Consider the following 144,179-nt stretch of genomic DNA (forward strand, 5'->3'; position numbering starts at 1 on the left):
TAGTCCTATCCACCATGACTCAACAGTTCCTTACCATGTTGACTAGGGATTTTGTGTCCTGCCCCTCCAAGTTGTGATTCCAGCAGGTCGTCGAACCACTGCAAAAGGATCTACTGCAAAAGGGTCAATCTTCGCCTATTGGTGTTGGATCCGTCGTCATCCAGTGTTAGTTGATCCAATCATTATCTCCCCGCGCTCTGACTGAGAGCTACAACTGAGGAAGCTGGCAAACATCTCATGACAAAAACATAGGGCCCTTGCAGACTGCCTTCCATTTTATTATATTAGCTTTTCAGAAGTAGACATCGGCATGAAACAGTCATCATTAGGCCGGTCCTCGAATGCGAATCAATTACTGTTGTTAACAAGTACAATTTATTCCATAAATATTATATGATGAGTGCATGAAGAATTCGGCTCTGGTGTATTCTAAAGAAAGAAAATTCATATTTGGTGAGATTGGTCTTGATTCTTTCTATTCTTTTATGTATTTCTTTTTGTTGGACTGTGATAATTCAGAGCTTTACCTGTAATTTGAAGCTAAAAATCAAGAGGCAATTGAATGAATTCCTTTCTCACTTTAAACTTAGGAACTGTCAATTACTGTTGGTATCTATTTTCTTTTTTTTAAAGAAAGTAATCACACTGGCTGAGGAGAGTTACTTGCATCTTTAGATGTGGAAAGAGGACCGTGTTTCGACAAAAAGAAAGCTCGGATCATAGCGGCTTACTTATCACTGTTTTTTTATGAACCTATGCTTCATTTCAAACTTTTGGGTTGATTTTGAATGCAACACTTAGATTAGATTGTATTGACTAGACGCCATCGGAAAAGTAACGCATTTATTCTACTGCTATCATTGCCTTGATACATCATCACAATAGCCGGTCGTTTCGACGACGACAATGTTCATGGCCAGCGGGTAATCGTGTATCGGGTGAATGATGTAACTTGTCATTATCGTAGTGATTTCGTACACAATACCGGCAATGACAACGTCAATATCATTGTCAATATCATATGATGTTGGCGATCATCAGAGACGTAAATGATTAATTTGACAGTACGATGCCAATTGTAGCGGTAAGTTATGAGATGTTACGGTATGGTAACATTTACTGCTATAGTGTCGATCAGTTCGACGGCCGAGAGAAAAAAGCATTATCATTTCTTATGATAATTTTTACTTCTCGCACTTGAAGTAAGGTATACATTGGTATCACCTGTCGTTAAGACAATGACCATCCTGTTGTAAATGCCATTATTTCAATGATTGGATAGGAATACTGCAATACAGGCCAGGCAAACTACAACCCCACTATGTGATTTCTCAATCAAGGTGTCATGTTAGCACAATCTCTTCAACATGAGGAGCTCGTATTACAGAATTGGCAGGTGCAGTTTCATTTAAAATGGAAAAATTGAAAATAATGATGAATAAAAAATATTGTGTGTAATTGTGTTTGATTATGATTAATTCATCAATTTGATTGGTTTTCTCATGTGATTACTTTGGTTTGTTAATTGTCCTGTCACTTTTTTTTTCTGGGCGATGCGAAACCATTTCTTCCATCTTCAGGATGGCCATGCAGATGATTACATAATAAGATGGCAAATTATCTTATCTACAATTGTCGGAATCTTCCGGACGCAAGATGTGGAATCTTATGGCCTGGAAAAGAAAAATCAGTAGAAATCATTATACTCAGTAGTGGATAGAGAGATAGACAGACATAGATAGTTCGATTAATAGAAATAAATAAAGCTCAATATCGACATAGAGAAAAAACAAACAAACCTGGGAGTGTATGTGCATTTGGATGATGTAAATGCAGAAATATGAGTGAAGCGCATAAGTGAAGTTTGAGGGAAATTGGACGATCCGTTCAAAAGTTATAAATCATAAACGTTTTGGTCGAACTCATACGCCATCATCACTTGATTAGAAGGCTACAAGAATACGTGATGTAATAGTAGTAGAACGACTCAAAGAAAATGATTATAAAGAAATTCTACTTCTTTCATTTTTGTAGCACAATGAAAGAGCATTCGACTTACCTCCTGCAAAAGGCAGGGACAAAATGTTATCCTCAACAAATGACAGCTAGAAGACGAGGGAATGTAAATTTTCCATAAAAATAATTTCATATGAAAATTAATTGTACCCACTCATAGATTGGGGTAAAGAGCTGTTACCCTTTAATGTTCATGACAAAAGCCTTCATTGCCAACCGCCTCATAAGGAAGAGTAGTTCAGGGGTACAAATTGGGTCAGGAGTTCTTGCAAACCTCGTCCAGGTCTGGTAACGTAATCCTTCTCGATGATAGCTTTCTTCATCGTTGATGTTTTCCTCGTCCCACTTCAAACAAAACTCATCTTATCGCCTCGATTTATCAAAAATTATTTCCTTTGGTCCTCCAAGTTCTCCTCTAGTCCTTATGGTCAACCACAATCTTCGACCGACGTAGCTCATGACAGAAGTGATCAGGACCCGGCTCTATTTTCGTCTGTGTCTGTATTTTTACAGTGCGGGCGCTCGAATCCCTTCGTAAATACGGGAGGGAAAAAATCCCTACGTCAAATGTTAAATAATCAAACCTAAACGATGATTGTGCACTTAACATGCTGAGGTCGTATTAGCTCACGCCAAATCACGTGATGCGCCATACTGGTATACTGCCGGGACATGAGAAAACAAAACTTGTAAAAGTGTGCCGACATGAGAACTGAAATCAGGTTTAATCTTTGCAAATCCAAAGTAAGTAGACGTGCTGATATCATGACGATAACGATGATAATGATTATAATGCTACTACAACAATTTCTGCTATTGCGATTGTTACTATGCAGTATACCATTTAAGTTATTATTACATGTACCTTCTGTGTTCTCATCATTAATTGCATTCTGCTTTTCAAACGCATCGTATTACTGAAGGCTTTTCACGATGATATACCATTCAAATCCTCACCTACAGTGCACCCACTCCGTTCCCTGAGGGTCTTCACTGGCCCCGCTGCTGCTCGAGTCATACAGCACATGCATGCGCCATAACTCCAACTACATTCACACCCACCTTCCTCTCGTGTACCCATCACATACATCTGGATGGAGCGGAGATCTGTGGACGAAGTGACCTGTTTAAAACACGACGAGTTCTACGACTGGGCTCGAACCCAAGACCTTGTTGTGTGCACCTAAGGGACCACGTCACCTCCCATTATGACGCGACGATGTAATGACTCAATATAGTAATTTCAGTCCATCAGTGCAATTCAACTCAACTCAATTCCATTCCCCTCCATTTCATTTCATTCCATTCCATTCAGTTCAGTTCAGTTCAGTTCAATTCAGTTTAATTCAGATCAATTCAGTTCAGTTCAGTTCAGTTCAGTTCAATCCAGTTCAATTCAGTTCAATTCAGTTAAATTCAATTTGATTTGATTCAGTTCAATTCAATTTGCTTCAAATCAATTTGATTTAATTCAGGTCAATTCGTTTCAAATCAATTTGAGTTAGTTCAGTTTGAGTCAGTTCAATTCAATTCAATCACATTCAAGTGAATTATCATGTTCATCCACCAGCAAAAGTTCAATTCGTTTCAAATCAATTTGAGTTAGTTCAGTTTGATTCAGTTCAATTCAGTTCAATAACATTCAAGTGAATTATCATGTTCATCCGCCAGCAGAACAAAGTAAGATACTAAACTTACAATCATTATTGTGCTCATTGTGAGGAATAAAGAGGAATAAATCATTGTTCACACTGTCCTGCTACTCAGCGACTTTGTGATATTGGGCCGATGTAATTGTTATATTCCATGTATTGTGAACCACCAGGGCTGGACAAAAAACAACAATAACAAGAAGAAATATCTAAAATGTATTTCTTATACGTTCAAATCTGTAAATCACATCAGACGGTGTAAAAAGGTGGAAAATGGTAAAAAGGCCATGATACGCCGACGCGTGTTGGACAATACTAGAAATCAAACGTAAGCTGGATTTTTAAGGTCAAAGGCATCTCCTATCATCAGAGATGAGAGGAGGGAGGGGGGAGCAGAGAGACAAGGAAAGAGAGAGAGGAGAGAGGGGGAGAGAGTGAACGGCGGACCAGCGGAGAGTGCTCGTTATTACCCTCCTGATGTCCGGACAATGATATACCGCACCTGCCGGGTAAAACCTCTCCAAGTTTCACCGCTCCGGGAGCGTTTTATCCCGACGCACTTGAATAAATACATGACCGAAAGCTTTCCTTTCGACTGGACGGCGTGGAGTTATTTTCTAAGCAAAGGGACTGCATCGCCGTTTATCGAACCCTTATCATCATCCGATAGTCCCCCTAATAAATATGAGGGGGACGCATCCATTTCGTAAATCGAAAAAAAAGACACCCTCTAGAGTTTGACAGCTCGTGCCATGGAGAATGGCAGGACGAAACGATAATTAATGTTTTGATGGGGGAAAAAACAGAAACAACAACTTGCCCGCAATCGGGTGTAGATTTCGGCGCGATTGTCAGAAACAATGTTGCCGGATTTGGATCGTTGGCGGATTCAGGTGGCGCGGGGGCTTTTCGTCCAATGTTACCCTTCGCCGTCTTCCCGTGGTCCTCGTTTCTAAGACAGCGGCCGATTGATCCGTTATCCCTCTGCTCGCTGGGATATAGGAAACAGGCGTCACAGCCAGTCGAGGGATGATGCAGGGCAGAGAGAGATAGAAAGGGAAAAGAAGAGAGGGAGAGAGTAAGGGAAGGATAGAGAGCAGGAGGAGGAGGTCTATGGAGAGAGAAAATAGATAGGCATATAGATAAATGAATAGATAGATAGATGGATAGATAGATAAATAGATAGATAGATAAATAGATAGATAGATATGTAAAGATAAAGATAGATAGATAGATAGATAATTATGTAGATAGGTAAGTAATCAAATTGGTAGGTAGCTAAATGAATAGACAGATTAACAAATATATTATAGGAATACAGATGGATGAACGGATAAATAGATAGATAGATGCATACATACATACATACATACATACATGCATGCATACATACATACATGCATACATACATACATACACACATGCATACATACATACATATATGCATAATTAAATATATAGAGATATATGTCTCGAGAGAAAAAGAAAATTAGATGCACAGTGTAGATGGAAAGGTGTGATGGATAATGGGGAGAGGGATTGAAAGAGGGAGAGAGAGGAGAACGATGGAGAAAGATGGTAATAGATGCCACGCAAGCACCATCGCAATAAACGTCCGAGTTCTGGTGCATCCATCACATAATCCTACGCGTAGTTGCCATTATTTTTTAACTGCTTTCAAAAAGTCTATCCCACCACAGGTGTTGGAAAACAGGCTTGCCATTAGAATCGGGAAGAATATTAACTGCGATTTATTGTCGCGCTCTTTCATTTTAGCTGCTAAACTGAATCAAACGATCGAGCATGGATCGAGTCAGGAAAACATGGTTGTATGATGCTTCGTACACTGTCCAGAAGTAGGCAGTTTAGGGCGAATATAAGAAGATGAGAATTATGGAATAGACGAGAACGTGGAGCCAGATGAAAAGTTAGAGAAAGGGACATCACCGCCTACACCGGGCAAATTGAGGACGATTATCATAAATTCGAAGGAAGATGTCATTGGTGGTAAGAATTGAAGTGATCAATAACAGGACAATAGGCGGAGGAAGACAAATTTGTATAAGTTTAGAGATGGGAACTGCTGTCGAGATAACAACAAAAGTCACCCATTTATACACCTGGGCCGAGAGGGACATGGTGGATAAAAACATCTTGTCTAAGGACGTAAGCACTGGGCGGGATTCGAACTCGGGTCCTCCGATTAGGAGTTCGGAGTCTTATCCACTATGCCACAGCGTCCCCACTGATGATGATGATGATGACGATAATGATGACGATGATGATGATGATGATGATGATGGTGGTGGTGGTGGTGGGTGGTGATGATGATGATGGTGGTGGTGATGGGTGGTGATGATGATGATGATGATGATGATGATGATGTTTAAGAGAAAGTGGTGTAAGAAAGAGGCGAAAGAATCAAATCAATACAAGGCGTGTAGGTTAAACATGTGAGGAGAGGGTAAAGCGAGGAAGAAGAGGAGGCAGGCATGACAGAGGTAAGATAAGAGTGTCCATACACAGGAGATGGAACTTGACGTCAGATGCGCCAAGAAAGCTGCTTTGCTTGTACTATTAACCCATTGCTTATTCCGCTCCAGCGAGCATAAAATAAACGTCTGTACTGATGTCGGTGCACCTTTCCAGGATGATGTTTTGGTGAGATACCTTGATCTTAGCAGAGAAGCACGGTATTCAGTATACGCCTAGATGCTTTTTAAAGCCGTGAAGGTAGATGACATTCAATTCCCCTCGAGTTCTTCGTTGAATGGGCCAGTCGTTTTGTGTGTGTATGTGTGTGTGTGTGTGTGTGTGTTTGAGATCACGCCGCTGTAGCTTTACTCTTAATAGATTCTCTCGTCAATGAGAAAGAACGACTCCATGTCTTAACGCTTTGCTCGAGTCCAACCTCAACCTTCGAAGTATTTTAACGTCACAAGCTTCATAAACATTATAACGGGTAGAGGTAAGGTCTCATTACTTAAATGGCAGGGATAAGGTCTCATCACATTCAAAAATGTGCTATTGGAAATAAAATCTCATTTGAATTTAATTGAATTGATATATCAGAAAGATAAAAATGTGTTCTCCAAGAAGTGGTAAAAGTTATTTTGTGACAAGAATATTTTACAAAAATCAAGAAGATGTTATCTTTGGAGTCGGCAAGTTTATAGAAAATTACTGCTTAAGGGATTTGTTCTATAGTCCGTTTACATTGTCTCATCTTCACAGTCGTTTGATATTGTAAAATACTGATAGTGTATTCATAGACAATCAATTTGATTTTGTTGATACAGTAAGTCACAGGGGGATTTCCCATCATACCGCAATAATAAAAGTCAATTTATAGCTGATGAGTATCATGTTGATTGAAGAAAAAATAACTTGCAATGTTGAAATATTTGCAATGGATAATTTGGTATAAGAACGTAAAAAAGGACCACTTTGGAAGCATAGTCATATTTTTCACATTCTCATCTCTTGTCTGTTGGAGGAGTGTATGTATATGATATTACAAAATATATTCTATTCAAGCATGATATAAATAATGCATATTATTTTAACATATTTTTGCTCCTTTGATGAAGTATATATCTTTTAGTCACTTTTCTTTCGTCATTGTTTTGTATTGTTTGATTAAGTTTTACGGAAGTGATAAACAAGAAAAAATATGAAAGCAAAATTAAGATAACAAGAAAGCAAATATAAACTTATTCAGACCTCTTTCGCGTTAAGTAGAGGAGGATGGATGATATTTTGTCGCAGTGTATTCGTCCGAAAAGCACGGATTGATGTAGTCCGCAAGCGAAGGACAACCGCCGGGGAATTCGTTAATTGAAATATTCATTGGTGCGATATAGGGGCCAGGAATAGAGTTGGACAAACACTGCTATCTATCTCAATATTCCCCTCTCGAGTAATCCTGTTTGTTCCAAGCGATGCGGAGTAATTACCGTCGCATTACCCTGTTAATTAAGGCGTGCCAAACAGCGGCGATGTCCAACTTTGGCGCGAATTATGGCGACCTGCAAAAGAGCCCATGCAGCAAGTGATGTGTAGGTCGAAGGATGTTGTAATCTAGTAATCAAACCAATCTCTCTCCGGTCTCCACATCTTCGTCATCAATTCCTTTGATTATCAGATTGTTTTCTCCGTCAATACCATCACAGATGCCAGGAATAAACACTAGCAACGAGGTATGCCTTCCTTGAGCTCTTGTTGCTTAAAATGTCAGGATGATTAGATTCAAAATGTTGACACCCCTCGCCTCCTATTCTTCTACTCCTCTCTTCTCTTCCCTTTACCCATCTCACACTTCTCCTGTTGCTTTTTTCTCTCCTCTTTGTTTTCTCCACTCTTCTTTAATGTCTCTACTTCCTTCACTTCCTCTCCTGCGTTACGTTTCCAAAATCCAATATTGATTGATTTTAATAGATATTTCTTTTCATACTTAACGCACTCTCAAGCCAGTGATTGTGCGCGAATCTGAGAATCGATAGACATCAAAGCTATAACGTTCACGTGTTCTGATGTTAGCTCTCTTTGCCTTCATAGACCTTGATAATGAACGAGGAGTATAACCATGTTTGCCAAAGCTTGTAAATCATCAAGTAGGCCTATTAGCTTACTTGAAAGTAATGATGAAGAGACCGATGGGTGGGGAGAGGGGGGGGGGGGGAGTGACGACAAAGCAATCTCCACCTCTTCAGTTAAACCTTGTACATGAATAGAGTGATTTCAGTGTATGAAATAGTTTATTAACCCCTTGCTCACGGGAACCCTGTGCTTCGTGTGTTAAGTCTACGGGAAATACTGTAACCATCTCTAGGAGGCGACGGGCTGAAGACAGTATACTTCCAGCAAAATGGTGATATTGAATGACACGCCTAATATCGACCGCTATTTGTACTATCCTATTATCCCTTTTGACAGCTTCGTTTCCGGTCAATTATGTTGGTCAGCCCCTCGTTTTGGGGTCATTGAGAAATCCATCCATTACTCTTGTAACGAGAGAGGGATGGAAATCCCTTGGACAAAAGCTTGGCAACTCTCTAAAACTACCACATCTGCCGAGATAATAGGAGCATTAGCGGGACGGCAAGCAAACATTTGATCTCTTTTGACCACAAACCAATCTTTGTGCCATTATTATGCAATAAAACATCCAAACTTTCTCTCCACACGCTCGACAAAGCCCTGGATAGACAATCCACTTAAATGATTGTTACCGCTTTTGGATGAACCTCAACAGTTATACAGGAACTCGAGCACAATACGTTAACAAAAATCGATCATCCCTTTCCTCTAATAAAAGCAGTTCAGCTATTCTAGATCTATTTCTCTCCCTCTCCCTTCTTTTCGTATGTGAGAGTGATTGCGTCGACAGACTTTGGTTTCGAAGGATAAAGACCCTCCAGCGGGGAGTCCAACGATTTGAATGGAATAAGTGACAGTTTGTGATAACCTTATTGGAGGTAATTAGTCGTGACGTCAGAAGCTTGAAGTGGATCGATTGGTGGATAGGAGATGGATCTTGCCTATACGACCCTATACGCCTTGTGCCTGGTAGCGATAAGATCAGCGCACAGTTGGACGCCACGGATGAAGGGTTCTCCAGGTGAAGTGGATGTGCGAACGAAATTGATTAAATGCGAGCCAGGTGAGGAGGGCGCTTTTGCCACAGACGCATAATGCTTGGACTCTTTTAATGACCATACACACGCCAGATGAGTGGTTTGTTGTTATGATAAACAAATAACACGGCCACAATAAACGGGCTCTCTTCATCAAGACTGAGAGAACGCTGAAAGGACTACCGCTTGTCTGTCTCGTGATGGCTGTCCGATTTTCAACCAGTCTGTGTGTATATTTGGGCAGACTGGTGCACTGAATTACTCGCTTTATATCACTTAGTAATCTGTTCATGATGAGGTGTCAGTAAACGCCATAATCCGAAGCCATGGAGTGAACACCGCCATCCTATATACAGCACAATCATAAAAGTGTGCTTGTGTGTGTTTATACGTATGTTCATTTACCTATTATAGGCCATATACTGTATGTGTTTTTGATAGTCAATTGTATGTGACCCACACCATCTAACATTGGGTAAAAAAACAACAACCCAAAATCCAATGGAAATTGCCTTTCCATGTGACAAAACATTGATATGGATGTCACATTGTCAAATATTTTTCCTTCTTTTCTTACAGTTTCAGTAATGAAGTTCCTAAATGAAATTCACATAATTGTTATTAACTTTATCATGAATTAAAAAAAATGATACATAACGACTTGCAAATACAATGTACTTCACGTGTTCACCGTCATCCGAAAAAAATGACGAAATAAAAAAAAAACAACAACAAGCATGTTTATATGATAAGATAAATATCACATTTCCATGCTGAACCATGTTCTCTAAGACGGGGGAAAAAGGCGGGTGTGACGGACATTTCTTGAACATGGAACATTAGTTTAGGAAGAAATTTTCCCCTTTACAAATGCTTTACCTGTTACAAACCAAGATAATTTTGTACGATATTCAGGTGATTTTCACTCCTTATATGAGCCTACATTGACCAACGTGACTGATTATTTCTAGCGACGGCACATTCAAAAGGGGGTGAGAAAAAAAGTTTTGAATGGGTAGCAAAATAACTTTGAAATTTTTTGAATTTTAGAGAAGATTTATCCTTTGCAAGCAATTTGTTATTTTCCTAATGCTCTCGTCATCAATCTTGATATCCGGAGTAAGAAGGGGATAGCCCTCAGCCACTTTAGGTTTGGCAAAATCCAAGGCCGTTACACTGTCTAGTAGATACTTACCCCCTTTGTAATGTGTGATAGGATGCAGGCTTCGTGTCCTTGTTTGCCAAGTGGCATCGAACAAAGTATGTTGCATGTTCTCAACATGAGAACCATCATTCTATTGGTCAATCCTGACGAGGCCACGGCAAGAGACGCGATATGGATCCAATCAATTCTATAAACTAATCCCCAGCCATCCTTGTGACCTTCAGATGATTATGTTCTTTGTTATTACTTCTTCTATTTTCTTTCTTCCCTTTGCTTTGTTTTGTGTTGTCCCTTTCTTTCTTTCTTTTCTTTTTTATTTTGCACCTGAGCAAATAATGGCTGCCATTTACAAGAAGTTTGTTCCGGTATCGAAAAATGCAGAGGAGACAAAACAATAACCTACTCAATATCTCCACTACAAAAAGAGGAAACAACATCAAGAAAAAGTGGGAGGATGTATATGTTGCCATTTTTGTTAAGTAGTTCTTTCACACCGATGTACTTATATGTATATCTATTGTCATTGTACGTGTATGTATGCATGTATGCATATTTCATTTTATGTCATTTCATTTATTAGGTTTCAACACAAATTATGCAGTATTTGTAACAATATCCATGACAATGAAAAGAAACACATACTTTGTAAATTCAGTACTACGATAAAATAATTGATATACATAATACAAAATGAATCTAATCAGTCTAAAGTACGTTACTTTTATATTCCTTTTTTTCACACACCTACCAAATATAAGTATGTGTGTGAAAAAGAAAACGAGAGAAAGACCCCCCCCAAAAAAAAAACAAAAAAAAACAAAAAACAGAAAAGGGAGGAAAGAAAGAGAGAGAGAGAAACAAATGGACAGACAGAAAGAGAGAGACTGTATGTCATGGCTTCTCCAAACTTTTCCCTAACTTCCTTATCACCTTGATCGCAAATCGACATAAGGCAAAGAGGTACTAGGCGAGCTTGCCTGTAGTACCTTCTTGCGTAGAGTAAGTCAGTATTCGGATTAGCTGACATAGGCGTGTGAGGAGGCCATTGAGGCCATTGAGGAGGAAAAAAAGGTTACCAATGGATACCACTCTCCCTGACGCAGAGAAGCTGCCTTGTTCGCCATGAATCTCGTCCTCGATTCGACAGCCACACCTCATTAACAGCGAGCTTTAGGTCTGCGACGCGAACGCTAAGATGACGCAGCCTCCCAGGTTTGAACAATGGAAAAGGCTGCTTTTTGCAAGTGCAGAACACTTTTCTTTCTTTCTTTTTTTTTTTTTTAGCCTAACAGCGTCGTCTATAGCGTTTGCGTCACAGATCTAAAAAGCTCGCTGTTGTTATCCGGACGACGGGCAGGAATATAATAAGGGGAAAAAAATATCAGAAGCTGCTCTCCACCAATAGACCTGTTCGCTTTTAAAACATTGTAACTTACGTCTGCCATAACTGGGGTAAGGAGGGGGAGGGGGTGGGGCTTCCAAAATAAAAAAAAAAGAAAAGATGACCCAGTGGGTTATGCAATGAGTCAGGTGCATTGCATTAACTGTTGTTAGGTATACTGAAGCCCCCCCCCCCCCCCCCGCTATGGCTGAAATATAATAATAACATAAAAAAAGCACTCAAACCGAACAGGTCTATCACGAATCTAGTTATTGAGTTGACATTTACAATTTGAGCAAGTGCAGATGAAGGCCATTGCAGACCTTCTCTTGAAATTGAATTCTAACTGAGGCTTTTCAAAAATTAGAAAGGTATCCATGCAGATTATGTTATGAATACTCAAAGTTGAGGAAGGTACACATGGAAATGTACAGGTAAATGTGTAGGCCTAGTCCTTTCAACTAAATTAATAAAATCTAGTCATGCGTCACTCACAAGTAAATTACTACTTTCTGCTGGGCTGTTTTCAACTGCTCTTCTAATTAAAAGATCGATCCATGCTTTGAAAAGTCCTTGATACAGAGGTCGTTGCAGACCATTGCTGTACTTTGTACTAGCATAGACCTTTTCGGTTTCGGTGCTTTTTTCATGTTTATGCCTATTTCAACAATATATAATTATATATATATATATATATATATATATATTTTTTTTTTTTTTTTTTTTTGGGGGGGGGGGGGGAGGCTTTACTGTGCCTTATCAATTGTTGAATTACATATTGAATTATACACTGACATAGCAATACATCTTACTCATTGCATAACCAATTAAATCATGTGTTCTATTCTGGAAGTCCTCCAGATATGGCAGACATACACTATAGTGTTTTCAAACCGAATAGGTCTATAGTCCCCCGCCCCTTTCAGAACTTTCCCCAGTTCTCTTTTCTTTCTCTTTTTCTCTGTTGTAAAAAGGGCTTAATTCAAACGGCCCTTCATCCAAAGAAAACTATTTTTGTGCGCGGATCAATAGGGATGATGAGGAGGAACAAACATGGGTCTTTGAGTGGCGTTTAACTCCTGGATGCGCTGCCAGTGTCTGTGCGGATCGGCGTACTTCACCCTACCGCCACACCCTTCCTTCCCTAGCTCCTGGGTTGACACAAGGTAGGTATAAAGCGATTCACACCTCCTCACAAATCAGCTTAGCTCTTGCATTGAAAAACCGACCCTCCATCCCCTCCCCCTCCCCGAACCTCCTCACCTCTAGATCGACACGCACGTGAAAGAAGCGCCTAGTTTGAGTGACAGCGCCTCGTATTGATTAAAGCGTGAAGAAGGTGTCCTCGAAATAAAAACTCTTACCTTTCTCCTCCTATTATCATCTTATCTCCACTAATACAAGGCCCCCACTTCTGCCCGGTTTGTGAGAGTTCTTTTTCTGTTTGATTTGGGCGGTTTTATTCACAGTGGGATTCGCTTATCAACGCAGGGTTTCTTCAATAATATTGTGAGTGCACTCGCGGCAGTAGTCCAAGAAGTGTCGCTCTATTTGTCTTCTCTTTTTATGCCTAATCAGCCTCTGTTCCGGCCAGACAGCCGGGTTCTCCCAACTGCCTCGTTTACATGGCTTAACCTCATTTTTGCGTGACAAGAAAAACCGAAATGATACGCCCCAAATGCCCCATAATAGGCACCTTTCTCTCTCTCTGTTTCTTTTGATTGCGTAACCTTCACGTCCTTACACCTTTTACGCTTTCTCATGAGGCTTTGTTTAGGCAAAGGGAAGAGGCTAAAATTTTTGTATCTTCCGACCCCCGGAAAGGTGAGATAAAGAAAAAAGAAAAATCGCCACCTGTACTCATTTTTTAGATATCGCCCTCACCTGATGACGTGGTATCTGGGCAGACATTATCAGGGATGTAGCACTTTGACTCGGGGAGAGCAGACTATACTTACACTGTGTTTGATACACCTGTCGCCATATTGACTCCATAATAGTGTCAAACACGAACCATAAAATTCTTTATCAATTTACTTAAAAAAAAAGAACCAAACCAATTAAAAAAAAAAAACTATTGGGCGTTTACATACCCTGTGATAACCTTAATAATCATGAATACTTATCGATAAGAGATTGTTCATGGACAATATACACCATTAGATACTGAGCATGATTACCATTCAAACGTTTATAGATGAACGATACGTTTCTTTCTTTCGTTTCATTTTTGATCTTCACGGAAATGGATCAGTGCATGGGTGAATTTACTCCAAATGTCATAATTTGCTAACTGTTATAGATTATTTCAAACCGGAGTTTTGTGGCGTTGAACAGTGTTGAGAGTTGATCTCGATATTAAAAGGACTTTCAACCATCACACTATTTCAGCTATGCATGACTTCACGGTATAGGAAGTTTGCTCATGAAGTCAAAGGAAAATCGGTGATACTCAATTTCGATTGGTTGAAAGCACCGCGATTCTAAAGATATACATATTTTCTAAAACGTAATAGCTAACACACAACTTTAGTGATCCCTTCACTTGTCGTTCGCTGAAACAGTGGTAGAGGATACCAAATACAAATTTCCCAGAGGTGAAATAGCGACTAATTTGAAAGAAATCATGGCATCGAAGGCCATTATGAAGGACAGATTAAAGAATGTGCAGTATTCTTATCTCCTTCATTTATGTATAAGGGGTGATATTTATTTATTATCTTTAAGGGCGACATACACATTGGAAATATTATACACATGCTCTTCCAGTATTTCACCTCTTTCCTTAGACTACACACCTGCATTAGTTATTACGTGTCATATTCAACTTGTGTGATGCTTGATATGAAATATACAAATGACTCTGAAAATGAGTTCATTTTGGATGAGAAAAAAAAGAAGAAGAACCGTAGTATCCAAGGACTGCGCTCTTCCGTTTCAATTCTCACTTTTACTTCAGTAAGTGCTTTTTCCCTCTCTTCATTCTCTTCGCGTATTTTGCACGATAGTGCGTCGTATTTTCTCTCTGTACGGAAGATGTGCAAAGTGAATGTATTCGCAATTCATGTGATTTAATATCCATTTTTGCCAAATGTGATTGATAATTTTGATGATAAAGATAGTAAAAAAAATGTATGGATTTCGTCATCCAGAGTAAACTTTTTTAGAGGGCCCCGAAGTTAATGTTATACCGGCTTTGCCAGGTACTGATATGCCTAGCTGGGTGACGAGGAACATCGTGGGGAAGCCATCTTGTCGAGCCTCACTGGTCCAAGATGATACGTAGGGCACCGGGCAAGATTCGAACTCGGGACCTGCAGTTTGAGTGCCCAGAGCTTCATCCATTACCTTCAATACATGGTCGCTGGTTTGTTCACCACCATTGCAACGCAGTGTCGTCGTGTTTTAGTATTTGCTTTAAGAATCCCTTCATATTTCATGAGGAATGTAAGAACCGAATCAATCCCAAATCTTGTACAATGTGTACGTTTGCCTGACTTGGCTAAAGACTAAGTAATTATTACGATGGAAATTGTCAGCGAGTGCATGTGACGCGAATGGAAGATGGTAAAAGTTCTTTATTACTATGCATTAGGGCGAGATAGATATAGTAGCCGTATATTTGAAAGCAGTAGATGAAAACATCTCTACAATTGCCAGGATGGACAAGCTCATATATAGATATGTAAGACATTCTGAAAGATTCGAGGTTGTCACGACTAACAAAGTGCATGGAACAATGGGAACATAATTATTTGAACAGGCATCATTTTTATGTTGTTGAAAACTGGTTCACCGACTCTCAGAACATGGCGGGCGCGACGATAGCTGCCGTGTGATCCGCGCCGGGTTTCTCCCCCTCACCTGCGGAGCGGCCGTCTGGTCTCCGCCCGTCACTCATTCGAACCTCAAGGCCGCTTCATCTGTTAACTAAATAGCCGACCAAGGTTTCTACTCCCAAATACCTCCCTCATCTGATCAGCCCAGTCTCGAATAAACAGACCCTCGCGGTTGTCGTTACAATGTATAGTGGCTGCTGTCTGTTTACACGTTGTCAAACCAAAAAACCGGTCAGGATTGTGTGCGACCTTGATTACGGCGCTGGTACAGAAACACGTTAGGTTTGCAATTAAGATTTTACATTTACTCATTTACCCTATTTACCTCCATCGCTGATGGCAACGTTGATGTATTCATAAACCCTCAAATGCACATAATCATACACTCTCACACACACGCACACACGCACACATACGCAACTGACGCATACACATACACACAAATATAATATAGAACGACATTATTGGGGTTGCATATTGATTAGGGCACGCGATGGCTGCTGCAGTACAGCGGGGAATACCGGAATTTCCTATGAAATATGTCTTCAAAAAGGACAGTGCCAGGAAAAACATGGAGCCTGATGAAGCTAACTTGCTCGTGTGTTGTAGGATTCATGCCGTGTAGCTCAGTTGGCAAGCCGAGTATCCCGCTATAGTGCATCAGCTCGCTATAAATGTTAGTAAAATATTACATCATACGCACAACGTTGTCGCAATATATACAATATGAATATGTATTCATATTACTTATGAATATGCAAAACACCTGATTTTTTATTGCAAGTTAACAATTCTTGCGCCAAGTTGCTTTTCATTGCAACAGATTAATAGATTGAACTTCATGGACATGTACACCTCTTATTCATAGTTTAAATAATAGCCATGATTAACAACCCCGTGGACATACATACTCGGGTATATGTGTTATGTTACGTCGATGAAGGACAATTTGCCAGTCAGTTGCACATGATTTATATTTGAAGAGTTTTATTGCAAAATGAGCTAAGCGCCATTTTTAAGCATTTCAAAGTAAGTCCATCATCAGAGAGAGCAAAATTAAACCTTTTCCAGTAATACCTCACTTGTGACAGAACTAATAACTCACTTGTGACAGAACAAGGAATATTCTAGAAGTTATGATTTTAAAAATTCTGTATTTTCTCATCATTTTCTTTGTTTTTTAGCAGCTTTAATTACAAATATCTCAACTGAACAAGAATGGAGTTAGCTCGTTTTTCGATTAAACTCTTCATTTGTATTTGATTTGCATTCTGTTTTGTTTTATGTTGCGTTAGAAAGTGTAACAGGACCAACGGTTTTTATGTCGTCTCCTCAGAACTACAGGCAATGAGCAATGAGGATGAAGTGTCTTGCCGAGGGGGCCAACCGTTGCAGCCACGGGACTCGAACCACGCACCTCAGATTAACAGTCCCTTGTCTCATGCACTAGGCCACAGCAGCTCTCCCGATCCGAATGACTACTGGTGACGTAGGCAAAGAAAGGAATCTCAAAAACAAGCTTTAGGCTAGCAATACCAGAACTCAACTTCACGATAAACATGTTGGGTGTTACAAAGGCCTACACCTAAGGGGGTTAGTAATGTTGAGCCTGCGTGAGCGAAGACTAACCTGCAAAAATGTTTTACAACATCTTTGTGAGGCTGCCTTCTCAGCGAAGTGTGACGCATCGGGCTGTGGTTGACCATCGGATGTGGCCAAACTCTGGTTTTCAGAATGTCGACACCGGCATGGCATTGTAACGAAATAATTAAGTGGCGCAGTGGTCTTTTTTTTTTTAACACGATGATCATTAGAAATAATCACATAATTCTACATATTTTCATTTCTTAATGAAAATCCTTTTCGGATTTTTGTTATCTGACATTGTCATGCTAACGGTAATGTTATTCCTCCTACTTTCTGAAGCAATGAGCGCTTTCATTATGCGATAAATGTGGAATTCGCGTCATATTTTCGTCATGTATGTCTGTCGCGTACTGTGACATCACATATTTTTGTAGACCTCTTTTCCAGCGATGACGGTTCATGATTTTAGCCAAAACTTTAAACACTCATAACTTTTTGAACCGATTTTCTTCAAGCTTTACTGATTCGTTTTATGTTCTGGTTTATGGTTTATAATTTACAAAGACTTCTGCATTAACTGAATCAAGATAATTATCATGTTTAGGGTAAATTCCCCCATTAACACTGAAGGGGCTATCATGGTTATATAAGATCGCATTCTCATCATCTGTCTGTCTATCCTTCTGTGTGTTTATCTATCTTCTCTTTCTTATTTCACACAATTGATTATAATCTCCACTGTCACTAAAATCAATGATATTTTCCTCTACCACTTCAGTCTCCTGCTATATCCGATAGGAACAAAGATTGGAATAAGTAGCCATTCCAAGCAGAGAGGGAGCATGTAAAGACACTAACGTATTTCTTTTTTCGGTAACCAGGGATTAAACGTTGTACCTAGTTTTAGGCGCGGTTCGTACAAAAAAAAAAAAATCATACCGTCCTTATAACGATGAGATAATGAGTATCATTTTCCAATTCATCCAAGACGTTGCATTAATACGGTTTCATTTAATTCAAACCTATCTGAGTACTCTTAAATCACCCGTCCTATAACAAGGCAAGTGCCGAAATGTGTCTCGCCCACAAATGTACCACAACACACTAACTTTGATTGTTATAAAGTGGAATCAAGGAAAAGTGTTAGTTGTACAAGAGCTTTGTAAAACAAGAAATATTTGCAAAGAAAATGCCCCCCCCCAAAAAAAAAGAACATGGAACAGTATAATTATTTCAATAATTGTGAAAATATCATAATGATGGTTGACAAAAAAAAAATGGTATACATACAATTTGATTCTTAGAAAGAACATGATCGGAAAAAGAGAAAAATACTCTGTTAGGTAAAGCACAGTCAAACTTAACAATGGCCCCTGAAAGTTTGTTGACCCCTGTCTGTGACCTTTGACCTTGTGGTGATCTTCAACTCCCCAAGAGACATCTACCACCAATGTTTGGTCGCAAACAGTCATACCGAGCGAAAATTATAAGCCATGATCGAAACGCGCCGTAATAACTTAACATTGGCCCCTAAAAGTTCGTTGACCCCTTTTTGTGACCTTTGACCTTGTGGTGATCTTCAACTCCCCAAGAGACATCTACCACCAAAGTTTGGTCGCAAACAGTCCTATATACCGAGCAAAAGTTATAAGCCATAATCGAAATGCGCCGTAAAAAGTGAACATTGGCCCCTAAAACTTCGTTGACCCCTGTTTGTGACCTTTGACCTTGTGGTGACCTTCAACTCCCCAAGGGACACCTACCATATAAGCTTGGTCACAAACGGACATACCAATCAAAAGTTATGAGCCATAATCGAAACCCGCCATAAAAAGTAACATTGGCCCTTAAAAGTTCATTGACCCCTGTTTTTTACCTTTGACCTTGTGGTGACCTTAAACTCCCCAAGGGACACTTACCATTTAAGTTTTGTCACAAACGGACATGTACCAATCAAAAGTTATGAGCCATAATCGAAACGCGCAGTAAAAACTTAACATTGGCCCCTAAAAGTTTGTTGACGCAATACTGTGACCTTTGACCCTGGTGTCCTTCAACTCCTCAAGGGACACCTACCATCCAAGTTTGGTCACAAATGGACATACCAATCAAAAGTTATGAGCCATAATCGAAACGCGCCGTAAAAACTTAACATTGGCCCCTTAAAGTTCGTTGACCCCTGCCTATGACTTTTGACCTTAAGGTGACCTTCCTGTTTGGTAAACATGTGTAACTTTATATAAACACTTTTCACTCCAAGTTTGATTGACATTGAAGCCCTCAGTACAAAGTGATTAATTTTTTTTGTAGCGTTACGGACGGACGACGGACGGACAGACGCCGCATGCGATCCCTTAAGTCTCCCTTCACCTCCGGTGGGCTCTACAATACTGATGAAAATGAATGCAGTAATATGATATTACAAAGAACGCCACAACCCTTTGTGCGCACATTTCAAACAATTCTCTCTTTTTGTCATCAAGATTAAAGGAAAGGCGGAATAGGAGTCTTGGTCCTAGACACAACAACATTGATAAGAACAACAACAACTCATTGCTGAGGCAATTTAATACATCGCTAACTAATTCTATATGACTTTGTTTAAAGTTTGTTATGTTATCATAACAATTCACATGCTGATGTAAATACTTAAAATGCTTTGTATACATATTGAAACAATCACGTTGTGTATGATTTTTCGTTGAAAGTGGAAAACAAATGAAATGACACGAAATGAAATGAAGTGAAATGAAATGAAATGAAAAAGAAATGAAATGGTTTACATGATATAGTAATTAGTCTCATACAACTGCGATTGTCGATGGGCGTTAGAGAGCTGAAACAAAATTCAGTGATATTGTTGTGCTCTCACATCTACAATTAAAGCTCCCAATCGGGTACTATAACTGTTGTCTTTCTGCAAGAACAACATTCAATAAAAACAAATGTTAAAAAATCTTTTAATGGTTTACAGGGAATTTGACGTAATACTGATTATTTCTGTTATAGCCACTTAGGCTTCTTTTTCTTATCACTTAAGGCCTGCTTCAAAGAAATATACATTGTATAATAATTATTATACTTGACGAAGGGAAACCAATACAGATTAGCAAGTGCGTGACTGTGACGTTATTTTCATCACAATGTCTATGTTATACTCCAGCCTGAAGACTACACGTTATCTAGTGCTAAGTTTGTACAAGGTATCATTGATATTTGTAATCGTGCTGAACTCATTGAGATTATTCTTAATAGACTTAATTTAGAGAGAAGGCATCCATAAAAATCATATTGGTAGTCAATTTTCTTTGATTTTTAATCCCCGTCGAGCATTTGTCTGAAAGGAAAGTAACTACGTTGTCTCGACTTTCCTAGCAACAAAGAATACGACAGATTTCAAAATAATTCCTGAATAGTTAAAGCGAGATTAATCATGAAAGCAACAACAACAACAACAACAACAACAACAACAACAACAACAACAACAACAACAACAACCAAACAACAATTTGGAGCCCCAGAAACGTCAAGGAAGTGGGGATCACTAAACATACCGTATCATTAAAAAATAAAATGGAATTCTCTCCTTCATTGAGTTCGGTTATCAATACTTTCATCTTCTACACTTCAACAAAAATTATAACCTTCGCAGCTTTGGTCAAATGTTATTCCTTTCAGCGTCGTAGCTAGTGTGTCTTTCCCTTTCTTATGAGTAGGTTGAAAAGAGTGTTCCATTTCTCTTTTAAAAATCTTTCTAAAAATGCTAGTTTATTAACATGATTACAATTAGGCAGAAATGTTATACGACATTGACTATAATTCGCCACCCCTTCCGATGCCAGCCGAACGTGGTGTGCAGAAGAAATCGGAGAGTGATCGAACGAGATGACTATTTGCCAAATCAGTTAAGAAAAAAACAACAACCTGTCATTGACTTTAAAGTATAAGAATAAATCGCTGTTACATTCTTCTTGCTTGGCAATTTAGTAACCGAGAAGACTAAAAGTGTTGCGTTGTTCAACAACTGTGCGCAGTCAAAACCCGCGTCGACGCGACAAGTCTCGGTTCGTCCCGGCACACCGTTAACTTTTGTAACAGTGCGCCCTCTTTTATCCGAACGTCGGCCCACGAACAGTCAACAAATCGCCAGGGTGCAAAAAACATTATTGCGATGCACGTCTGTCGTCCGTCTGTTCGCTATCGAATAGGAGGTAAGGCGGTAAGTCTGCGCTGTATGCAGCAGTGTCATGCATGCGTACACATGTGCAGTACATTTGCAATTGCGTCAAACTCATGTTTCGAGTCGAATTACGTAAAAATATCCACTTTCATTGCTACTTGAAACTTCTAGAGCTTGTTCTTGAAAAAGGATACCATGTAAAAGAAGTATATTTTATGCATTTCCTTCCCCGAGAATCTGAACACTATTTACGTATTCTGATATTTTCCACAAAATTTCATCACAAAATGAGCACATAACATGCTGTTACATGACATACAAAATGATTGAATTTTTAAAATGATAATTATGACATATAAGTATATCTTTGTCGTTAAATTCGCTCACTGTTGCTCCTCTTTCATACCTACTAACAATTGTTGTTGTAATGATGACGGTTATGATTGCTTTCATCATTTGCATGAAGAAAAATGGTCCGTTGGACATTTACAACACGATATTATGGCCTGTTACTTACAAAGAAAATAACTACATTGTCTTTATCATGATCATTCAACGTAATGTTATCCAAGATTTCAATCCGTGTTCATGCGACATTATTTTTGTAATCATCTAATCCTTCTCAATTGCAGTTGTCCATTATCAAGAATTATAGTTGATTATTGATTTATCCATATTGAATGATTATCTGTACTCTACCCTCACTGACCGAATGGCCCCTCCGTTAGACAACCGTGCCTTTAAATTCGTGTGCAAATGAGACAGAGCTTATGATAAAAATGGACAGTATCTTTTTTTTATTCTTCTGTGAATTGGTTGTCATAATTTTAAGCAGTTGGAAAGGAATTTAATATGGGAAATCATCAGGTGACTTATGAGCATCACCGTGATTTCTCATCCCGACTCCTAAATTTGTCAGTGAAAAAGTGAAAGTGTTCCACAGCTCTGGTTGGTATTTGCCGATTGAGGGCGCTGTGTGGAGCGACCGTCACCCAAGTCAGTAGCCGATGTTCACAGAGTGAGGGGAAAAAATGATCAAAGGAACTCTGTATATTTCTTCGTGGGTAGGCCGGAGCTAGATCAACAGGGCACGGGGTTGATCGCTAATACCAGCTCACTTTATCTCGTGTCTACTACACTCAACTGTCAACAAAATCAAGTCGAGGTGGGCAGAGCAGAAGAAATCGAGGTATCCTGAAGCTGGTTTTGCTTCGTTTTCTTCTAGAGATTCATCCCGTATCACTGGCCATTTCTTCCGCGGAGAGTTTCGCGCAGCCTGATTCGCTACTCGCCATTGTTTGCCCTCTCCAATCACCTAATTATCGGGAGAGGCGTTCACTACTAAGTTGCGCGCTCATTGATATGTAAATGAAGCAGGAACGACCGACAAATGACAGGCGTCTGGAACCACGTGACTCAGTCCACTCAAAACATGACTACTAGGGACGAGCACACCGGCGAGGAAGAATGAAGGTGCTGAGTCGGCCGCCAGGATACACATATACAATCAGCACCCGAGCACTCGTACCTGATTTCTCGGTCAACCCCATTGTACTCACCTGTCCTCTTTCAACATCCGACTTTGGTTTATAGGCCGCGTGGAGAGTGGTAACTTTGTTGAGATCCTCTGGCCGGGTTGTGGGATAAACAGTGAGCAGTGAGACGCTCGCCCAAAAATCGTACATCGCATCAGGGGCTTTGAATTCCAGCAATGATCGTGAACGCTGGGGACGTGATGGAAGGGATAAACATCCGTGCTGGAAGCGAACAGCAGGGCGACTGTCGGAAGCCTGAGTTGGTGGGCCACAGCATTGCCGCCGCCGTGGTGGACTCGCGGGATATTTACCTGCCCAAGTCAGCCGGCTTTGCCGACGATTCGCGGTGCTCGGAAGAGGCGGTGGGCTCTGAGCCGGACGATGTCGAGGTGGATATGACACACGATCGCGACTCTCCTTCGGCGTTGTCGGCGGGCTCGGAGAAGGACGATGTCGACGTCAAAGCCGACGACTCGAAAAACTCGGCAGACGACAAGAAGAAGGCGAATTTGGTGAAACCGCCCTATTCGTACATAGCTCTTATCACAATGGCGATCCTGCAATCACCTCAGAAAAGACTGACACTCAGTGGAATTTGTGAGTTCATCATGAATCGATTTCCGTACTACAGGGAGAAATTCCCTGTCTGGCAGAATAGCATACGACACAATTTGTCGCTGAATGACTGTTTTATCAAGATCCCCCGTGAGCCGGGAAACCCAGGTAAGGGCAACTACTGGACCCTGGACCCAGCCAGTGAGGACATGTTCGATAACGGGTCATTTTTGAGGAGGAGAAAGAGGTATAAGAGGCAGCAACCCGATTTTTTAAGAGATAATGGTCCCTTTATGGCCGGCCCGTACGGGCTCACGAGTCGGCCGTTTGGCTACACCATGGGAGGTATTCCCCACCCTCACCACCCGCACACGTTATTGCCTTACCATTTCGTATCTCCCATACCCCCACCGGTCGCACTACCCCTCCCTGCGACGGCACATCAAAGCCTGGACAATGGGGCTCTAAGTAGCCTGCTAAACGTGGGTCTTACCGGCGGGAACGTGTCGACCACCTCGCCGACAAGCCGGGCTACCTTCACGATCGACAGCCTACTCAAGGGCAGCAGCGCGCCGACAACTACGAGCACCGCCACTACCTGTACGGCACTCACCGCCACTGGGGGCCCGCCGGCGAGCTTACTAGCGATGAATACGTCAGCCGCTGTGCTGGCACCGTTACATACAGGGCCAGGCTCTGCATTCACCGCGCCCGTTCCACCCGCACTGGAGCTGATGAAATACAGAGACTGCTTTCAATGTACGCGAATTCCGACCTCCTCGTGCAGTTGGCGTTAGCAATAGCAGACTGTAGAGAGACAAATGTTTCCTTTTGTTCCTCCAACATCACTTAATGCTAAAGAGAATAGGGTGATTCTTCGGCTGGGATTAGAAGATGTCGCGTCTAGTTCACCCCGGACAATAATATCAGGACGCCGAGCAGCCAGGTATTCTGCGCAAATTCAACGCTGTATTCCTACATCACATGTGTTAAAAAGTGAAGTATGCATGACAACGTGGTGAAACCATCGAGCGAGTCTTCGATAATACAGAAACAATTCAGCTGTCTGACTTCAAGCGTGCACCAAATCTCGCCGAAAAAAGCGATGAAATTGATACGCCTAAAAACGTGTAAAAATCAGTTTCGATATTTTGAAAGAGGCGATGTTACAGGGATGCAGCGGCGTAGCGGGATGGTACCGACTAGCGACCGGGGAGCTCCGGCGGGCAGCGCCGTGGACTTAACTGTGTCTGACTCGGCTGTGGCCATGGAATGTGCGTAAGTCCACTGCCACGTTCTGACTTCTCAATCATAAGGGTATTCCACAGAAACGACTTTGTAGATTTGTAAATATATAATGATGAACCAAAACAAAGCTTAACATAGAATTTAGGAGAGCATTGATCCTCCTTCTGTATTAAGTCGAGAGTTATGAGAGATAACAGTAATGTGTGCTATGGAAAAATGTTATGGGTTACAATGGTACAGTGGCAACTAAAATGGAAGAAATACGAGAGAGAATTTCTCTGTTTCTTTTTTTTATGTCGTCTTTGAGACTAAAAAGAAGATAAAGAGGCTTTAGTGATTATCTTGTCGGGTATTGTAGTAAAGTGTGGATAAGGTGGTGTAATCATTCATTACCCGCGTTTTAAAACGAAATGAGAAAATTTAGCAAAATATGCTCTTCGCGAGGAATTATCCTCATGTTGACATTGATGCCATATTTTTGAGAGAATTCATGTTTTTGTCTGTTTGGAGTCTCAAAGTGTATCCGTGGTCACTCACTAGATATGTTGTTTCCCCTTACGTAGGTTATGTCAGCAAAAATGTATGGCAGGTGATTTTGGATTCTATAAAACTATATTAGTTAATGATGTGACGATGTGGTAATCATGTGATCTCATTCATCAAGATGAAAAAAATATAGCAATGAGCACGTAAGTTACAGGTACTGGAAAAAAAAAGAAGCTATTCCTCGAATTGATTTGATTTTCCTTCAATTTTTGTTACACTCACCCCTTAGACAGATAAACCAGAAAGTCAAGTGAATTGTGTTTGAACCACCTTTTCTACTACCCCATTTTGCTCAAACTGAGCCTTCCATGCTCACTGTGAAATTCGGAAACCCGCAAAAAACTTCCATCATGATTTAAATACTATAGCATCCCTCGGGCAAAAGGGTCGGTAAATTTGAAGAGATATATGAAAATATTACGAAATATGATAGTTGGATTTTAACTGTACGTTTTTATGTTAATGTATCTGTGATATATTTTTTATGTCGAAGCAAGTGGATATATCTTAAATGTGTGAAATGGAGTGTTAACGCACAAAAGACAGATTTAATATGTTCATGATCTATATCGAAGGAAACGCATTGCCAAAGAACTCAAGTGCATGTAAAAAATAAATTCTGCTGTAAGCCTCTCTCACTGTTGACCCAACTCCAGTTTTGTACAGACGACGAGCGTACGTCTCAAGGGGTTAAGATTCCTTTTTTTCTAATTGGTTTCTCCCAGCAGTAGACTGCAGGTATTATTTTTCTCCCGTTTTCCCTCGAAATCGAGGTGAAGGACACTGAACACGTTGACATACTACTACCCTGGTTGAGCTCCTGGATAGATTTGTTTTGCCGTGGGAATGAAACAGGGTTTATTCTGTTGAAAAATGAAGAAAAAAGAAGCTTATATCTTAGACCATTTACATAGTTTTATCTCAATGCAATTCAAGGTAGACGATAAGAATTGAAACCACGACGAGAATTTGATATCGTGTTCTTCCGTGTGTATGTATGATGTTAGATGATTCAACAAGTCTCCACGTATGTGAATGCCAGCTCCCATAGAAATGCTGGGGTACGCAATATCTATCCTGTCTAGGTTATTTTCTCCTCTTCCTTTGTTTAATTTTTCTCTGGTGTTACATATAAATCTGTGGAATATTCAGTGTTCCCGGTATGGTAATCATAAGCATATTTTGTGTATGTTCAGTTCAAATCAATTCGTGACATAGCGTTTTACCGTCATGTGAAATTTTACCACCTCCTCACTTCATGAGCAGCGGAACTCACCCCGGCAGATAAATCAAAATGAGATTAAACTAAACAAAATGCTGAAAGGAAAATAATACGCATCTGAGAAGTGGACAATCGCATCAAGTAAAGAAACCATATCAAACAGTGCAAAGAGAATATTCCAAAAGAAGGTGAAACCACAGAAATGTAGAAAACTCTCTGATTATTTCAGAGAAAAAAAAATCCTGTCTTCGTAAATAATGTGTTGCACGTGTCCACTACAGATGATAATGTCCTACCTGTAATCCATTGTTTTTTTTTTGTATGCACTTGTATTTGCATTCACAGCTTAGAAAATCATCGGACAATCGTGTTTGAATTGACCACATAATGCTCTTAAACTTCACTCGTTTTAGTTTGAAGGTTTGAGACTGTGAAAAAAAAATAGATCTACATTTCCGTTAGCTTGTGACGAAAGCTGTTAATGCATTTCTGTCTTCATTTACGTGAAAGTTGTGTGAGGGTTAAATATGACATTATGTATATCGATCTTTCGTTTTTTGTTTTGTTTTACGATCTTATTCTGTCTCGGTGGTACTAAAACAGAGAAATAACCGTGGCAAATTATAAACAGTGCAATTCTTTGTAGAGAAAACAAACAAACAAACAAACAAATGTGTTGAGGTTTATTATATCACCGCCTTGTCGAGAGAAATTGACCAGGTTGTCTTTGCGAACAATAGACCAAAATTTGTACTTGGAAAATCTCTCGTAAGTGTATTTGCAGTTCGTGTTTATTTGGTTGGTCGTTTTGTCGTGTATCTTGAATGTGTTGAGAGTATACGCGATTGCTCTTATTACATCGCCGCCGGCTCCGCGTGGGTAGCATTGCAAAGACCCGAAACAATTAGCATTAAAAAGAAAAAGAAGAAGGACGAGGACTAGTAAATACTTCCCGGGGGAATTTTAATCTTATCCCTTCTCATTCTGGGCGATATTTTTTGATGTTTGATTGCGGCGCAATACGGACGGTTCAGGCTCCGAAAAAAAGAATCGATATTTTACAAAACGAACAAATATTGAGAGAGATTCGAAAAACGCGTGTTCTGCCATCGATTGAGCGTGATAAACGTCTCAGCAGTCAGCTTATACAGCCTGTAGTGGGGCGAAGCTTGATAAGAAACAGCGACTGCTAGTATCAAAGAAGAAAGAAACAACTTTTTTTTTCCAGTTTTTAATGTTCAGGAAGCTGTTCAGGTAGCAGCTCAAGATTGTCATTTGCGATTGTCATTCCATCACTCCATGCGCGAAGAAAAAATCGACTGGATGAAACGGCAGTGTCTTGGGTAGACACACACAGGGCTATTGGTCGGGGTGTAGGTTTTTGAGTAGGTAATACTCCATCTTGCGTTTAGTCCCTTGTGGCATTTCTCGCGAACGTTATTATATCGTTTCGCGTGTACTTGCACGGCTGGGTCGTCGAGTTTAGCAGGTTCCTCCTTTTCAGCAGCGACAAAGCCTCATATCTACCGGATTGAGAGTTCAGATCAGTTCAGTTCTAGGTCAGACAGTGTCAGGCCTAGAACCTCCGTCTTAGCGTTTTCACGTCTTCTCCCGTCACACGGCGTATTTTACATCTCTAATACAAATTGCAGTCCCGTAGTCGTGATATTACTTAATCATTAATGGCTGAAAAGGTGTAAAAGATATCCCAGATCAATTTAGTATTTCTGCGAATAGGAAACAACAACGACAAAAAAAGTTTTCTTTATTGTGGTGCGGTATCTACTGACGATTTATTATACTATGTTATACTATGTTGCCATTATTTCGATTTTGGTACCTTTTTACACTTGTGCAGGACTCAAATCATTGGTTTCAGTGAAGTTTTCAGATAAGAAGACAGACAAGCGAAATTGTTCATCATAGGTTCATCACATAATGGTCTTGTACTCATTGACAAGGCAGCTTTGGAAAAGTCATCTCTCTTTCCCTTTGAGATCGTTCTTGCCATTTGGGGTTTTTCCTCGATCAAACGATAGGCGATACCGCGTGCTAGACTTGCATATCGATATGGTTATGAGTTAAAAGTAAAATATTCCAAGTTTGAGATGTGGCAATCCTGCCGAGGTAACAAAGAAGTTGATAGGTTATACGATATTCACGCAGTACAGGAGTGAACCCATTGAACTAGTCACGTTTGATACGCAATCTCCACACTAGTGACCTCAATTTCGGATGCTGTTTTCTTTCTTACTACCACGAGGATCATGTGCTGCCTACATTAGTTTAGCTCTACCAGCAAAATGGAAGTTCATGTGAAAAAAATGTACCCCTTCCGTCCTATTTAAAGATCCAATCATGTGGACGGTATGAGGTGAACGGGAAATAATATTACATAGAGGAAATCCTCAAGACATATTGAAGATATGACTCAGAGCAAAAAAAAAGTTATACATACCAGCATTTCTTTTCTCCATTTCCTCTCTCTCTATCCCCCGATTTCTCTCCCTCTCTCTCCTTTTCTATCTCGCTCTCCCTCCTTGTCTATCTCGCTCTCTCTCTTCGTTTTCGTAAACCTTGATGATTAACAGAGATCAGGAAAAGCGCTCCCGCATTACATTACTTCAGGCAATAAACAATTTACTTGAAGGGGACACCGAACTTATGTTCAGTAGAGTGCTAACCATGAATTTCATAACTGCAAGCAAAAATGAGAAGTAGCGTCAACACGGCATGTACGTAAGTTACATCTGTAATTTCATCGCTCTAAACGAATAAAGCGCCCATATTTACAGTCGTGTGTCCAACATAATAAAACGTTGGGATTTTAGGAGAGTGCTGGATATAATATATTGCTACATCTACGCTTAGGTCATTAAATTTGTCTACATGACTAGACGACTTTAGTTCTTTTCGGCATACCATTTAAAACATCGCTGAAGTTTGTCCACAGTTCCGACATATTCATTTGGAGAAATGAGAATGGTAATTTAGACACAAAGATAACAAAAAGCCAGATATTATGAACAATAACCAAGTAGAAAGTGAATAAACTCAAAATTGTTTACAGCGTTTAGATGTGAAATTGTATTCAGGGGAAATTCTTAGCCGTCAAAGAATGCTGTGTTATACAACTTCATTGTTAGAAACAGTATAGAAACTTATAATGTGTAAGCACGTATATTGATATACCGTGATAATGCATTGTAGAGTGACCACCATTTCACACTTCACGTAAAGCTGGTCAATGTTATTTATTTCATTTCTTTTTTTTTTGCCATTGGTGTTTTCCTACGTCACCGGGTTTCCACTTTCTGTCAGTAGAATAAGGACGTTATTGATGTGTGAAAAAATTAGACACATGGACTAGAAAGCGTCATACACCATTATGATGTTGTTAAGCCGTACTAAACCGTTAGAAACGAGGCGCGCTAAACGCACGAAAAAAAAAAATGCAACACGTGTATCTTTTCTTCATTTTTTTTTTGCACCCGTCGCCTTGTTCCCTCGCCAAGCATTAAAACGGAATGAATGCCTCGATTAGCTCTAATTAACCCATTTCATTTGGGCAGCCTTTCTCAATGAGAATTTACTCGCGACATCTCGTGAGCATTTTCTCCCTATTTTTTTTCCCCCTGCTCCATTTTGCAGAGAGAAAAAGGAGGGGAGTTAGCGAACGGCGACGGGCTCGCTTATGGGGGCATCCATTCTCAGGGTGCCTAATTTTCTGTCAGATGACACAAAATCGAAGAGGTGGTTGATTTATGTGGAAAAAACGAGATTCAGTCAACTGTTTGGTTGTGATTTAATGAACTATTATTTTAGGATCTCACATAGAGCTAAGCATGACAAAGCGATGAAGGAAAAAAGTTAGTTACGACGTAGAATGAGAATTGATACGAAAAGACGACATGGCTTCAACGTTGGTGAGGTGAAGTTGAAAATCTGATTCCGTGTCTGCCCTTTTGTCTTAGGAGTAAATTATCGAGACAAGGAATACAGAAGGGAGGGAGGAAACACCTACCTTAAAGTCTAAATGAATTAGAACGTAGGGTATAAGGGTTAAAGAAAGGGATTGAGCATGGACGGAGGGGGAGCGACTGTTAACCTACGCCCGTCAATTTGTGAAGCGCCTTTTACGTATAGTGCGTATATCGATAGCTCTGGCTTAGCTCGCTGTGCATAGCTCGATACAACGGCCATCCCTTGTTATCTTGAGGCTTCCTTGTGTCTTTGCGGTTCTTATATACACATAGGCATGATCAAGAGTAATGTGATGTATTGTGAGAAGAAGAAAGAGAGAGCAGGGCAAAGAATCCAAACGACTCGCGGGGTTCGCTTTTTTGTTTATTAAATCCCTCGTATGAATAAAGCTGTTTCGATCAAAATGCTTATCGGCAGTCTTTTTTCACCCTTTATCGAGCGATATGTAGGCCAAGAAAACATAACCTCAATACTCCAGACAAACAAATTAAATTTGCTGTGCTATATCTGTGCGACCTGTCTTTGACGTAGAGAAATAAACTGCCACGCGGTGAAGGGCCCGAATCTAGAATAGCAGCAGATGTATCTTCTGGGTATAATGCCGCCCGCACTCCGCACATCTCCACACTACTAGCCTGCGCAGTGCGTATACTCGCATAATGCCTATTGATGAAATAGCTGTTATGTGTTCCACTTATTCGTATGAATATATGACGTAGCAAAGCCGTTCCTATTTTCCCCCTCGTACCGTAGTAGTAGTACAACTACTACTTGTACAAATAGCAAATAGTATAGCGACGCACATAGGGGAGGATAAATTGTTGGGAACCAAACGGGCGTTAGTGTACAGCCGTGTATGAGTGACTCGTATATTTTTCTCGTACGTGCCGAGCATACAGTATCATAGCACAGGTATCTATCCGATTCGTTGTCTCTTGACATGCACCCGTCTGTGCATGTTAGCTACGGTGGCACACATCCTGTCGCTGTCCACAGGGCAGGCTCAACCTCATTTAACCGTCCATATTTTTTCTTTAAAGTGAAGTCATGCGACCTTTTACTGAGGTTGAATCCCCGAACCGCCTTGGATACAAGGCAACACTTGTGCTCGTAAGTGAATATTGAGGGACAATCGTTAATTGCGTCACACCTCCATTAGTTTTGTAATCATTATCATAATAATGCTAATGATAATAATAATTATCTTTATCACCATTAATATTATTGATGTCATTACTATCATCATTACAACAATTATTGCTGTTGTTATTGTCCATACCATTTTATCAATTTTGTTGACGCCGTACTGAGAACTAACATACCTAATCAAAAGAGTTAAATTCGGCACATTCCAAAGCTCCTGATAAAAAGACCCATAAACAGAGAAACAAATCTGCAAAACAGATATACTCCTTTGTAAGAATACGAGGCAGGATGAAGTTATTACCACTATTATAATTTTGTCTATATCAAGTAATGAAATTAGGTTTGTTCATCATTATCATTATCATTATCATTATTGTTATCATTATCATAATTACAGCTGAGGTCATTAGTATCTGTGTCACACAAATCATCATTGGTATCGTTATTTTAACATTATTATCGTTATTATAATCATCAAAATTCGCATAGTAATTAGTACATTTCGTCACTTTTAAGAACGAGCAATATCATTGCTTTACAAGGATTAAATTAATAGTAATAATTTATGCCTAGAAAAGGAAAACAACGCAAGAAATGCAAGAAACGAACTCATGGGAATACACGACGTTACAAATCCCTTTCTCCTGAGGATAGATATTGCTAAAAAAAGCTAGTACTTCTTTTTTTCTTCAACTCGTGGTAGAGAAGTCTTCTTTCTCAGTGTGTAACGTTGTGCATTCACTGTGCGTCGATAAGGATGGCTACCTTTTATGTCAGATATAAACAGCAAACTAGTACTTCCGCGAGATAATATTTACATAAAGCAACAAAACAGTACCTCTGTCTCTCACTATCTCTCCTCGGAAGCTGACAGGAAACCATATGACATGTTGAAGCTGACAATGGCTTCAGATATTTTTTTCCCTTCCACATTTAGACACTTATGTTTAGATTTTCAGTCCCTTTTTTTAACCGTTTCGATCGACCTTTATGACGTGAAGCTCATGTACGCCAAACTTGGAAGCGAGAGATATGAAGTACCGTCATACCTGAGATAAAGCCCTTGGTATACTATTACCTCATCGAAAGGTGATTTACCTTAGTTGTTTGTTTTTTCTCTTTTCTCCCCCAACGTAACAAGTAAAAGGCAATCTTTTCGCTGTCTTTGTGTCGATCTGACGTTGATCCGCACTGTTGACAGGGATTGACAGGAAATGAGAAGTAAAGAGTTTTCCCTGTAATAAGATTTTTGGACCAGCCAAATCAAATGCATTTCCATTTTTGTCTCTGTAGTTGGAGGGGTCTGGTACCGTATTATATCTGGGTATTAGAACAGAGATTTTGAAACGAAATGAAAATGAAACCCTCCCGATTTCAATACCAAGAGAACAACTGATGAAAAATTTATGTAAATTATCTTGCACAACAAGTTGTTTGAAATCACTGCTCGATAGGGGGAATAGAGAGAGAAAAAACAAACCAACAAACAAACAAATTGCTCACGTATGGGTCGTGTGACGCGGTAAATCGGTAAATCTGCCGTAAGTAATTAATATTTGGACATCGGCTAAAAACATGACTGCGAATCATGAAACTTTTTGAAGCGTCAACTCAAAGGCGTAGGTTTGGACGATATAACCTTTGACCTTTAAGGCGTGCTAAGTGGCGACGCACGTGGCTGTAGCGTACCGTGGCATAAGGCGAGGAGGAAAGTGGCCGTATGCCCGACTTTGCAGAACTATAATATCGTGTGCGTGGTGGATGTTGCGCCAATTGTGTTTGTTTTCGATTCATTGGGCATGTATTTGGTGCGCAAATCGACCGCTGGTAGGAGTAGATAGATGGATATATAGATAGATAGATAGATAGATAGATAGATAGATAGATAGATAGATAGAGGTATATATCGCCCGAAGACTGCCTGTGATTTACACTTATATTGCTGGCCTAGTTTGCTTTATTTGGGCCACTCATTTTATACGAGTAAGTTCCGACTAGCTTTTGATACTGTGAAAAGGGAAACGAGAATGGTGCAGGGAGGGGGGGGGGGGGTGAGATGGAAGATGCCATATCTTTTTTTTTTTCAATGCTGCATGATGATCGCTTTTCCGAATTTCTTTTTCCTCTCCAGTCTATAGATTGCACCGCTGGGACTCCTGTATATGTAGCGAATTTAGGGCAAATTTTTGTCTCTCCGATCCAGTACATCCACGCTCTTGGACAATCATCAGACCTAGACTTCGATCTAGATGGAGGGTAAAAAAAAAAAGAGAAAGAAAGAGAAGAAGAGGGAACGAAGATATAATTATAAGGGGAGGGTATAGTGTCGTTATAGGAGGACGATACGCAGCGATGACAAAACCCGGAAATGTGAGGTTGAAGGAGAGAAAAAGAGAAAAAAAAAATCCGACATCGCTCGCCTGCCGATCGGGGCGCAGTCGGGGCACGATCGAGCACGATGCCGTCACGACAGGTTATTAAGCAATCGAGCGCAATATGCTACTAGGAGCTATAATATCATGTCGCCCGTCCTTCTTTCCCCCCTTTTTTTCTGTCATCTGTGCAGCATCATCGCCCCTTCTACGCGGCCCACTTTGCGCTTTCACCTCGGGGCTTGCCCGTCTAATTGTCCTCCCAATCAAAACGTTTTTCTTTGCAATCGAAGCGAGGTGATAAGAGCAACGGCGTTGGATAAGAAGAATAAGATGAAAAAAAAGGTCCTCGTATGGGATGAGATAATGATTGCACGACTGTGTGTGCGTGGCGTGAAGATATGCCTCATCATTTTGCCTTGGATGCGGGAATGTGTCACTATAGTTAAAAGGTTATGCTCCTATTCCGTGCGTGCGTGTACGTGTTCGTGTGTGCGTGTGTGTATGTGTCATATCAAAGATAAACCTTATTTTGTATTTCTATTTTTGTATGTGCGTGGTAACGATGCGTGGATATGTATGAAAGCGCGTGCTAGTATGGAAACACGATATGATTTGCTTTTATCCATTTTTTATAAGAAAGGGCATGTGATACAAAATATCATATTAGGCAAGTAGAGGTAACGAATACCTTTTAGCTGTAGTAGTGGTAGTGGCGTATGTGTGTCTACGTGTGTCTGCTCGTACATGTTTGAGAGAGTCATTTAGCACGAAGAAAGAAAATACGTAATGATCTTGACGGGTGTTGTTGCAGGTGTAGTTGTAATCAATATGTTACAAGAAGAAGGTAATGGCCACCACAGCTAAACCCTTAATATAAATCTACTACAATATTGTAATTTCATATACTTACTATATAGGCTTACTACTACGTTGTACTACCACTTTTACAACTGCTAACTGACTACTGCTACTACTACTACTACAACTGCTGCTGTTGCTGCTACTACCAGCTACTAGTACTGCTACTACTTCTACTACTGCTACTACTATTACTGCTGCTGCTGCCATATACTACTACTACTACTACTACCACTACTGCTACTACTACAACAACAACCAAATATTTACGATTACGACTACCACTACTGCTATCGCTAGAGCACTACTACTAAAGATTTTAGCTACTGCTACTTGCTTCTATTCTTACTGCTACTACAAAGATTAAAGGGATCGTACAGTTTTGGTTGAGACCTAATCTCAGGTTTCTGACATTTTTTGGTGAGATAATGAGAAACCTCTTATGAAATATGAAAGAGTATGTAATTTTATGAGGAATTCAACATTTATTTGATGAAAATTGGTTTTGAAATGGCTGAGATACCCAAAAAAGAGCGATTCTAATAAAGTGTGGGACCCACACTTTATTACAATCACTTTGTTTTACTTTGTTTTTGGATGTTTCAGTCATTCCAAACCCGATTTTCATCAAATAAACTTTGAATTCCTCTTAAAATGGTATGCTCTCTTCTATATCATAAGTGTTTTCTTGGTATCTCGCAAAAAGTTAAAAGCCCAATTCTCATCTCCACCAATACTGTACCATCGGTACCACGACAACAATGATGGGTCTTGAAGGAAACAATCATATTAACAGCAACAACAACATAAAAATGACATCGCGAGTCAACGCTGTGCTAGAAGCACCATTACCCGTGAATCTAGGTGTTTGTCAATAACATGAATCGGGTGAACATTATTTTGATGTCAAGCTTGTGTTCAAACACGGCGTAAACAAAAACATTACGAATACACACATGGTGCGGACGTGAGTGGATGTAACAACACTAAAAGTGTACAATCATATTGACCTCGGTTCATCCCCAACAAAATGCTCCCTATATCGTGCAATGTACCTTGCGTGTGTGCATGTGTGCACGTGTGTGACATTGTGTGTGCGTTTGTGTGTTGTGTGTGTCGCTGTTTGCATATAATCGTGTGTGTCACAAGTGTGCTATAGCATAGGAGATCAGATCATTAACGAATATGGTCCCTATATCTTCATGAATAACACATTACCTGTGGGGGTATAAAAAACACGACAAAAGAATCCGTACTGATGAGTTGTTCACACGAGGACTCATTCCCCATCACCATCACAAAGGCTGGATCAACCCTCAGCACCAACATTCCACAGACGGGATGAGATGTGTACAGCCTACTGTCTCTGACAAGTGTATCCTGTCGTCTTTACTGCATGCATGCCGGCCTATAAACTATGATTCTATTTTTGTACGTACCTATAGTTTTATAATTGCCCATATCTATAATTCATTCGTACGCATGTATGCATTTCACGTGCATTGGTTACACAAACAAACAAACATAGGCCTACATGAATACACAGTAGGTATGAGCACAAGCACACACTGACGGATAGACAAACATACACACACATATACAGAAATACATATGCATTATATATATTATTATTCTATTTACATAATATGTGTATGTTTGTGTGTGTGTGTGTGTGTTTGTATGCATTCATAAATACTTTAAACTTTGAAATAATGAGAACGATCCTGCACATTGGAGATGCTTACGTACATACACATTATGCTTGCATACATATTTAAGCATGATTTTATATATATATATATATATATATATATATATATATATATATACAATATATATGTATATATATACACATATTATATATATATATATACAATATATATGTATATATATACACATATTATATATATATATATATATATATATATATATATATATGAATGTATGTAAACAAAATACATACATATACAAAATAGTCTCATGCCATTTTAGGTTTTTATCACATATATATATATATATATATATATAATAGATATATGAATATATGTAAACAAAATACATATAACTATATATGTATATGTATATTTATACATAGATATATATGATATATATATGTATATATATAATTGGTATAGAGTTATACAGTACGTGTATTCATGTCCACTTCAGATAGTGATGTATTGAAAGAGGAAGAATACTCTACAATTCGAGGATCTACAAAGCTGACATGGGGAGAAAAAAAAATCACGGCCATCATCAGAGAAGTTTCAGTTATGGATATAATTATGTTACTATGATAATATTGCTTATTGTGTATGCTTTCGTACTACAGTAAGCAGAATATGTGTACATGTGTAATCACAATTTACATCGATACCCTCATGTTTTAAAGGGACTGCACAGTACTGGTTGAGGTAGGGATTCATGTTTTGAACATTCCTAAGTGAGATAATGAAAAGCCTCTTATGAAATATGAAAGAGCATGTAATTTTAAGGAGGATTCAACGTTTATTTGATGAAAATTGGTTTTCAAATGGCTGAGATATCCCAAAAAAGTGCTAATAATAAAAGGCGACATGCCCCAACTTTATTAGTATCTCTTTGTTTCACCTTGTTTTTGGATATCTCATCCATTTCAAAACCGATTTTCATCGAATAAACTTTTGATACCCCTTAGAACTGCATGCTCTTTGACATCTCATAGAGTGGTTTCTGAATATCTCACAAAATGTCAAAAGCTAAATCTTCACCTCGACCAGAACTGTACACACCCTTTAAACCTTCGTGCAATAAATCCCGGGATTTGAGATTAATGATATGGACATGTATATCAATATAAAAATGAATATTGCAAGATAGTGTTGGCTCAAAGCCAAATTACTCTTCTCTCTCTCTCTTTTGGTCTTGTTTTGATACACGCATGTGTGGGTCTGGTTCTTTTTAATTCTTCTCTAGTTTTCTTCAAATGTATTGAATTCCAAAGGATTTTGTCCAAAACAACGGAATAAAGAAATTATTTATACAACGGGGTATTACCGCACCATATCATCACATCCGGGTTTTCGTTTGAGCAAGGATTAATTCCCGCATGTCTTCAGGTCCCAATACAGAGGGGGAAATTTGTGAAACAGCACAATTCTATGAAGACCAAAATATTGGAACCTTTTTCAAAAGACAACCTAATAACAAAACGAAACAAAACAAAATCTCAAAACAACTTTAAAAATATATTATTTAAAAAGGCAAAAACATTTGGAAAAAAACAAGTTAACATAGTAGGACGTGCAAAATATCAAGAGAGGTATTTTTTATTTTTGTTTGTTTACTCATTGTCAATATAAGACAAAAATAAAAATAATTCCTATTTCTAGTATCTGCGCCATCCCCTTTGAGACACATGATTCTAAAAAGGGATACCTATTATTTTTAATCTTTATTCATGTAGTTCAAAATAGAAAAAAATCCTCTAAAACAGATGTCCACCCCCAAAAATAGAAAAATAGAATTCACTAAATGCCTGTGATATCAAATAAAAATGTAAGACGGACTGCCTCCAACAAGTCATTCAAATAGTATCGAGAGGAGAATTGTAAGCTAGCCTTATTCTAGCCTGTAATGGGAACTATTACAGTTGTAATGCAAAATACACACATCATGCTCACAGCTCAATGTCTTAAAGACAAATGAAAAAAAAATGTTTAAAAACATTCCCAAATAAAACAGGTAAAATTTGCGTTTGTAGATAAGCATCTGGTTGGCGACATTATGCTCATCTATACATAACATTATGCTCACAGTTCAATACCTCTAAGACAAATGATAATAATTAAAAAAAAAGTCTATTCAAACACATTCCCAAAGCAAAAAGGTGGAATTTGCTTTTGTAGTATTGTAAATTTCTGTGGTTGACGGTTTGGTTGTGAAAGCTGAAGTTTCGGAACTTCATTCGGGTACACAGCTGGAATCGAATCTACTGACTGAAGTCAACAGCAACTGCGCAGATCCTGCATGAAAAATGGTATGCTCATTTCAATCATGGTAGCTACTCTTCTGTCTGTGTGTGTGTTTAAGCATCGTACAAATAACAAACGAAGCTAATTAATTACACTCACATAACAATCGAATCACAAGATAACAATCGAATCAAAACAAGATAAGTCTCGAATACTCATGGAGGTCATTTTTTTTTCTAAGGCAGGAGCCAAAAGCAACAAGTACGTGTCAAATAACTCATCACCAGGCAACAAATAGTGCAATACTCTTCCATTTGGAGCATGGCATGGTATGCTGTGGAAAGTAGAAGGTACGATTCAATAAACACTGCTATAATCCTTAAAATGATAGACATACGTATGACACTAAAGCCATCATATTTCTTAAATTACGTGTTTGCATGGATTCTGCTGAGAGAGTAAAGTTTCAAAATGACAAAATGGCGTTTTGTTCTCTTCAAGTTGTAATCATTTTATCAGTGTTTCAACTTTTATTCAGCTGTGGTTAATGCTGTTGATATCTAATCTCTTGCTGAAAATCATACAGAATTGATCGCCTTTGAAAACAATTTTGAACCGGAATTTCAAGAAATTCAATTAATTTGATTTATTCGATTGAAGTCCATAAACTTTATACCATTAAGTTATATAGACCGCGTCTCGACACAGAGATTTTTGAATTGGGAATTAGAGCGACTAACATTTAGGATGCAATTCGTTACAATGTTGCCATTTTCATTATTGTGAGTGTACTGTCATTGTCTGATTATCGCTGTATTATTCATGTTGTTATCATTACTAGTGTCATTCCTTCATTATCATTATTACTGATATCATTTATTACTCAGACTTTACAAATAATGTCTATCATAAGTTATCTTTCAAGATTTTTTACAATCTCTGGCGGTACTTCAAGAAGAATGCAGGGAAACAATCAAGTAAAAAATAAAATTTGTCATTGTAATAATCCTTTACTTGTTCAAAACCTTACGATATCACGATTCTTATTACTTTTGTTTAATCTATTGAACTAAAAAACTCGTGATAGGACATAATATCTTTTACATTGTACACTGAAATTCTATGTTGCTCTACCTTTACTAATTTTCCCCCAAAATGTGCCAAGGTTTTTCTTTCAAAACTGTGGATTTAAGGGCAATATTCATGCCACTCGATTGCCGCCTAGCTGGCCCACACACGAACACACCGATGCGAGAACGCATAACACTTCGGTCCGTGCGTGAATGTGAACTTCAACAAATATCCCGTCACGTACGCGAGTAGCTAGAACACGGGCATCCCCGTTCACCTAGGAGTGTTTGCTACTTCTTGCTGTTTGAGTGGTAACTGGCCTATCAAAACAGGGGCAGCGTGGAGGGTGTGACATGCGTCCTGCGAAGTGGCCGCTAAGACTGTCTCCCTTTTGAGAGAAGTTTACACTGCAAAGAGTCGTGTAGTGGTTGTCAACGAAGTTGTTTAATTAATGCCCTACTTACAAATATCTCTAGATATACAAAATAAATGTGTGTGCGCGTGTGTGAGAGAGAGAAAGGAGTATGATAAAGAGGGGTTTTGAATTTCAAAGTTTAATTCTGTATTACTTTCGAAATGTTTGTCAATTGTTAATGACTTGTGTGGCGTACTGCTGCATTTATTAAATTGTCTGTTTCCTTTTTATGAAAAAATGTAATATTCAAATGATTTATAATTTTTCGGAAAATTCAACTTTCATAGTTTTTTTTTATATTCTCAGCATCTTGATATATTCAAATATCAAAATTGATGATACTGTAGACGCTTAGATGCAATGTTGATTAATAACAGAATAAGGTGCATCTAGTTCTATTGTTCTGCCCCCTTTTTGTCATACTTATCACTATGTATTATAAGTATTTTTGTTATTTGATTATTGTGATCATTATCATTATTTCATTATTGTCACCAGTGCCACCGCCATAAAAAAATTATTGATGCTGATATATGTTACAAAATGTTTTATTTGTAACAGCTTATCTATTTGAATACTCATGATTTTTTATGACGTATTCAACCTTACACTGACGACTGAAATACACATGTGTTCCATTCATGGCGCCACATAAGTTGCAATCAAAGTTATGTTTTTTGTTTGATCTAAAATTATGGTTTTATATCAAGAGATATGGATACATTCCTCCATGTTGAAGCTTGGGTAACAACCATTCAGCACAGATACCTGTTCTCGCGGACTCGATCATATCCGACTTTGCCGTTTGTTTTTTTAATTCGACATCATTTGGGCAGGAGAGACGTTGACGTCCCTATGCTGTGTGTTTGTATATGTGTGTTTAATATCATCACACACACACACACACAAGAACCTGCAAAAGTTGAATTATGTACATGTAGTCTTTTATGCTATAATGATTGAAGGCTGTGCAGGTTGCCAACCTGTCTAGCACTTTGGCAAACTGCGTCGCATATGACTTTTATCCCAAACAAACTTATTTTAGCTCTTCGAACGGGGATCATGGTAACCCACGTCTGTCTGCTCACCTCACATGTTTACAGTGTTTGTTGCCCAGGCTCGTCAAATCTGTTGATGTATTTTGCTGCTACCTTTTAGCTAATGGATCAAACATCCTTAAGTTTTCTCCACTTCATTTTAAAGGCAGCAATTCATGTTTCATTTTGTTTTTAGCTAAAACAATACCCTAGTTCCCTATTGTCTTGTTGTGTTACATTTCGTTGCAGCATTTTCAGTTTATCACTATTACAGCATCATATAAGTGTTGTAAATGTCATTGTTATTATTATTATTGTTATTATCATTATCATTATTATTATCATTATTATTATTATTATTATCATCATTATTATTATTATCATTATCATCATCATCATTATTGCCATTATTATTATTATTGCTACCATCATCATTATTATAATCGTATATTCTATCACTGCCATGTCAGTTGTCATCCGTTTAGGAATGTATGAGCCTTTGAACTGTTTTTCATTTTTGCTTCGTTTGTTCTGAGGAATGCTCTAAGGGGAAAAAAAGACTTTCCAGATAAAAACTGATTGCAAATACTACATTGAACTTTGTAGGAATCAGGGTTGTGTTCAAAGATGATATCGGTGCTGGGATTTATAAGTTTACAATACATGTAATTTAAAAAAAAAAAAACTTTTCAGTAAAAGTAACTAGACAATCTGAATGCATTTTGGGCTCTTCCTAATTTTTCACCATTAATTTTTTTTTTTTAAACAGAAAATAAACTATGAAGATTAAGAAAGTCTATGGCAGTAATATAACATAATGCCTTTATAGGAGAAAATGATCCCTCCCCTTTTTATTCTCTTGTCTTTTTCATTTCCTTCTTTTTGGTCTCTGGTTTAATTAATGTATTGGGTAATTCCTAACTGTGGTTTAGATATACGTAATTTACGTCGAGAAACACATTCTACTTTGAAAAAAAATGCAGCTGTTTCGAAAACTACAGGACACAACCAAATCTGTTTTTGATTTTGTTAAAACTTTCTGATACGTAGACTTTATATGAGAAAGGTATTGAGACCTTTTTTTTTTTTGGAGCTCCTTTCCACTAAATCATTGCAAATTCAGGACAAGCTTTCATTTCAGTACGGGAGAAACATATTGATACAAAGTATTAATACAATTCATATTTGTGTCTGTGTTCTGTAAGTAAAATAACAGGCCGACTGTATATCTAATCATCCACAGTGAATATCACATATGGAAATGGAATCGGTCTACATGGCAAGGAAATTTCAATACAGATATTTTTTCCCCATATCAGCGGGAGGGGAATTTATTTTAACAGTAATATCTCCCATGGTGCTAGGGTTGATAGAAATTGTCACAATCTGCATGAAAAAATAGGGGAAAAAAGAAAAAAAAAACCTTGTTTGTTTACGTGGGTGTCCCTATTCTATCGTGGGAGGACTACACATGCTATTTATTTTAGTAATATGTTTAAAAAAGAGGCCGGTTAGAATTGCAATAGTTCAATTTCAGAATTTTCGAAATTTGCTGACTTCCCTGTTTGATGCTTTCCAAAAGCAGCAGATTCTTTTTTTCCAGCATCCAAAATGTTTTGAGATTCATTCTGTCACCCCGAAGAGATTGAAAAACAAATTGATTCTTGATATTAGCGTGCTAACACACCTTTTATTATCATGGTTTAATCTGACACTACTGACTATGTGGAATATTTTGCAGGGTAAATGCGGTCACTCACATATTCTAACTCTTATGAAGCGTAAATCGCTATTACGACCCAATTTTATTTTCAGAACTTCATATTTGTGCAATATCGAATATAATAATGTTTATTAGTAGGAAAGTCCATGCTTTTTCTTGTTTTTTATTCAAAACTGTGCTGAGCGTGAGATAGGAATTGTGAAACTCACATTGTTAGTTGTTACGTTGCCCGAGGGTCTTGGTAACTCCAACTGCTGCTGCGGTATATGGTCGGCGAACTTGGAATTGGACTCCCAGCGTTACTGCTAATGACGTGACGCTGTCACTTTAGTCTGACATACGTGAATGTACAAAAGGCCCAAGTCTAATAGGGAAAACTTCGAGAAAATAGGAAAAAAAGACACATAATAATATCCTAACATTTTGATTTTTTTTTTAGTTATGGGAATGGTATGTATAGATTGTAGATCTGTAACGGAAATGCAAAGCAATAATTTTGCATGATTATCTATATTGGGTTTAGTTTGCAAAGAGTTTCCCAAGATAAAAGCCAAATTTGGATTTGTGTCGTTTTTATGCTAAAATTTTGATATCTATATATGTGTGAATGTTAAATGTGAATGGTGAGCATGGCGTATATCATAGCTGTGTGATAATACTGCATATTAATGTCTGTATCTGCAAAAAAAAGAAGTAAGTTTATTAAAATACTTTTTGCTTCTTCCCCATGATAGTTTTTTTTTCTTTTAGCAACCCACATGTTCCAATGTCTGAGGTGTCTGCGTACCTACATTTTAATGGTTTGATTTGATTTCAATTTCTGTTTTTGACAATTCATGTTCAAGTGCACTATGTAGTATGTAACACAAGTAACGCAGAAGTGGTTCACTTCGTTACACGGAGATCAAGCAGGTACGTGGTAGTTGTACTGCAATTGATGAGTGGCATATATCTATTTTCCAAAAATGTAGTTCTTACAGTTGCTTAGTTAGTTTGCAAGGGGAATTTCCCGACGAAAAACTGACACAATTTAATGTACCAAGGCTGGTTTGTGGAAAATTTCTGTCATGTCATGTGGATTTCTCGTATACTGTGGGCACGCAAAATCAGGTCAAAATATGAATACCCCCCCCCCTTTTTGGGGTGGGGGGGGGGGGTGGGGGACCCTAGAGGGGTTGCACTATGATTATGTTTTCCTTTGACTTCTTTTTTGGGGGGTGGGGGGTGGGGTGAGGGTGAGGAGATCATTTTCCGTTTTCGAAGGAAAGAGGATTTCTGATTGCGAAACTAGAATCTTGATCATAAAGCAATTGTCATGTCAAATTCTGACCTTTGTGATGTGCTTCCATAAACCCGCTACTCCGGAGCCAAACTGATATGTAGGGTGCCTAAGCCTATATTCTTGCCCATATTATGTAGGCAATGCGTTTTGCTACAGCTCTATGCTAAAAGAGTATTATTACTGTCCTACAAATCACACATATAAAGTAGATAAAGACACAAATAGATAAGTAATAAACGAATAGATAAATGATTAAACCAAATAGATAAAAATGGTAGTCGACATGGACCTCTAGAGACCTCAGAGAATGAAGAAACTAATCATGTGTTTTCGTCTCACAAAGTGCAGGAGACCAGCAATAAATGCATGGAATCTGGAAAAATTGGTAGGTAAAATACAGAATATGCAATAGTGGTTTCAAACACAAATACAGGAATGCAGGACAATGTACATTAGAAGCATTTTCTAACGGAAACTATCACTTCCGCTCACTGAAAATTTAATGTATTAGTCCTGAATCTATCCTTCATCAAATCTCTACTTCTACTCGAGCAATATACTGCAATGTATAAATGTTTACAATGAATATTTAAGTAAAGTGATATTTATGGGATGAATTGTGTTTCAATGATGCTTTTTGTTGCACCAATACTGTTTCAATGTTGATTATATTAAATATGGATGAAACCTTCCTTTGAATCGGGACATACACACGCATACACACACAATTACACACAATGATACACCACATGAAAATTCTCATGACATACCTACAAACTACACGTACACGAAAACAAAATGTATTTTTAGCACAATTTCCTGATGTTTCTTTTAAATATATTCATGATTGCCATGCTAATGTGAATGATACATTTGCCAGAAATTCCCTCCAGGTCTTTCAGACCTGTTAAGAATGCCAACCAAGGAAGCTTTAGATATGAAGGTGCTATTAGATGTTACATTTGTATACTTTGTCATCATTCTTTTCTTGTTGTAACGTGTTGAAAAGTATGTGCAAATGAAATCAAACTGAAAAGTAATTTCATCTAGCTCAATCGATCCATTTACACACATAAAAAGCACCTGTCCACGTGATGGAACTGTAGCATTTCTAAGCCTCGCCGTAGCTTGACGATCGTACAATCAGTGACAATGCGTGAGGAACCCATGTACAACGCATGATATTTTCTTTTATGCACTGTGTTATCATTGAATCTGTCTTTACCTGGTGCTACTCTACATGGTGTGCAGAGAACGGTAGTCCGTTTGGAACTGGTGTATTGATACGGCTGGGATTAAGCCTTGTGTCAAGTTATATATGATATATTATGTACTTGCTGTACCAAAATGATAAACATCTTTTCACCTGTGTGACGGTAAGACCGATTGCATCCAGGGGTACTTATAAAGGACCAACATCGACAGGTGGAGATCGTAGTCTATAAATCTTTTCTCTTTTCATATCGCAGTTTCGTCCAGCAACGTCTATCCATATTCTATGGATACAAACGTAGACTGGAACTTTGCTGCTTCACAAATTCACCAGCAAATTAATCTAGCACTAACGTTAAATGTCTCGCGTCTTGTGAAACGTGAGAGGAGGCAGCGTACGTATCGACGGCGATAAATGACTGTCTGCCTATCGGGCCAGCCCGGGGCTGTTGCCGCCTCCATCTCGCTTTCATGAAACCTCTCCGGCACACAAGGAAAGTGGTATATCTTCACCATACCCCACCCCCTCTACCAGATCTGTTTTTACGTAAGCAGGCATTGACTGGGGGAAATCTCTACATTTGTTGTGGAAAGAAAGCAGGTAATTCAAATGCAACCACACGAGAATAAAACACACAAGATTCCCCCCCCCCAAAAAAAAAAATAAATAAATAAAAATCACGGTGTCGAAACTCGAGGTGAAAGATAAGGCGTTAAAGTGATGAATAGATAGATAAATACATATCAATAGAAAAGTACATAGATAGATAGCTAGATAGATAGATAGATAGATAGACAGATAGATAGATAAATAAATGTATATATAGGTAGAATCATTTTGACATGTCATATATCCATTTTGTTCATCTTGGATCTCACATAAACAAACAATATTGTGTTTATTCACTGAGTGCCGTTTTAAGTTTCATCATGACACTACAGACATCCCCCTCGGATGAATAGCTCACTGTTGGAATTATCATGTTTTGTAAAGTAGATCCATTCCTCCTCGAGTTGAATTATGTTGACATGTGTATGACGATGGTGATGCATTTTTAGTATCTTTCTCTACTAGAGTTGTAAAGATATGTGTAATAGGATAAGTTCTTGAGGTTGTTTAGCAATATTTTTGAAGAGATCAATAAATTCCAGATCACATGGTCATTGGCTTATTAGGAGAAAATTGTCGCCGACGCTCGAAATCATAACATGTTTTCCACAGGAGATTTTGAAAGAAGGTGAGAATCGAGTTTCCCTTCCCTGGCCCCCTTAGCTCCAAATAGACGCCCATTGACCCAGTCGGGGACATCAATACACCCCGACTCCTGGCGAGTCATTGTATCGAGATTTCAATACCGCTCGACGTTGGCTTCGCCCGCCTAACCCAAGGGGCGCTACCTAAAGGTGCCATTTTTCGCTCTACCTGGGCACTGCGCGGTAGAGGCCAAGTACACGGGATCAAGCTCTACAAAGCCGCCGCCTCTGCCCCGAGGAGTCGTTCGCACCGTACCGAGGAAAGAGGACCTTCCCAAGCCGAGGCGCAACAAGTAAATCTGTCGGTCCCCTGTGAGACGTTTCTATCGCCGTTCGACGTGCGTCTCTACCTGCAAATTCTACGAATGCTGCTAGGACATCTCCCTTCATGTTCCGCCGAAGTGGTGAGTCCACACAGTTTTATTTCCTACCTTACCTTACACCTAACTTGTTTATCCAATTACATCGTAACTGATCCAACGCTTTTTTTTAATGCGACATACCGCATACATAATGGATTGTGGAAACGTGTGACGGTATTCATATCCACAATTTTTCGTCATGCCGGTATAGCCTCATAAATATAAACCAGTTTTGAAAGCGTTTTGATTATTCTTTATGTTCATGGTCACTTACCCTCGTGTCTCCAAGACCTGATTACCACTATCCGCATATTCCATCCTTTTTTTGCAGGGAACAGTGATTCCAATATCCCAGTTTAGTCTGGTGAAGTTTTAGCGTAAATCCTGCTGTCGAACGCAGATTTTTCCCTTCGGTTTGACAGCTCGATCGTCTGGATTCGGCACAATGCTCTCTGCAACGCGCGCCGTATTCCGGCAAATTTGTCCCCTTTTCGTTAGCATTGTGTGACAATGTCGTAAAAGTGTCTCTTTTACAGTGAGGCAGGAATCTATAACAACAGACTGACACTAAAGCGACTAGAAGCTTTTGTGAAATTGCTGACAGAAAGAGGAGCTAATGATAATGGACATGAACATTAAAAAAAAAAATAGGAGAAACAAGAGCATAAAACTAACAAAATGTCGAGTTTTTCAACGTTCTACTAATCCCAGTGTGTGATCATAGTATTGAATTAGTCATTTTGAACGGACCCCCCTCTCTTTCTCTGTCTCACTCACTCTTTGTGAAAGTTCAAATATGCACACGTGCCAGCTATTTCCAGATCGATGCGAAATATTCAATCACAGTAACGACGAAACGGACAAAAGATATGGAGAGGCGAAGAGTATTTTGTTTTGCGAATTAATAGTTTATCTATTATACGCGCCCCTAACATGTGCGTGCGCTGCCACTGTATTACTGGGGCGCACGCGTACGCACTACGATGGTCTCACCAGCCCTATCGATTGTCTGACCTCTTCAACAAACACGCGCCACTGTAAATACCCCCCTCCCGCCCTTTTCTTTCTTGTTTCCTCTTGAAACGATACATCATTGCAATCCGACAAAAATCAGCGCGCAAACCCCATTAGAGTTGTGAATGAACTCCGTGTGATTTCCACTCGTGTCCTGCTATGAAGGTTAGTTGACATTATTGGAAGCAGAAGTAATAGCATAAGAGAGAGGAAGAGAAAGAGAGAGAGAGAGAGAGAGAGATAGGAAGATAGAGAGAAGAGATGCTATGGACGAGAGATGGAAATATGTCTGAAGGAACGATGATTCTAATTAAACTAGTTTTTCAGCTACTGTGTTGTTGCAGCTGGTCAACCAGCTTCGGGCACGGATGCGAAGAGGAGGTGCAAAGAGCCAGTTAGCCGTATGAAGAGTGTCAGTCTATCCACTCTCAAGTTGTGCCACTGCCTTGCGAAAATTGAAATGAAAGAGGGGGAGAAAGGAGAAATGAGAAGAAAAAGAAATGATGATCGCATTAAACAAATTGTCGTCAATGTTGACGTGCATCATTGATAAGCATTCTTGTCAAAAATGCGCAATGCCCTTCTTCTTGTAAACTTGTGTCGTCAGTTGCGAAGCTTATTAAAATGAAAGGCGAATATAAACTGATATTTCCCTAAAAAATTGATGTCTTTTGATCCGAAAAAGAGAATAGTTTAAACAACAGTACTATCAAATTTCACAAGAAGTGTCAGAAATTTTGAAATGGTGATGTTCGATGGAATTTGATCTCAATTCAATGATGTAGACCTGAATTCTTACACAAGTCATTCAGCAATTATCCCCGAGACGCTCTGCCTCTATAATTATAGAATGATTGACTCATCATCATCTTCATCATCATTATCATCATCAACGTTATCACCATTCTCATTTCCTCCTTCTTTGTCAAAATATCTCCAGATATGGTCATATTTCCCAAAGCCAATCATTTGGCGCTTTTTCCCCTCAGATCGCCCAACAGTACCGTGATTGTCATTATCATTACCACAGCTACAGTCGTCACCCTCACCACCACCACCATCGCCATTGCCATCATCCCCATCATCACCACCGTTACTACCACCACCACCATCATCATCATCATCATCATCACCATCATCATCATCGCCATCATCATCATTATCATTATTATTATCATCACAATCATTGTTATTGTCCTCAGGCCCACAATGTATTTTCCCCTCGGGGGGAATTTACTGCTGCGAGCGAGATCAGATTAGTGTGAGCATGTGGGTTCGCGAGTTGGATGGTTCTCATTCAGCTACGAATCTGCACTAAATAATCACACTGTATTTTCTCTTCTTCTTTTTTTTTCAAGGCGACTCCGAAAACATGCGAAAAGAACATGGTGCGACTTTAATGTTTAATGTTTTGCTCAAGACAACAAATTTCATTGTGGGGATTGATCATTATTATAGATTGAGAACTCATGATGCTTTACTATCTCTTTCTTTCCTATTTTTTTTGTTTTTGTTTGGGGGGGGGGGGAATACCATTTAATGCTTCTGTTATCTCGATGCTAAATGCAAATTCTCAGTTTCCACAGACGTCCTCTGGCACTAGGGTCACATACTTATTATTCTAAATATCACTTAGAAACCACACAACAGAATAGCAAAAATTTTGACTAATTTCAAGAATACAAATGTACATTGTATCATCATGTTTGCCTGAAGTTCTGTTATTTAAGCATACAATGTACTTTATTTTATAAACATAGTGAATTGAATTAGACATTTTGTCAAGGAATATTTCGTAAACTTGACGTGTAACTCCTTCGTAATTTAGAGAAAATTTATCACACAGACTCCACACACCAAGAATCACAAAGTTTATGGACATGTGTTTGGATGTACATAGGTATCATGTCTACATGCATTGTACATAGTTATGTGTGGGTGTGTGTACATACAAATTGTAGAAATATTATCTATTTGTGTGCGTGTGTGCCTGTGTGTTTGTGCTCCGGTGTATCTCTTACCCAGCTTAACTGCATCATAAGGGACTATATGCTGTGTTAAGGAAAAGTGTCCCAAATATCATCAATATTTCATAAACATAACGTGTAGCTCCTTCAGAACATTTCACGACAGATATCATCAACGATTTTTTTTTCTCTCCTGGTAAACGACAACTGTCGAACATCGGCGATAAGTGTTCATGCCTTGTCATGGTGCACCAAGTGTTGGCATTGATCGATATGCATTAAGTTCTTTTTCCCGTTTAATTTATCAGCCTTTTCAACTTTGCACGATCCACCAGATCACGTGACATTCGAGACAAAATATTGATACGAATCCTTCGAATGCAGTTTTTGGTTCAATCTGAACGCTGCAATTGAACTTCAACTTTTATTTCGTTTTTTTTTCCATCAGAACATCAAATGAAACCACGGCACTCTTAAATTTATTATCATGCTGGCGCTATACAGTGTAAAGAATCCAAATCAAATTTTATGCAATACTTAGGTCAGACAAGATGTTCATGTGTTGTAAAAAAAAAAAGAAAAAAAAATGGAGGAACCTAATGAAAGAAAGCTAAGCTTTTACTATTAATTACTCCGTTCCAAATTCACAACGTTTTCCTTGCAACGACGAGTTAGGCGAGACCCCATGTTTGAGTAGCAGGAGTTGACCGTAAATGCAGATAGAATTTTCATTTAAACGACATTAATTCACTTTCTGCTGGTGTTCGATAAGTAATGGCAAATTCATTACCACGTGCCTACTCAATAGGCATCATTCAGTAACTTGCTGTGCTGAAGTTGTGCTACCCCGAAATAAACTTTGGCGAAATGCAGTGTATATATTTGCAGAGCAATTATCTGCATTGAATAATCTTTTTTTTTTCAGTTTCTAAAAGATACGCACTGAACACATGTTTTTATGGCGTGCAAATTTCACTGTTGGTGCGCTGAGCAGAATTTGACGAGAGTCATCGAGAGACTTCGAGACAAATGCAGTTGATGAGCTCAAAAATTGTCGCGGAATCACGTTATTATAATGAATCTTATTCTTTCTCCTGCATAGCGCGCACAGAGGCCTACATGTGTTCCCTTGCATTTCGGAGAAATCAAGTATGTATCCGTACGACACTCGAAAAGTTAATGAAAGGTTATGATTTTCGTCAATCCACGATATTTCGTTTCGAAACAAACACCGACAATCCTTACAAGATAATAATGTACATTAAAAACAAATACAACGATCAAAATAAGCTGTCAGACGTACAGAACTTGTTTTTTTTTTGCATAGTATAAGCGAGTTTTTTTTAATATCATGATATTACTGAAAAATATCTTTTTTACAGCTTTCTTCATGCTCCAATACTATTATAGAGGTGATGTATAGATAAGATAATCTGCCATCGGCTCAATTTACGACTGCTGCTTTCTCTTCGAGCGATATCAGTTCTATGTAAACGATAGAATCAAAGCTACACACAAAACAAAGTAAACTATTTACAACTGAATGTCATCTTGGTAATTGATTCATGATAGCAAGCTGTTTTCGAGATTCTTGTCGGTTTGTTCTGCCCATCTTGCACAAGCGTTGGTTTTGTCGTGTCCTCTTGATGTTTATAATCGCGGCCATTTTGCTCTCCCTGTCTCCCTCCCTCTCTCACGGGCAAGTTCAACCAGGGATATGAAAACCCGCGTGGTGATGTATCTGGTGTTCAGCTGGTCAGCTTCCGGTGTATTATCGTCTGCCAGCAACACGTACTTCGTTCCTCCCTCCTTCTCCCCATTTCCCTCTCTCCATCTGTCTGCTGTCTGCCGCACTGAGCGCTTTCCCTCTCTCTTAATCGAATCTCTTCGAAACCGTGACCCGGCCGGCGCGGTGGAGCAGGAGGCGTGAAAAATGGAACAATTTCGTGATATTAAGCACCCGTCTTCTGACCTTCGGAATCGAGTTAGTCGACCGGGAAAGCGCGGTAAGTGCCACCTCATTTTTTTTCTCTCTCTCACGTCTTTCGTCGCTCCCAAGAACCCATCAAGCCTTTGCTCTGTTTTCGTGAGCAATGACAATTTTCATCTTCAATTTTCATGAGTCGTCCCTCTTGTACAAATCCTAGTTAAGACAAGCCTTGAAACATGCACACGATATTATGTTTGTCTGGTTTACATTCCAAATCGACAATAATACACTGTTCTCAGACTCTATCCGTCCAACTTTTTGTTGAAACTCCATGGCTGACCTCTTAAATGAATTACGACCATATAATGCTGCTGCGTAAAGCATGATGCTGACGAAATTTCATTCGACGCAATTTTATAGATTCTCACGTAACATATACCATAAGCAATGCTTCATATTTTCCAAATTTTAGGAGGAAAGTTCAATCATTTAGAATTTTTCCTCTCGTAGCAAGATAGAGTGTATTCTTGTCTCCTAATTTCGCACAAAATTTTCATTTCAAACGTCGCATAGTAATATCATTCACAATTCATTAGTGCGCTGGGATTTGCATCAATATTGCCCTTTTGTACCATTGTTTTCTGTCTGTTTGCGTTTAAGTCAAGGCTAGAAAAATCTGCAACATTTAACAAGAAAACCTCCTTAACACAGAACCTTTAAGCTTCCTGGAACGAAACGGCGCACATACAGTTATGATTATCCGTCATGAGTATAAAACGGTGGACGTTAACAGGTAGGTCCCCCTCGCTGAACCAGACGTCCTATGACAGTGGGGAGGCTTTTCCCTCCACCCCTTTGTTCTCCCCTGACACATAAAGTGTGAAATCTATGCGACAATATCGCGAGCTTGGAAGGGAAAAGATTAGCCAGGAAACTGGGCGAGATGACGTTCCGTTCGTCACAAACATTAGCGGGAATTAGGTGTGAAGAGTCGAGGCGTTGGGATAGCCGAGCGACTGGAGACGCCGTGATTCACTCGAGCCGTCGCATCCCCCCGCTGCTGCAGTTGCGCCGATATTGAAATGTGTACATGTATACTCATGCACACACGCATACACGCAAATACACACATGCACCCCATACACACACACAGACACACACACGGATAGCTCGGTCAAGATACAACGTATGGGAATGTAAAATGGCGTTATGGACATGGCAACATATATTATGTTGGGGATTATCCCAAGAATAATTTCATAATTATACTTTTAGAAAAAAAATATTATTCATTTCCTTTGTCCTCTTTTCTCTGTCTTTGCTTTTATCATTGTTATGTAAATATTATTTACATTTATGTCATTTAATAAATGACATTCGGTTTCTGAACATTGGCGAATGACGCATGATATTCCATTTGTTAATCCCACACATTGGTATTTTTGTTGGCATTACCAGACAACATGTACTGCACTGATCAAATGCATGAAAATGTCTGTTGTAATGATAATTACAAGTGAAGTAAACAGTAACATGATGGTAATTGTCATTCAATATTGCATAAAGACCTTAAAAACAAACAAACAAACAAACAGTAGAGGTATTTAGACGTTACCCGAACTATTTGAGTCAAATCGAGTAAGCTCTAGCTCTCTCTCTCTCTCTCTCTCTCTCTCTCTCATTTTCTCACACACACATACACACACATCACACATACACGCACACTCATACAAACAATCAAAAAAAAAAACCCGACTCCAAATGTAAGCGATTTGATAGTAAATATGTTTGTATCTGTGTGTGCGTGTGTGTGTGTGTGTATGTATGTAATCTGTCGCCCATGGAATCTATAATTATGTTTTATTTCGTCCTGCAAATGAAAAGATATAATTCATCATATATTTACTCAGCGGAAAGTCTCTGTATCTTATCTCGATACCTGATTAGATCATAGAAAGTTAGCAAAATATGAACTTCCTTATATCCGTTGAAGAGTTGAAAGGACATTCATGGTGAAGATGTTTAGGTATTGTACTTTTGTGTTGTAATTTTAGTTACATATTAATAATCTTGTATATTCTGTTGTTGTTTCGCACACATTTAACACTTCTTCAGCATCATGATAAGATCCCATAAACCTTCTGAGTGGCGTCGTTCGATAGAATTGAGAATAAACTGGGGAAAATGCAAAGAGAGTGGATTTTTGTTCAGTTTTTATTTGGCTATAAAACTCCGATTGATTTATGAAGTAAGTGTATACAAACAAAAGTATTATCATATCGAGAATCGGAGTGAAGATAAATAGTATATCTATGTATTACTTTTGTGTTTATGCCCTTTCAAAACCTCGTTGCTCTTAAGAGAGTAGGGTGTCCTACATAAGCACAAAGAGATGGGAAATTTATCATAATACATTATCTTGGAGTACAGCGGATTGAAATGCAAGTTACACGTGCATGGGGCCCAAAGATTTGTTCTAATGTGGTACAAATGTATTACTAAACAAAGATGGTTAACAGTTTTCTCTGTTCGACTTTGCTCCACCATACAAAGGGAGACGTTCACAAAAAATCTAGGAAATCTAATATAGTGGGTTAACATTGCATGGAGGGTTTACGCAAACGGTCATTCAATTGTACTTTTTTCAAGTGCATGACCTGTTTACACTCTGGCGTTATTCCATGGCTGATCACGCAGTTTGTGATATCAGTTTTTCTTCATTTTGTTTGAGTCTGTTTTTTTTTTAAATCGCGACGACTTTCAATTCACTCGAGGCAACTACAAATACATTACTCCAAGCATCCACATTCATTGCTTTCAAGTCAAGCATTCCGTTTAAAAAAGTTACTTTTTTCATTCATTAGTTGGCCTAGAAAATACACCTTTTGTAAAGCCATGACGTAGTTACGTGTATTCTTTAAAAGGTGGTTGATAGATTGTTTGAAGAAAAAAAAACACCTTTATAACAGGTTACCTTTATAACAGGTTATTGACATTTGAACTTACATTATCTTCTCCAGGCTACTTTTCCCGAGCACATTGTATAGCTGTTGGAATGAAAAGACAATTCCCCATCATTGTGTATGGTAAAAAAAGAATAGTAAGATAACGAAATATTTGTCTGTGCGTATGCCAAACTAAAATTCAGGATGATATACCAACGATTCTCATGATTCAATTGATGTAAAAAGTGCGAATCCCTCCAAAACGAAAAGGTTAAAAAACTATGGAGTCCACCTCTACCCTTGAGATGAAATTTAAACCTCAGCGTTTCAATCTCGTCCGGTTATCATTTCTATCTGGAGAGAGATTCAACGCATTCCCACACTCTCAGCAAATGGCGTGTGCTCCTGATGTTCCGTTTCCTTGTCGAATGCTCGGTAATTGCGCGTGTTAAGGTTGGAGGAGAAAGCACAATGTGTGTGTAGCTCTAATGTTTCTGAGTTCAAGATTCGACACCGTGCCCCGACTCCCACAACATCAGAAGGAGAAAATACATGAGTGCTATTTGGTATAGGGAAGTGGCAGACAATGACCCCAAACTCAAGGGTCACCTGGGATTATTATAGATACGAAGGCCAACCGGCTGCGCCATTACTTGCATTCGTTAACATCACGTGACTCTACTCTCTCCACCCCCCCCCCCCCCCCTTCACTCCTCTTTCGTGCACGGCTGTGGTAGGGGAGAGATGTATGTACCCTCTTCTGCACATGCGGAGTCGGTGCGTGAGGGTACATGGCCGAAGTCATGTTTAGAAGTGCTGGGACTCTCGAGGTAAATGTTTTCTACATCAAGCCAGCAGCGTAATAGCCTTCTGCGATTTGGCGCTCTCCGAATGAGCTTCGGGTTTAGATACATTTCTCACTTCCCATCGCAGACGATGGCGTGCCAATATGAACGGATACGCGAACGTTTTCTCAATATAAGTGTGTGTGTGTGTGTGTGTGTGTGTGCGCGCATGTTTGTGTTTGCTTGTATTTAGCCATGTGATTTAGATGGAGAAATAACGATTTTGTTGGGGGATGGAAATAACGGAAAATAAATAAAAATCCTAAACGTTCAATTCAATTCAATTCATTTCATTTCTTTTCATTTCAGTTCAGTTCAGTTCAATTCAATTCAATTCAATTCAATTCAAATCAGAAGAGATTTCCAATAGCACGTTTTTGTTGTCGATACAAGTTCAAGGTAAATAGAACGTACAATGTATTTCAATTCAATGGAATTCAAATCTAATGAGATTTTATTTCCAATAACACATTTTGGTTGTCGATACAAGTTCAGAGAAAACAGAGCGTACAATGTATTACAACTATGTAATATTATAATCTATATCGATATGCGTATTATTCATATATATATATATATATATATATATATATATATATATATATTTGTATAATTGGATAAGAGAGGCTTACGTAAATGTTCCTCTCTAAGCCGCTGCCATGTGTAAAATGACAGATGTAAACCGAAATGGACCTTAAAGAAGAAAAAGAAAAGGAAAGATAGAAACCAAGAGAGAAGGGACCAGATAGTCGAGATATGAATAAACTTGATTCCATGTATTCTTCTCCCCTCTGCTTTGATTTATACTACAGAGTAATTATATGCTTTTTTTGTGGGATCATATGGATACGCACTTATAAAATGTTTACTAGCATATACATATGTATGTGTGTATGTATGTATGTATGTATCTACTTATATGTATATATGTATATATATATATATATATATATATATATTTTATCAAAGTAATTTAGTTTTTTTCTTAGTATATCCTTTTTGCGAAAAATTAATTGAATGAAATCGACACTCCCTCAGTTTCAGCGAGATAGAGAGGGGAAATAGACGTAATGGAAAATGACAGTTGTATGTAGTTTGAGTGTGTCGTATGGACGTGTTTGTATGAAATTTGGTCCCCACAGTCAATTGTAAAATAGAAACAAACAGCCCCCTTATGTCACATTAGAAAACTCTGTGTGTGTGTGTGTGTTTGTACGTCTGTGTGCAAGTTATTGTATTTAAGTGCCATTTTCTCGAGGCATGTATGACACAATTTCTTGAAAGGAGTTATGAAAATTAATACAACACCTCAATATCCACGACAGCGCAATTTTACTTGTCCTAAATGCTGACAGTGCGAAACAGCCTTACCTAAAATGTATTGAAGCAAACATGGCTATTACAAAAGTAATATCGGAGATATGCCAATGATCGAGACTTCTCGTGATAAAGTCCCAGACATTCTTCTTTGGCATATTGCCACATTGCAGTTTCCTCGATGACAAATGACCATAGTAACGATAATAATGATAATTATAATAATGGTAATAATAATAATAATAATGGTAATAATAATAATAATAATAATAATACTAATAATAACAATGGTGATGATAATTATAGTATCGTTTGTGACCGTGCATCACAAAACCAACAAGAAGTCGTGCATCCTTGTTCTTCGTGAAGACTCCAAAGAGGAGAAATTGGTGAGCCTAGTCAATTTTCAGTTTGTTTGTTTCCTTTACATTTTATGGAAGAACAATATTCGTTTATGTGTTTCTAAGGTTTTGGTTTATAAAACGAATGAGAAATTGTGTTTTTACAGTTTACGATTTTTACAGTTTTTACAGAGCACCTTTTTTTTTTCAAAGAATAGTGTGATTAGGTGTACTTTAGAGACCCTTTTTCATTTTATAAACTCACTTTGCACACCAATCAGTTTCAATTGTGATAGATTTTGAAAGGATAGTGCTACTGTATTTGAAGTTGGTATCAGTCATGAATCGAATGTACTTAATGAGAGTGGAAAATTTCACCTCATTTCCAAAAACTCCTTCATTGTGTTTTTTACAGAGTTTACATCCTGTTTTTTTCTTCCACCCATTGCACAGGGCACAGGGCATACCTTGGTGAGATTAAGCACTTTAATAGATTTTTAAAGGCATTATTTACCATTTGCAGATGAAGCAAAAAACCCAGCTTTAGTGCTTCAAAATAGTTCTAAAATTTGAGTTAGGGATAGAAATAACCAATGTAAAAATGTTAATCAGTATAATCAATGTTGATCATTGTTAAATATACAAAATGTGAACAATAGTTATAATGAAGTTAATTCTAGAATAAACCGTCGACAGTTGTGATTTATTAAGAAAAATAGCGACATCTCCTTATATTTTAGGCTTTATTCCGAAATTGTTATGTGGTAAGATGTTTTGTGCTACAACCGACCTGCAAATATGTATCAAATGTGATAACTCAAACATTCTTTAAAATCACTGTTCCCAATGGTAGACTTAACCAATACCTTTTAACTTCAAAGCCTTTTTTCTTAGTAAACTCTTTTTCAGGAGCGTACTTTCTTTCCATAATTTAAACAGGTTAGGATAGTCTAGTTGTATTTAGTTTTACATCTTTTAGAGTCTGATCTTTCCAGAATCTGCGCTTTAACTAAAAATCTATGGTCTGGCGACTTGTTGCTGGTTTTATGACGCAAGGTCATATTTAACCTAACATTTAAATATATAGCCGACAGCACATGCCATGTATACCCTAACAGGCTAACAGTAACGGTTTATTCCATCTTGTCTTTCAGTCGTCAATGATATTAATCGAATGTTGACTACCTGCATTTCCTTTGCCACGTTCTCGAATATACATTTTATATCTCGTCAAAAGTCGTTGATTTTTTCCCCTACAGGTCTTACTGCTTTGTCTGTCAATACGTGATATTGTTTATTGATTTCTCTGCGTGATTGCAGTCTCCAAAGAAAGGGGAAACGATAATACGCTCGTGGTATAGGTGACCTATTACTTTTGTGTATATTGAAGAGTTACATGCATTTTTTACATGATGTGCGTATTTACTACATGTTTAAAGGCATTGTTTACCATTGGGATCAGTGATATTAAAGGGGATGGTTAGTAACCGATCAGTGGGAATCAGTAGGAATGCTGAGGGATGATTGTTCCAATCCTTGTGAGATTAATTTAAGAGTACATTATATATCTACTGTTGTGTGAAAATTATTTGCTTCAGAACGGTCTCATATTCAAGTAATGTGCAGACTTAATGCCCCGTCACTGACCAGGCACGCTAATCTGGAAACATTAAACTGCACATTGCTTGAATATGAGACCATTCTGAAGCAAATAATTTTCACACAACAATAGATATATAATGTTCTCTTAAATGAATCCCACAAGGATTGGAACAATCATCCTCCAGCATTCCCACTGATTCCCACTGTTCAGTTACTAGCCTTCCCCTTTAAAATGTTCGAGTTATCACAGTTGATGCATATGTGTAGGTCAGTGGTATCACAAAACATCCTACCATATGTACATTTCGCGGTAAAGCTTAAAATTTAAGGAGATATCAATACCTTTCTCAATAAACCAAAACTGTAGACGGTTTAGTCCAGAAACAATTTTATTATATTGTTTACAATTTGTATATTTAACAATACTTGACATTGATTACACTGATTAACATTTTTACTTTAGTGGTTTTTATCCCTTTGTCACATTTTAGAACTATTTTGAAGCACTAAAGCTGGGTTTTTGTTTCATCTGCAAATGGTAAATAGTGTCTTTAAGTGGATATGCCAAGTCTTCAATATGAAATTATCTTTTCTGGAACATCTTTGCATTCAACTTCACGTAAAAGAAAAATGACATGATATAGAAGAAATAAGTTCAAATAAATTCAATAAATTCATACCAACATCATCACGGTGTAATTTCCTAGCATAATTCTATGAAACACCCGTACTGCGTTTAATTGCTATCAGAGAAGTTTGTGGCAAATAGTTACAGATTAGTTACCACAGATCACAGACCTACGGTCTTCAATGCACAATTTTGATAATTTTCTCTTCAGGGATGGACCCCTCCTTTTGGGATAATTCTGAGGAATTGATGGAATAAGCACATAGGTTATAAACATAAAACTCCATGAATGTAAATATCAAACTAATATCAAATTAATTCGACCACATTTTCTCTTGCTAATGTGTTGAAATCACCGTAGTTATGTGGCATCTCTCCCCCCCCCCCCCATGCAGTAATTACAATAATTCTTATTTGTAGGAAGACCTATAGTAGTGTTGGAAAAAAAAATGATATAATCTACGTGGAATTGTCTAATATCATTCATTAACATGGGAAAGAAAGTGATCTTTCCAGTGCAATGTAACGACATGCTCAAGTTGGGTTGGATGAATTGAGTTACTACTGAGAGGTTGTTTTTTTAATCAATTTAAATAATAAATAGGATAATTTGCAATTTCTCCTTCAAACCCTAAACAAGTTTATATATTTATTACGAAAGAATGATAATAAATCAATAGCAGCCACGTATTCGCATGCAAGTTAGATGCGGTATTTCATCGCGTGTTAACCCTCAGTGGATTGTGGGGTAGGGGAGGGGTCTGACATTAAACTATCACGAGAAACTCCGAAAGTATCGTTTGCATTAGATATTTATTGCGTTTCAATAACCGATATACCAATAATGAATGTTTCTAATGATGAAAAATGTCTAAGGTCCGAATTCATCAATGGAGATATGTTTTTTTTTTTTTGTGTGTGTGTGTGTGTTTAACGAGAGGCTTATATCCACACCAATTAGACCCGTATAAGTTCGTGAAGCCGGCATTGCAGCTAAGTTGCATACCATATGGTTGCAACCAATATCATTTGCTGGAAACATGGCTGTGTAACTTCATTATTTGTATATATCTTTATTCAAGGTTCGGTTTGCTTATGACAATTCTTCCATTCTTTTCGTCTGGTTTTAACTTTTCTTTTTTTACCAAAGTCAAGCTGAAGATGTTTTCAACTTGCGGTTCAGATTTAGTCTTCTATTTCAGTGTCAAAGTGGTCATCCATACAATGAAATGAAACACACATGCTTAAACAACACCTCTATCTAGTCCCGTTAGAGAATCAAATCAAATTTGTTCAATATCATTTGTACACTCAAATCAAGTCATTAAAATCAACCACCAATCAATGAATATCAGTCAAATATTGTTATGTAGATGTACATCTGTGTAGATGTACATTTATCAATAATGTACTTATGCTGAAGTAAGAATTTTCCGAAGCAGATTTGTGTGTATGAATAACTTCCCTAACCTCTCGCCGTACTCACAGCCTGGATAAAGAGCTATTCCATTTTGCTACGACATAATGGAATTATATAGGCCTAAATCCATATCCATTGATCTTACGTAGATCTCACTGCATACCCACCACGACCTGTCCAACAACATTGTCCTACAGGTGTTTTGGTAGAATCGGGTGAGACCTGGACGACAGGCAGGCGACTCAGACCTGTCTGAAGCTTGCTTCCCCGCAGAGAATTAGCCATAGGTCTGGCTCAGTCTACGTGAACGTTGCAGTGCCGGCGTTTCTGACTGAAGAATAATCTTACCGCAGTAACCTTCCGCTGATGACATTAGATGAGGTGTGATATATACGGAGAGTAGTTGGTCGAAGTCTGCCTCTGGCTCCACCATCAAGTGCCGCCCTTCCTAATTGGCGCTTACCACCTCTCCTTCCCTAACGTTGTCACGTGGTCAATACAGCAGTCGGCAGAAAGTTCTTCGCGCCATATTTTGACCCCTCCATCCCTTCAACATGAGGGTCACCAGTGAGGAGAGCAAGGGCGAACATTCATGACAGCGACATACACCATCAGGTTCGATCCAGCGGGCGTGTAGCTGACATCCACCGCAGGCGGGCACGTTTTCCGATGGGCACCCGTTGGTTGGAAGCTAACGAACCTTAAGATGGCTGCACTAACTTTCCCAGCGCCTGAATCGATTAGAGACGTATCGTATCGTCGGGGAGCAATCTCTCGAACAGATTTCGCTCAGACACATTTGAAATGATGACAGGTTTGAAAGAAAGTGCTCTCTTTGGACCGCAAATAGACTGCAAACGCTTTGTTTGTTGATGTTGTTTTCTCGGGGCGTCTGTTCCTAATCTGTCTCAGGCCTTAGCACTTTTCTGGAACATCTCAGTTTTTCAGAGATGGTATGCTATGTCTTGTGCTCATCCCAAGCAAGGATGGGGCGTCTTTCACTGAAAGACAACAATTTAGATTTTGTTTTGATTTGTTTTGTTTTGTTTGCTTGTGGTTTTTTTTTTCTGGGCATCAGCTCCAGATATGTTTGAATCTCTTCTCACTTGACCGTGCAGTAATTTTGTCTTTACTGGTTATGTTATTCCGTTGCAACATCATTGATAATTGATTGTTGTTCTTTCACAGGTGTTCTGCAGATACCACATACAGTTTAAGCAATACATAGACGAGAGAGATGTAATCTCTGGTACATGTGTTTTTCAACTAACTCATGCAAATCAGTTAGCAGATACACTGTCGATCGTTTTGTTACTCATTTTCACATGTACTTTGTTAAATCATGGGGTTTTTTTTGCAATCATTACAAATATGTTCTGCTTATGCATTTTATATAATTTCACTGTTTATTTGATGGAAATGAAAATAAATTTGATTCTTGAATCTTGAACCTTGAACACGTTCCCGACACCTGTTAACCGTCGGGAGAGTCAACCATTGGTTAATCATCACCACACACTATTATTTTCAACTTGATTATTTTTGTCACTTAAGATTCCTGTTATTCCTAATACAATCTTTTACAATCATATAACCATTTCCTAGTGTATACATATTCTTTTTTCTCATTCTATTTTGCCTTTCATAGCCTTATTTCGTCATGATCGTCATCATTTTTTATTGTCATCACTATTACCATGGACATCCCAATCACAGATACTTCAACCAGCATTAATATCATTTCCATAACTAGATGCACTTGAACAATGGAAAAGCATGAACAAACGACCTGCAAAAAGCAACCAAAAATCATAGGGACCTTTTAAAAAAAAAATTTCTTCGTCCCAAAGCTCACACACAGCTCTCAGCTATGATTGCAAGCATTTACGCTGTATACTGATAACAAACGTCCAAAAATGGTTGTTCGGTTTGATAATGTGTAATGCACAAACAGCTCGACCGGATGAAATCGAGCACGCACCATCGCGCGAAAAAGCGGTGCATTCACGACCAAAAATGTACGATCAGAACGATAAAGGAGCATTATCAAGCGTTTCAATCTAACCTAAATATGTGGCTTTTTTGTTGTTATTGTCACCGAAAAGTTATCACTGACCAGCAAGGAAGTTAACACGCCCTCCAAGTCACAGGTTTGATAACCGACTTTAAAAAAAACTTCAAAAGATATAGTTTTGATATTTTTCTCTGTCACAAATAATCATGCTCAGTTTTGATTGATATGCTGCGCTTTTTTCCCTGAAGTAATTTCCCTCTTGTTGTTTTTTATGTTTAGTTATTACAACTATGTGAGAAACCCTTCACTGAAATTTTTTGGCTTAGATTCGCGTATGGATAGAACTGTTGTGTAGCAGCCAACCCTTCCTCCGCTCTTTATGCAGAGAAACGACCCTCCTAGGTCAGTGATTGTTAAAACGTATTAATCTTCTATCTGAAAATACCTCCATTCTCCGGTAGCCCAGTTATTCAAGCATAACCTTTGGTGTTGCTCACTCGTCCCCTTCTTTTCGTTCCACTTTGAGAGACCACAAGGAACCATTCCCTCGGGCCATTACTGACCAAGCGGTGTGCATGAGGACAAAAATAATTCTATTCATTTTCCCCCATGCTTTCCATTGCCCCTAATTTTACCGGTGTTGATATTACGAAAAGAAAAGAAAAAACTCACAATGACATTGTAAGTCATCTGAATAAGCAACAAACCACATAGACACGGGAAAGTCATACGAACACAACTTCTTCGAACAGAGAAGAAAAACTCCACATAATCCCTTCTCTAGAGATTAAATGTACAACTGTCTTAAAGGCATTATTTTCCATTTGCAGATGAAACAAAATAAAAATGCTTTAGTGCTTCAAAATAGTTCTAAAATGTGAGTGAGGTATAAAAGCAACCGACGTAAAAATTTGAATCAGTGCAATTGATGTTAAGTATTGTTAAATATACAAAAAAATATGAACAATAATAAACTGCTGCTAGACTAAACCGCCTACAGTTAGGGTTCATTGAGAAAAATAGCGATATCTCCTCATGCATATTTTAGGCTATATTACCAAATGTTTACATAATATCATACATGGTAGGATGTTTTGTGATACAACAGACCTAGACAAATGCATCAAATGTGATCTCTCGAACATTTTTAAATCACTCCTCCCAATGGTAGACAGTACCTTTAAAACAATGAAAGCCTACCCATATCTGAATAGGTTCCTTTCCCCTCCCCTTTGTCGTCGCATTTCTCAGTGTGCTCTGCGCCAAAACATACAAGATGTGCAGGAATGGATTTCGTCCGACGATGAGTGCAGAAGATTGTTAGTCACTTCGACCTAAATGACGTCATCATGTTAGGGAGTATAAGTTTCCTTTGGTTAGTTACAAATGTATAAACAGATATATAATCTATATATATATATATATATATATATATATATATATATATATATATATAATTATACATGCTTTGAAATTAGCATCACTGCTTTGCATGCATTTTTGCAATCCTATGAAATTTAATACACAAATTACATTACATTCTTCAATATTCATTCATTCATTCATTCATTCATTTTTTCATCTCCAACAAAACATGCAAATACGACTGTTTAAAGGAAGATATAATTGCAAAATATAACAAGTGAAACAAGAATAACTGATAACATGATGTGAAAATAAAGAAAAAGATCGATGTCGTAGACAAAAGGTGATAGATGGAAATAGCCGCTGAGCTTATACGCTTAATGTTATAGAAAAATTAAAGTGAAATGTTCCGGTACTTTTGCTACCATTGACAAATTAGCAGAGTTTCTTTTTTATATAATTTAGACATCTAAAAACAACATATAAAGCTCAGATGAATTTTTGTTAATACCTAAAAAAAAGAATATTATTTTTATATTAATTTTGAAAGAATTCAAACTCGGGGCCGCTTTCAAAATTCTGGTTCATCAAAAGTAACTGTAGATTGAGTGAAAATAGTCCTAGTGAAAGGCAAATGAAATTCATTAGATTGACAAGTTGGGTATCTATGAAAGGATTTGTTTTTTTACAAACATGCCAGTGAAGGAGGGAGGAAATAAATCATTATTGAATTTATACATGAACTGACCAAGATAATGATAATAAAGATCAGTTACCTTTAAAATCTTATTTTCGGAAAGTAAAACGTATTACCAGTACTACCTCTCCAAGATACAATGCAAATCATATGAAAGTTTTTTTTGTTGTTGTCTGGAGACGTAACAGTCTATCACATTTGTGCCTTTGTGTGTGTGTGTGTGTGTGTGTGTGCGTGTGTGTGTGTGTGTGTGTGTGTGTGTGTGTGTGTTGTTGTTGTTGTTGTTGGTGGTGGTGGTGGTGTTGTTTTAATGTGATTAGGAAAATCCGCGTGTAATGTAAAGCAATTTTTTTTTTACATAATTTAAAATCGATTGATCAAACATGACTGACATTTAGAGCAAAGAATAAAAATCAAGTGAATTACAGAATCACATAATAAATGAAAAAAAGATGCAGCATAACGAAATGAATACTTAAAACATTACATAGTCATATCAAGTGACCAAAAATGCCCTGTAAGTTAATTATACATTTTCAATTTAAATTTCAAACCTCTATCTTTTTTTAAATGAGAGGCAAGTTTACCTTTCTTTTTGGAAATTCTATATTCTATTTCTTTGTTTGCTGTCGGTGTGGTACACTGGACGTGATTTTTTCTGGTAGTACTGAAAAGATTTGCTGTGTGCTGTTTATGATGGCATCTCTTCTGCCCCAATCTTGTCACAAAGACCTCTGCAATGAAAAAGAAAAGAAGTGAATGTTTGATAATAAACTGGTTTTTATGCGTCTTTGTCTACAGAGAGAGTATCCGATAACAGACACATTACTGTATGTTCTAATTTATGGCATGTGACACTTTTGTTTTCATCAACACTAATGCAATTGAAATGACAGTGCTGCAGAGTGAAGCAGAATAGTTATGTATGTGCAAGTGCGTTAGGTTTTTATAGTCACTCTGAACAGTTGTAAATGTACATCCTTGGCGGAGCTTACAAATTCTAGGTCAATAAAAACTATCACACATATATTCATCCCTCTACTATAATAATTTCTAGCTTCATATTTTCACGCATCTTGTCATCACAGGTGACGTACAGCCACAGACCAACCCACTGTTTTGTACTGCTGTCGCCATTTCCATGTGTAATTTCACACCATAAATGTTCTTTAACCAACATAGGGAAACTGGCTGAACAGAATGTGACGAACTTCATCAAAATCATGCCTACAATACGAAAGTTGTATATACAGTTGAGAGCGTAATTGTTCATACTCTGAAACATTTTTAGTGTTTTTCCCGATTATGTAAATGATGGAATGATCGTACTTTGATGCAGCTTTGATGTATTTAGATGTCATCTACCAATTAAAGTAAATTTGGGTTTAATTTCGTTCGCATAACAATAGAAACGTTGACATTTCCATATTTGTTGCTGTCCTTAATTACTTGATCACTTTCTGAGAATGTAAGAATAATTCTCGCTGGGGACATTGTGAAATCCAGTACAATGAATGTTGTTATTATAAACAAGTGGCTTGGGATCAATACTGATTGCTAATGTCCGAGTCGGGAGGAAAAAGCATGAAAAATAAATATCTTCTCATTTCTTTTGTTATACAAGTGAGATGAAACTGGAAATGTAAGGATCATGTAAAGTATGTAAATGTAAAGTATCAAACTGATGCCTGAGTGCCATCACACATGATATATCATTTTGTGGCCTAATTGTAAAAAAAAAAGGTATGAAAGATTTTGCAGACATTTTTGTGTGTTTGAAGAGATTGCTCGCAAAATGGTCGAACTCAATTCTTGTTAGTTTGAAATATTTTGAGATATTTGCCATTTCAACTGCCTTGACTGCTGAAAAACAAAGAAAAATCATAAAAAATAAAGGATATCTTTAATCATAACTTCAAGAATAATCCTTGTCATGTAACAACTAAGGTAACTTTGGAAAGGTTTGACTTTGTTCTATCTGATGATGGACTTACTTTAAAATGTTTAAAAATGGCGCTTAACTCGTTTTGCAGCCAAACTCTTCATATATAGTATTAGACGTTTCCATACCATTATGGATTTAGGTTGGAACCACGTATGCAAATGAGTTGAGGGAATGGTGTCACTATGCAGTCGAGACCTCTCTCATTGATTTGTGCCTGAAATCATTAAATTATTGTCAAAACATTTAAAAGCTTAAAATTCCATAACTTTCCTTATTCAAGATCCTGTGTTGATTGCTTGTAAAAGAACATAGTTCATTTAATGGGTATGATCTTAAAATGCTAGGAAATTCAAAGTGGTATGCTCTGTGTGTGTGTGTGTGTATTTGTAATTCAATTCAATTCAATTCAAATTTTATTTCATTTTTCGAAAAGAACATAGGCATTTCACTTTCCTTTGTAACAGAGAATAAGGCTGCATAAGCAAAACAACGTAAACTGAGAAGAATAAAATGTGGAACCTTACAGTAAATACGTTGTCATGCCTTCGTTTATTCGTATAGTGTACGCACATGCCTGTGTTTATTCGTATAGTGTATGCAACTATAGACCTATGTGCATGTACATAAATATGAATTCATCATATTTATAAAGTTATTATACAGATACCTTCATTTTTATACACATGAAAAACACAAACACAAATGAACCCACTCACCTCTCTATAACTGTATAATTTATGAATATGAATAAATGAATGAATAATGTATATAACATACATAGTATAGACATAGAAAGATTTAGGCGTACATACAGAAAGACAGACAGACAAACAGAGGAAGAGAGGAAAAGAGTGAAGTAAGATAGGATAGTGGGGTTGTGATAATTGTGTTTGACGAATGGCGTCGATCGAGCTACAATATTCTATAAGCTCTGTAACCGTGTAAGTCGAGACTTAGAAAGGTTGACAGAAACCAACGTTCATTATGTGAATTATATTGGAGCGACAACAGCCGTAAACACACCAAGCACACACACACGCACGCACACACAAACAAACACATAATGATAATTACACGGGGGGGGGGGGGGGGAGGGGGTCGTGGGGTCAACGTTAAAGCCGCGCAATAATTGCTCCATTCCAGCGGTTTTCTGGTCCTAACCCAGTAAGCATTTCACATCACATTTATAAATGCTACGTTGAGATTAGTACTCTCGTGTCAAGTATATAATTTGCTGTAGATTGCACATTGCCTTTACAGGACAATAATTCCATATTCCACTGATATCAGGTTAAACCCGTTCTGTACCAATCAGTCAAATGCGCGCGAATTTCACACACAAACCAATGAACAGGAAATACAAGTGACAGACTGAGGGTTAAAATGAAAAAAAGATAGGTATCCGCGCAGTGAACAGTTTGAAGCGCTAGCTGTTTCAAGTACTTTATCCTTTGTTTTCTCGTGTAGTAACACCTTTTGCGTGGAAATCAGGGTCTCGTTTCATAAGACTTATCATCAGTGACAACTGCCACATTTCTGTGGACAGATTTGCTCTTAGCCAATCAGATACAAGGATTTCAGTAGCTTATAACAATTATGACAACTTGTCACTGATAACAAGATTTATGAAACAGAGCCCATGCAGGTATCACATTCTTCTGAGGGCCCTTCAGCAAAAGACGGCACATATATCTTGGTTTGTAATAAGACGCGAAGAAAGTGATATATTTTCGATGTCCTGTCGGTACATGTTGATTGAACAGGTTTAATAAAAATCATGTCTAGCAGCGGCAGCCAAAGGCTGAATTGCACATGTTTACAATCATGATCATAAAAACAGATTATTTCAGTACTCTGAACAAACAATTATATAAAGACATGATAACAACAAAGAAATCTAACTTTCTTGGCAAAGCTAACAAGTAAAACTAAAAAAAAAACCAACTAAAATGAACAACTAAATACAGACACAATAATGCCTTTTAGTCATAGTATCTTCAGAATACTGTCCGAGGTGTGGTTATCGACAGTGTAAATATCCGGCATTGGCCTTAGATTTTCACCACCACATCATTCTATACTGATCAATGTGAAGTAATGGAATTGTGGGAGAGACTGTAAAGCACGTGCCCACAAACAGACATGTACGAATACACATACACAGAAACGCATATTCATTCATTCATTCATTCATATTCATTCATTCATTCATTCATTCATTCATCCATTCATTCATTTATATATCGGTGCTGAGAGGAAGTTAATAGAAGGTAACACATGGAAGAAAAAAATAGATGTGGACAAATGATGGAGAGATATATAGATAGATAGATGATAGATAGATAGATAGATGGATAGATGGATAGATAGATAGAGAGATAAAGACAGAGAGATCTATGATAGAGAAAGGAGAGATAGGGGATGAGAGAAAAGAGAGATAGGCAGGGAGAGAGAGAGAGAGAAAGAAAGAGAGGGAGAGAGAGAGAGAGAGAGAGAGAGAAAGAGAGACCGGCTTACTACACTGACCGTGGCGTACCGAGGTCGTGCGTAGATCATCAAGGACTCTGATCAAGGCTACTCATATCATACACGCCAACGTCTGCTTGTCTCGCGGATACCCAGTGCCCTTCATAAATCTATTAACCCCTTACCTACTAATTGGCGCCTACAATCATCCCTACACCACCCTTCGCTCAAGCCTGACCGAGGCTGCACGACTTTTGTTGCTTCATTAGGCGTGTTCATTTAAACTACGAACATTTGCTCAACAATGATAACATGTTGGTCTGCGACGCCGCAGATGCCTGAAACAGGTACTCACGCCAGCCATCTTCATGTAGCTATCTCCCAAAAAGTTTACACACTCCCCAGGTGCGCAACACCCCCGGCCTCCGCCCCCTCTATTACCATTCCCTTTACCTATGTTTGCACCCTGGAGTAATACATGCCCAGCATAGGCTGCTGTTTCTATCAAGGCTGCCAAGACGGCTGTCTTGGAGATGTAACTAATCAAGTGTGATTACAGCATTGTTTATGAAATCGAGGCACCAAATCTGAAACACCAGACAACACAGCTAAGATTAGCTCTTGTTGAACTTGAACCTTGAAAAAACAAATGTTACAGATGACTGAAAGCAGGAAACACATGCCCTTTTTTACTCTTTTTAAAAAAGAAGAGATGAAAAAAAAATCTTTGGTGAGACATGGTTGTCGGAAGTGAGAGACAGCAAAGTTCACTCTACATCCTTAATCAAGCAGAAAAAATGAAATGATAAAAAACTAAGAATAGAATAAATAGGTTGCAGCTCCCACATTGTCAAATACAGAGAGAATTTCGAAAGAAAGAGAGAATGGGGGGGGGGGGGGATAGGAGAGAGACGGATGAGTAGAACAGGAATGGTGAGACCGAGATAGAGATACAGACAAACAAAAAGACAGACAGACAAGGATGGAAGAAAAGAGGGAGGGAGAGTAGTAGACCTTGATGCTACAAACAAGAATAACGCGATCATCGTGTCTACAACGAGCTGCTGCTATTCATCATACTAGGTCAAGTGATACGAGCTGAAATCAAGATTAATGTAATTACATTGTGTACACACCCACTCTGCATTATCATGGTCCATTGTGCCAAGTTAAATGCAAATGATAACATTCGACGGCATAAATAAACGAAAATGTGGAACGAGGGTGAGATAAAATTTCGAATTCCTGTCGGTAAATACCGACACATAGGAATCATACACATACACATATACACACACTCGCACACACGCACAACGCACTCACACACACACACACATACACACACACACACACACACACACACACGCACACGCACACACACACACACACATGCAATGCTTTAACGTGATCCCAGTATAGGAGGCGCAAGGATTATTGTGTGCGAGCATTGCTGTAGTGTGACAAATGGGTGTTGTGGCAGAGGATGCGCGCTAGGTAACCCGGTTTATCCGGCGTTGCCGCATTGTAGCAAGGCAAGAGTGCAGCGCTTCTGTGGGAAGGCCCCCCTTTCGTTTCGGGCCTGCGTTATGATCGACGAAGATATTTACCTTTCATAATTGTATCCGTGCCCTACTTACGAGGCGACTATACCTATTATGATGTCATAGCCTGTGACCCAATTCCATATTTATCGCAAGTTCATCGCAGTCTTATCGCGAGTGATTTATCTTCGCCGAAAATGACAAGCTCCCTCCTCGTATGAGGCAAAAAATACCCTAGAAGCCCTAACTGACTTTCTTTTCCGCTCTCTCCCTCCCTCTACCTCTCTGTCTTTCTCCCTTTCTCTTTGTCTTTGTTAATTCTCGCCTGCGGACGCATATCTAAAGGCGTTATCTAACCTTGTTTAAAGGCTGCTTAACCATTTTCCGTCTGGCAATTATGTCACATTCTTAAACATTATCCTATATTAAATGACTCCCCCTGTCGTTCTGTTCCCTCGCTTGCATTTCATCAAATTGAAGGGCTAGCATTCCGGCTGCTAAAACCGTCGGTCCGATATTTCACTATGGAGACCCATATTTTTGCAGCAATTATTGGAAAACGCGGTTGCAACATGTTTAAGATGCCAATGTAGGAAACCCAAATGTTTGCTTTAATGCATCCGAAAGAAGATAGAAATTCCGTCAATGGGCTCCTTACATAATTGGTTTATGGGCTGAGAAAACGCAATGGTCGGATTTGTTGGCAAGCGCGTCTTTAGATCGCATCCTAATTCCCAAGATTGCCCATAAAAATTGTATGGAAAGAGAAAATATGGAAGAAAAAGAAGGAGAAAAAAAAAAAAGGAAAGAAAACTGGCCGCATCCAGCTCAGCGAACACGGTAAAAGGTGCCCGAGAAAAAAAAATGCAGAAACAACAGCATTGTCTCCAGACTGAGACCTGAAGCAGTCCTCCGTCTTTGACGGCAAGATAACATTTGCATTCCGTTCGAACCATTACAGTCATGTTATACCGACAACAAGGGCAGGTTTAATCCTTTTCAGAACAGACAGAAAAAAAAACCCCAGACCCCAGAGTATTGCCGATGGTACGTACGTATACACCCGTCCTCATTGACGTACACGGCCAATTCTCCTCACGCTCTCGCTCCCGACGCAACGCCCGATCGAGCTCAACTGCCACCTTCGGTACCTCTCCGGATGAAAGAGGACTAGTAGCGATTGTAAGTAAACATCAATTATTACACTTGTCCATCGAGAGGTACAGGCGTCCTAAGAAAAACCTTCCCGCAAGTGTGAGTGGATTAAAGAATGAGACGCATGATATGATGCTGAAGAGTCTAAAAAATAATATTAATGAGTATTGTAATACTAGTTACTGGTTCAGCGACATTTATGGGGAAGAAATATGACTAATGCCATTATACTATCATTATACTATCATTTTTACACAAGTAACTATCTATATCTTTTTCAGTACTCTTATTATACTTTCATGTGAAAATTTATGATTTTATCTTAATTATTTGATTTGTACAAGTGCAGAAATTAAACAAGCTGAAACTGGAAACTACATAGCTCCCCTGATCTATAAAAGCACTTCGTGACGTGTACTGATCAGTATCAGCGTGGCCCAGGTAAGATGAAGCAATGAATAGTCGCAAGCCAGAACGATGGATGAAAAAAGCGTTATGCAGGTTACACACGAACAAATCTGTTGTCGATAAATGAACACAGATAGACACAGACAAACAGACGGACAGACAGATACGCAGACAGACAGACACACACACACACAAACACTAATACCCACACGCACACGCACATCATAATGATTCTCAGCAGACACTGCATTTCTTTTGGAATTGATTCATTCTCAGGGTCATTGTCAACTTGACTAGACAATAGTTTTCTTTAAATCATTAAGTGTGTTTTTTGCGAATTTTCCGAAGTGGACATGAATATTTCATGTAAACGTTATACGGCGAAGAAATACAAAATCATTGTGATTTTAGATCTATGCAGACCTATGGATCTTACCACTGTGATTGTGTTGGAAGATATCTTTGTAGCTTCAGACAACACAGCCTTCAACGGATTGAGCTGAACATTATCTGGGATCAAATGGAAAACACTAAGCGATTTAATTGTAAAATAATGAGATTTAGACTGACAGATTTGAACGCATGGATTAGTACTTTATTGAATAGCTGTGTACATTGCTTATGTATGATATGTGACAAACACAAACACACACACAGGCACACACACATGTACAGAAATATTTCTGTTACTTGGTGTTAGAAAATCTTGTAATCCACTCTAACTCTAACTCAATATGGAATTCACCTACATGCATGCAGGATAAAAAAATGTTCATGAAATAGTTTTGAAATGTTGAAAGGATGATCTTGGTTATTACAGAAGAAAACGAGTTATTGATATAGCTTCCTTTGAAGAATAGTTTTCAGTGGACAGTGTTTGTATATAATTCATATTATGTGATGACATAACAAATGCATTTGACATTGACATTATACAAACCAGCTTCATAGATATGTTGTACTTCTTCTGTTGACGTGTTATCGTTTCAAGGTAATGGTTCACATAGGAATGCTCTTCAAATAAAAAAATGAAAAATAAACGATATAAATGAACCTTCTTCGACGTCGTCGTTCTCTCTCTTCTTTTTCATGAGCCACCCTGTACTGCGATCTGTGTCATCTCCCCTTTCTCAGGAGCAGTTCTTCTACATAATGACAAACCCAAACACGCACACTACACGGGCTCCGTCGTAAGCTTGATGTATGTAAGTAGGTCACAAATGTCTCTCGCCTGTCAGACAAAATGACGATCGCAGAGATGCAACCGCGTTTTCTTTTTTTTTTTTCTGTTCATTTTTCCCCCTCAGTTTCCTCTTCCGGCTGATGACCTAAATTGAACTCACATATATCCATTCCTTGACCCTTACGACATTTATATATGATTATATATTAGATATGATTATCTATTATATATATATATATATATATATATATATATATATATATATATATATATATATATATATATCTTACGTGCATATGTAATTGTATGTACATGCCATGGTGGATTTTGTTTGCATATATATTTTTCGATCTGTAATGCAACTGAAGCTCATTTTCTACAGGATGGATCGATTTCGTGAATGAATGCATCTAGGTCCGGGAGGGGTTTTTTTTTTCTTTTTTTTTTTGTACGTGAAAACAATTCTCTGACATTATTGTGTTGCACCCGAACTGTCACAGTGTCTTTGCATTGTCTGTTTGTAAATGTAGAGTGTTGCTTGAAGGAATGAAGCCTATAACGTCTACATGCTAAGCCGTGTTCATTCTCAGGCGCCAAAGTCTTCCGTTTTTCCTGCTCCGATTCATTCAAGACCTTGAATGGTATACATACATTTTTTTTTTTCTTCCGTGATAAAACGTGACCGTCGACGAACGCGATTCGTTGCATGCCAGAAAAGGTCATTACATTATTCAGGCCTCTGCCTTTCGACGGCCGAAGTTGCCGAAGATATGACTGAAGAAGATTCGCGTTTAGATTTCCACTCATGCATTGCCAATGAGGCAATGCATATTTGATCGAAGATATGATCATACACCCCTTTTTTCCAGGTCACACGGCGGATATCAATTAGTAAAATACACCCTGCCTCTTTCTCATAATCGATCAGCTACTTTCCGTACAGGCCGGAGCGAAGAGAATCGATTAACATTCATCTCGAAACCTGCCGATGACGTCACTCTGAACAACTTGAATGAGACGATGAGTACGAATGTGCGACAGAGGAATGCGGGTTGTAGTATCTTTCTTTTTTTTTTTTTTTGATTCACTCTTTTTAAGAACACTGTTCAAGTGCTCTGTGACAGTCACGAAGTAAGCTTTACCCTCCTTCAAATGACAATGAGAGAAAGAAAAAGCCCGAAGTACTTGTTTCATATACATGTAACTCTGTAATTCTTGAAAGATTCTCAAGCATTGATGCTCTAGAAGCTGTGATAGTATAGTGATGCGGCCATTCAGGATGAATTTTACGTTTTTGCGTTTGCTAATATGATAAACAATAGCGTTTGCTAATACGAAACTTTATTCTCTGTGAAAAAAGAAAGTGAAATGTCTATGTTTTCCTCGAAAAAAGAAATAGAATTTGAATTGAATTGAAAACAAAAGTCACTGTATTATGCAAGTTGTGCTCAGTTCAGCGGAGATGTGAACTCCAATGTCTTGTTAATCAATTTATCTGTGATGGACAGATGATGTCATGGACAAAATGTTCGTTTTGAAAGTGTTCGTGGGCATACAAAGTTTTCTAACAAAAACGGCGGAAACATAAATTATCATAAGACGTCCATTTTTTTCAATTCAATTGATTTGAATTTATTTAACATCATCAAATGTGACTCTGCACCTCAAAACAAACAAAAAGTCGCCAGATATGAATTTTTAGTTAGGACCATATCCTGAAAGAGCAGACTTTAAGCTTCAAAATGATGTATAACTCAAATCAAATGGACTCTCCTAACCTATCTAAATATTGGAAAGAAAGCACAAACTCAGGAAAAGTGTGAACTGAGAAAAGAGGCTCTGAAGTACAGTGTCTATTCAAGCGCTTAATCTTTACCAAACCGTGCTGGCCGTGCGATGAATGGGACAAAAAACAGGAAGTAAACCACCAGAGTAACAACAATGAAGGGATTATCAAATTAAAATGAAATTAAGCATGCCTCATTAACACATTCTGTCCATAACCAATGCCAATTTTCAACGCAGTAGCACTATCTTTTCAAAAGTTATTAGAGTTGAAAGTGAAGAGTGTGAACAAGGTTCTTCAGAAATGAAAAAGGGATTCTAAAGACACACCTAATCACACTATTCTACCAAAAATGTTCGAGATAAACTGCTAAAAAACACACTTTCATGCCCGTTTTATGATACCAAATTTTAGCATAATGTAAAAGAAGACCCGTTCTTTCAGAAAATATGAAAAAGTCAAGTTCGGCTAGATTGACCCATTTCACTTATTTTCAGTCCTCACGCAAAATCAGTGTGTGCGACTTTATGTTCGTTTTGAGGTGCACGGTCACAAATATACATTAACGTGTACATATATCAATTCATGAACTGAGCAATTTGAAAAATATAAAATGATTAACATAACTATTATGGGACATATTCATTTATTCCGTTTGCCACACAGGTGATGTTGTTGTTGTCGTTTTATAGAAAGAAAAAAGAGAGAGAAAAATGGGGCCCTATAGAAATAATTTGCCCCAGACAGCACTTAACATAAAACAGACATTATAAATCTTAAAAAAATATAAACAAGATTATTAAATAGGTGATGATCAGGTGATGATCAGGGTGTTATAAGTCAACACAAGTTAGTATGCATTTGCATTTAATACATATTTCCTTTCATTTGAGCCTTTTCTTTTTATATCGAAACTTTTCTGTGGTAAAGTTGTGAAAATGAAGTGGAAATAATCGTAGCGTCATTAGACAATTTAGAGTTTGGAGAAGTAAAAAAAAAAATCAGACTCAGTCAATATCAGATTCGCTGCCCCTGACTTTATGCTCATGTACATTTCGTGATGGCGATCCACATACTCACACACACGCACATACATTTTTGATAAAAGATAGGGATTTTTAATTTTTGTCTCTTTTGGGGGATTTTTTCAACTGTTATTATTCGATTGATTTTTAAGTAGGCATTTCCAAAGTCACAAATATACAAGGAAGAGATGTATTCAAATTAATCATATCATCTATTTTTTTAAAGAATGTTGAATATAAAATCAACTTTTCTGTAATGGACATAAATCCGTCTAGTACTGGTATATACACTTTACAGTAGAGCATAAAGGTAAGATAAAGATGTTAAACAGCGGTTGAATAAATGGCGTTGTTGACAAAAAAAAAATGAAACAGGACGGCACAAGTCAAAGTCAATCATACGTGAGCATTCATTGCCCAATAACGTACATACTATGCATAAGTTATGTCACATAAGATGAAGGAAAATAGTATTGCTCAGCAAAATATGAACACTTCATTTGCTTATATGATAATAATTACGATAATTACAGCTGACAGCGCGTGTTTTTACACTCTTCATCAAATTATGTATCACATAAATTATACATTGATACAACGAAATTATTTGATGGTATGATACTATACGGTCAGAATGAACGAGTATAAAACATGAGAATCAAATCAGAGCTTGCCAAATTTATGTACTTAAATCACTGCTACTGATGGTAAACAATACCTTTAAACTTATCTTGGAATATCTTTCTTGTTCTTGTTCTATAGTCCTCATCATCACACATTTATGATATCATTATAACAAGTTACCTTCTCACATTCAAAATATCAGAAGCATTAAATATCTCTATGAAGAAAACTTGCTCAGTCAACCTTTAAAAAAATATTTGAGTTATCACATTTTGATGCATAAATGTGTGGGTTGTATCACAGTTGTATCACAAAACATCCATCATAATTATAAAGATTTTGCAACAGAGTCTAAAATATAAGGAGATATCACTTTTTTTTTCAGTGCACCATAACTGTAGACGGTTTATTCCAGAAACAATTTTGTTATGAATATTGTTCACATTTTGTGTATTTAACACTACTTAACATTGATTATACTGATTAACATTTTTTACATTGGTTGTATTATATCCCTAACTCACATTTCAGAACTATTTTGAAGCACCAAAGCAGGGTTTTTGTTTCATCTGCAAATATTAAATAATGCATATAACCATGCCTTAATTACACTGCTCTCCAGCCTCGATATTCGTTTCCTTATGTCTGCATGCAACGACATGCAAAACATATCGAGCTTTTAAATCCCACGACTTCCTTAGGTTCGTCTGATTCAGATGAACATGTCTATCGTTTTACCTCTGATTTCAATCCGTGCCTTGAATCTAAATTAATTTTTTTTTGTCTTTAGTGTGGGATTGTGTAATAACATGCTAGATCATGCTAACTTGCATGTGAATATATACAGCATATGGAAAGTCAAATGTCTGATATGTATGTATATATATATATATATACATATATATATATATATCAAACACTTTATAAATGAAATTAATAAAGATGATTGGTAAAATAATGATAGCAGCACAATCATAAAACTATTTTTTGCCGATCATCAGTGTACCCATTTTTTTTCTACTCTCAGTTGTATTGGAATGAAGACAATATTGACGTGACTGCTCAAACTTAAAAACATCATAATTATAAAACGGTCTATAGTCCGAACTCTATTACTTTGGTCAATAAAAACGTGATGAAAATTTCAAAGAATTAATTAATTATGATTGTTTGTCGTTGTTTTTTCCAAGCAGAATTAGTATTCTTTCAACCTACTATTAGGTTGTTAGTTCTATTTTGTTTTGAAAGAAAAATCCCAATTTAGGAGATTTATGAATTTATATAAAGTCAGTTCGTTACAAAAATGTACATATTACATCACAAATCAAAGTAACTGAAAAAAAAAAAGAAGAAACACTGTCGTATACGCGGGTCATTTCAAGTGTTACAAAGCTGTAGACTAGTGATGTCTTAGATATTACGAAGCTGATCTTTTTTAACTTACTTTAAAAATGGTTATATAATGGAGTTGGAAAAAAGTCGTTCCTACTTATAAGAGATACATTAGTATAATCCAGTATGGAGTACAGTCTTCTGACCACACCGTCGAAAGTCATTGTTGATCATTGTCATTGATAGTTTATTCAATCATTATTACATATAGAACCCGAAAAACGGTAATGAACTACTTTTTATCTTCCTTTGTGTGTGTGTGTCTGTGTGTGTCTGTGTGTGATTTTCCCGACAGTGCATGCATTATTTTACATCTTTTATTGTATAAAGCCATATGATTACATTATAGAGTTGTCTATTCCCAAAACTTTGTATGATAAAGATGTAATATTAATTATTCCTATTGATTGACTTCAATTAGAATAATATTGATGGTGGGTTGATTGACAGTTTTTAGTTGAAAACGGTCACGGTGGAATAATCATTACTAATCTTCAATAAAATGTAGGGCCTATTATTCATAAGAAGCCTTGGTTGAAGACTTACTGGTTTACAAATATCATGACGTGGATAAAATACGAGTAGATCTGCACCATCGATATAGATCACCATTTCCCGTGGTGGTAGTTCGCTCACTCGAATTGTCACTAGAAATGATTATTGACTCAAGTATCTTGTGCATACCTAATGATCTCTCTTTTTTTTTCTTGCTGAATAGAGAAGTAAAGAAAATCAAAACGAGCATAAAAAACCCCAAAACGTAGACAGCTGCTAAGATTCAGTCAACTTGAATGAAAAAAATAATGTAAGAAAGTACCAGAATGGTTTACATTCTAATGTATGACAAACTTATAATGGCTGGATAGACTGAACTACATGTGCAGCACATTTGCTTTTCTAAAGACTACCACACACACACTTAAGAAAAATGCGACTGACTACACAATAATCTAAGATTCATAAACATTTATTGTGCGTACATCAATGCTATTAACCACGGATGGTGGCACCTCATGTCGACTCAAGTCATACCGATTCAATTCGAATGTATGATATCGAATCTAAGATCTGGCATTAAACAAACACATACACACACGCGAAATAGGGCCCTCTAAATATAGCCAACATACAAAACACACACACACACACACACACATACACACACAAAAAAACACCCACCAACAACAACACCAAACAATAGACAGTGACCAATGGCCAATTTGGGTTAAGATTCAATCCCTTTCATCTTCTTTTGGTCGTATCTAAATAATTTGATTCTATCCTTTCTTATTTTCTTCAGTCTAATCCGCCAACTCTGAAATCTGCCCGTGATCTTTCAAGCCCCGCGTCACACTGTCTTTTATTTACATTTGCCCTATACAACGTTTGAAGTGCATACATATCTCTCCCCCCCCCCCCCCCCCATCCACCCACCTATACATTCTCCGCCTCCTCAATCCTATACACACGGTTCATTGACGTGTCACACAAAGTGCATACTATCACGGACTCCCAACGATACCAAGACCTCGGATGCAAACATGAAAACAAAGTTGTCATGTTTTACAACTTCGGCTCCGCTTTCGTATGCGAGATTCGTGCTTCGCCACACAGAACTCCTCAAGACGGCAGAGGCAATAAAAAAATGCCCAGAGTTTGACAAAAAGGTGGCGTTGTGTGAGAGACACACAACTGAGGGACACCATACCATTAATCCATTTGGGTGTTTAAGGTCTTCATTTATCAAGCTCGTGTTCACACCGGATTCCATGGCTTACTTGACCTTTAGAAAGAGAAAGCGAATGCCGAGAAAGTATTTCATAGCGATGGCCTACATGTGCTAACCTCCACTTCGAGTGTCAGCCCCACTTGCTGCCTTCGGATTATGGTCTAAAGGTGTTGAAATTATGACTTGTAAGTCGTCGTAATTCAACCCTTTGTCTAAAGACTGTGTATACAGATCTAACCGACTATGAGTCAACTCTACAACAGGTTATGGAGTAAAGGGCTGTTGTCTTTGCCACAACAAATGTCAGATACTACCAAACGATGAATCCAAACATACCTTACGTATTTTCATACTTTTTATTCCAAATTAAGGATAGGCCTAATTGCGGAGAGGACGCCCAGCCCTCTTTCAAATTTCTACAGTAGCAAAAATAGGTAAACAGATCGACAAATACGTACATAGATAAAGAAAGAAGCAAATGAAGAAATAAACTATAAAGAAAACAACTGAAGCGTACATCTTTTGATCTTGAAAAGGAGGATGCTACCGTTATGACACAAATACACACACACATAATGCATTAGTTGTGAGAAGCATGCAATGATTGCAAGTCGTACGTGAAAAAAAAAATCATGGTTAAATGTAAACGATTTTCAAGTACAGAGATACCATGTTCTCACAAGTTGTGTCACGTGTGTGGTGCAGTTCTCTTATTGTGTGTGTTAGTCTACTCTCCAACATTGTATGATTCATGCTTAATTATAATGTGTTTGGAACCATGAAAAAAAGCGAAACAAAAATAAGGAAAAAAAAAGAATTTTTTTCTGACGTAAACGATCAACGAAAAAACCCACATTTTAACTTTCGTTGGTCTTTGGGAATAGTAATTTGAAAAAAAAAAATGTTCGAGTTATCACATTTGATGCACATGCGTAGGTCACTCGAATCACACACACCCTACCATACAAACATTTCGCACAATAAAGCCTTTGAATATAAGGAGATATCACTATTTTTCTCAATAAATCATAACTGTAGACGGTTTATTCTAGAAACTGTTTTGTTATAACTATTGTTCACATTTTGTATATTTAACAATACTTAACATTGATTATACTGACTAACATTTCTACATTGGCTGTTTCTATCCCTAACTCACATTTTAGAACTATTCTGAAGCACTCAACCTGAGTTTTTTGTTTCATCTGCGAATGGTAAGTAATGCAAATCTTACTCGTCTTTATCTTGCATTATCATGAAATAATGTCGTATACTAATCACTCACCTGTTTCAACTGTTTGATTCAAACAATAATATAGCACTCAATTAGTTTGTTCAATTGGTAATACATTTATGTACGAAAAGTAACGAACAAAAAAATCAATCAATCAAAACTAGGCAAATTGCCTTTAATAGAAAACAAGAAAAGAAAGACAAAAGGAAGCACACAAACACGCACAAACACACATACACAAACACGAGGCAGTTAAAAATAGAGCAAGAGAGAGAGAGAGAGAGAGAGAGAGAGAAAGGAAATGCAATACAAGAGAAGATGCAGGTATGACATTGCAAGATGAACAGACCATGTATTATAATCAACACCTGAGCAAGAATAATATTATGCCGTCACATTGATAGACGTAACAATGCTATTATTCAGCGCCATTTTGGACGAGGACAACGTACACGCCACTACCGTACAACGCATGGCGACCTCCAACGAGCTATTCAACTTTATAAGGAACCATCCTTACCCCTCCCTCCTCCCCACCACCCCACCCCACCCCTCAACAGTTTGCTGGATGAACGAGTGTGGTTGCAAGCTCGAACTGCAAGTGGCGTCCCCGAGAGGAAGACGGGCAGCCACCCGACGACACGGGCGCGACCACACTGCATTGCTGAACACCTCGAGAGCCATGCAGGTACAGTCCGACCCCGATTATCCGGCAATCTCTTATCCGAGCTTCTATCATACGGACGTGTTCGCGCAGAGAAGACGATAAAACAAACAAACAAACAAACAAACAAACAAAGACGAAACAAAACAAACAGATAATGGACATTTCATACACAATAACATTAAAACTCATAACATTAAAACTCATGCAAAAACGCACAAAGCTTATATACCAACAGAAACATGTTATGTTCCATTTTCCCAAGAAAACGGACTTTAATTTCAAGTAGGCTAGCATAGATTGAATTACTGATTACACCATGGTGTACGCTACCTACTTAGGTACCACCAAGTCGTAGTGTGTACGTATTTTACCGGTAGGTCGGCAGCTATATGACCATGTTCATATGCATACACATTGCCTCTCAGATATCCGACCCAGTCGCTTATCCGGACGGGCGCCGGTTCCAATATGACCGGATAACAGGGGTCGGATTGTACCAGACTTTCCGACAAGAGCATTCCGACACAGTGAGTCAATAGCAGAATGAGGCACTGCGAAGCCATTCACAAACTTTGGTTGCCGACTTTGCTTGCAGACAGCACTCATTTCCCTTTTCCCCCTATGTCTCCTCCCTGAGAGGCTTTTCGACACGTCGCGCCAGGGGGGAAAAACACAGCGCAATGACAATGAAACAAATCTGGGCTGTTTCCAACGATTTCCGCAAACTTGATTGGTCAATCTATCAATATCTCTTACTCGTATAGTTTTTGGAACGTTAGAAAACCTAAAGATACATTGCAGTCGAACACATGATACAGCTCGGCAGGCAAAAGTTGGGAATGGGTTTGAACTCATTTCCTACCAAATAGTTTTCGAAGTGCCCCAAAGCGCATTTGGAGGATTCTTGGTAATTTTTAACGAGAACAAACAGAGTCTGAAATCTCAAAGTTCACCCCGGATAGGCTGTAACTTATCAATAATCACTTAACAGGACTTGACCACGTGTCTTGCGATTCTTGAGAGCCGTGTTATTATTACAGGGTCGTTTGCGTAAGTCGTACAAGCGATTATTTTCGTATTACGTTACCCGTATAGTGAGATAGAGTCACGCAGGTCATCTGTGGGACTATGTGAAGATCCCAGGCGAATTCTCTCTAGTCACAAGCCCGAACCCTGACGGTCCAGCAACGCCATCACAGCAGCAGCTACAGCATCGGGGAAAGAACTATTTTTCTCATGCGTGTTGGGATTCATGGTCACAGTTGGAACTCTGGCCCTTTGCCCGTCCTGTTTTGTGTTTGCAGTTGCTGGCGTTACGGCAAATGTTCCCCTTTTATACGTCCCACTTAGTCATGGATGCTCTCTACGAGAATTATATAAATCTTTGCGTGCCTGCCAGACTCCTTCTTCAGATGGACGGAAACGGTCATGTTTGTCGGAAACGTTCAGTTGGCCCTGGAGCTTGTCCGAGCAGTGGAGAATAAAGGTAAGCTTCAGATTTTACCCCACCCCACGCAATAGTCATGCGGAATAAACTGCACTTCAGCAGTTTGAAATATCTACCAAGGTCTTTACCCATGAATAAATTCATCTCATAAGATAGAGAACCATTTTTCCCCCTAAAGCATATCCTTTGAAAAGTAGAGTCTGTCGTCAAGAGGGAAGTAAGGATGAAGCGCCGAATCTATACAACAGGTTATATGGGTGGGACTATAGCCCTGAAAAAAAAAAAAAATCTGTGGATTGGGATCACAGCGAGCTCCACGATCATCAAAGTCAACGTGAAACCCCCCTGATCAATGATAACTTATTACGAGCTTTGTTGGCACTATAAAAACAATATCCACAAGAATTGATGATTGGTCTGATAAACATTTCTTTTGATAAGCAAAGCAGATCAAAAGACTATGAAAACTTACCTAATGAGACACGCCAGTAAAGTGAAGAGGGTAAAACAACGTCTGAAATGTATTTACCCAATATTGTTCTTTTTGTTCAATAACAATACACTTACACTATTTAATATTCAAAGTTTAGCAACATGAACGAATCATTCTCGCGGCTGATCAACAAAGTCCCACGTATATAGGCTTGAAGTGTTTGTTTGTTTGTTTGTTTAATTGTTGTTGTTTTTAGGGGGGGGGGAACCTACCCCAATCATTTTACAACATATAGGTCGGATACGTAAACTCAGTTTGAAGGGGCACAGTCTCAAAGTATTTGGGGGAAAAACCTACCCCCCGAGCGTTTACATCATATAGGTCGTGTACGTAAACCCAGTAAGAAGAGACACCATGGAACCCATAATGGTACTCTTTAAGCATACTTACATATCATGAAAACATTATGCCTTCTTGCCCTGATAAACATATAAAATGGGTTTCGATATTTTTTTTTTCTCTTTCTGGAATGATGAAAGAGCAGACGATCAAAAGTGTTCGTCAATAATACAGTCTGCAACCATCAACAGTCTGCGTCAGATCGGGGAAATAGCCATTATGGCCGAAAACAGGTTTAGAAGAATTTACCGCCATATCGTTATGCCTCGGCGGTATATCACCAAGTGTTATCCCGCGAGAGATGTTTTTTTTTCACCCTCTTTCTGCTTCTTCTTCTGGTTCCTCGAGAGCATGTTAAAAGCATTAGTTTTGTAGTTCAACATTCGTCGGCACAGACAAGGGGCGAAATCTGGGTTAAAATGTCACAATTATGACACCTTATATGAAGGTGGGTAATCGCTTTTCAGGTAGCGATGTAGGTAGGTGAGGGAATTGAGGGCGGAGAAGGGGGGGGGTTGGTGGGTGACGGATGGCGGGGCGGCTTGGGGTTTGAAGGTGAGGAGGGGCGGGGTAGTTTCTGTGTTTTGAGTTGAGTTGCAAACCTAAATGCAGTGATGGTTTTCACCGTGGCATTCCTCAAAGGCTTTGTAGGCGATGAGACATCGGGATGGGGGCATAATCAAACAGCACAGGTCTAACCCTTGATATTTCAACCGAGTGCAGAAGAGTTGCCGCCGTCGAGTTTCATTCAGAGAAATCTTGGGAACTCTTAAAAAAGATCTTTGCGGCGAGAACACAGGATAACATTTCTGTCTCTGCAGTTCCAGATCGGGACACAAGTAGATTAGCATTTGAAGAAGATTATGGTATGATTATCAAGTTCAGACTGAAAAGCTGTGAAAAGCGTAAAGGGTATAATGGTATGGAGAATCATTGGGGGTAGAATAGTGTCCAAAATCTCTCTCCCCTTCCCTCCCTTTCCTCTCTCTTCAAAGGAAACTGAATGAATTTTAAATTGGCAACGGAAATAAAGGTCAAGAGCTTACACGTATGGTTTCTACCTTATCCGATACTTGTGATTGTGTTTATTATTGTTGTTCGGTTTTTTTTTTTGAAAAAAAGAGAGAAGAAGAATGAGAGTAAAAAGAAAAGAAAATCAGCTAGCATCTTCTCTTCCGTTCCTTGTCAAATTCTATCACATGGGTAGAAGTGACGCGCTCATCCATTGGCGAAGTGTTTGTCGAAACGAAGAATATAATCCCCAGTGGGTTTCTTTCTTCTTGTGACCCGCGAAGTGCAGTGACTAGGCCTGGTCTGTATGGCAAGGATAGCTGAGGAACGAGTCGATAGCAAACTAACGTGTGTGAATGTTATGGAATGGTGGAAAACATTTACAAAACTTAGACAGCGATGCTTGTCGCGTTTATATCGTCGGATAACCATGGTGATCTACGAACTTGCTGCAATCAAATTTCATTTCAGTTCATTTCAGTTTATTTCTGAATTCAATTTTCTATACGATGCTCTATGCTAAATCATATGAATTGTTCTAATGCATTACATATTGTGGGGTACGATTGTTATAAAGGAAGCATAAATAATGGGGAGAAAAAAATGCAACAGTGTCAAAGTGAATGTAAATTTTACGATAAGGAACAGCTCAAATTGAGTTTAAAGAATATCGGAAACATTATATTAAATTGGAAATGCAGGGGACTATCTTTGTAAGATTGCTAGACAAGGAAGATGGTCCCAGATAAACTAACGACACAAAATGACAGCTCTTCATGATATAGTGAATAGCGAATAAGTGCTGAAGGTTCATTATAGTGCTGTGAGGTGTGTGTTGTGCTGTGATAATGTTGATCTGTAAAAGTATGTTCATTACACTACACAATACTGTATGCTATAATTCATGTAATGGGTAAAACAAATTATGATGTCATCACTTTAAACTCATTATTCAGAATGAATTAAAAAAACAAAAATGTAAGCAAACGCAATATCAATCTTCGGCTGATAAGTTTGTTCACTCTTTACATTGGTACATGGCATTGTTTACAGATTTAAAGAACATCTAAATCAGAAATGGAGAAAGAAAACATCAACGACAAATAATCATTCCAAAGTGTTTGTCACGTTTGACAGCAACATCAACCAGTATAGCGTCATAATGCTATACGCGTAGAAGAAATTTTCCTCTTTATTTTTTATCAACATCGGTCTGCTATACAAAACATAGGCCCTATTTAAGAAAAAGAACAAATGACTGTAATCCCTAATAATGCCACTAACCAGGGTATCAGGCTAGCCATGTCCAAATACCATGTTTAACTGTTTTCTTATTTCAATTTGGCAGTCATCGCGAATTTAGATGATCGCTGTAGTACTCCCATACCAGATAGTCTCAACAGTAGGGCTTACTTACAAGAGCAGTCTAACTTAACATTGGATTATAAACAAAATCAATATCATTTCTGATGGCGTAAATTCATTGTTTCCATCTTAAAAATTCTTGTCTGAGAAGTTTCTCATAAACATTAATTTGCTCAGTTTTTGTTGCGTAGATTAAAAAAGAATGAAAGCTTGACAATTTTAAGTATCATTTTGCTGAGAGAGGAGAGGAAAAAAGGACAGGAAGAAGAAGAAGAAGAAAAGAAAAAGAAGAAAAAGAAGAGAGGAAAAAGTATGAAAAAAATGAACCCTGTCAAACTCGGTCGAAGTTGTATCGCTGTCGCAGTCGTAACGGGCACATTGAAGGGCGCCCCTCTCGGCAAAACTTTCCGCGACACCGCCCTCACTATGTGTTGTCGCAGAAAGCAAGAGACGTCCCGCGAATTCGAGTTTGCAACGAAGATAGTAAAGTCACCTAATCCAGACGAAGAGTCAACGATGATACTATATCCTCTGTATGGATTTTTCCCCTCGATCAACATGAGACAATGATCCATGCACCCAGCTCGGGAAGCCCAAGGGGTGTAACTATTTTGACATGACCCCTTCCTCCCCACCCCCGTCATGTATGGAGGGGATAAATTTGATATACCTGTAGCCATGGTTCGGTGTAATACAGCACACGGGAGCCTTGGACTACTACGCACACCAAGGCAGTCCTGGAGGGTGCGTAACTAATAGTGCTGTGTACAGGTGGTCCCGCTGACTCGCACAGCGCCAACGCAAGGCATCATTATAAATGCTGTGGCGCACTAGTACCATGTAGCCAGGTCCGTTGGATATACGGCGATGACAGCGTTATCATAAAGTATACATCAATATTGTCCATGTTGATACGATAACACATACAATCATTCTCATGATATAATATATCTCTCTATCTATCTGTCTATATGCATAGATATTTAAATATACAGTTGTACTTATACCCATATGTGTGTGTACGTGTGTGTGTGTGTGTGTGCGTTTGTCCAATCAATTCATTTAGATTGTAGTTTATTTCCATCCAACACAGTGTAAAGCATAATACGAATCATATACATTTCACAAATCATATTGTTTTTACAATTTGCAAGAGATATCTTTAGTACAAAGAAAATCACCTATACACACATAATATGAGCACCAGTGTAACTCCTTCATTATACTCAAAGGAACTATATGCAATGCAAATGCATGTTCAATTGTGTTAATTCGTGATGTCCGCAATACTTTTCTATTATTTTTTTAGGTTATTTTGATACGCCCACCAAAAAAGTCCCCTGGACTGAGCTTAACCTGCATGCTTATATGATTGATGATATAAAAGACATTTTTTTTTTTTTTTTTTTGTCGAGAAACAAGCAAGTTATGCTCGGTTTAAGGGAAGGTGCATTAAAATGTGTGTGTGTGTGTGTGTGTGTGTGTGTGTGTGTGTGTGTGTGTGTGTGTGTGTGTGTTTAAATATCGTATTAGTACTTTAGCAATGATTGATAGAGGAGGTCATGAGAATTTTAGGTTGGAAGGCTTTTTGCTTGCGCATATATTTAAGTATTCTGAAGAAAAAATAGTACAAAAATGTTGCAAGATAAAAAGAATGTATTTAGATATTCGTTTTGCCACATAGTTGATGTTGAGGGTAACATGAATCGACGACACGAATCAGCATGCATTTGCACCTCATCGGTCCTTCAACAAAATGTGAAAAGAGGACGCTGGATGCAATTTACATTTTACCTGTGAGTCATTGTATGTTGTAATATGTTGTATAGTTTTGTGCAGCCCTGATGAAGGTCTATAGAACAGAGCCACGCACGTCCACTGCATCCTCCGTAGTCTTATATTAGATATTCTTATCAAAATAATTATGTATGTATGTTATGAGTGTGCATACATACGCACAACACGATCATAATACTGTGCATATTGCACGACATAATTACTGTGCATTGTAAGACAATGTTAGGAAAATGTTTGGGGATTTCAAGTCTATTTTTATTTCAAATCTGTGTTTTCAATCTCACCACAGAATATTGAACTGAAGAAGAAGGAGGAGGAGGAGAAGAGAAGAAGAAGAAGAAGAAGAAGAAGAAGAAGAAGAAGAAGAAGAAGAAGACGAAGAAGACACCGTACAGGCCCTACTATGTGGCAAAAAAAACCAAACATGATTTGGAATGATGTACCTCAAGCAGATGGCAGATAGAACAGAAATAGACATGCGGATATTATCATCACTTATAGAAATGGAAGATAAAAGAAAAGAAATCACACAAATAAGAATATGCGGATATAAGCAGTCCTACAAATCTAGACAGCTTGATTAGATGCGAGAGATACTGAAAAAAAAAACTTGAGAGAGAGTGGGGGGGGGGGAGGAGATGGGGGAATATAGTTTGGAAATGGGGGTGACAAATTATTGTGCTAGTCATAAGACCTTTTCAATCATAAAGCTAACAAATGAAGACCGTTAGTAAGAAGGATTTCCTTAGGGTTTGAATCCCATTTTCTTTTCTTTTCTTACTGTACGTGTAATCGACAGTATGTTGCGATGCTTAGATGCTTGCGATGCTGCGTATCTAAAATGCGTCTCCCCACGGGGAGGACTACATCTCCCCAAAGATTTCGGCTCTTATAAACGTTGAGTTTGCCTTCCGTGTTCGTCTCAATCAGGCTAATCTTATCATTTCGAAGTAGGACTAGAATTAATATTTGCACAAGTCTGCCAACATGGGACTCGCAGGTGGTATCTTTTTCCCTATTATACACAACTCTGTCGTTTACTTTAGTGGGTTTCATTCTGAATGCCAAGCCGCCCAGACTAACATCAACCGTTTTTCTTTGTAAAAAGGTGCTGAGATGATATTGTTCGTACCCCCGGCAAGAACTTTTAAACGGGGAAAGGAAAAAAAAGATGTAAGTCTCCCTTCATTTTTGTGTTTCCACATACGAAGACGACGAAATGACCGCTGTAAAGTCAATAGATTGATGATGTCGCAAGTTCTGTCGCAACTTTCGTATTGTCCAGTCACGTTTCTGCCCCTTATTCAACAGCTGTTTTGAACAGCGTGTGCGCGTTTATTTGGTCTGAAATATATACAAAGTATGGGGGAAAAGCAAAACTCACGTAAACCTGCAAAGACACAACTTTACTTTCCGTTTACGAAAAGAAAAAAAAAAATATTGGATGTGGATTTTGCCTTCCCTGGTCTTTACCTCTTCCCCCCTCCAATCTGTTTACTGAAGCAACGAGGTAGAGAAATAAGCCGCCTTCTGATCGCCTGTTAATTTCGACTGCGATCAGGAGTAGAAAAAAGGGAATATGTAAACGTGTCCTAGAAACGGACTTTATGTCTATATGATCTGGAGTCGCTGGTGGTGGATAGTCACAAAATCGACTCGCAGGCAGACGGCTGCCGATCTTAGCGCGCAGATTCTCACAGCCGGTGTGTGGACAATATTGTTCAGGGCGAGTCGCTCGCACGACGATCCGGGTAGACGCAGACAGATTATGGACGCTCGCTTCCCCAATCTCATCATACCCGTGCTACCGCCAGTGTTCTTTCAGCACGACCCATTTTGAACCCAAATGACTCTGTTTATTTACTACCTCCTCGTTTAAAGATATTTTCTTTCTCTCTGCCTTTTTTTTTTTGCCTCTCTCCGTCCTTCCAAGATTCCTCTTCCCTTCTTGTTCCCGCTTTCATGTTGTATTGCCGGGACCACCTTTCGTATCTAAGAAAACAGCGGCTTTTCCAAACGGTTCTTGGATTTCAGACCACTTACAGCGACTTGGCTTGTAATTTTGTCTGGATTTGGGAGGGATTCGACAAGTCAGATATCGTCAGTCACTTTGGTAGGTGGTAGGCCCACACACACACACACACACCTTATCCACGCACACATACACACACTCACAAGCAAACGCACACTCAAACACACGCACAGGCACGATTACGCACAGACTGCACACGGGCAAAAGGGTGGACAGATTTGGGCCGGGCAGGTGGAGGAGGCTTGTACAGGCGACTCTAACGTGTTGCCCCGTTACGGCAGAGTACTGAACAGGTGATACGCCACTCTCCAACAGTGAACAGACTTTTCAGCCACAGATCTACCACGTCAACAGTATCACCCTTAGCGTCATTTCACCTCCACCACCAAAGCATTCTCACCCCCTTCTTTCTATCCCCACACCTCTTAAAAAAACACACACACACACACACACACACACACAGACGTATCCCGGTCCTTCCTTCTGAATGACACAGTTACCAACACCCGCTATCAACATTTTCAAAACTCAGACCTTACGAAGAAGGAAAATAGCTATCGTTAGATATCATCAGTTGCAACCTTCGCTTCCGGTCCCTTTCCCCCCCACTTCAAACGTAGTCATTCGTGGAGTCCCATCGCGGCCAGGAATGCAATCCGTCGGACAGTGTGTCTTACTGTGAGCCGAAATGGTGGCGGAGGAGAATGGATCGCGCGAACAGCGAGCCCATTCATGACGGGATTATTAATTAGGCATTATTGTCGATGCCAGCTACAACCAGACGATTCAATGCCGAGTAGAATTCATTTTTCATATTGGATGTGTCACATAAGTAGGATAATGCATTACTTGTCACCTTTCGTCAATAACGTTGAAGCCAACGGGCGGCAAAATGTGGATATGCATTGCGCATTGGCCCATTTACCTTTTAACCCACGTTACCTGGTCCAACATCAAAATCATTTATTACAGATAATTCCGCACCGCTCATTTTGCGGAAAGCTTGTTTAAGCTCTAAATAGCTGTGATTATTTATTCATATATCTGTCGTCTGTTGTTGTTATTCGTGTAAAAGAAAAAGCTTGATAATATGGCATACCGACGTACGAATGATATTAATACGGCTTTTTCCATATAAGGCTGATACATTACGTGTTTGGCAGTTTCCTTTTATATAGAAACTCATTTAGGTGATACAACTTTTTGTGGCAATGTAGCTGTGTATATGTTTTTATGTTGACTATTTTATTTTCTTTATTTCAGAATTTGACATTAATTTTTATTTACTTCTGACAGTATTAAATCTTTTCATCCTTAACACCCTATCAAATCACTTTGACCTTTAAAAATGTAAAAACCTCCTTCGCCAAGGGATTTTCTAAGGATTATCTAGTGCTGTGAATTTTTCAATTTTACTTCTAATTGTCGGTGGATAAACCGAACTCACCTTGAGGACAATTATACTTTAGACTTTTTGGCTTTGAAACTTGCGCCATGAAATAAATCAGGCGATGCCGAGGCGTAATCGTAGACGGAAGTAACAATTTTAGGAAAAACCCTAAAATTGGAGAATGCGCAGACGAAGACATCTTTTGAGGGGGAGCATTAGCTATTTTTCGCCTGTTAGCTTAAACGTTGATGTGTCATAATCGGGTAGCATCGAAGAGACTAATTAGAAACATCCCAATTCAGTTCGAATCTGGGCCATGAGATTTGTGTTTGGATATGAAAACGGCAATATTGGATCACATCTTGATTCAACACCTAGAACTAAAGACCTCGATCGTATGAGAAATGTGGGTACATATTGATCGAAGAATCCAGTAAGCGGGCTATTTACATTATAGTCTTTCAATAAAAGCAGAGCTTTCGTTCCTCTGTTTGATTATGAAATTCTGTTGTCCTAGTTATTTTATTTTTAGTCTTTCTTTCAGCACATCCCTTCTAATAATGATAATTGTGAACGTGATGAATATTACTTTTATGAAGCGCATAAATTAGGTCATACACACAGAGAGAGACACACATTTACAGATACACACAGACTCCCGCTACGCACACACACAAACGCGCGCACTCACATTTTACTGACATCACCAATGCCCCCATGTACAAACTCTCGTGCACACGGATTCGCCAATGAATAATTTCTGTTGCCTCCTAACTCTGCACTTGCGCTGTTGTGTGAAATGCAGAAAAATGGGGGAAGAAAGAGGTACCATAATGTATTATATCTGAGGCGATTGACACCTGCGTTGTTTGAGATTGAGGCAAAAGGAACGAAAAGCCTGGCAATCTCAGTCGATAAATATTTGTCCCATTTATATAGCTGTCATTTCTTTGAGGCTTCTGGCTTCTGGCTTCTGGCTCTTTTTGCTTCTGTGTATGTACGATAACAATCTTCACCAGAAAAATCTGAAAAAAAAGAAGCCAAACATCGAATTTCGTAGGCCTGATATAGGGCCACTTCTCATAGTTCTTTCATTTCTAATATCTAAACATAGAAATTTAGGGTACGAGAAGGACCTCTTTGTTTATCTGTTTGTTTCTTTATTATTAACAAAATATATGAGCGTAGAGGTTTAAATGCAGTCGATGTACATTATATGGTCACTTTCATAGCAGTGTAATTTATCGAACTCCATTTTCAATATGAAACACAAATTCAGTAAAGAGAAGAAAAGTCGATGACAACATACACATGACTAATTTGTTTGTTTGTTGATTAGTTTTGTCCTTTTATAGAAGATAGGTTTAGAGATTTAATGTTGTTAAATGCACAAAGGTCAATTCAAAATATCATCTTATCACGTTTTTAAATTGTATTCACACAAAACCGGTATATATATATATATATATATATATATATATGGTCATTACAAAACATTCTAAGACTATCAAAATTCAAAGAGGGGGTTGTGAAACCATCCAAGTTTCTCACTTTTGTTAGGAAAATCAACATAGAAATTATTTTCTTTCCAAGTCACTAAAAGTTACAGTTTTCTGAATGTTGCAAGAAGCTACTTTGTGACGAGTCACGTAGGAAAACATGTAACCAAAATGCACACACATACAGACACAGATACATACACATACACACAATGTAGACTGATAAAACAAACATATGGAACACCTGTTGCTCACGAAATTAGATACGTGTATATCAATGTTTATTCGTGAAAAAAAATGTAGCAAATGAAAGGACAGTGATATCTCGTTGAAACACTACATTCATTGCCTCTTGCTTTCCTAACATTTATATAATAAGGTAAAACGACTGTGATTGAAAAGAAAACATAATGTTCTGTTGTTTTTGCGAGTTAGGTGACAAACAATATTATACAATCAGCAGATACCTTCTGTTTTGTTTTAGAAGATGGTATTACTATTAATTGGTATTCACAAATAATAATGATGTGTCAAAATTGTTGTAGATGCTTAGTTCTCATTCATTTCTTTCACATACGATCTTGTTCACTTATCTGTTTAATATGCATGTAGTGAAACGTGTACCTTTTTAAGCCCTTCACTGCACCACTTTAAACTTAAATCCGAGTTTTCCCTGGGACTCAACAAATACCCCGTAGTTAAGAGGTTAATCATGTGTTCTCCAGTGACCTTTTCAAGTTCCACACACTTAAGCTCCACTGACAGTTGTTAACTTGGTATCGACAGAATGAAACAGCAAGTGTGACGAGTTTCTACCGTCAAAGTACCACCGTGAAAAACAACAACAACAACAACTGAAGTAGAGTCCATGTCTTTGAAATGGATCCTCTTACAGACAGGAACTTACTTCAGGAAATTACTTCTCATTAATTTTAAAATTGTCATTACATCTATGTAAATATTATCAGTGACCAACTGCAAATTAACGTCAGTCTGTCATTCAGTAGACAACCAAGTTACGATACCCTTTTGAAAGTGTTATCTAACCCCTACCTTCCGATGTGGCAGGCAATTAATCCTTTCTATGAAAGGGATATTGGACAGTGTACAACATTATCTGCCTATGTGGGTTTTTTGCGTCAATCGGTACTCACAGCACACGATCGGATAAGGCATAAAACTCATAGGCAATTCAGATAAAACATTGAATTATTTCAGTCATTCAAATGCGATCAAGAGGTTATAATATCAGATTGGTACCTTATACCATACTGCAGTCGCTCATATAATTATTACGACCAGAAAACATTAATGACTCGTATGCCATTTTAGTTTTCTTTTTTAATCGTGAGTAAGCACACGAACCCCAAAGTAAATTAAAGTAAGATAAATACGTGCACTCTCGTAATACTTTGAGAAATTGTGGCAGAGCTTACTAATCAGTGTCATTTTCACACAACAAACGGCGACTTTGAATACACCGAAGAGGGTTATTGGCTTTGGCTTTTATGACTGATAAATTGATTTTATTTTATTTTTGGCTTCCTTTTCCATACAAAAATATAACACAAGGTCTATCGAACAAAGTTATGAGGTAATACTTAAATCTAACGGTGGACATACTTTGAAACAGGTTAAAGATTAATACACATATTCAAAAACACAGAAAGAAAGAAACAAAACTAAAAACAACAAATAAACAAACAAACAAACAAACAAACAAACAGCTCAGAAGGGCCATTGTTGCCCATAGCTTAATTATGCAGAAAAAGATACTAAATAATTGTCTGCGAGAGTAGCAAGACAAGCAGATCGTGCAGCAAAAGTATGTTGTAATTAATTTGTAACATTTGAAATACCACGTGTCTACCTCTTCAACCCTTTATCATTACACTATAGGACATACGTGAACAAACAGGAAACAGAACTACCCAAAAGCAATCGATGAAAATAAATTTGGTAACAAATGAAAGGATGACATCATTCTATGCGTCCATAATAATGTATACATTCATAAAGGGTACAACTGGGGTATTTCGATCATATTTTCGTTTGAAATGACTTGTGACGACACAAATGAAAAGTTTGGAATATTACAGAACACATTGGACACTTTACCCACGTACAATGCGTTATGACTGTACATATAAGCTGACTATAGCTGGGCAACAGTACTTGGAAGGCCCCCAGACGTCCACAACAAAATAATGTAAACCAAGCCGTGCATAGAGTTCAACGTATCAAACCACGAGTCCCCTTCAATATAACACTCATTCACTGTCATTAGCCAGAGTGCTGCAATTCAACGACCTTGCCATAACCTAAAAAGAGAATAGCTATTAAAAAGTTGCACCCAAACCGGCGCACATTTGTCGAATGCTTTAACGTACCCCATGAATTCAGGGCTAAAACCTGTGTCAAAAATAAAAACAGAAAGCAAAGAAAGAAAAGTATGCATGCTATCTGTGTCACACGAGATATTCGCCTCCATTACTTACCACATACTTACGAGCTATATTTCGTAACTGCGCTACGGGCCACAGACCCTTCACGTGGTTAAAACAGGAAGGTGAGACGAAACCTTCCTGGTTTAAAAAGTGTCCTTTTATTTTCCCCTTTTCAGTATACATATGATATATAATATTGATAAAATCTAAATCTATATTTATTCATTTTATTTCTTGAGGAAGTTATATTTTTCCTTCAAGTTATCTTCCAGTGACCAACTTTTTTCTTTTTCTGCCTATAGAGCTGTCAAGAATTCATTAACCTTCCGAAGACTTTCTTGTTTTCGACAGGCCATGACACGATAATTTCGCGTGCTAGCTGACTGCTCTCAGTTCTCGCTGCTAGCACCGGTCGTCATAACACAACGGAAACAGTCGCCATATTGGAATCTTTTTTTGCCTCAAAACGTATCCCAAATGTTTAGTCACTTTTATGAGTGACTTGGCGCCGTGTTACCCCGTTATCATCATGACCAATCAATGAAACAAAATGGGATCAGAAAATACGTCGTCCTCGTGTATAGAGCTTGACGGTGTAAACTTCCAATGATTTATTTTATTGTATCTTTAAAGAAAGTCAGGTCGTAGACAATAAATTTCGTAAGAGGAACGCAAGCAAAGAAAAACAAAATGAGGACATATTTGAAAGGTTAAAAATCTAACTTATAAGGATTAATTTTGAACAGCAACATCCAGCTCAGATGAGCAGGGGGGAAAACGCTATAGTTATTCATTGAGTATTTTTCTCAATCGGAGCGTATTAGGTGTCCGTTGCTAAAGTGAGAATCGGTTGTGTCATGTATATTTCCATCCATCATGTCCATACTAATATATTATGCATATGTACATGTACACATACGTTATCGATACATTTGTGAACTACAGAGTCAAATCAATAAGGCACATTACCATAAACAATCTTGGCTTTACAAATCAAGGAAATTCAAAACTTTTCCTCCTTTCTCTTTTTAACAACATGTTATAAGAACGCGGAGAAGATATGATACGATTATCGATTTATGTTACTCAATCACTGGATAAACATAAGATTTCGAAAAAGTGCTGAATTTAACTAAACTGAGAATTTATAGCTGTAATGCGTTATTTGATATTGCTTACAAAATATTACTTTCAGTTTTCGTATAATTAATCCAAGTGAGTTGTTCAAACGCTATTTTTTGTGTGAAGGTAAACATGATGGTGATAGAAGTGATTAATTTTATTAAACATGGAAATTATATCTGCAACCTATAATTTATCATCTTTCGTATTTCAGCCTATGAGGAATAATCAATGATAATAATTATCATATAACATGAAATGCGATATAAGTTGACACGTTTATAAATCAAACCTGAGTGCAACAAAGATGATGAATTGCTTTGTCGTGGCTCCTTATGTGCAGAACACGAAATCAATAAATGGGGATTTGCTCTGTAATGAGACACCAACATCTGATGGTTTGATCAGGATTATGTTTTTTTTTTAACTGCTATGTCTATATTTTGTTTTGAATGGCTATGTCTACATTTGATGTGTCCCACTCTAGAAAGTATCATTTTACTCTTTTTATTCTCAATATATCTCTATGGCGTGTACACCCAAATTTGCAGTTTAATGTGATATGCGATGCTTTTGACACATTTACTGCAAGTGCACATGTCCAAAGTTTCGCGATGTAAATATATCGAATACGCGCTGACATAACCTTGTAATCATTATTATTATGATTTTATCTGTGTGTTGTTGTTCTTTTTTTGGCATGGATTAAAGTTATTGGAGATGTCAACATGGAAGAAATGATAAACAGTGACAACTATGGTATTTAGTTGTGTCTAATTAAGGAGCAGGAGAAGGAGCGTATAGCTGTAATGTTGTTATAATATTTGAGTAATTCACAAACATGCAGACGCACCGCTTCAAACTTCACCGATATTTTGCTTAAGCAATTTGAGAGAATCACGGAGATAACGAAACAATGAAGTATAACGTTCGAACGATGATGAAATTAAGATTCGATGTACGCAGGCCTCAAAGCATAAAAGTAAGTCTGTAGTTTCTCGGGGTTATCGTAAACTAGTTATACTCAGCCATATTTGGGATAAATTTTTTGGTGATGGTGCTGCTCAGGGGGTCTCCGTCGCTGTTGGGACCCTTGTGTGTCGGGCATAGCCCACACCGGTCTCCGCGTTCCGTGTGAGTAGGAGGTGACTGAGTGACACAGACACGCTGCTCACTTGCGAGGCGACGTGTCAGTCACGGCCCCGCCGGAGATTCGGCCGTCATTTAAATCGAGTCTCCGTCACCTAATTCGGAGTTCCACGCGGGCCTCAGGGTTGTGATATTCGGGAGAGGGAGAGAGGGGGGAAAACGGAGGGAGGGGGAGGAGAACCTCGCCGATGTGACTAATCGAACTCGCCTTTTTATTGATCTCAGAAATCAGAGCCAATTACAGTTTCTTTCTACTCTTATCCCCCCCCCCCTCATTTTTTTAATCATTATCATTGACCCGGTTAAAAACACGATTCGCAGGACTTATAAACATTTCGTTTTCGGACACTATGTCGTTCAACCGAATACATTTCATACATAATGAATCCTCATGATATAGCTGTGAAGCTTTACCTTTTTTTCCCCAAGAGATGAGGGCGTATAAAGAAGGCTTCATTTAGGGGTAGGGGAGGGGGAGGTGTACCCTAACTTTATCCAGCACGCTGTTGAGTGTCATCCTCGCTCAGCCGTCGATACAAGTCATCCGTACATACCTTCTGAAATCGCAGTCGCTAAACCCATCTCCGGACTGAACTGCATACACGTGTTGATGTTGCCAAGGCTTGCTGAAATTGTGCTGAACTGATTTCATATGCAGACGTGCCACTGGCCTAGAAGCAAAATGACCCATAAAAACGTTCCCTTTTAAACTGAATTGGCCCGCTTTTCCACCGGGGAATTAAGTCTCACCAAAAGACATTTCCCCGTGCCCGGTCTGTCAGAATTGTACGTGGTAATTTCATGATGTCCATTAGTACGATGTACAGCCAGACCCTCTGTACACCGAGGTCAAGGGTTAGGGCCCCTACATGCAATGGTAAACTTGACGGTGCGAGTACAATGCCTATATGCTGTGCCACTTTTATGGCTTATTTCATCGACCATTCAGATTGTTCCTCTAGTGGGGAAACAACAAAGTTTGACCTTTCAATGGCTTTAAAAAGAGAGAGGTTAAAAAAAAAATCGAGCCCCGCTGGGCTTTTCTTTTTTTTTTTTGGGGGGGGGGGGGTGCATGGGGTCCAGGTAGGGTTTTCTGCCAAGTGTACTTTTAGAAAAGCGAGCAAAGGCTATGCAAAAGAATATTGATTTGATATGCATTGTTAAAAAGACGAAAGAAAGGAGGTACGTGTTACATGCAACAAACTACTCTGAGCCGTAGGGACATAGGAACTATACACGATTGTTACTCCTAGGGAGAGAGAGAGAGAGAGAAAGGGAGAGAGGGGGATGGAGAGAGGGAGGAAGAGAGGGAGTTTGTGTGAAGTTCATAGGGCAACAGAGGAGAGGGAGGAGAAAGAGGGAGAGACAGAGATTATGAAGGGGTTAAAGGGGGGGGGGGGGCTAATCGCTCACTGGCAGAATGGACGAGATGACATCTGAGTTAACCTCATTTATGAATATCTCCATTTAGCTTCGCGCCATCTCTTAAACACACATGGCCTAGTTTTCTGTCGTCTGCGTATGCCGAAGTAATTTAATTGTCATCCGAAGAAACTAGGGTAAGCGCTCAAGAAGAGGTTATGGAGAAGGGATGTCGTTGGGAGGAAGACGGGGTTGGGTGGGGAGGAGGAGGGGGGGGGGGAGGATGGCGGAGAGGGGGATGAGAGGGGCAAGAGACGAGGAGAAAAGAGCGTTGGAAGGAACAAGACTATGAATGGAAAGGGGAAGGAGATGGGAGTATACAGAGGAAACTCAGGAAGGATTGATAAATTGAAAAATGGGAGGAAACGGAACAGCAGCGAGAGAGGGAGAGAGAGGGAGGGAGGGAGAGTGTCTGTGTCGATATGATTATAGTTACATTCAACAAGAACAATAAAGACAACAGACACGCCTTCACCAGTTATGACAGCTAGCAAAGGCGCATCCGCAATACCACTTATCCTGAGATCGAATATCATGTTTTTATAGGTCACATCTGAATTATGACGTAAGAGAAGAACTATGGTCACAAAACCGCCACAAAACATAATATCCTTATTTGTTCTATGATTTAATTAGCGACGAAAAAAAAAGCTATAATGGGGTGATAGATTTCAATTACGTTGAACGAGAAGGTTGGGGAAGGCAGAGACAACATGGGGAGAGAGAGGGAGAGGGAGCGAGAGAGAAGCGGGAGGTAAGGAGTTACAAGAAGGGAGGAGGGGAAAAATGAAAATAAGCTTAAACTATTTGTTTGCCGAGGTATATTCTTAACTCGGGAGAGCAGGCAGGTTCACGCAAAACGCCCCGAAGCCCCGTTGACCTATATAACCTCAATGGAAGCTCCCTAACTCGCCAGAAGGAATTTATAAAGAGCAGGGAACTCTTAGATTATATCCCTCACAAACATTAGAGGGAACCCCCAATTCGATTGCAGACTTTGCTACTCGTTTACACTTTTCGTTCGCCATCTTTTAGACCCCCCTTCCTCCTTAACCTGTATCCTCTTCGCTCCGTCATCCGTCTACCCCTATTCCTCTTTTTTTTCCTACCCTCCGTTGCCCTCTCTTCCTGCCCCTCGTACCCGGTTCTCGAATTTTATTTGATTGAGTGAGACCAAACAATTGCCCCTGGATATTCGGGCTAAAAAATCTGATAAACAATACCCCCAGAAAACTAACAGATCTTTATTTGACCCGCAGACTGCTGTACTTTCTTGGATGCTCTTTCATTTCGCCTCTTTACATTTTTGTTGGGGTAAGTTTCTAGCGTAACATTTGTCGATTGTCGATCTTTTGACTCCGCCCATATATTGTGGTGTATCTTTTCCCGTGTAGTGTAGTTTACCCGTCTTTGTCTTTCTCTATCTCCTTCTGTTTCTCTTCCGCTCTCACTCTGTTCTTTCCACTATCTTCACTCTTCACTCTCCTCTTCGTCTCCACTGTCTCACTCGCCCTCTCTCCCTCTCTCTCTTTCTGCGTCCATCACACGTCACTACCAATGACTACAACAGACCATGAAAGACATCCACAAAAACATCTCTGGCATAATCAATAATTTTGACACCACTCTCAGAAACACCATGTACCGAAAGAATATTTTTGAATAAGGTTCAAAGATCATGGATGATCATTCCTCGATGATAAAATACAAATGGTTATTGTAACGGTAAATATAATCATATTGTTATGCGTATCAATTCAGTGATTTAGTCAAGATACACATCTCATCATATTTTTATAATACAGACATTATTGCGTGCATGTGTACGCGTGTGTGCGTGTCTGGGCGTGTGTGTGTATGTGTATGTCTGTGTCTGTATAGGCCTATGTTTTACAGTATTCTAATTCCGTTCAAAACAAGTTGGGGATTCCGATTCAAATAAAGCTCATCTGAACATCTAATTAATAGCATATTTCTCTTTAGAGTGGTTTAAATCTCTACTGGCTCCCATTTTAGTCAAACATCCGTCGCTTTCTTCTTAGTATAGACCTGTATCTAGGACAGCTGAAACGCACTCTCGGTACTTGACAACGTGTAACGGTTACAGTGGTAATCTCACATGAAAATATATTGTCAGTTAGCTGGCCCGGCTGGCTGCCCGATGGCACTACGCCCTCACATAAATATGATAAAGCCCGCCATCTTGTGGTGCACTTTGGACACTACTCGCAGGCGCCACAGACAAAGTTCACCACGATAAATAGCTCGATTTGACACATGACTGACTCCCCTTGATACATTCGAATTCAAAAGTCGTGTTACAATCACAACAGTAACGACACCTCTCAGTAATTAGTGTTGCCTTTTGTTCTTCTCATGCGATGTAACTTTATCTTGTTGAAGGCTCGGGTTTGATCTGATTATCTTACATTCATTGATTCGTTACAAAAAAAAGGATATCAAGTAAAACAATGGTGCAATCAAAATTAAAGCTCCTATTAGATTATTCGTACCGTCCCACAATAATTTTTGTAAGAGTTCCAGCTTATGTAATGTCGATAAAGGGAGGTTGGGGGAGGGGATGTGCAGTTTCGACATCCACATCGTGAAAACGATTTGATACTATGTCAGCTTTTATCACAGACTGCAGATCAGTTCAGAATAAAAGAGACGAAGTTATAATGACATGGGTATCTCTCTTCTTCGATAAACAATGACTAAGGGGGGGGGGGGGGGGGGTGGGCAGGATCACTCTGAAACCAAAGTAAAGCTCGTCCCCTTCGCTCATTAATTCGATCGCAAATGATATAATTATGTAACGAGCAGTAAGAACCCAGAGTTTCTCTTGGAATATTCATATTAGGAAAATGAATGAAAACATTCCCATGACTTTGGTTGTGTTGTTCATTTATCTGACCACGGCAAATTATTTGTGATAAAGCAGTTCGATCTTGTCAGCCTTGGTTAAGAATCTTATCAGCTCATTCATTCATTTGTCGTCTCTACGACATCGGTTATGCTTCAACGTCAAAATCTATGTAGGTGGAGATTGGCCGAAATATATACACCATATTATTCATTTTTGCAAATCAAAGCAATTATTTCACTCAACGCACAATAAAACTAAACTAACGCGAAATATAAATAACAAATAAAACTCATGAATTGTGACCATTATACAAGAGGAAGAGAGAGGGTCTTGGAGAGGGAGGAAGAGAGGGAGAGAGAGAGAGAGAGGCTTTTTATATCGTATAAATCAAATATGATTAATTCTGCTGACTCTTACTGTTGATTCACGTATACGATCCAGTCTGACAGGGGGGAGGGGTCTAGATGATTACTGACATAATCCGCGGAGAGTCCACCGTCTGGAGCCCTTCTAAGTTGTATCGTAAACAATTAATCGTGAATGTTATAAAACATTAGTCCCATCCTTAATGATGTTGGAGCGATTCCAATTATAAGAGAAGAATGCGAGGGATATCATTCGCGTCTAGTTGCTCCCTCTCTCTCCGTCTCTTTCTATTATACCCCGTTTTCCCTACAGAATTACTGAATTTCTTTCTGTTCTCTTTATGTGTGTGTGTGTGTGTGTGTGTGTGTGTGTGTGTGTGTGTGTGTGCGTGTGTGTGTGTGTTGTATGTGATTGTGTTGTATGTGATTACCGTCACTGAAAACAAAAAAAAGTATGCATAGATATATGCATACGATATAATACAAGCGTGTAGCCAATAATCCACGTCTTACGATGAAAGCAGACAGAAATGCTGCACGACGTGCTAGAAAGTCAACCGACAACCCGTGTTGAATACCCTCTGCAGTTGATGACTGCGCATTAGGAATGTTGGTTTAATTCATAGCCAAAATGTGCACACATGTTTCTATTCAGTCTAGTGACGCTTTTTCCCCTCTTCTTCTTGACAACAGATGAAGAATTTAAAAGATGCAAACAAGAATTTTTTTTTTTAAATCCATTTTCGTCACATGACCTGCCACGCTTGCATTCCTGAAGCAGATGAATGCATTGTGGTTATATTGTACAATTATTCTATTGTTTCCTGTTATTTGCAAAGCATTTAATCACTGACTTATTCAATGGAAGGTTGTTTCTAAAGATTGATACAAACAGTGTAGACTTGAAAATTCGTGCTGTAGAATAGGTGGAGGAGAGATATATAGACAGAAAGGGATATAGAGAGATAAACATACATGGCATGGCGACAGACAGAAAGGGTGCAGAACAGTTATATATATATATATATATATATATATATGTATATATATATATATATATAAATATGATACAAATTTGTTTCTTATTACTATTTTCAAACAGACTTTTGAATTCAAATTAATTCCATATCACTGGGCGCTTTACTCTCCTCTTATGCGACTGTTTGAACTCGCTGCTAGACGGTCTAGTAATGAGCAAATTACCCAGTGCTGCGATTAAGAAATCTGGGTCAAATATGAACGAGCGGCATTAGCCATTCATTAAAAACCTTTTTTCCCTTGTGGACAAAAAAAAAAAAAAAAAAAACGAAATCGAAAAGAAAAAAAAATTCTTATCTACAGTAGGGACGACAAAGCTCATCGAACATCTTTTCACTCAGGACATTATATTTGTCGTATATTACCGAGGGAAAATGTATGTTTTACAGACATTTGCATAATTGCCCATTGTGAAGAAAATGACAACTATGTAAATAAATAAATAAATAAATGTGTGTTGACATATATATATATATATATATATATATATATATATATATATATATATATATATTATTTGTCCTTCAATAGTCAATTGATATCACTTAGGAAAAAAGCCCATTTGTTTTGTACAGTTATAGAATAAATGTGGATATACTAGTAGTATGATAATTATATGTATGCATACATAATACACATTATCATGTACATTTATACATAACTGCTTGTACATACAATACGCCCACTATATACATATATATATATATATATATATGCATATACATATATACATTTGTATATCATCTTTCTTTTGATGATATATGGTTTATTCTATATTGATTTTGGAATGTGTCGATCTGTATTGCCTTTTATTACACATGTCATAAAATATCACCTTGTCACTGATATTACACGGTTACTTGCATGTTAGCGTTCGTTGTTTTTCTTGTTTGTTTTTTTCTGACACCATGATGCATGCTATTATATCATTGAGATGAACAAAATCTGTACATAATGTGAAACGGGTAAAACAGTCGTTTGCTGAGATATATAACCATAATAATGATAGAAATAAGTGTTGCTATTAAAAAGAAAAAAGAGTGATACAAGTGATAAATTGAATGCAGTTTTATGCAGGTTTGTTTTGCCTTCTACCAAGGTAATGTATGCTTTACAAGCATAGGGAAAGATGGGGAAGAAACAACAACTGAAAACAAACGAAAAGAAAGCATATGCAGATAAGCTTTAACAGTAACTACCATAGACTGATAATTGTGATGGAAGTGTTCATCAAAATTGTTAACTTTGTGCTATTTCTTGATTTTTTTGAAAACAAATATTATCCATCGTAAAATGTTGTAGAAGCAGAAATGATGATTCAGAAAATAGTTTATTATTTATAGATGATATTGCAAATTAAAAAAAAAGAAAAGTCACGTGGTAAATTCTGGGCATTGTTATTAATGTATATTTAAGTAAGGATTCTGATCTCATCCTGTAAAACATATTTCTATTCCCATTACAAGCAACATTGGTGCTTTACTTTAATAACGATACTAACCTTCCAGTGAAAACCCTTTTGATGCTGTATATCATGATTCACTCATCTAATCATATTATATAACTTATTGCAACATTGTCTGGATAACTTCATACGGTACTACAAATTCGGTGTTTTTTTTTCTGCAAAAGAAAGCTATATGTATCTGTGCCGGAACTGATTATAACAGAGCTCACACGGACCCAATTTTCAAAAATACAAGTTGTTGAAAGTCGATAACATTATTATTACTTTTTTCCTTTTTTTTTTCTTTTTACAGACTGCTACCTTCATGTTTTGCTACAGTACTGAATTCTACCCATCTACCTAATGAATGTTTTCAAATTCAATAAACAAATTCATTCTTACCCCAAAAGAAACGCCCCAATATTCAATCATTTTAACAAATCCCAGAACTCTTACTTGGCTACAAAGTCCATTCGACACACAGGCCTAACTGTATAGAATTCTGTATACCTACAAGTTTTGCGAAATTAGCTCAATTGATTCTTTAAAAATAATCGTTAGAGACGTGCTCGTTGCCCTATCAGTGACCTAACCTACGTATCCCATGAATGTATTCCATTGTTATTTGAAGTGCTTTGGTTCTTTGTTAGTCTGCCTTTTATGTACAGAGTTGCCATAGAATGTTTTCACCTCTTTCACGTTAAATGACTGGTTCGGTCTCTTCACCCAGCCATTACTTGGCAACTGGATGAACGCACTTATATCGTGTGCATACATGCATCGAACGAGGAATCTTTCTATTACTTTCTCTCTTACTTTTTCTCATATCAGATATCAGATATATATTATATATATATATATATATATATATATATATATATATATATATATATATATATATATACATATGTAGTCTAATTTTATCACTCAGGAAGAAGACTCGGTTGTTTTGTACCATTGAAGAATGATACAATAATTGAAGTTAATGAGTATATAATTCTGTAATTCCATTTTATACATGCATACTTTATACATGCTTACCTGCATGTTTTATCATTAGTGTTTGTCATTTTGCTTGTTTTTTTTCACACAATGATGGATGCTATCTAAAGAGATGAACAAAACTCTGGACATATATGAAACTGGTAAAACATTTTGCTGTGATATATGTGACCGTGCACCTCAAAACGAACATAAAGTCGCACACACTGATTTTGCGTGAGGACTGAAAATAAGTGAAGTGGGTCAACCTAACCGAACTTGACTTTTTCATATTTTCTGAAAGAGAGGGTCTTCCTTTACATTATGCTAAATTTGGTATCATAAAATGGGCAGGAATTACTGTGTTTTTTAGCAGTTTATCTGGCACATTTTTTGGTAGAATAGTGTGGTTAGGTGTGTCTTTAGAATCCCTTTTTCATTTCTGAAAAACCTTGTCCACACTCTTCACTTTCAACTGATAACTTTTGAAAAGATAGTGTTACCGCTTTGAAAGTTGGCATTGATTATGGACAGAATGTGTTAATGAGGCATGCTTAATTTCAGTTTAATCTGATAATCCCTTCATTGTTGTTACTCTGGTGGTTTACTTCCTGTTTTTTTGTCTCATTCACCGCACAGCCAGCACGGTTTGGTAAAGATTAAGCGCTTGAATAGACACTGTACTTTAATAAGAGCCTCTTTTCTCAGTTCACACTTTTCCTGAGTTTGTGCTTTCTTTCCAATATTTAGATAGGTTAGGAGAGTCCATTTGATTTGAGTTATACATCATTTTAAAGCTTAAAGTGTGCTCTTTCAGAATATGGTCTTAACTAAAAATTCATGTCTGGCGACTTTTTGTTTGTTTTGAGGTGCAGGGTCACATATAACCATAATAATGAAAGAAAGTAGTGCTGCTCAAAGAGAAAGAGAAAAAATGAGTGATACAAGTGAGGAAATGAGTGCAGTTTGAAGTTCGTTTGTTTTGCCTCCTGCCAAGATAGTGTATATTCCACAAGAATAGAGAAGGATGGGGAAGAAACAAAAAAAAAAAGAAAGAAAAAGAACAGAAAAGAGGAGGATTAATTTAATACGATAAGCTTTAGCAGTAACTGTTATGAATTAGACAATGGTAATAGAAGTATCAACCAAAATTGTCACTTTGTGCTATCTCTTAATTTGTTACAAACATATTTTATCCAATTCAAAAGTTGTAGAAGAAGAAATCATGATTCAGAAAATAGTTTGTTAGTTATGTGCTAATTTTTTTTGGGTCCTCATATAAAACAAAATTACACTGTAATTCTACTCCCATTGCACGCAACATTAGTATTTTTATTCAAATTACGATACTAGCGGATGTAAATTCTTCTAATTCATCACGTCGAAGTACAAGATCGTACATTTGAATTAAAACAAAAACTGGAAATAAACTTACTTCTTTTGTGACGTTTTACCAATTATTAATTGGCTTCTCCTGCCGATTGACGCTCCTGTTGATGGAACGGCCGTTATATATGGAGTGTATATAACGCGAGATTTGGGTAGAACTATAACGCGCATCGAGCCTTGTCCAGCGCGCGAAAGACGGCTTGGAATCCGGACCCTCTTCCACCCTCTTTCACAGTCAGGGAAGACACCATGCTGTAGTTCATTGTCATTCGGAGGTCACAAAGGAGAATACAAACATAAGAATCCACCTTTATTAGCCGGATGTGGGTAGCCTGACTGTGCGGTTTCAAAAGCTGACACTACGAAGCACCCGTGCAAGAACACACGTAAGACACCGTCCCGGTCTGCAAAGAAGAAGAGTCGCCTTTACCATTTCCGTAGGCCTACCTGTATGATCTCTCAGACAAGATCAAGAGATAATTCCAGAAACAGGGCATCACCACGTGCTGCTCTCAAACCTCACAACATCTTGAAGCAGAAATTCCAAGGACCGAGTCCCAAAAGAAAAGCCGAGGAACTTGGTCTATGGTATTTGATGTTCCTAGGAGGACTGGAACGATTTCTATGTGGGGGATTGGAGAATCAACAATCACTGCGAGTTCGCATGAACCAACATTGAAGGCCCAGCAGTTCTGATAGTATCCCGGACTCAGCAGTCTACCCACACATTAAAGCGATCGTATAGTACTGGTTGAGATGAGGATTCAGCCTTTAACTTTTTGCAAGATACTTGTTGAGGAAATGTTAAAGAGCATATAATATCCTTAAAACAAGGTAAAACAAAGCCATCCTATAATAAATGATGAGTTTTACCTTTCATAATGATCTCTTTGTTTTGAACGCCTCAGCCATTTCAAAACCAATATTTCAAATAAACTGTGAATTCCTCTTAGAATTATACTCTCTTCCATATTTCATAAGGGGGTTTTTCATTATCTAAAAAAAGAAAAAAAAATCATCATAAAAAAGAGGTTGGAAACCTAAAGCCCTATCTTAACGGAAACTGTACCACCCCTTTCAACACTAAAGAGGTAATCATCTTGGATAGAGAATCCAAATGGTTTGAAAGGGGGCGTTAAAGAAGCAATCTGGGAACGAGTAGAGACTCTAAGACCCGCACTCAACAAGAAGAGAGGCCTCCGCTTCAATTTGTCACACACGTGGGACCGGGCCGTTCACAGGATTTCAAGACGCCTTTCGCGCGCTGGACAGGGTCCATTGAGCTCTAGCTATGCACAATCTCGCACTATAGGCCTGACATAAGGGCCGTTCCATCAAGGGGAGTTTCATTCGCTTGAAGAAGCCAATTGATAATTGGCAAAACGTCGCAACAAGTGAGTTTATTTCCAGTTTGTTTATTTGCTTTTATTCAAAAAATTATACTAGCCTTCCAGTGAAAACTTTACATGCTGTATAATTTACTCGCCTAATCACATATAATCATATGTAACATATAACATTCAATAACACATAATCATATATAACATATTGCAACATGTTGCCTGGGCAACTTCATGCAATAGTACAAATAATTAATTCAGTATTTTTATTTGTTTATTAATTTATCAATATATATATATATATATATATATATATATATATATATATATATATTCCATTTATTTATTCTTCTTATTATCATTATTATTAGTTATCTATTTATTTATGTATTATTACAATTTTTTTTTTGCAAAAAAGGGAGCTTTAAGTATCTGTGCCGGAAATGATTATGATAGAGCTCGCATGGACCCATTTTCTCAAAATCAAAGATTTTGAGAGTGGACGACATTAATTTCTTACAGACTGCTTGTTAAGTTCTTTCATGTTTAGCCACAGTACTGAGTGCTTGCCATTTTACTTGATGAATATCTTTAAATTCAATAACCAAATTTATTCTTATCCACAAGAAACGCCCACAATATTCATTTGTGTTAGCAAATCCCGGAACTATTACTTAGCTAAAGGAGTATAATCGACACACCGACCTAAACGTATGGAATTCTGTACCCTCCCAGTTTCGCGCAATTATAGCTCAATTGATTCTTTAAAATAATCGTTAGATACATGCTTGAATGTTGCCAAACATCAGTGACCTAACCTACATTTCCCACGACTATATTCTTTTGTTATTAGAAGCACTTTGATTCTTTGTTACTCTGCCTTCTGTCTACAGAGTTGCGATAGATATTTCCGCCTTTTTCATTTAAATGACTGGTTCGGTCTCTTCACCCTGCTGTTACTTGGCAACTGGGTGAACGCACTTATCGTATTTTAACGCTCGGTCACAATTGCCTTTGCGAACTGCTAACGAATACCGTACAAGAACGATTTTTACACAATCAAAATTTAAATTCAATAAAAATCAGACACTGATCAATTCAGTGCTTAGTTACGTCGATGTAGGGCACATTGTCAATCAGTTGCAATGAAAACATCTCGACGGAAGAATTTCATGAATTTGAATAATTACACAATACCCGCTGCATGCTATAAGGATTAGGACCCACACTTGATGTCGGGCGAAAGCTCGGTGGTCTAGTGGAGAGATGATGCCTGTCCGGTGATCAGGAGACCGTAGGTTCGAATCCTGCTCGAGTATGTAAGCCCATGATTTTTTATCATGTCTACTACTAAAAACACTGATCAATTCAGTGCTTATTTACGTCGATGTGGAGCAATTTGTCAATCAATTGCAATGAAAACATCTCTACCGAAGAATTTCATGAATTTGAATAATGTCATAATTGTTGATACCGTTGTACTGTCATTATTTTTACAACTGCAACTTGAGAATGGGAAAGGGAAAACTTAGACAAAAGAGAAGCTGTAATATTACCCACTTATCAAACGAGTGTACCAATTCAATTAACTGATGATTGTAGGTGTACGTGATACTAGTTTCTGACTTTCTCATCAATGGGAGAAGAAGATGAGTGGAGGGGGGGGGGGGCTGAGTGAGGGGAGGCTGATGTGGATGTGGGGAGAAGGGAGGAGAGGAAGGAGATAGTTATCGATTCGCCCTCGATCCATTGGGGGGCTAGGGTGCAAATATGACCCAGATTTCACTTCCGGAGAAGACACAACTGCAAGGTCGCGCGTTCATGACAACTTGTAATCGTGCCGGCACGACGTGAGCAGATCGAGCCATGGCGCTTTTAAACGGGATGAAAGGAGGCTCTGTATGCTTTGTTTGTTTTAAAAATTTCTCCTTTTTTTACTTAAAGAGGGACATGTATGAAAGAGATGACTGAGCTGATAAAAGGATTTATTTTGTTGTTTTTACTAAAGAAAAAAAAAATGTTCCACAAGTTCACTGACTGAAATAATGCAAGAGAAGATGAAACGGCTCCTTATGCCGATGATGTTTACACTGCTTAGCAGTAACCAGGTGAAAGAAGAAAACAACAAGAACTAAATATCGGCTGGGATATCTTCTCAGCGCAGAGCCGCGAAAATGAAATAATCGTCTGGAACCCAGATTCCGCAAACGGAGCCCCAATCCGGCGATCATTCGTGCTCTAATTCTTCGGTTTGAAGACTTCGCAATCTGTGTTGCGTTCGAGAAAGTCTGATCTTATCGGCCAAAAGTAAATTTTGCTGACCCAGATATATCATTAATATACTTTGAAGATACGACAATGTCCTAATTTAACGTAACGACCGTAATGGGTTACTAACGTGATTATGCTCAGAGGTCCACATGGACCGCTGCTGGTATGGGAGATCCTGCGTAGTTTTCGCTGATCCCGTAACAGGATTGGTAATGCTATAGAAGGCGTGCCATTAACTCGCATAATAATTACGAGGACAAACAGCACACCATAAGTGGGTCAACAATTTGGACAGGGCTCACCAAACAAGAAGACGGCTGATGTCTTTTAAAGGTATAGTCTACTTTCTCAAGGCAATGCAAGCAAGTACTACCCATGTACGGTCAAACCAGCAATGCTTCTTTTATTAGACACCCACACAGACACAAACAGATATATTTGGCACAAGTGAAGAGATGTATACAATAATTACTTTCCACATACATTAAAGAGAAGTAAAGTATAAAGAAGCAACGAAAGATGTTTGAAGTAATTTTCATGATTGACTACTCTCTAAAAAAATCGAGTGAAAATTTTCACTCTTGAAGGAGTGAATACAAAAAAGAGTGAATTTAAAGTGAAACTGGAGTGAATTTCGAGTGAAAATGTTCATTTTCACTCGTTTTAGAGTGACGTCAGGGATCACTCCAAAATCTTCGAGTGATCCCAGCCTGAGGTCACTCCAAAATGAGTGAAAATGAACGTTTTCACTCGAAATTCACTCCAATTTCACTCTATTTTCACTCTTTTTTTGTATTCACTCCTTCAAGAGTGAATATTTTCACTCGATTTTTTTAGAGAGTAAACATGAATACATTGAAATGTACATTTAAACATAATTTGCAGCATTCCCTGACGTAATAATTACTAATATAATTATGAGAAAAGAGATTATTGTCACTGTGGTATTTTATACGAAGCAGTGGTATTGGTAGGTTCGGTGTAATAATGCCAGAGATAAAAATGTCAGAGATAAAAATGTCAGAAGTGAAAATATCAGAAGTAAAAATGTCAGAGGTAAAAATGTCAGAGGTAATAATGTCAGAGGTAAAAATGTCAGAGGTAATAATGTCAGAGGTAAAAATGTCAGAGGTAGAAATGTCAAAAGTAAAAATGTCAGAGGTAGAAATGTCAGAAGTAAAAATGTTTTACCTCTGGCATTTTTACCTCATTCTTACTTCCGACATTTTTACCTCTGACATTTTTACCTCTGCCATTATTACCTCTGACATTTTTACCTGGCACCTATTGGTTGGCACCCGTCCCCAGCCATTATTGGAAAGTTTCTATAACTTTACTAGAGATACTGAGCGAAAATTACTATCAGATGTCCAATAATATTACTTGATCTTGCTTAATATCGACTAGAACAGATGCGTTATGCTCAACAATTGATAGTGATTTTTTTTCTCTCATTCCCAGATAATATTTTCATACCAAACCTGATGCAAAATACTGTGCATGAATGGTCATGGAAAAAGAGTTAAAACCTAAGGAAAAAATTGTCTTGACATTGACTTCAATTACATTTTTTTTGTGAAATTGATTTATCTATTTTTAGTAAGTCATTTAAAATCACGGAAGACACTTTGTGTGATATTCATTAAAGTATCACTCGGTAACAGATAAATCGAAGCTCTTAATTGTCATACGAAGAACATATACGAAAAAGTAACGGAATCAGTATTGTTCTGCCTTGGTTTGTCTTAGATGCTTGCAGAACAAAGAAAATGTTCCGGGAAAAAAAAAATCTTTGAATGTAAATTGAGTCTGAGAAACTCTGTTAGGTGTTTTAGCTAAAAGAATGATTTCATGTATAAAGTCAAACCTCAGAGTGGCAATTTGTTCAAAACAAAGACATTTATGAACATTATTATGAAGCTATTTCATAATAGCCATGAAAATATATATATATGTATATCACATCTTCCTCTCCTTTTGTGGTTAGTCAATGCACAGAAAAATACGTTTGTACGTTTGTGCGTTTGGAAAATGCTTCCCCCGCTGAAAAGGGAAATTGTTGTTTCAAAAGAGAATGACATCATTGAGCGTTCCGCTCTTTTATCTATATAAGGGCAATGATAATACAGAATTCGTGGAACTGACAATCGGCGGGTAGTCACTAATTCTTTAACCGTTCCGAAAAAAAAAAACTTGCCCCAAGCATAACTTAACCCTATTTTGAGAAACGAAAAAATGTTGCGGTACATATTCGTCAGGGCTTGCCTTTGTACACCGTCACAACGTGGTTTACCGAATTTCAATCAGCATAAACTCACAATCAATCGCTCCTTATTAAACAATAACATTAAAAAACACAGACACACACACACAGACACACACAAAAACACACAAATATTTTTGTGCATATACGAATGCAGTGAACTTACTCAACCACTATGCACGTACATAGTATCTTAAATAGTGAAGAAAGTGTACTAGTAACTATGAAACATATATCGCTAAGGAAGAGAGACCCTTCAATTGAAATGATTGAAAAAGAAACAAACCAGAAATGCGTCAAATATGAGTATATGATATTACATGATTAATTTTTAAAAATCTGAATGATACCTTGATGAAAGTAGAAAGTGGTGACCAATGAAAAAAGATTCAAAATTATCAGAAGAACACATTGATGATATATATTGATGTAGAGAATCTGTATTGAACAAGCCCAGCATGGTCTGGACAAATATAGGATGATGTATAGGCTTTGTTGTGATTTACTGCTATCAATTTTGAGGCTGCCCTGTTTCCGCTATGATATGTTTCATCAATTGCTCGTAGTCGAGTACAGCCATACCTTCTATGATAACATGTATGTACATATATATATATAAATATACACACACACACATTATTATATATAGGCCTATATATACGTGTATATATATGTATATATATACATGTATATATATACATATACTGTACACACACAAACATATATATATATATATATATATATATATATATATTGTATGTATATGTTTACACGATATATATTTATATTGTAAACTGTCTTTAAAATGTGTTTCAGTATGTTACATTACTTAATTAGTGAAATACGCTGTATCTTGGTTCCTTTTCTCATTGGAGATTCACATTCCGATATTCCGCAATCAAATTCAAATCGACATGATACACCATGGGCGTCAGCAGGGGGGGTGCGTTGGGTGCGAACGCACCCCCCTTCAGATCCTTGAAAAAAAAAAAAAAAAACTTCAGTCTGCGAGCGACCTCAACGCCGGACGCTAAATAATTATTCTTTTCTATTCTTTTTTTAATTCTGCTCAAGGGACAACCAAAAATAAAAAAATAAAAAAAATAAATAAAAATAAAAAATCGTGGGCAAAAACAATTCGCACCCCTGGTTCTGGCAGCACTGATTTTATATGTATTATCTACTAGTATTCTATACAGTGTTTACTATGTATCGACCGTACTGTACATCCGTATGGTACGGAGCACGTTGCGTTTGCATGTACGTGAGCTACTTACAAGTATGCAGGGTCTATGTACGTTACTTCTGACCAATCCATATTGCCAGCCCAAGAGCGAGCCTTAGCCTCATTAAAAAAAAAAAAAAAAAAAAAAAAATGGAGGGGCAAGCATATCATTTTGCCCACACCCCCCTCCATAATTCCAGAGACGAGAAGATTTTCTTACCTTTTTTTTGACAGAAAAAAAAAAAAATGTTGCCCCCATAAAAATATTGGAGGGGCAAGCATATTTCAATTTTGCCCCCCATAATTAATAATTTCCGAAATGAGAAGATTTTCTTGCTTTTGAAAGAAAACAAAAATGTTGCCCCATACAAAATATTGGAAGGCAAGCGCACCATTTGCCTCACCCCATGCACATAATCATAATTCCCGCGCTGAAAAGATTTTCTTACTTTTTTGTTAGAAATCTGTCCAATTATTTCACCCAAAAGCAGTGGCGTAACTACGGAGGGGGGGGGGGGGGGGGGGGGAGGGCCCACGGGGTACCCCCCCCCCCCTAATCCGCTGGTAAAGAAAAAAGACTTACCAAAATTGTAATTCAAGGGTTATAGTAAACTGCTTTTGAATGAAAGAGTGATCAAGAAATAAGATATTTTTCTATGATTTCTTTTAACCATAATTACATAGGTGTATAGTGTGAAACATTGTCCAAAAAGCTAGATCATTGATTTTGCAGTGTTGTTTACATACTAGTCTATATCAAAATGCCTTGCATTGCCAATAAAAAGACTTGACCTGGGCTAATTCCTAACTTTTCCATGTATATAATACACACACACACAAACAAATACGCACAATTATAGGGGATGCTCGAAAGTGCAGATTTTGGACATCCTTCCCCCGCTGGTCCTACCCTCCCCCAGTCATGAACATAAACCGACACCCTTGACTACCAGTGGCGGATCCAGGGGGACGGGCGCACCGGGCGTCCCCCCCCCCCCCTCTTAATTTCCAAAGCGAAAAAATATAGCTACAAACGGCAGTTTTTGGACTGTAAAATGTCAAAATTTTCAAGCTCGCTCGCTCCGCTCGCTCGCATTTAATCGTAATGCCATTCTCCTGAAGTTGCCAGTAAATTGCTGGCAGTTGCGCCTGGTGCGCCCCCCCTAATTTCCAAAGCGAAAAAATAAAGCTACAAACGGCAGTTTGGGGACTGTAAAATGTCACAATTTTCAAGCTCACTCGCTCCGCTCGCTCGCATTTAAATTCTCCTGATATTGCTGCCAGTAATTGTCAGCAGTTGCGCCCGGTGCGCCCCTCTTAATTTCCAAAGCGAAAATATATGGATAAGAACGGCAGTTTTGGGACTGTAAAATGTAAAGTTTTCAAGCTCGCTCTCTTCGCTCGCTCGCATTTAATCGTTATGCAATTCACCTGATGTTGCTGCCAGTAATTGCCAGCAGTTCCGCCCGGTGCGCCCCCCTTAATTTCCAAAACGAAAAAATATGGCTAAGAACAGCAGTTTTTGGACTGTAATGTAAAATTTTCAAGCACGCTCGCTCCGCTCGCCCGCATAATAATCGTTATGCTCTCCTGATATTGCTGCCAGTAATTGCCAGCATTTGCGGCCGATGCGCCCCCCTTAAATTCCAAAGCGAAAAAATATAGCAACAAACGGCAGTTTTTTTTTTACTGTGAAATGTCAAAATTTTCAAGCTCGCTCTCTCGCATTTAATTGTTATGCCATTCTCCAGATGTTGCTGCCAATAATTGCCGGCAGTTGCGCCCGGTGCACCCCCCCCCCTTTATTTCCAAAGCGAAAAAATATGGCTCCAAATGGCAATTTTTGGACTGTAAAATGTCAAAACTTTCAAGCTCGCTCTCTTCGCTCGCTCGCACTCAATTGTTATGCCATTCACCTGATGTTGCTGCCAGTAATTGCCAGCAGTTCCGCCCGGTGCGCCCCCCCCCCCCTTAACTTCCAAAGCGAAAAAAATATGGCTACAAACGACAGTTTTGGGACTGTAAAATGTCACAATTTTCAAACTCGCTCGCTCCGCTCGCTCGCATGTAATCGTTATGCCATTCTCTTGATATTGCTGCCAGTAATTTATCGTTTCACACCGTCGTTCCATCCATTTATAGGGGGACAACCCCCTCCCACAACCTTCCCCCTTGCTCGTTCCGCTTGCTCGGGCTCGGTCGCGTTCATGACATCAGTGTGAGAATTATTACTAGAAGTTTATTTAGATTATACCATTTATAGGCAAATTGTCCAATAACAATTCACTTCAAAATGTACTGATACCTTAAACAAGTGGGACTGTTTCAAGTCGATAAAACACGCAAAAAACTTGCATCACATTGCACTATTTACAACATCAAAAATGCAAAAAGTGCTCACCGTGGGAGGGGGACACTCCCTCCCACATCCTCCCCTTCGCTCACTCCTCTCGCTCTTGCTTGGCCGCGTTTGTGATATTCAGTGTAAATATTAAAACAGGAAGTTTATTTGGATGATACTATTTTACAGGCAAATTGTTCAATAATAGTCTACATCAAAATATACTGCTACCTTAAACAAGTGGGACTGTTTCAAGTCGACAAAACAAGCAAAACATGCATCAAATTGCACCATTTACAACATCAAAATGCAATTTCAGTTCTAACCGTGGGAGGGACAACAGACACTTCCACAATCTGAGTCCCCCCCCCCCCTGCTCGCTCCCTCGCATACTACCCCCCCCCCCCCTCCCCCAAGATGAAATCCAATCTACGCCGGTGCCCTTTCCCCGCTTGGTTTCCCTAAAAAACAGTAAAAGTCTAGGGATTGACAGCTTCCTATATTCTAAATGTCTGTACAAAAAATCTCGTTACATTTAGTGTCAAAACGCACCCCCCTTGAAAAAAAGCTGGTGACGCCCCTGTACACCAACCAAACACACAAACACATCTATCTCCTCTAACACACACAAACGCTCATACACACACACTCACACACATATACACAAATCTCCAAGAGTTCACTTTTTTTCTTGTTCAAGGTCGTAAAAACACAAATGTATTTTCAACATACCATAAAGAAAGAGCACAGTTAACATAAACTTCCTGCAACAAAAAAGTATTGTGCTTGCTTAGACGTGTGCCAGAAGACGAATAAGATTTAATGAAAAAAGGAACATGGAATCATGATTTTATTTATTACCAAATACATTCTAACGCAAAGCTTATATAGAATATAAATATCATGCAATGAAAGTAATGACTGATATGATCATATGTTGAAATCAGAAACCTGGCCTTGGTGCCGACTCAACTTCGTAAGACGCCTTACCACAGCGCCACGTAAGAGACGTAAATGATTAAAACCTATATTTTGACTTGTCTGTAGTTCGGATTCAATCTCTTCTCTCCCCCTATCTTTATCTTGTTTTCTTTTAATCTCTGTCTCTGATTGTCGCCAAGGCTTTTCCTATCCTATAGTCTTATTGACTCGCTTCAGATTTCTGTTTCTTATCTGTGTGTCATGCGCGTTGAATGTTTAACAGGACTATTCTTCTTCTTGTTGCTCATCATCATCTTCTTCTTGTTGTTCTTCCTGTCCTTCTTTCTCGTATTCGTCTTCGATTTTGATTTTCCTCTGGGAGTAATCTGCCTCTTTCTATCCTGAAAATTCGTTATCAGCCGGATTTTTGCACTTTACCATTTCACGAATCCCTGGGAACACGAACATTACTGTTTTCCTTTGAAGCTATAGCTTGAAAAAATATATTTCAACCTATATACTATAGTAATCAATTATATAGAAAATTAAGACATATCAATTGCTATATATTAATAATAATGATGCCAAAAAAAAAAAAAATCGTGAGAAGCAGACCTGAGCTACATTCCCAATGAGGCCATCAGCCCAGTCAAGCTATGCTTATGCTGATGGTCTCCCTCTTTCTTGGTGAATCAAATGTACTGTCTTTTCTGTATTTATATGCAACCATAATGCATTACAATGATTTTGTTATGCATGTTGTATAAACTGCACTTTTGTATTGCTCCTGTATTTCCATTTGGTTATGTTTTGTTTAGATTTGTCACGTGTATGTAAGTTGTTTTGATTTGTTGTGAGAATAAGAATGGATACGAACGAACGAAGGAACGTGTATTATTGACCTTGCTCCTTACGAGAGAAATAAAGCGGGTTCTTTTACTTGCAAAGGGTATTGCTCTCCTACAAAGGGAACCAATGACTTTAAGTCTCCTCTGAAAGACTTGGCAAGGAAAATATAAAGGGCGCTACTGCAACAGGGATGGGATTCGAACCTCATACGTGCTTGAAGCGATCTCATTCCCGTGATCTTTAACCCCTCAGTCACCACAGCTCTTACTCATGAGGAGACTTGTATAGACACATGTACTACGTGAATAATGTCCAGAATACTGCCTGTGACTTCCTAGCTCAGTGAATCCCATGTTTTTTCCATTTTGTTTTTTGTCAGGTTGTCTATATTTCCGAAGGATTTCGCCACGGAGTAGTCAACAACGGCTTTGGACCCACTTACAGACAGTCTGAACTTCAACAGAGATAATCGTAAACTAAATTTGCCGCGTTCACCTACAGCGTCATCTGATGTATGAAGGCGCATGCGTACATTCCGACACCTGCTCTGCAGACCGCACGATGAAGTGGACTTACACCGTTGCCACTGGAAACGGACCAGAGACGAAAAGGAGGACGATGATTGAGTTATACTCTGTCCAAAATGCTGTATCATTTATAGGTTTCCCTTCATCTGCAGAGACTCCCGGCTCGTTTGTAATCTGCATGACTGAGATAATAACCAAACCAACAAAAACTTTGTCTCAGTCAGCTGAAGTGAACATCGTCCTGCATGTGAAGATATTATCTTCCATCGGAAAAACGGTGCACGGAAGCTCGCGGCCTGCTGAAACTTTCTCATTTATCGTGCAATAATACTGATACTTTTTCATTGAATTAAACAATCATTTCTTTTATAATTTGAAAGCATAATGGTGAGAGCATAAATCACTCTGAGTGTGATGACGATGTTATGGTAACAAACAAACGTGTTGCTGGTATGTGAAAGGAACACTCCAGACGATTTTCATAATTTCACATCAAGTTGTACATAAATCGAAAACTCCATGTATAGCTTTGTGGAATTTATTCTGGTTCTTGAGCAGAGAAACAATACTTTGAAAAACCTTAAACAAATTACACTGAACAAGGATGATGACATAGGAGGTTTACATATTTCAGAAATGTAGCAGTGTAATTCCATTGCAATACTGCTTGCTTGCGAGTTCACCTGTGTATAATCTATGCATGCCTTCTTCTTTTGTTCTGCTTCCTTGAGCCCCAACTCGTACATTCTTATGGTGACTCTACCATGTCATCATCCTTGTTCATTGCAATTTGTTCTAAATTTTGAAAATATTCTTATTCTTCATCCCAATCATCACAAATTCTGAAACTCTGCCCTCAGTATAACTAATTTATAGTTGTTCAAATGTAAAAATCTGAAAATCATCCGGAGGTCTCCTTTAACAATATTTAAGATGCTATAACCATGGCGGTAGCGATAGTGCCTGATCTGTAATTCAATTCATGTTACTTCTTCCTCAAATCTGTTACTGACAGTTAAACACTAGGCCCTCAGCGACTATCGTGATAAAAGTAAGCGCTAACTACATTTGCCGTCACTGCTGGAAATAACAGTGTTCCACTGTGTGAGAACCACAGTGTGAACACATTGTAAACACAGTGGGAAATCTCTTCACACTGTTAAATTCGAGCGTTTTAACAGTGTGAACACAATGTGAGTCGTCAAACCACAGTGTGAAACAAGGCATTGCTATGTGAACACTCTGTGAAAAACCACACCACAGTGTGAAATCATCTTCACACTGTTAAATTCGAGAGTTTTCACATAGTCGACTATAATTATGAACACACTGTGACTTACTGTGAACACAGTGTGGGACTCTGTGTTCTTTCAAGGATCTTCTCGAAGCTGCTCGGTTCTTTCCAGTAGGGGTAAAATACTTGAAAAATTATCGAACGTAACAATAATCATAACAACAATGTATATGCTGATTAGAGCAAAAGTGGTAATGATAATTTTGATATTGATATTTGATATTGAAATTACCTTTACTGAATTTCAATTTAAATGGTAAAAACTAGCTGAATATAATGAAATCACCGATACTCCTGTTGCCGTATGCTATAGATTATCGTACAGTTCTTTAAATAAATGTTATAACTCATAGTGCGATAAAACTTATTTCTGAAGCGATACGCCTAACTTGTCATGTTTTACAAAGGAGGCAATAGGCAAGTCTTGTACATCCTTGTTTGTTTTTTACACAGTACATGCATGCTCTATATACGAGCTGACAATAAAATAATGAGGCTATGAGAACAGAGGAAAACTTGTGGTTTATAATCAATTTGTAAGTTATTATTGTGGGGGATGCCTTGTTAAGAGGAGATCGCTAACCTTCAGATTATGTTAGCACACTTATACGTACACTAGCTCTTATGGAAGATGAGAACAAGACATTTAGCTTGAAGTTTATGCCTTCCTATATCATGATTAAAATGTAAATTTGTGGTTTTGTGTGCTGTCCTTGATGCTTTGGGGCAAGTATACCTGTTTGAAATAAGAAAACGGTCTGAAGTCTGAAGAATAAACAAGAAAATAACCAAAGCAGAAAATGAATGTTTGGTAAATTTACCGGGCTTCTGAGGTGACGGTGCTCATTAATGTGAACGTATAGCCTAAGCAGGATATGGCGTTTTACATTTAAGGCCGGGGAATATTTGCTAACGCAGCGTACCACTCAGGCCGTTAGCGAACCAAAACGGCCACAAGGCCATGACTTATGCGTAGTTTATTGTCAATGTCGTGGTTTCTTCAATAACACATTTTTTTTTTTTAGGGGGGGGGGGTGATTTGATTCGGGATGATAATTATTGCTACAAGCTTCATCATTTTCACATCATTTCAAATACGATAAAAAGGAAAATTGTTCACAATGATTCGAGAAATCCAAAGTCTGTGCACAAATGCATTGGAATTAAAGGTATTGTTTACCATTAGGAGCAGTGATGAAAATGTTTGAGCTTTCACACTTTTTTTTTAAATGTGCACATAATGTGTAGGTCAGTTGTATCACAAAACACCTTACCATAAATTTCGCAATAAAACCTAAGATATAAGGAGATATCACTATTTTTCTCAATAAACCAAAGACGGTTTCTTCCAAAAACAATTCTATTATAACTATTATATCTTTTGTATATCTAACAATACTCAACATTGATTATACTGACTAACATTTTCACATTGATTGTTTCTATCCCTAACTCACTTTTCAGAACTATTCTGAAAGTGAGGCAGTCCTCACGAATTAAAAAAAGAAATTTTGTTCTTGGTACCTCCACTGAACTACTTTCACCAAAAATAAACTTTTAAATCATCAAATAAGCTCGTAAATTTTGATTGAAAAAGTGTGAATCTGCATGGTGAATATGCTAATGAGCAAGTCTTGGCGGAGAGTCAGACGTCACCGTGGCACAACTCTTCCCAGCCGTGTTCTGCTCGTCATGCATACGCTCCCTAGTTATTTGTAAATTCATGTTTACTATCTATTTTTCAATATCAATTATAAGACTATATAAATAAGCTTGAAATATTTTGTTTGAAATAATAAAACCACTTATTGTCACATTTCATGACAAAAGCAGATATGATCATTTTGAGCACTTAAATTGTTTTTCTCAGGCACGGCTGTTAACTTAGTGAGTTGGGCATTAATGACGTTGCACCTTTTTGCGGGCTCTCACACGATCGCTTGCAGGAAATATTTTTTAAGGATCCCGTACAGAGACAGAGTTTGCTTTCCATGTGTATACATTGGTGAGAGGTTATACATTTTTTACTTTTCTTAATTATCATACAGTGAAAATTCTCAGGACTGCCTCCCTTGAAGCACCAAAGCTGGGCTCTTGTTTCATCTGCAAATGGTAAATGATGCCTTTAAGGGGGCGAAAGCAGCAGCAGCAGCAGCAGCAACAACAACAACAACAACTAGATATGGAATTTGTCAACAGCACTGACAAATTAGGTGATCCGATTTTTCGAAAATCAATGATTTGAGTCCTGATCCCAAAAGACATGACCATACAGGTTTCATCTGTGTTTATGGACATTGGCCGTGTGATGTTTGGATTCTCAATTAGAAAAGGGAGTCAGGTCTGCCATCTTTGGTACCAAATTCCGTATACACTGTAACGAAGATACAGAATGAAGTATATTTGACCATTGACCATACTTTGCACAGCCAAGATGGCATCTGAACAAAAAGTGGTTATTTTGTGAAATGATCCTTGTAACATGGTCTTTGCGTGTGCAAAATATTGGAAAATATTATACATGTATTCACCAAGATACAGGATGAAACATGTATGACCTTTGACCCTAATTTACATAACCAAGATGGTGTTCGATCAAGTAGTTGTTATTTTATGAAATAATGTACGTGACATGAACTAAACATGTTGAAAATATGGGGGTGATAGGGGCTATTTTTCTTGATTTATTGCAAAGAAAGTTGCAGAAAGAAATATCTCAATACATCGAAGATAAGCTTTAATTTCAACCAAGTTTTTTAACGTGATCCCGACATTGTTTGACATAAACAAAGGCAAATATACGATAGCACAAAGTCTCAGCTACAACATATTAAAATCAGGGAGAAATTCACGGAAGGGTAAGTGAGCTAGTGCTCGATAAAGACAATCATGTCAATTTTCACATCTAGAAAAATTCCCTCCCATAGAGATAACACGTCATAACGAAGATAGAGAAAAAAGTACATATGACCTTTGACCCCACTTTGCACAGACAAGATGGCATCTGAGCAAAAAGTGGATTTTTTGTGAAATGATTCTCGTAACATGGTCGTTGCGTGTGCAAAATATGGGAAAGATAGGACATGTATTCACCAAGATACAGGATAAAACATTGACCCTAATTTACATACCCAAGATGGTGTCCGATCAAGTAGTTGTCATCTTATGAAATAATGTACGTGACATGAACTAAACATGTGCAAAATATTGGGCTGATAGGGCTTGTTTTTCTTGAGTTATTGCAAAGAAAGTTGCAAAAAGAAAGGAATATGAAAATACATCGAAGATAAGCTTTAATTTCAACCAAGTTTTTGGACGTAATTCCGACACCGTATGAAAAGAATGAAGTGCACATTCACGATAGCCCAAAATCTCAGCTACAACATATCAAAATCTGGGAGAAATTCACCGAAGCATAAGTGAGGTAGTGCTCGATAAAGACAGTCATGCCAATTTTCATTTCCAGAAAAACTGCACTCCCATAGAGATAACACGTTCACTGGTCAAATTTGACAAGTTTACTTTCAATCCATTTTTACGAGGTGATGCCGTCATCCAATCAAAATAATTTTAGCACATTGATGAAAGAACATTTAATAAGCTACAACATACTGAAATCTGGGTGAAAATTGGCAAAGGATAAGTGAGATACGCTCGAGTAAACTTAAAATTTGATGACGTCATTTTGAAAATTTACTTTTTTTATTTTATTAAGAAATTTGATATCATTTTTCCAGCATCGTCACCCCATGAAATGACATGTACAACTCATCAGCTTTCAGAATATGTAAAGAAAATGGGGGGGGGGGGGGGGGGTCACCGTCCATCCTGACGAGTAAAGTCGGATTTAAAATTGGCGGTTTTTTGGCATTGTTGCACTGTATATCGCCATTGACGCGCGCGCGGAATTTCAATTTTGACGGGCCTGTATGACGTCATATTTAGTCGGATTACCTTGAAACTTGGTAAAAATATTCCTTGACATTTCAGGCATCCGATAAGTGTAAAAAAACGGAAAAATTCTATTGCATATGAGCTCTGCGTGCGTATATGTGCGCGCGCGTACGCGTCCGTCCAATTTTTTCAATTTTTCTAAAATGCTCCAAATGGTCTGAAATGCGCTTAAAATGCGCATAACTTGAAATATAAGTGACGTAAATTTCATTGAAAAATTCCATTCCATTAATGAGATATGATTGAGAATGTGTTTTCATATAATGACGTCATAGTGACGTCACGGTCGACTGATCACTATGATACATTAGATCTGTCGTCTTTGGGACATGATACATATATGGTATGATTTTAAAATTGATAGCAAGAGTACTTTCTGAGCTAATCGATACACAACTTTTGTCCAGAAATAAAGAAGAAGAAGAACCACCAACAAAGAATCAGTACAGATACAGAAGGTGATCCGAGAGGATACTCGGATCACCTAACAACAACACACACACACATGCGCGTGCGTGCACACAATGATTTTGTTTGAAGACCAAGAAATCTAACTTAACATAAAACATGTAAAGCTTGTCACCTGATGTTATCATTACCGCAATTGTTTGTTATCCTGTATTACTTGTCAAATTTTCCACCAACAGCATTGGCATTGACCTTGAAGTGACTCTGTAATCAAACCTGCTTTCTTCTTTCTTTCTTTCTTTTTTCTGTCATTCTTGAAAGCAATTCGTGAGGGCTTTAGTTTTTACTAGTCGTGAGTCTTATCATTTATGTAATAATTTATGTGATAATCATTTATAGGATTATCATTTACATAACAGTCTAATAACAGTAAAGAATTTTTTTGTGAGCCCTGGCCCATGTATCACACTCCCTTTCATTTTATACATGCACCCCTGTATGTATGTAATAATTCAAATTCATGAATTTGTCAATCAGTTGCATAAAAACCTCTCGACGGAAGAATTTCATGAGTCTGAATAATTACGCAGTACCCGCTGCATGCTATAAGGATTAGAACCAACACTTTGATGTCTACGGTCTAGTGGAGATGATGCCTGTCCGGAGATCAGGAAGTCGTAGGTTCGAATCCTGCTCGAGTACGTACGCCCATGATCTTTTTTTTTTATTTTTTTTTTTATCATGGCTACTGCTAAAAGACTGATCAATTCAGTGCTTAATTACGTCGATGTAGGGCAATTTGTCAATCATCTGCATAAACTTGAGTTCCTCTTAGACTTGCATGATCTTTAATATTCCATACGTGGTTTCTAATTATCTTGCAAGAAGTTAAATCCCCCACCTCAACCAAACTATACCATCCCTTTAAGCTCCAAACTTCTCCTTATTCTTCTAACGCTGGTCTTCACTCGCTTCTATGACTTTTTGTCTCTCTTTATATATCCCTCTCTCACCTTCTCTCTCTCTCTCTCTCTCTCTCTCTCTACATGTAGGTTTCTCCTTCTCTTCCCCCATACTGAAGCGAAGCTCGGCGCTGCAAAACGCCTCGGGCAATCCTGTCTGAGCGCAAATCCATACCACGAATGTTCCTTTCCGCATCTTGTTTTTAGTCACCCGTGCACAAACAAAGCATCAGAAGGAATCAGTCAAACATGAGTGATAGACGGAAAAAGATCGTAAACAGTATCAACGAGTTTCCCTTCTCCACATACAGGACAGAAATTTAATGTTGCGGGGAAACATGGGTTTCAGACGGAAAAGTTCAAAGTTAACTGTAGTCCAACGAACCGGTCAGAACGACCAGCCATTGTGTTCTTCCGACATCCCCTCCCCCTCCCCTCCCCGGAAAAAAAAAAGAGAAATCAATGTTTTCTCATGATTTTTTTATTTGTCCTTCTCTAAAACGAGGCGTGATATCAGAAAAGTTCGTATCAGTTAGTCCTTTGAGGCCTTAAATATGGCATTACAAGGCCCATGAAGGTCAGAGCTTTTTTTTTTCTTTTTAGGACAAAAAAATAAAAGATAAGCATGGCTACTTTCCTATTCTATTTCTTCATTTTTTATTCACTATTGAAGTGAATACTATTCGAAAGTAATGCTTCATGTGAAGAAAAATGCATTTAATCTTAATCAAGACAAGACAAGACAAGACAAGACAAGACAAGACAAGATACAAAGTAACTTGTCGGAATTGTCAGTTACCACAGACAATATCAATAATATTACTGACGAAACAGACGTGGCTATTCGTCTCATACATACTGATTTCATGTTTTGTGTACAGTATGAGACTATCATAAATCATTCCTACGGAGCATGGATAATTGCGCTACTTTGATTTTTTTATTATTATTCTTCAAGATTTAAGATTCAAGATTCAAGATAATCTATTGTCATGTATAAAATATACATAAAATTTGTTTTCGGACATACATAAAGATAGAGGTGCATAAATGAAGAATATAAATCATGAAATAACTTAACATGAGTTTTATACCATAAATACATAAAATACATACATTTAATACAACAAAATTGAAATATTACAGGAGAAAATAAGCGTATATAAAGTATGCATTTTTTTTTCCTTCGCCCCATTCGCCCCATCCAGGCACTTCCATATGCTAGAGCACTCCTCCAGTTGAGACTTTAACACATGTTCTACACACTGTTATTCTATTCTTGTTATCATAAAAAAAAATAATAATATGGAGAATATAACTGTCTCTTTCTTGCAGATGAGATAAAGACTTGTAGACTGCAACTTATGCTCTGATTGAAAAAGAAAATTCAAATGTGACATACAGCCTCGCATGATCGTTTGATTTTCCACGGGACCTTTTTCCTGACTCTCACCAAAAGATTTGGAATAAATCATGTAATTGAATGGATGATATGTATTTTTAAGAACGACGATTAGGCCATGCAGATATCCGGTGATTGGCGCCAATTTATCGGTCGTATTCTCAGCATCCTTGCGTCGTCTACACGTTATTATTTTACTGTGGACATTATGATTTCCAGTCCTTGCTTTTCACAAGAGAGACTGTACAAGGAGTCTAATTGTTACCGTAACAACGATGGGCTGGGCTTAGTGTCAGACGGCTGTTTGTCCCGTTAAGATGTCTGTCTGAGCATGATTGGCTATGTATTGTGCCGACAATCCTAAAACAAAAGGGGGAAGGGGAGATGGAGAGGGATAGAGAAATGAAAAAAACAACATTAATGTGTGAGTAAAGATTACAGTAATTTAGCTTACAGGGTGCATCGACTCTGGCGGGGGAGGGGAGGGGGTTCCAGGTTTCAAACGCAGGATCACGTGAGACAGCAAATCAAATTTAGGACGAGCAAACTTCTTCCCTTCTCCTTCTTTTTTTCCCAGCAACAACTCGCACTCAATCTTTTTTTTTTTAATCTTTAAACGCACAATCCGAGTTTGGAAGAATCGGTATGATTGTACCAGGGCGGTCACCTCCCTGATTGTACGGAGTATACATGTGAAGATATATCTACCATGGAAATAGTATTAACCTTCACAACTAGTAGTAAACATAAATATGTCTTTTTTAACAATTCGTTTTGGGATGATAGAAAAGGTCATACCATAACAAAGACAACGAATGACTGATGCATACAAACATAAACTATTATATATATATATATATATATATATATATATATATATATATATATATGACCCTGCACCTCAAAACAAACAAAAAGTCGCCAGACATGAATTTTTAGTTAAGACTATATTCTGAAAGAGCAGACTTTAAGCTTTAAAATGACGGTATAACTCAATCAAATGGACTCTCCTAACGTATCTAAATATTCGAAAGAAAGCACAAACTCAGGAAGAGTGTGAACTGAGAAAAGAGGCTCTGAAGTACAGTGTCTATTCAAGCGCTTAATCTTTACCAAACCGTGCTGGCTGTGCGATGAATGGGACAAAAAACAGGAAGTAAACCACCAGAGTAACAACAATGAAGGGATTATTAGATTAAATTGAAATTAAGCATACCTCATTAACACATTCTGTCCATAATCAATGCCAATTTTCAAAGCAGTAGCACTATCTTTTTAAAAGTTATTAGAGTTGAAAGTGAAGAGTGTGGACAAGGTTTTTCAGAAATGAAAAAGGGATTCTAAAGACACACCTACTCACACTATTCTACCAAAAATGTTCGAGATAAACTGATAAAAAACACACTTTCCTGCCCGTTTTATGATGCCAAATTGTAGCATAATGTAAAAGAAGATCCTCTCTTTCTGAAAATATGAAAAAGTCAAGTTCGGCTAGGTTGACCAACTTCTCTTATTTTCAGTCCTCACGCAAAATCAGTGTGTGCGACTTTATGTTCGTTTTGAGGTGCACGGTCACACACACACACACACACATATATATATATATATATATATACATAATTTTATACTGTATATATATATATATTCAGAAACAAAGAAAGCATCTGTTCGGATAGCCATGTGTCCTGTAGTCGTGGACCACTTCATTCCAAGCTTTCGGTAGACAGATCCGGGTATTCTCATGCGCGCGTCTTGCCAAGGCTGCGAAAAGCATTTCGGGTGTGATCTGTCGAGCAGCGCATCAACTCTAGCCAGCTCATTAGATTACCCTGAAAAACCAACATTGCCTGAAGCATTCTGCGACGTGTAAGTGACTCAAGTTCATTGTGACTTTTTTTTCTTTTTCTCTCTCTTTTTTTTTTTGTCTCTCTCTCTCTTTGCCTGCAGTTGTAGTAAGCTTCGAAAAAGAACAAAACCGACAAAGAGGAAACGAAAAAGAAAAGAAAAAAAAGATAAGAAAATGAATGAGAAGAAGAAGATGAAGAGTTGAACACCGAGAGGAAAAGACGAGCTTTTAATTAGAAATCGAGCAAATATAAAAGAGAAAACAAGAACGAAAGTAGCAGGAATAGAAGGTGATGACACAAAACAAGGATTAATGTATCGAGAACTTTATCGATGGAGCACCTCAGAACTGACGCAAGTGGCACGATTGAGGAAACTGACCTGATAAAGATAGATCCCTTTGCAGCTGAAAAAAAGTAATAAATGTAAGAAACAAGGCATCGGAAATCCGATTCGCTGTTTTGCCTGATCTCCTCTTTCCTTTCCTAGTTTGTAATGGTATTATTTGCCCGTTTTGTCCCGCGTGACTAGCAGAAACGTTTTGCTCCTGGTAGCATCACCCCCTCCCCTCCGGGTGTGAAAACATCACTGACCATTTCTGAAAGCTCCAAAGTTGTTTCCATGGCAACTGGCTCTGAGCGTAGCAACGTCATCCCTCTACTGCAACGCTGGGTTGGGAGATTCTTGTTCACGTGACCCCTCGTCGAGCACATCTCAGCAAGGTCTAAAGATAACAGCTAGCAACAGATAGCAGTTAGCATCTGCTTAGACTACGGAAGCTGTTAACCGCCATTCTACCTGACGACATGGCGAGATACTTCATCTTGTCAAGTCGACTTGATATTCATATCGTGTCAACATGGCGACATAGCTTCTCTCGCCAAAATGACTTCCCTAAAAGGGTATGCGGACATAGCGACATATATTACGTACCTTGCCAAAAGTGACTTGCCGCCATGTCGACATACACTTTCAGGGAAGTCGACTTTGGGTGATAATAATATGTCACTATGTCGACTTATCAAAGTTGATAAGTCGACATGGTAAGTAACATTTATTATCTTGACAAGTCGATAAGATAAGTCGACTTGAGAAGCAGAAGTATCTCGCCATGTCGTCAAGTAGAACGTAGTCGACGGTTATCATCATTATCACCATCCCGTCTATCCGCCTACTGAGAAAATCTGGCTGTATTTAACCAATAAACAAGACAAAACGAAAAAAAAAACAACACAAAAAACACGGGTATCCGCATATTTGCATCCGAATGTTGTCATTGTAATTTTTACACTAAAGTCTGCTGATTTACTTTTATCTGTTCTTTATGACAACCCAACATACACTTTTTTGTTTTATGATATTCTTTATTTGAACTTCATTTCTTTTCTTCATTTGAATTTCAATTTAAATTTCATTTGAATTTCACACGCACACACGCACACACACAAGTGCATTGCGCGCTACCAAACAACTGTGTGTATATGTACCTGATGGGCGGAAACAAGGACCTGTTTTGCTGTTGTTTTTTCTTTTTTTTCATACCATCGTCCTTTTCCGAGGAGATTCTCCATCACTCCACGTGTTTGGCATGCTCATTTTTACGGAATATCACAAGATATACAATCTCCCTTCAATTTAACACACATCTTTAACCTCTTTAAAGGGACCGTACAGTACTGGTTGAGGTGAGGATTCAGGATTATAATATCCATTGGTGAGATAGAAACCTCTTATGAAATATGAGAGAGCATGTAATTTCAAGAAGGATTCAATGTTTATTTGATGAAAATTGGCCTTGAAATGGCAGAAATATCAAAAAAAAAAAAAACCCGATCCTAATAAAATTGACAGGCCACGACTTAGGATCTCTCTGTTCTACCTTGTTTTTAGATATCTCAGTCATTTCAAAACCGACTTTCATCAAATAAACTTTTAATTCCCCTTAGAATTGTATGATCTTTAACATTTCATGGAGAGGTTTCGAAATACTTCGCAAAACGTTGCAAGGTGAATCCTCACCTCAATCAATACTGTACAGTCCCTTTAACCTTACTCTTTTTCGTTTTATTTGATCCAACAATCAGCAGTAATTATACAATCTGCAACATCGACTTTGCATACATGTGGTTTTATCATGGAGCTATACAGCGCCATGGTTTTACGACTCCGGTGATGTTCAGTTGTTTCGCTCTGCCAGGGGAGCCGGAATGATCCCGGTAGCGTGTTTTTTTTTTAGACGGCACAGATTGGGGACCCGACCCCTAACAATGGGGACCCTAACCCTAAACCTAACCCTAATCCTAATCCTCACCCTAACCATCAAACCCTAACCCTAGCCCTAACCCTAACCCTAAACCCTAACCCAACGTTTTTCCCATAGGTTTAATACGCGCCATGCCCCAATCTGTGCCGTCTTAAAAAAAAAAACGCATCCCGGTAGTCCCCAGAAAAGTGTTCCAACCTCTCTTGTTCCAGTATCCAATGCAAGAATGTAAGTTGAATGCAAGATAAACATTGACACTCATGACTGGACCTGTGCTTATAGGAAAAAGAAGAAGAAGAAACAAATAGATTTTCATACCGAATTGTACGCCCACAAAAATTAGGAAGAAAACGCATTAAATATTAAAGATATTTGCCACAAGCAAAGTGGAAAAGACTTTTTTTTTTGAACATATTTTCGTAATTCAATGATTCACTTTATTTCAGTGAAAGAAATACAAAAGATGATAATCGGAACAAATGATGTGTAATATTAAAGTTCATATTGTTTTCTGTGTTTTTTTAGGAGATAGTGTTTTTAAGAAATAGTTTCATCAGTGGCATTAAAAAAAGTTCCTTTTGTAGAATCCTCAAACTGGATGAGAGATGAAGAGAGACAATTGAATCATATTACAAATCACAAACTCATGTTCAATTTTGAAATATCATGTCAAATGTTAATCATATTTTCCGTTTGATGTGAGTTATGTGTGCTTGACCTAAAAGCAGCTGATAAGACACCAAACTTGAGTTTGGACTCGTCATTATTAGAGTAACTTCACAAAGGAATTTTTCAACTTTTGAGATGGTCGTTCTTTCAAAGGTCTGATTATCGATTTGGGTTTTGCTGTTAAGGAACTCGGACGGTCAAAGAGCCATCGTTCTGTCTATTTTCGATTACTCATTCTGTTGAAGAAAAACAACAAGGACAACTATCGGTTATAAGACAACTTAGAACAAATAAATCCAAATCTACAACGCCTATCCTCTCTTTGGACTTAATGAGTGTTCCAAGCAGTACACTCCCTAACTCGACTCAAGGAGCCTCGCATTATAGTTTTGACATGTATCAACAAGTCATGAGCTACAGTCAGACCAGATCGACTCTGCCAGACAGGACCTGGGAATATCGTGGCTTCAAACATTGATATGTGATGCGATTTTTTTTTGTCTTTGTGCCATCGCTTGCCAAAACTCTTCCCAGCAGACGACATGTGTTCAGAAAGTCTTAACATTCTGTCATGTGATGAGTATGAGTATGATTTACGCACCATGCAAAAATGTGGCATGATCTTCGTCAAGCCAGACCTGAATCGGAGGGGTGGAGTTTGGTTGGGAGATACTTGCAAACAAGATGATTAAAAGTTTAATCATTAGAGAAAAAGAGAGAGAAAAAAAAGACAGAAACGAAAGAATCGAACGTTCTAACCATTTCCCGAACAATCCAGTCAGCTCGACTGATTTGTTCGCTGTCTTATGCAGATACACCGATTAAAACCATTCGGTGTATACGCGTATACACCATGGACGTAGATTACGCATACTGCTATGACAGCGAGGGACAACATTGTGTGTACGTGACACTCAGGTTTAGAGTCAGAATCTGAATCTGCCTCAGGCTTTGAACGTGATCTTATCGTGTCATGTTCGTAATACATTAATGTTATAAGTGATGGATTAGGGTATATGAGGTCTGATAGTCGGCCTTTTGGGAATACGTCTTGTCATGTGCTTTGTGCAAGTGAAAGCCTTAAAAAATTAATGAGACAGCTCCTAAAAGCGCCATCGAATGACATTTCAACCATAATATTATTATACACGGTCTGTTCCCTGATTTTTCATGCATGCAGGGAGAATTAAGACAACTTGCACTAGTTTTCTTTAAGCCGATAGCACGTATTAAAGTTTCCCGACACATAAGAGCAAACTTTATCAACGTGGATAATTACATTAATTCTCCATTTTATCTCAATTTCAATGCCATTGCAATATTTGGGCTTTTTTATCGTGTCCATATCAATAAATGTGATCATTGCCATTCTCTTCATCAAAACGGCAACATTGTCCGTAAATCATCCGTAAACCATCCCGTCTCCAGAAGGAAAACATGGCTACTACCTCCAAAACGTTATACGGAGAAATGACTTTAGAGAGAATTAAAAAAGAAAAGAAAGAAAAACTACCCTCTCCCCTTTCGGAAAAAAAAATGCTGCGAATCGGCATTACTAACGAGCATCGAAGGAGAAAATAAATGCTCCATCGAGGAATGATTAGTGGGAACTAATGCAGTCTATTTCTTCTGCTTGGAGGCTAATGTGGGAGACGATGGTGATCACAATGTGTAGCGGTGGAAGACGGATAACTCCGCCTGCCGTTGCCGACTGCGCCCGGGGAAGCAGGCACTGTTTCCCGTTACATGGATCAAACGAGGAGGCTAAACTTGTCACCTAGCGAGAGAAAGAGAGGGAGAAGAAGCACAAAACGAACAAAAAAAAAGAAAGAAAGAGAGGAGTGATTAAAATCTTCAAAGATGGAAACATGGGAACACAAAAAGGAACACAAACAAACACCAGGAAACAAACACACCATCTTGAGCAGATTTCAGATGTATTGTTATGCGTGTGGAATAATGGCATTCTTCAACGAGCACTCCCACCCGATAGTCATTTTGTTTGTAAAGTGAAGAAATGTTGAAAACACACACAACAAACAAACAACCAAACAAACGAAAACCAACTCATAATGTCTTCATAGTGTTATCGAGCCCTTTTATTAGCTTCTTTATGAGCTGTAAACTCTTTAAGTTTAACAAGTACTTTTAACATGAAGACTTAAGGGCCGGTCCTCCAAGAGGGATTTTACAGCCAGTTGTGATATCAAACATAATAATTATGATAAAGAGAACGAAAGCGGATTCCACAAAAGTTGCTATCTTTTTCAGGGGACACTGGGGGACCGTTTGCCCAAGCTCATCTAAACACAGTTGTAGTATGATTTGCTTGAAACATCATAAAATCAGTCCCATAAAATGTCTTTTCTTCAATTGGCCAATAATAACTGTCATATACTGTAGACTCGTTTAATCTGTATTTTTTTTTTTGTTTGTTGACGAAATCCCCTTGAACCCTTTCCCCCTCCCCCCAACTTTTTTCCTTTTTTTTAGTAGTATACCTGTTGTTGCACACATACAGCTTCCTTCTCAAGGTAATGTGGTTTGGTGACGGGTACATTAGCTGATGTTCAGTCATACCATGTCAGTTGAATCATTCGTGTCACGGTATGTTTCTCACTCACACCGCCAACTCTCCAAGACAACAACAACAACAATAACAACAACAACGAAAGCAAATAAAAATAACCAAAGAAAAAATAGTGCGCTTATCTCTCATGGAGGCAGTCGGCTGACACCTGAAAATCCTTCGTCTCATCGTTGTTGTAGGCCCTCTAACTTTTGCCCTTCGTGAGAGCGCAAGGTACGATGTAACCGAAAAGCATTTCGGCACCAAACCTGTCAAACACTGTTAGTCGTCACTACACCACGTGAGGTGGCTCCGTCATCTGCCTACAGCTCTCCGAAGGTTTCACCAGCCACGAGAGATATCGAAAAAACAAACAAACAAACAAACAAACACACAAAAAAAAAAACAAACGCGTAAGAAAAGCATGTAGGGCCTATACTGTTAGACGGGGAGATGGCAATCTTATTATCTAAAAAATGAATCTCAAGTGTTGTTGTCATTTCTTTATTCTTTAACATTCTTATGAAACATAGCGTGTCATAAATCAACGGATAGGAAAAAGAAAAAAAAAGTGAAAACACACGATAACTCGGTTTCGTTATGATGAATCCAGCTTGGATTCTGAACTGTTCTTATTCATTATTAATTGGAGTGATGATGACGATCACAATGATGACGACGATGACGACGATGACAACGATGATGGTCGACAGGTGGCGACGACTATGAAGACGACGACGACGATGACGACGATAACGACGATGGTGACGATGAAGACGGCGACTATGGCGATGATGACGGCGACGCCGATGATGATGGTGACGTCGACGATGATGACGATAATCGAATTGATCATGATCACCAGCATAATGTTGTCGTATAACAGCACATGACACACTTCATGCCTCGAGAGGTGTGATTGCTCCATGAAGTGACGTTGCTGTCGGACAGGTTCTCGGGATCGAGTCGTCAGGCCTGAAAATCGCGCTAGAAACGACAGAGAGAACTACAGTTGTACCTACCAAAGTAGTCCAGAATCTACACTCTGATGACCCAAAAAGTTTGACACAAAGAACACATCAAACAACAGAGTACCATTCCGTAATCCTTATAATGAATTTACTATTTCAACATAATCTCCGCACTCCGCGAAATTCACGTGTTGTTCATTTTGATCAACGTATTTAGACTTTCTATCACGAAAGACCAGCGGAAGGGCATGGTGGATGGATAGATTTGATACGCTTGTCACCTCCAACGCTCAGGCAATCCCGATTGACTAGCTTGGAGCAGAGTGAGTGTCGATGTGCAGAAATTATCCAGGGATGTGTAATGTTGTATCACAGCGCGTTGTGCGGGACTTCGACTATGGAGGTCCCATCATGTCCATGCACCTCAAAGCCGGGCACTATAAGATCAGGGAGGTAGGCCCTCCCTGATAAGACTTTATGTCTTTATGTCCCCAACGTCGTGCAGTTACGGATTAACGGTTCCATTGACACGGTTGGGGGTGGGTGTATGGCTTTGTTCTTCTTATCAAGAACTATGTGTAAAAATTATAATAATAATTTCATTTTAACGTCTCTCCTTTGTTTACATTGCTCCTACCCCAGATTCAATCTGTTATATGTTGGCTTGAATAATGATTGAATGGAAAAAAAGTTAGATTTTATTGAAAAGATCAAGACAACGTTTATCTATCAGACAATTTTTACTTTTTTACGCACACATAAAACATGCACACAAAGACACGCACACAAATATACACACACACACGGACACAGATACGCCAACAAGTGAAATAATGATTACGAAGTCATAGGAAGTGGCTTTGAGATGGGAGACATTCAGAAAACCCCCGAAATAATCTGATCTGAGAGATCGCTGCAATCAGCAGTTTAGTGAAAGAAAATGCCATTTCGCTTAAAGAGGGCTGACACGACATGTGTGTTATTGCTTTATGGTTGATGGTACCACCTGCAGAGTTAAAGGCAACATCCTGATTTCGCACGTTGTGAGCAGATTTTTGCCATGTTTCCAAAATGTAGATGCCTCAGAAGGTATTTCGGGTGTCTCTGAAAAAATGACGCCAGTCTGCAGTCTCTCCTGAGTTGTGATGGGATGGGAAAGTGAGTTCAGTCGAGGTGTATGGAATGAGATGAAGCGGAGCTGTTTCTCAGTTGTCACTCTCACAATTATACAAGCGAATGTTCTGAACACTGAAATGCCAGACACCAGTGGGCCTTTAGTGGGAAGTTGGAGGACTATAGTTAATAACGGATGACACCTTTAACCCCAACCCCTACCCCACACCGCTCCCAACCAACCAAGCAACACTACCTCCGGTCATAGATTCCTCATTGGGTTCGAATGATATCGGAAAACCAGGACGACCTTTAACTTCGCAAAAGTGCGTCGCATGTCTGAAAATGTTTGGTGTACTCAAGAAATTGGGTCATTCAACGAAGAAAAACACATCAGCAGTGGCATAATGCATCTACAGTGCCCTGGCGTTCAGGCCCTCCTCTCTCTCCCGAGACTGCACATCCTGATGGGGAAAGGGAGGGGGGGGGGGGGATCTCTAGAAAGGGATAGAGGTCCGCACCCCCGTGATGAGTTTACCAAATTGCCACATGGAAAGTAAATATTGACTTATCTTATCAAGACGCGGATTTTGGTTGCATATCATGTTGTGTTGCGCGACATGGGTTCGCACCGACACCCTGTCCGCTTGCAGTAACGCGGTAGAGAAAAGATCCACCGCTGTATGTGCGAGCGACATGCCTTGATCGATGAGGTGCGATCAATGCTTTCCTTTAATATCATTTTCCGGTTTTGTCGTTATTGTTTTGTTTTTTCACCCTGCTCTTCCTCTTAATCATTTTCTTCTTTTTGCCTTTTCTTCTTCTTTTGCTTCTTCTTCCTCTCCTAACATACCGTAAAACGTCCATGGTTGTGCAACCCTGCCCTTATCATGCTTATAGTGGCCTTCCTGTTGAAGCAGCTACGCATCTCTCTTCGGTGGCCTCTACCCAGGGACTGACACGGGGGCCTCCCACAAGACACACTGAACATTGCATGTACATCAGGAACCTGGCTTTCCACATGTCTGATTACATGTGACCAGTGAAGACCTTTTCCCACAGCAATCAGTGGACATGATACGGGAATTATGGCTTATTTGCAAAATACAAACAAGTCAAAGGGTTTCTTTGTTAAAGTCTTCGCTACTACAAATCCTATTGTGAGTTATGCAACCTCCTTTTACAGCCCCTCCGAAACTTACGCCGACTATGATATTCAAGCGCCATGATTAAATCATACAATGCAGTTTCCCTGACTCAACACTTTGCTACCTTGAACTCCTCTAGTTAGGGAAGATATGCTCATTACTCCACCCCTGGCATTTTGGCCTACGAGAATCGAACAACTACATTCGACTGTTCGATCGCTATGCTACCAGTTAGCCTTTGGGGCCTCCACCGCAGGCAATAGCAGGTTAGAGTGCACATTGACGACAAGATTGTGACTGAGGTAAAGACACAGTGTCATGGTATTTTCGTGTTGTTGCGGTTGCCACCATCTTTTCTGGGCATGCAACCTTGCGAGACTCTTTTTGTTTGCTTGCTTGTTTGCTTGTTTGTTTGTTTGTTTGTTTGTTTGTTTGTTTGTTTTTCTAGACTTGTTTCCCTGACACTGTTCAGAAGGACCTCGGGACGGTGCTTATGACATGGGTGTGTGTAGGCGGGCTGGAGCCCGCCTTTACTGCTCCTGACCGGATGGAGTGGATGGGGTCTGTGGCGGACGTACCTCGTGGAATATTCCGTGTTTTAGCGAAACAATGTTACTGTGTTATATGTCGCTTGAGTTTGAAGGGGGGGGGGGGGGCTGCAGCCCCTCCCCTTCACCCCTCGAGTTCCGCTGCCCATGGCCCATACGTAATATCCAGGCGAAGATGGGTTAATAAGGGGATTGACTTTGACTTGTGCCACACTGTGTTTGTTGGGAACAAGATCACTTTTCTTTGTAATCTTCGTCTTTTCCTCCTTGATTCGCCGTAAAGCGCGCTCAGAAAGTTGGACAGATCGCATTAGGTATTTCCTAAGCTGATAATATTCCATCAACCTACATGAAACTGATATCGCAAAGCTCATCTTAAGGGTACACTGGCAGGGGTGATAACGGTGAAATACAAAGCAGATGTTCAGCCGAGTCCGATGAGGAAGAGAGAAACGAGATGGGTGGGACGCTTGGATCAAGTCACTCCCTGGTAGTAGGTTCTGAGGCGATGTGGAAGATTTCGTCTTATACTTTTGGTTGATTCTTGGCGATGTTGATGTTGTTGTTGAAGGGAATGGAAGATGCGCGTGATTGATTCCTGTGGTAATTTTGCGAACGTGGCGCAAACAGGAGTGGATAATGCCCGTTTTTAAGCAGCCTCATGATGGAGTAAGGGGCCCGGGGTAAGAACAGAAACGAATTAGGTGATTATAATCCGGGGTGCGTCGTGAACTGGTTTAATTTTATTCTTGATTGATTGCCGTACGCTGCATAAACCGTGACCTTCAGCGATTTCCTGGTCCACAAATGCATTCCCTCTCAGCCACATTTAGTTTTGTTTTGTGCTGTTTTGTTTCGACACAGTTTCCATTCACTCTCTGGCTCTTCTACAGAAGTAAACTGTCGACGGAGACGAAAAATAGAACATTCGCGGTGAATGAGCAGTGGAATAATCCGAGTCACAAAATCGAAGTGGTTGGACGCAGAACAGAAGAATTAAGAAGGAAAAGGAAGTTAAAGACTTCCTGTTCCCTCTCTCAAGCCTCGACAATCCCCCCGCCCGCCTCCCCTCTCCATTTGATTTTCTTCCACATGTATTATTAACCCTTAACCCTTTCTATACCAATGAGTCAACTGTGCACACATATCACACACATTCACCTATCATAATTCATTATGGCCAAAAAATAATGTGGCACGCGGGAGGTTAAACAAGTTTCGCTTCTCCTACATTTTTGAAAATCCATTTTCATTTTAATCTTACCCGTCACGGTGATGTACTCCGTGGAAGTTACAGACAATGAAGGCCAGAAATTATTTTAAAAAAAGAATAGAAAAAATAGAATCTGGCGTCTATAACATGAAGGTTTAGATAGCAATAACATAATTTCCTTTGTTCAGAAAAAAAAAATATTTGACAGTGTCTCCTGCACACCATCACTGTATGTTAAAGGACAAGTTCACCTTCATAGACATGTGGGTTGAGTGAATGCAGTAATATTAGTAGAACACATCAGTGAGAGTTTGAGCAAAATCGGGCAATCCGTTGAAAAGTTATGAATTTTTGAGGTTCCTGCTCAGTCATGGCTCGATGAAAAGACTACTATAGCTTGTGATGTCACATGAGTACAACGATATAAAGAAAGAATAAAGAAAATTCAACATATTTTCACTTTTCTCTCATAACAAAAGAACACTCGACTTCTCCCTTTTGAGAAGGCAGGGGGAACAATATTACCCTTAACATACGTCAGGGTAGTGGCAAGTCGAAGAACTGTTCACTTTATTCAAAAAGTAAAGTTTTGTGAAATTCTCTTTTTATTTTCCTTATATAGTTGTGTGACATCATACACTGTAGTAGTCTTCTCTTCCAGCAGTGACTGCGCAGATACTTAAAATATTTATAACTTTTGAACGGATTGTTCAATTTTCCTCAAACTTTCACTGATGTGTTCTACTAATATTGCTGCATTCTATATGAAGGAGGACTTGTCCTTTAAACGTCGAAGCCGGTTGCCTTTTTTCTCTTAACTGTTTTTGCTGTTTGGCAAATATTTTATTTCTGTGGCAGCATATAACAGTGTATGATGTTTTTGTTTTCGTGTTTGTGTTTGTTTGTTTGTTTGTTTGTTTGTTTTTTGTAGTCAAATGGCACGATATGCATTACTCTGGAAAGCACAAAAACCATGATAATTCGTAACCAAACCAAAAAGAAGTCATAGAGTTCTCCCTCTACAATGATCATCCCACGCCTCCTTTAACAGCAGATATTTGCGCTATTATTCTAAAAGCGATGATATGGTTTTTGTTGAGATGGGGATTCAAGCTTTAACTTTTGTAAGATAATTAGAAACCTCTTTTCATGTGAAATTTTAAAGAGCATAATCATAGTCTACGAGGAAGTTAAAGTTTATTTGATGAAAATCTTGTTTGAAATGGCTGAGATATCCAAAAACAAAGCAAAACAAAATGGTCCTAATAAAAGATGAATCCAACCTTTCATTAGGACCTCTTTGTTGTTGGATATCTCAACCATCTCTAAACAAATTTTCATCAAATAAACCTTTATTTCCTCTTAAAATCGTAAGCTCTTTAATATTACATAAGAGGATTCTAATTATCTCACAACAAGTTAAAACCCGAATCCCCATCTACGCCAAAACTATACCAGCTCTTTTAGCAGGATACCCAATGAAATTATAAAATGGCATCAGTCAGCAGGGGAGACACATTTTAAAAGCATTATGCCGGCATAGTCCTTTTCCCTCACCGACAAAAGGGAAGACGAAAGAACCGGGTGAGAAATGAAGGATGATGAATTGTGCCAGTTTACTTCTACAGATTGTTACAACCGGTTGTGAGGGCGCCAAAAGGTGAAGTAGAGAGGTTGAAAAATGCAATGCTCTGTAAAGCATCCTTAATATCAATTAAGAATACACACGTTCGAGTGCATAATCGGAAAATCGATGTTCGGTGACTTTAAAAAGGATTTCACGATCTGTATCTGTCCGTGATTTGATTTATCCGAAAGTCCACTAAGGAATAATCAAATGCTAATGAGCTAGCCACCACTTGAGGAACAACTTCCAGTACCTCCAAAGGATCATGCAATGCGGATATGAAGCTGTCCTCTCGAGAGGGAGCACAGGCACTACTGTCGGCCAACAGACTCGAACCAGTGACCTCAATACCGAGAGCCCGCGGTCATATCCACTAAATCAGAACGGCTCCTTATCTCACTTGGCATGCCTTCATTGATAAGGCAAGGTAGTATGTTGCCTTTTGTTTGTTTGTTTGTTTGTTCATTTCCATCTGAGAAGATGGATGGATAGCCCATATTCGGCTACGTTAAGCTGGTCTTCCATGGGGTGCAGTTGGATGTGAGGCTCTCTCGCTATAATGATGGCTATAACGGGCGAGCGAATTCTTAAAGGGGATGGCTAGTAACCGATCAGTGGGAATCAGTGGGAATGCTGAGGGATGATTGTTCCAATCCTTGTGGATTCATTTAAGAGTACATTATATATCTACTGTTGTGTGAAAATTATTTGCTTCAGAATGGTCTTATATTCAAGTAATGTGCAGATTACTGCCCCGTCACTGACCAGGGACGCTAACCTGGAAACATTAAACTGCACATTACTTGAATATGAGACAATTCTGGAGCAAATTATTTTCACACAACAATAGATATATAATGTACTCTTAAATGAATCCCACAGGGATTGGAACAATCATCCTCCGGCATTCCCACTGATTCCCACTGATCAGTTACTAGCCATCCCCTTTAAGCGCTATCCAACTCACCTGAGCTTACTTCGTCCGCGAGAGGGCCTTGGCAAATGGCTAGGTAGTATGTTGATGATTTCGACGGAGACAAAACTTTATCGGAGGGGCAGTGCTCATCCTGACATAGTATTTGATAATATTGGTCACTATGTACTAGGCCATTAGTACTAAAATCATATAAGTATATAAACCCCGAGTTGGGGATCCTTTACTGTCTTTCACCATTGTGACCAAACCCGAAAGATGAAGTTTTTGGTATCAATTCAATGAAGCTAGCTGTAACAAACATTTCATAAAATAACATTATTATATCCCATGTATCGACCTTTATGAGGGTACTTTTCGTGAATAAAAACTTGTAGATGGACTTAGTGGAATCTTCTCTTTTCTACATTCCAACAGTGGTCAACATCCCTCGCACCTGCCCCGCCCCCTCCCCCCCCCCCCCCGAGGCTATTTGCGGCGTTAGGCCTAATGCACATAGGTATCATTAATGCATTTATTTATTTATTCATTCATTTATTCATCTATTCATTCATTCATTCATTCATTCATTCATTCATTCATCTATTCATTCATTCATTCATTCATTCATTCATTCATTCATTCATTCATTCATTCATTCATTCATTCTTTCATTCATTCATTCATCTATTCATTCATTCATTTATTCTTTCATTCATTCATTCATTTATTCTTTCATTCCTTCCTCCCTTCATTCATTTATTCATTCATATCCATTTTCAATATTTTTCAGACAAAATACCTGTATGACAAACAAACGAAGAAATAACAGTACATTCCATGCAACATGATGACGTAATAATTATGTACAGTACTATTATCTATATTTCACTTTCATTTTATTTTATTTCATATTCTAGAAATAAATCTTGTATAGAAAAATGGAAATGAAAATAGGGGGGGGGGGGGGGGGGAGGGGATTGTGAAAAAGCAAACTAGTATGATGCGCAGCCCCTTCAACTACGGTACTTTACCGCGATACATTCACCGTACGTATTATGTATCGTTTGTTGCAGTAGCAGGGTAACATGTTTCAAAAGCATTATGCCGGTATTCCTTTTCGCCTCACCGACACAAAAGGAGACTAAAGAACCGGGGAAAAACGGAGGGCGATAAAACTATGTCAGTTCACTTCTACGGATTGGTGCAACCCATTCTGCGGGCCCGACAAGTAGCGGTAAAACAAAGAAGGGGAAAAAATCAAATACCCAGTACACAGTAAAACATCCTCGATATCAATCAAGAATACGCATATGTACGAGAATTCTATATTGGGCGAAACGCCCACTTTTCCATACGATTGCGACATCGCAGGAGATGCAATATTGTCTACAGGAGCTACAGATAGGGAACAAGAAGAACAGGGATAGAAAGGAGGAGGAAGGGGTGAAAAGAGAGATAGAGAGA

The 144,179-nt window shown here is 38.4% G+C and overlaps 1 protein-coding gene across 1 annotated transcript; it reads left to right on the plus strand.

Moving 5' to 3' along the window:
* The first annotated feature begins 22,961 nt into the window (after positions 1-22,961).
* On the plus strand, positions 22,962-26,384 carry LOC139718420 (forkhead box protein D3-like). The gene has a single exon (XM_071629892.1). It carries the CDS (start codon positions 23,168-23,170, stop codon positions 24,341-24,343), a length of 1,176 nt encoding a protein of 391 aa, XP_071485993.1. The 5' UTR covers positions 22,962-23,167; the 3' UTR covers positions 24,344-26,384.
* Positions 26,385-144,179: the final 117,795 nt, after the last annotated feature.

This window comes from Diadema antillarum, unplaced genomic scaffold (assembly GCF_040938485.1).
Source record: "Diadema antillarum isolate AM-2024a unplaced genomic scaffold, OU_Dant_1.0 scf00000094, whole genome shotgun sequence".
In the NCBI taxonomy this organism is placed as follows: domain Eukaryota; kingdom Metazoa; phylum Echinodermata; class Echinoidea; order Diadematoida; family Diadematidae; genus Diadema; species Diadema antillarum.

Coding starts and splice junctions, on each gene's coding strand:
- LOC139718420 (XM_071629892.1), top strand. CDS start 23,168: ATGATCGTGAACGCTGGGGACGTGATGGAAGGGATAAACATCCGTGCT.